At 38.8% G+C, this 144,179-nt stretch overlaps 7 protein-coding genes across 10 annotated transcripts in view; 5 read left to right on the top strand and 2 right to left on the bottom strand.

Annotated features, from left to right (window-relative positions):
* Window positions 1-16,460: 16,460 nt before the first annotated feature.
* Window positions 16,461-21,848, top strand: mnx2b (motor neuron and pancreas homeobox 2b). The gene is made up of 3 exons (XM_054617955.1): window positions 16,461-17,349; window positions 19,190-19,350; window positions 20,840-21,848. Exons 1-3 carry the CDS (start codon window positions 16,926-16,928, stop codon window positions 21,251-21,253), a joined length of 999 nt encoding a protein of 332 aa, XP_054473930.1. The 5' UTR covers window positions 16,461-16,925; the 3' UTR covers window positions 21,254-21,848.
* A 5,382-nt stretch (window positions 21,849-27,230) lies between these two features.
* Window positions 27,231-34,528, top strand: atic (5-aminoimidazole-4-carboxamide ribonucleotide formyltransferase/IMP cyclohydrolase). Its single transcript, XM_054612839.1, has 14 exons — window positions 27,231-27,395; window positions 27,603-27,729; window positions 28,403-28,546; window positions 29,735-29,823; window positions 29,947-30,098; window positions 30,826-30,982; window positions 31,736-31,861; window positions 31,956-32,149; window positions 32,255-32,344; window positions 32,433-32,558; window positions 32,688-32,780; window positions 32,867-33,049; window positions 33,813-33,968; window positions 34,156-34,528. Exons 1-14 carry the CDS (start codon window positions 27,377-27,379, stop codon window positions 34,273-34,275), a joined length of 1,776 nt encoding a protein of 591 aa, XP_054468814.1. The 5' UTR covers window positions 27,231-27,376; the 3' UTR covers window positions 34,276-34,528.
* An 11,969-nt stretch (window positions 34,529-46,497) lies between these two features.
* On the bottom strand, window positions 46,498-68,538 carry fn1b (fibronectin 1b). Of its 3 annotated transcripts, XM_054619257.1 has the most exons (46): window positions 68,246-68,538; window positions 67,829-67,954; window positions 67,406-67,543; window positions 66,987-67,118; window positions 66,468-66,605; window positions 66,243-66,389; window positions 65,962-66,150; window positions 65,563-65,745; window positions 64,993-65,169; window positions 64,357-64,512; window positions 64,129-64,257; window positions 63,856-63,999; window positions 62,242-62,363; window positions 61,165-61,333; window positions 60,899-61,075; window positions 60,516-60,644; window positions 60,325-60,414; window positions 60,040-60,234; window positions 58,920-59,198; window positions 58,543-58,806; window positions 58,361-58,455; window positions 57,862-58,030; window positions 57,599-57,685; window positions 57,224-57,415; window positions 56,020-56,298; window positions 55,624-55,815; window positions 55,407-55,496; window positions 54,482-54,748; window positions 54,234-54,350; window positions 53,974-54,135; window positions 53,732-53,887; window positions 53,504-53,620; window positions 52,555-52,824; window positions 52,279-52,466; window positions 52,107-52,194; window positions 51,836-52,015; window positions 51,643-51,732; window positions 50,965-51,153; window positions 50,616-50,705; window positions 49,745-50,196; window positions 49,477-49,615; window positions 48,693-48,854; window positions 48,465-48,590; window positions 48,259-48,365; window positions 48,043-48,129; window positions 46,498-47,251 (listed from the first exon to the last, which is right to left on the bottom strand). In XM_054619257.1, exons 1-46 carry the CDS (start codon window positions 68,385-68,387, stop codon window positions 47,174-47,176), a joined length of 7,395 nt encoding a protein of 2,464 aa, XP_054475232.1. In that variant the 5' UTR covers window positions 68,388-68,538; the 3' UTR covers window positions 46,498-47,173. The 3 variants fall into 3 exon arrangements, with proteins under 3 accessions (XP_054475232.1, XP_054475212.1, XP_054475222.1); XM_054619237.1 differs by lacking the exon at window positions 56,020-56,298; XM_054619247.1 differs by lacking the exons at window positions 56,020-56,298; window positions 67,829-67,954.
* A 19,293-nt stretch (window positions 68,539-87,831) lies between these two features.
* psmd14 (proteasome 26S subunit, non-ATPase 14) lies at window positions 87,832-92,439 on the bottom strand. The gene is made up of 11 exons (XM_054613687.1): window positions 92,244-92,439; window positions 91,332-91,386; window positions 90,748-90,819; window positions 90,521-90,640; window positions 90,264-90,334; window positions 89,932-90,082; window positions 89,696-89,803; window positions 89,461-89,535; window positions 89,257-89,382; window positions 88,268-88,330; window positions 87,832-88,002 (listed from the first exon to the last, which is right to left on the bottom strand). The coding sequence occupies exons 2-11, from the start codon at window positions 91,377-91,379 to the stop codon at window positions 87,904-87,906; spliced, it is 933 nt and encodes a 310-aa protein (XP_054469662.1). The 5' UTR covers window positions 91,380-91,386; window positions 92,244-92,439; the 3' UTR covers window positions 87,832-87,903.
* Window positions 92,440-97,063: 4,624 nt separating this feature from the next.
* On the top strand, window positions 97,064-110,194 carry rbms1a (RNA binding motif, single stranded interacting protein 1a). Of its 2 annotated transcripts, none has more exons than XM_054610067.1 (14): window positions 97,064-97,179; window positions 99,405-99,547; window positions 101,618-101,676; window positions 102,874-102,965; window positions 104,096-104,253; window positions 104,940-105,019; window positions 105,103-105,203; window positions 105,663-105,712; window positions 105,802-105,892; window positions 107,761-107,811; window positions 108,700-108,801; window positions 109,178-109,246; window positions 109,514-109,588; window positions 109,923-110,194. In XM_054610067.1, the coding sequence occupies exons 1-13, from the start codon at window positions 97,129-97,131 to the stop codon at window positions 109,580-109,582; spliced, it is 1,116 nt and encodes a 371-aa protein (XP_054466042.1). In that variant the 5' UTR covers window positions 97,064-97,128; the 3' UTR covers window positions 109,583-109,588; window positions 109,923-110,194. The 2 variants fall into 2 exon arrangements, with proteins under 2 accessions (XP_054466042.1, XP_054466041.1); XM_054610066.1 differs by having other exon boundaries at window positions 104,093-104,253.
* An 8,559-nt stretch (window positions 110,195-118,753) lies between these two features.
* itgb6 (integrin, beta 6) lies at window positions 118,754-127,774 on the top strand. Its single transcript, XM_054611247.1, has 12 exons — window positions 118,754-118,947; window positions 119,066-119,231; window positions 119,374-119,535; window positions 119,710-119,805; window positions 120,163-120,252; window positions 121,489-121,623; window positions 122,840-123,260; window positions 123,724-123,946; window positions 124,407-124,501; window positions 126,235-126,351; window positions 126,440-126,606; window positions 127,676-127,774. Exons 1-12 carry the CDS (start codon window positions 118,769-118,771, stop codon window positions 127,772-127,774), a joined length of 1,950 nt encoding a protein of 649 aa, XP_054467222.1. The 5' UTR covers window positions 118,754-118,768.
* Window positions 127,775-129,598: 1,824 nt separating this feature from the next.
* The window catches only part of pla2r1 (phospholipase A2 receptor 1), a 22,434-nt gene continuing 7,853 nt past the window's right edge, over window positions 129,599-144,179 (top strand). The window contains exons 1-22 of the mRNA XM_054607494.1: window positions 129,599-129,743; window positions 131,126-131,506; window positions 131,644-131,817; window positions 132,497-132,661; window positions 132,919-133,032; window positions 133,921-134,070; window positions 134,387-134,581; window positions 134,698-134,861; window positions 135,114-135,224; window positions 136,936-137,048; window positions 137,138-137,307; window positions 137,417-137,625; window positions 138,196-138,341; window positions 139,526-139,610; window positions 139,709-139,844; window positions 139,939-139,974; window positions 140,139-140,299; window positions 141,229-141,293; window positions 141,799-141,902; window positions 142,001-142,137; window positions 143,797-143,914; window positions 144,166-144,179. The exon at window positions 144,166-144,179 is cut by the window's right edge and continues 126 nt beyond it. Of these exons, the coding sequence (XP_054463469.1) occupies window positions 129,599-129,743; window positions 131,126-131,506; window positions 131,644-131,817; window positions 132,497-132,661; window positions 132,919-133,032; window positions 133,921-134,070; window positions 134,387-134,581; window positions 134,698-134,861; window positions 135,114-135,224; window positions 136,936-137,048; window positions 137,138-137,307; window positions 137,417-137,625; window positions 138,196-138,341; window positions 139,526-139,610; window positions 139,709-139,844; window positions 139,939-139,974; window positions 140,139-140,299; window positions 141,229-141,293; window positions 141,799-141,902; window positions 142,001-142,137; window positions 143,797-143,914; window positions 144,166-144,179 (3,093 nt within the window). The remainder of the gene's footprint in view (window positions 129,744-131,125; window positions 131,507-131,643; window positions 131,818-132,496; window positions 132,662-132,918; window positions 133,033-133,920; window positions 134,071-134,386; window positions 134,582-134,697; window positions 134,862-135,113; window positions 135,225-136,935; window positions 137,049-137,137; window positions 137,308-137,416; window positions 137,626-138,195; window positions 138,342-139,525; window positions 139,611-139,708; window positions 139,845-139,938; window positions 139,975-140,138; window positions 140,300-141,228; window positions 141,294-141,798; window positions 141,903-142,000; window positions 142,138-143,796; window positions 143,915-144,165) is intronic.

Below are 144,179 nucleotides of genomic sequence, written 5' to 3'. Positions count from 1 at the left end.
ACACACACACACACACACACACACACACACACACACACACACACACACACATTCCTCCAGCCCCTCCCTCCGTGCCGGCTGGTTTACCGTAAGGCCGTTTAATTTTCCTGAAATAGGGCTGTGACAGCTGTGTCATGCTGATGAGAAGGTGCTGAGAAGAGTGGCAGCCTGTCCCATCTCATCTATCTCAGCACTGATACTGCTGAACCACCACCTCCTCCTCCTCCTCCTCCTCTTCTTCTGCCTTCACCTCCTCGTGTCCCTCCATTGTCTGTACTCTTCTGAGATGTCAAATGTTCTCCCTTAAAATAAACACAGCAGTCCCAGTCTGTTAAACTGATGTAGGGGAGGGGCATTGATTGACGTTGGAAAAGGACAAAAGTAATAACGGGGAGCTGTTTTTTATTTCACCTGCATTGATTGTTATAGGTCTCTTTATCATCTGACCCGGCTCAATTATGCCAATTGGATAGCGTACTGACACTGTGAGGTTGCGGGGACAGTAAAATGAAAAACAGAAAGCTAGAGGGGGACTGAAGCGTTGGTGTGTGTGTGAGAGAGGTGGAGTAAAGATGGTGTAGATGAGTGTAGAAATGGCTTGTTTGCGGAATATGCATCACTTAGGATGTATTACTCTGCAGAGAGAAGGACAACAATTTAAATGTTAGTGATGTCATTTCCACCTGTCAGTCATGTCATGGTGCAATAAATGTGGAGCCATTACATAAATGAGATGTTGACGTGACCCTTTATATGCATGCATGCAGACACACACACACACACACACACACACACACACACACACACACACACACACACACACACACACACACACACACACACACACACACACACACACTAGTATCTCTTTAGTTTTATGTAAATAGGATAGAATACAAATTTTGTAAATTACCGGAATCCATCGTGTTTGCTCTGACAAGAAACACTTTTGTCGAAACACTTTGTTAATCTAATGTCCAACAGCAACAGCATCTGAATTTAATTTTTTGAAAATTAATATAAAAAACAAGCAAAACATATCTTTACATATTCCTGCACTTCTACATAGTGCAATTCAATTTGTGGCAAGTATTGTCATTGTCTTGCCCCCTATACATTTTATTTAGGGGGGTTTTAATTCCTCACATTTCCTAGAACCCCTTTCAACAAACCCCAGTTGTGTTGTGTGATCAGAAGACATTAGCAGATGCAAAATAAAGCAACTATACCTTAAACCTGGGCCCTAAATGATAGTTTCATGTAGACCAAAACTGACTTTTAGGCTGTACTACCCAATAAGTATTTTTGCTATATACACATAGTTGGTCATACTCGATCTGCCACTACCTGCTGCTGTTTGTTCAGCAGATAATAGAGATTAAACATAATACCTCCTGTCGACACTCCAAAAGGGTTTTTCTCTGCACTTGGCACTCTGCTAGATGTCCTGTACCTGCAAGAGCTAATGTAGTGCACCAGCTGTGATACTTATAGCTTAGTAAGAGAGAGAGAGTTTTTGTAGGACACGCAACGATTTTTGTGAATATTTAGCACTGTAGTATATTGAAGAAATTGTTGTTCATTGACTTTTGTTGATTTCAGTTCAGTAGCGCCATTCCTCTTCTGACCATTGACTTCCACACAGTCATAATTTGGGCATCCATACCATATAAAGTCCCCAACTTCAGTTTTAAGTCAGTTTTACTAATGCCAAACTGCGAGACGTCTCCTTATTTACTAGGATTTGAATATCTTTCTATTTAAAAGCAATTGTGTTTTACCTGTAACAGACATAAATTAGTTTGCATTTCCTTACATTTAAACTTCAGCGCACATATGTAATAAACATATGATCAGAGTACCAATTCCTGCAGTACATTTAATACAGTGCTAGGCATATTTGTATAAAAGAAAGTTTAATGTAAGTCGGGAGCAGCCATTTATACGCTCACATCTGGTATTCTCCCAGTCGTCTACAGGTATTTCTGTCTTACATGCAGATAGAATAGAGAAAGTTTTCCTTAGAACCTGCTAAAACCATTACAATGTGCTAGTAGTAAACACACTATTACATACACCATCTGCCTTTTATATGATGGACTGTGACTGATGGAGTAATCATTTGACATTCATCACTGTTGTGTGAGATAGTTAAACATTTTCGTGCTATTAAAAGTTGTACTTTGTGTTAAGAAAGTCGTAACTACGCTTGAAATATCACCAAACTCAAAATAGGCCCAGAAAATCAGCATCATCATTAATTCAAATAAAAAGTTTTACTGGATTTATCTTCCAACTTGTGCATATTTCTGCCCACATGCAAACACAGGTACCTGTATTTACATTCAGGCATGCAAGTTCATGTGTAACCTTCACAAACAGTGGATGGAGCCGCTGTGACTACGCCTCAGCCCGGGACTGTATTAATGATGCCAGCTGCTTTGATGCTGTCAGTGGGACAGATTACCCTGCTCTTAACCCGCTTTTGAACTCGGCGTGCCACACAAAAGCCAGCTGTGCGCTTTCACACCAGTGCAAATACTTATTCACATTATTGCTACTTTATTCACCGTCATTACTTCACAAGTGAAGGAAGGACACATTTATTTAGAGTCAGCATTTACATCATATACCACTCTCACTGAAAACAGGCTGGATTAGGAAAAGTCAACAGCTCAGTGAAGGCATACGTAGTTAAAAGGAGAAAAGCATCATCATCATATGTCGATTAGTTCAACAGCCCTGGGAAAGCAAATACAGTTATAACGACAAAAAAGTCAAATTGATCAATGAGGGGAGAGTTTTACACAGAACACAAATGTTTCTGCTTTACTCAGACTATACATGGAATCATTTGCTGCTTCGTGGCCACAATTTGTAAGAACAGAAGAATTTGATCGACTTAATTTGTGTTTATTTGGGGCCTGATGGCTTTAAACTCTAATTTCTAATGTATTAACGCACAGCAGCGAGTGGCAACAACTGTCTTTTACTAGGCGTAGTACTGTTAGTGACATTAAAGATTGGGGTATAAACTCCAATTAGAATAGAAAACTGTTTCTATGTGTCACTTTGCAGTTTACAGAGCTGAGGTGGGAGATGCAGGCAGCAGGGGGGGAGGCGGGAGGCTGGGTTGGAAGGTCAGAGTCTCTCTTGCCGGAGGAGGGGAGGCGGTCTGTGTAGGTATGGGTGGGTAGGTGGAGGGGGGGATTTAATTAGAACAAGTGCCTGCATCCCCCATGGTCTCCTGCTCCGTATTACTGCCTGCTGCCAAGGGTTAACTGGCCTGATAAATGGGATCAGTCACACTTGTACACACACACAACACACACACACACACACACACACACACACACACACACACACACACACACACACACACACACACACACACACACACACACACACACACACCACATACACCACATACCTGTGTTGTAGAGAGGGAATGACTTGGGCATGTATGATACTAGCCAAATGGGCGAAGATATGGATATTAAAATAACACGTAGTCTACACACTGTTCTGATACGCTGCAATTAGACGAACACGTTGTAACAGCAACATCAGGTTAAAGTCTTATTTGTGAGTTTGCTTAAACGATCGCCTGTTAGATGTTCGATTGGTCCAAAGCATCTGCTTATACGTTTGGAAGCGACATGAGCAATGACGGTTGGTGGCTCGGTTGCTTTCTCCGCATTCAGACAGAAACATATATGTTGGATGTGAATTTTGGTGATCTGTGACTTTTCCTCACCAGGAGTTTAAGATTTATTGACTCAGTGAAATATTTCAACAGCGATTGAATAGATTGACATAAACATTTTGTACAGAAAATAATTGTTGTTCAATACTTTGGATTATGACCAGATTATCTGCAACACTAATGACATTCCCATCGGCCTCAGCTGTACTATTGAGTTAAGCAAGTTAACTTTATTTAGAAAGCATTTTCCCTTGTTATCTACGCAGATAATTACGTTATGATATAAAGGGGATAAACTACAATTAGTTATTTTTCTTCCACCTTTGTTGTTCTAAATCCACATTTTAGTTGGCGAATATTGCCACTTATCACCGAAGGTGATGACTGACACCTAGACCTTGCCTTAATGGGAGCAATGCAATCTAAAACTGATGACGGAAATAACTTCGGGACGAATTAGATTTTTGTATAAATCACTTAGAAAGTTAGACACTGAACTGAGCACTGAGTTCACGCTAATAAGTGCTCATTAGCAAATGTAGAAATGGGGGCACGCTAAACTAAGATGGTGAGCATAGTAAATGCTATACCTGTTTAACATCATCATGGTAGCATTGTCACTGTGAGCATGTTAGCATTTAGCTCAAGCACTGCTGTGCTTAATTGCAGCCACAAAGATTAGTATGGCTTTATGACTTGTTTATCTAGCACTGGATATAACGTACTATACTATAACACAGACCACAGTGTTCCGACAGCATTTGTGTCTTTGCTTTCTATGTCTTTGCCACCGAGCATATCAGTTTGACCAAAAAAAAGTGTGAATGAAGTAGCTGGGTGTCTTCCAGTTTGGTGACATTCATAAGGTAATTTTCTGTGAGGTGTAACACAAAGTATGTTGGGTGAGTGTTTTTCGTAAATCTTCAGTCTTAATCAAAGCGAAGGCCGTGTCCATTAATAACCCAGTGTTGTTGGCCCGATGACAGAACACAATGCACCTAATGGAACAATTTATTTCCATAATGCTGCATTGTCAGGGCAAGCTCACAGCCTCAGGGAGAGGGGACAGGAAAGTGAAGGAGCCAAAGCAAGAAAACAGAAATGACAATAAAGGACATTAAATGCACATTCAGTGAGTTTTTAAGACATTAGTGGGTACATGTGTAGTAATATTTTATGGTAGAATGGAGGTGAACTAGGATCTTATGTTCTTCATGTTCATGTTTCCCCCCTCTTAATCCAAAATCCTGGAAGCAACCTGTAGTGATATTTGAACTTCAGACAACTGGGTCAAACACTTGTCATACTATAGGGGACTCTCTCGGGTCAGAGTAAAACACCTGTTGACCCCGAGTTTCACAGCTACAGTTGTGACCATAGTTTATCTTTAAATAAGATGGTTAATACCCCATTGAACATTGCTGCTCTCAAATATTTAGTCTGGAAGGATAAAGCATCACACAGATGGAGGCACTTTAAAAAGTAGTAGGCTGAAAATCTCTGTTTCACTTCCTTCTCTTGTTGAAAAGTTCAAATGCATCACTGATGGATGTGGTCACAAGTTTGCTCTGTTGCATCCACACCCGACATTGATGTCACAGTTTATTGACAGACCCTCATGTACAAATCTTCATTGCATGCATTTTAAGCTTGCATTAAGGTGGTTTTTAATTCAAAAGCTCCACCAAATTTAACAAAGAATGGGTAGTTCGTAACAACCACATTGTTGAGGTTCAAAAACGACTGGAGTGATGGTTGCTCTATTAGAACATCATATGACCTCTTCCTCTGCATCTATCCATCCATCCATCCATTTTCCGTAACCTGCTTATCCAGTTAAGGGTCGCAGGGGTGCTGGAGCCGATCTCAGCTGTCAATGGACGAAGGCAGGGTACACCCTGGACAGGTCGCCAGTCTGTCGCAGGGCTCCTCTGCATCTAATGGAGTCATAATACCTAATCCTTGTCATCTGTGCCATTCGGTCGGATACCGTGTGAAATAAGACAAAATCATGCAGGTTCACCAGAAACTTCTTTAGCTCAGACTCCTCCGCGGACAGACCGGCTGTCAACCTGCAGTCGGAGCTCCGGCGGGAGTATGAGAGCTTAACATCCGGCAGTAGTGGCTCCGCATCCGGCCAGGAGCAGAGCTTGAAATCGCTGCTCTGCTGGTCCCAGCTGGAAGCGAACACCAACACCATGCTGCGGGAGGCCGTATTACTTGGCCTGGAGACAGAATGGAGGCACAGGAGAACCAGAACCAGTGAGGCAGACTGTCAGATCCTGCTGCAGCAAAATGAGAGGTATTCCAAACTGACTCGGGTGACACTACACTTGCGGAAACACTTCTGACCACAGGGGCTACCTAAATCAACACTGATAGTAGTGTTACATCCATTGACTTGGGCTTTGCTTGCGGCTCTTTAGGCAGTACCACTCAGTTCACTAACACAGGCAATAGCGCTATGAAAAGCAGGACATGAATGTTTTAACTGGTGTCTGACGTTTTGTGTTGGGCTGGCACAGTTTGAGACAGAGCAGGAGACAAATCACTTGGCGACTGCTTTATCATCCTTGCTTGTCGAAACCTCTGACAGGACGGCCAATTATGGTGTTTCTAATTCCTCGGTTAATTTGCTCTGAGCCGATCCGGCTTGGCACATCTGGAACATTTCCTGAAATGCAACACTTATGTGCACCAAGAGCAAACAAAATATCACAAACTGTGGTTATCTCATAAGGATATTTGAACAAAACCAAATGTCAACAAACAGGAGATTTAACTATGTAAATATGCCAGGTGTAGAACTTTAGTTTCCCAGAATCATTTTGGGACACGTGGACAGAGGATGTCAACTCAAGTTCTTCACTTTACTGTCAAGTCCTTTAAAGAACAAAAACACCAAAAGACAATAGAAACCACAAGAGAAGACAAACAAACTATCAAAGACGCAAATTCGTTATAATCATATAATGAGTGTTATACCAGTGCTGGAAGAAGGTAAAACAAAGAATATATAAATACAAGCATATTCTCCTGAATATGCTTGTATTTATATATTAAACTTGGTCACAGTGTATATTAGAGAAAATATACACGCTTTTAAAGGAAATATTAATAAAATATTAAACCCAAATTGCCACGAAATGTTATCATTATCATTTCATCAGTATACATGGAAGTGGCTTTAGATTAATGTATCTTAAAAAGCTTGGGTATACTTGAAAATAACTTTAATAATTTTATAGCCTACAACTTCTTGGCCGATCAAGTGTTTTGGCCCGTTCGAACACTCAAAGGTGCACACCTGTGATAAATCTTTCCTGGAAGGCATTCACTCATTTGTGGAAGTGTTGCACTAATTTGTACACACAAAACATGACAGAAATAGTTAGGAGAGAGAAAAAAGAGTTTAAAACAGTTAACAGAACCACACACCGCACCTCTTCATTCGACATCAACTTTACGTTTACAAGTTTTGAAAAAAATCTACTTTGAAGCCTAAATAATCCCTTCAAGTTTTAGATAACAATAAATTGGTAACTGAGATGTACGACTGAAAAAACGGTCTGGTCAGGCGGCAACTTCGGTTTCTGAAAATTGAAGCCAGTTTGCGAGTGCCTTGAACTTACATTCTTTCTGCTGGCCATCAGGGGGCGACTCCTCTGGTTGCAAAAATAATTCTCGTTTTAATGAAGTCTGTGAGAAAATGACTCTACTTCTCACTTGATTTATTACCTCAGCAAACATTGTAAACATGAGTTTATGGTCCTAATTGCTAGTTTCTAGTCTTCTTTAATGCAGCATGATGTTCATTTAGTAAATTGCAGTCCCACTTAGAGTAAAATACACAAAAAAGCAAGGTATGCTTTAGGAAGGGGCTACCTCGTGATTTACATGCGGTACCAGAGCCGTATACAGTGTTTCTATCACAGCGTCGATCCTTCGCAGTCCAAACATGGAAACTTCCGTTCACCTGTTGCAAGAAACCAAGATGGCCACAACAAAAATCCAAAATACCAAACTCAAGGCTTTAAAACCGGAATCCACAGACCAATGGATGACGTCACTATGACTACGTCCACTTGTTTTAATAAGTCTTTTGGTCTGATACACTTAGGTATAGATGGGAGGTTAGCCAATTATGGGTTGTAATCATTTAATCAACCATAACAACAGTAGTTGTTGCATACACACCTGGGGGAGATCTGCTCTCTACTGAGAGTACCTGTTCTAATATATGTCTTAAAAGTATTTATATTAATATGGTGATAAGACTCAAAGTATGACTGTTTGTCACCTGCAAAGCACATTTTTATTCCAAGCGAGATGGAGAATTTGTCCTTCTCCAGGTATTTGTGACGGGGTGACTAAAAATGATTTAGGCTACCGTAAAGATTGAGCACATGTAGTTTATCGGGAGGAGGGGCAGCTTATTCAAACCAATTAGCACACTGACAGAGAGGGATGAGTTCCCTGACCTTGCTACCCTTGTAGCCATAAACAGAACAAATATAACGAACAAGTGGTGAAGAAAAGACGAGAGAATGAGGCAGAGATGATTGTATTAAAACTTTCATTGTTCCCTCAAAGTCAGTGGTGCAGTATATGCTGTACTGGGAATCTAGGCTAAAATATAAAAAGTTGTTACAGAACGGTCTCCTGCAGCACTGGACACTGTTAGTGAGTTAGAAACTTATTGCAAGTCAAAAAAGGTTAACTCCAATTTACACAGATCTAAACATGTCACCTTTTAAAATGTACTAAAATGGAGCTAAATGTATAGAGATCCATCTGTAGGTACTCTGTGAGGGTATTTTGACTGTTGTGTCACTTCATCAGAGCTCTACTGCTGAAGGAGCTGGACTGACCGCACTTTGTCACACCTCTGACGACGTTTTGATCAATTGAGAACCATTAAAATACACCACAATGCTGTGATTTACAGCTGCCACAATTTCATAGATTGACAGATTTTAGAAAAGCTCCATTAGTCTATTGACAAAGTCAAGTGACTGATCAATTCATTAAATTTTTTCTTTTGGAATATTGACTGCGTTAGAAAAGGAAATTACCTGATGGGAGGTGGCACTACTAGCATTACCACAAAGGGAGTCATTTGCCTAAAAGATTAGCCTGATGTGTGATTGAATTGGTTTTCTAATCTGCATGGCCCTTCACACACCGCTAAGAGCAACTCCTCGTAGTGGCAGGAAAATGTTACGATTCATAAGATCTGTTGATTGAAAATGTTGCTAATGATGCATCATGTTTCAAAAAGGTGTCCTTACTGTATGTCCCCACAATCAGCAGCTGTCAGTACTTTTCTTTAGCAGTTTCTTGTCGTTTTTATTCTTTCCTCGACAAAGGATTAGTTGCTGCTCTGTGCACACAAAAGGACAAAAAGATTCTATTTTAACAAAATAATAAAACACTGGATTTTCATGGTTAAGACCAGGTAGCTTTAAAGCCAAATTCTGCCAAAATGCAACTGGGGATGTACAGCTTCTCTCTCACTATTAGACACTGTGCTACTGATTTCCATTTTTCATGCCAATGTGTAAGATAACTGTGTCTTAAACAGAGTTTGGTTGTATTTAGCTCCACCCTCTTGTGTCACTTATATTTGCCCAAGATAACGACTTTTAATTGAGGTGAAGGCACACAGTAACATCAGGTTACCATACATATACTGTATGTTTAGAATTTAAATATTATTTAAAATATTATTATACTTGATACAGGATAATGCATCCTTGAGCGCTTTAACAGAAACTTTAAAAAAATTGTTTTCATTATATTATTTAAAAAGGTAAAATAATATATTTTCACTGTACCAAATTTTATCACAATCCATCCTGATGGACGTGTCACTTTACACCACAAAGTGAACCTCATGGTGACGCTATACGAAAAGTAAAATCTCCAAAGTCAGTTGGATTCATCCACCAGAGACCATACTGCCATCCATCTAGTTTGCCACTAGCATGCAGAAAACAGATAATTTCTCAGCAACATCTCCTGTTTTCAAAGCATCGGTCGACAGCTGGTCAAACTAAGCAACACTCTGTCGACCAACTAGAAACGTCTTGATACTTTCTTAATACATTAACTGCAAGTGAAATAATTGTTTTAATTTACAAAAGAAACCTGCCTCTGTCTTGCTCTCACAATCTTTCACCGCTCGTCTGTCTTTCTACCCTCAGTAACCTTTGGGTAATGTCTGCAGGTAAATTGGGCAATAAGAAGACATTACCTGAGTGCTAATGGCTATGGGCGCTTTCCTCACAGCGGAAAGCCTCATCACCAAAGTAGCAATTACATGCAGGTTTAAATGTCCTTTTAGGAGCATAGTATGGCTGAAAGACATTATATTCACATCTATAGTTGAAACTGAGTTGATCTGCAGAAGGTGGAAACAGAGAGAGCAAACAGCCAACTGGCGGAGATCTTCAAAGCACTTGATGGCTCTGAATATCCTCATAAGTGGCCAGATAATGCATGGTGGAGAGGGACAGTGAGATAGCAGGGTGAAAGTAATGATGTCTTGTTGTGGCAGATAAGGTGTATTTATCTCCTATTTCCCATGTCTATGCACAATGGGGCCCTTGTATGGGTGATAGTAAAACAGCGGGCTGTTAGATGGAAGGACCCATTAAATGGTCATAAAACTCACACTGGATTGGATTATGTTGAATGGAAGCTTTTGTTTCCAGTGTGGAAAAAAGTAAACAGGTGAGCTGGGAAAGAGATTGGAAAGTCGCAAGGTCGGAATTCCCCAATTTAGATGTGAAGCAGACTCTGAACCCTCTGCTGTTTTATTTGTTCTGCCTCTATTGTGGTTTATCAGATGTGTCCACTTTATTAAACTGCCATTGATTAGCTAAAATCATGCGAGAGAGAGAGAGATCAGTTTATTAGACTAACACAACCAAAGAGACAGCATCAATTCCAACAGAATGTATTTATTCAGATATCTTAACACACAAATATAATTGCTTTATATTTATTTACTACCTAATACAGTTGTGTTTACATACATACAAAACATCACATCTCGATACTTCAGCAGCCCCTGTTGTACTTTGGGATCAAAGTCAGAATAAATGTTTTACTGAATAAACATCCCACTTGGTTGTCTTCTGGCACCAGAGGACCAAATGTGAGCCGACTCTCGCCTAAGGATTTTGGATTCAGACTTGGACTAATTGGGAAATTGTTAGGCTAACATAATTTGTAACTGACCGTTTAAACAACACCCTAGAAGCATTTTCTGATGTGACGCCCCTCTAGGCGCTACGGATCTCAGGCGTAGCTTATGGACAATGTCAGCCTTTCTGGTGTCAGACATCATAACTCATCACATCATAATAAGTGAAATAAAATAAAGAAATACAGCAGCTACTTTGAAATGAGATGAATAGATTATATTTGTGTTAATTTAGTATTTTTTTAATTTAAATATAACTCAAGTGCTAACTGAAGTGGGAGATAAGTTACCATTTATCTGACTCCGAGTTACAACTTGGAGGCTGATGTGAATGTTTTTTCCTATATCTGAACAAAAATATATAGTCCGTAGTGCTGTCGGGCCAAGAGTTTTGAGCTGCCAGTATTTATTTGAAGCAGTATTCCATAAAGATAAATGTTTGTTGCATCTGGATAACTGAAAATACAGTGGTCGTATTCATCAGGGACATTGTGAAAATGTGCTTAAGCATTGTTTTGGATTTATAAAACATATTTTCATTACTTTTGTAGTTGCTCCTTCCACCCAATTGGGAAATAAACTCGTCAATTTTACGAAAAAAATTAAAGTAGAGAAAAAAAGTCCAGGCTCAGCAGACAACTTCATTTTGTCTCCACCAGCACCAAGAGGCCAAAGTAGCAAAGACAGACAGAAGAAGATTCACATCCAGTGGGCTGGATGTCATATGGCAAAGCTCAATATTGGTTAATAAATAATGGGGACAGTGTACAGAGGCAGAGAAGAGGAGCAAAACTCTAATAAATTACCCTTATCTCCTTAATGAGACAACATTAATTTTGGTCTCAAGGTCTGGCAGAAAGTGAGCTGATTTATTATATACCTTTACCACTGTGGGAGTAAGTCTCTTTGCCAGGGGTACAGAAAGCGGATTTTCAATGCACAGAAAGCCCATTGTCCATCCCCAAATCATTTATCACAGCCGCGGTCCGGATGTTGTACTCTAGACCCTGTGGGAAAAGTGGACAGCGTCCCTGAAAGCTACATGTGTCACGACAAACCTGAAGGAAGAGCAGAAACAGGAATTTATAATTAATTAATACGGAGCAAGTCGAATCGGGATGAATGTCTTACAGTGAATCTGTGTCTTTGCATAGTGTTGACATGTTTAAGTTGAGCCATGTTATAAGACTGACAAACTGTAGTTTTAGTCTCACTTATCAACCGCGTGAAGGGTCTTATCTGTAGGTTAAATAAACCAGCGAGGATCAGTGACCCAGTGTGAGTCGATAATGTGTTGACTACACGACGACAGCGAGCACAAGAGCACACAGGGATTAGTTTAAGGACAAGGCAGGCTGTCTCACGGCTGTGGTAATGATTGAAAAATATGTCTGTAATTGCTGATAAGCTCTTTAATGTTTCAGTAAACTCCTGTTGGCCGCTAAGTTTACTGTCACATAACTCGTCGATAAACTCTGGCTTTGTAGTGCGACGTCAAGGGCCGGCGGTCTCTTTGAACCAATTGTCTTCTCACGGTGTGAAGGCTCTGCAAAGGGTTCAGGAGGTCATGCATCTGAGGACTGGTGTGAAAGGAGGCAGTGAGAGTTTGGATTGGTCAGAGGTGACTGTTAAGATAAATAAAACTTTCTTCTGATAAGTCTTTCAATTGCTGTTGTTTTTTGACTCCACACTGCTGAAGTGTCGGCAGCAACACAGTAAATCGTGCTTGTGGCTGACCCTGACCTCTGAAAGGTTTTTCCCAAATGGATCAATAGATCTATTTATAGGTGTGAAGCCAAACCCGATGGTCGTAAACCATATTGGGCAAATTAAGATTTTACCTGATGATGGTGCTAGGTGAAAAGTGAAATGTATGGCAATCTATCTAATAGTGGACTAAAGTGATGGATTGACAGACACAACACACACCGCTGACTAAAAATGCTAGATTTAGATATCTTTAGAATGTCACACTACTGTACAATATCTTATAAACTTCAGTTATGCATCTCGGTTGTCATTTTAGATTTTGAAAGGCAATCAAGTTAGAAGATGTCCATACAAGGAGGAAGGGTTTTATTGCACCAGCTAACTCACTAGGAAACTTAATGCACCTGTACCACTCAGGAAGGTGACTGTTGTGGATTACCAATAAATACTCAGACCCTAGGACCCCCAAAATCCCTGGGTTAACTGCATGTCAGTTAAGTTGAAATTTGATTAATTGAAAATCTATGTAGGGAATTGCAACACTGAATTTCATTATCAACTAAATACAGGCGGTGATCCAATCATGTAATTGTTTGGCGCTGTCTGGAAGAGGGGCACTGTTTAAAAATCAACCTTTAAGACCTTTATTGTCTTTCATTTACATTATTTATTTCCTAAATAAAGCTGTGTTAGGTTGATTTACTGATAGGGGCCCGACAAGAACTATTTGCCCTGGAGCCCCCAAACTGGTCTCACATTGTTTGACTGAAAAACTGCTTTAACACATTTATTATTTCATAATTAAACGTGTTTGGTTGCTTGCTTTATCAGGCTAAATGATCTAAAATCGGAGGTAATCCTGGAAACCTAAATAACATTTTCAAAGCATTAATGGCATTTTCCGGCACATTTTGCTGTTTTTATTTCATTAATATTATCGTTATCTATTTAAACGCATACGTTTATTGATTATGAGTTCAAGACATGTGGCTTATATGCACACATGCAGCAGCACCATCTGATCTCTTCAAGTAGTGCCACAGTGTGCAAAGGGCTGCTCAGCTGAGCGCATTTTTGGGCCACCGATTCAATTTAATTTGTGCGCCTCTGTCAACAGGCCTGGGTGACGGATTTACCCGTGGCCTGGCTATTTAAATCACTTTCAAATCATAAAAGCAAGGGAACGAGGCTTTGGAGGTGGACGAGGTTGAGAGAAACAGGCAGAAAGCAGCGCTGATTTCCCTGGAGCAAATTACCTCTATATCAGCGCCGGAGACAGGCGGTAATCTGCCTGATAGAGAGCAGAGGGCGAGAGACACAGATCCACACTGGGGAAGCAGAAAGAGAGAGAGAGATGTGGGCGGACCAGCAAGACCGCTCCAATTTCCTGGAGGTCAACTACGCCCGCTCGCACACTTGCACCAGCCAATTACATATTATGAGTTGGGGTCTTGTAGATATTTTGCCGTCCCATATAGGCTATAGTGTTTTAGTCATTTCTGCAGAATGGATTTCAATTTCCTGAGACACACGATTTAGAGGTGTTTTGGGTGGAGGCTGGAGTTGCAGTTCGATTTAAGCTGTAACATTGTGACGTCTGCACTGGCTGATTGTTATTGGAGGTGTTTCAAGTGAAGAACCGTGGAAGCCGTTTAAAGTGGTCAAACTCCTTACATTGATATGTTCAAGACCGAACAGCTGCTCCGTTAGAATTTAATTTCTTCTCAGAGGCAATTCAGTTTAGTCGCCATAGTGAATATTGTCTGCAGGGATGCAAATAACGATTATTATCATTATCTTTTACTTTTAATATTTTCTTGGTTTTAATCATTTGCGCCCTTAAAACTCAGTTAATAGTGAAAATTGTCGATCACCTTTAAATGTTTTGTTTTGTCTGAGTAAGAGTCCAAAGTTCTCAGATATTCTGTTTGCCATCACAGAAGACAAATAAAACCGAAACAAATTCACATTTGCAAGCTGGAACCAGTGAATCTGCCATTTTTGCATAAAAAAAACTAACTAAATCAATTACACAGGTAGGAGAATGAAGTCACGCAAAATAATATGTATTCCACCTGCAGGGCCTGGGCAACACTGAGCTCATGTTCACTATTTTTTATTTTATTATCCTTCATTTAAGCCTCCGCGCTAGCGCCAGTCGTAGCTGGATGCATTATGTTTTAAATTTGTCTATCCGCTTCATGGAGGGAATTTCTTCAAATTTAGCACACACCCCCGTCTTTAACTGATCAAATTTTGAAATTCAAAGGTCAAGGTCATTGTGACCTCACATCCTTCCCATTCTCATGATGTCTCGGGAATGCCTTGAGCGAATTTATTCAAATTTGGCACAAACATCCACATGGACTCAGGGATTAACCACAGACTGAATAAGGCATCACCCACTGGTTTGTGGACTACGGTTTTGAAGACTGTAGTTTCAGCATTTTGGCCGTCGCAGTCTTGTTTTTTTGCAACCAGTAGTGACACGAAAAATGGGGAGACTTTACATCAGAAGACATGAGAGGCCAGCTGATCGCCATTAGAAAATAATGAAAGTTAAAGGCACAGAAAGTGGCTTCACTGATCACATTTTGGTGGTTGAATGTCAAAGGTCAAGGTCATTGTGACCTCATGTCCGTCTCATTCTCTTGAATGTGAAATCTCCGTAACGCCTTGAGCGAATTCCTTCTATTCTGGCACAAACGTCCACTTGGACTCAAGAATGAACTGATCACTGTCAAAGGTCACTGTGACCTTACGTTTTTTGGCTATAACTCAAGAATTAATTTGCTTATCATATATAATATTCAGTATCCCCCCACTTGAAGTAGTCTCTGAAACAGCATTTTTGCCAGGAGATACAATTTACAGAAAATATAACCTTTTACAAAGTAAAAAACGTTTGAAAAATCTGCACAATCAACAATTATAGAGGCTTTTATTTTTAGGGTTATTGGGGGGACTTGACTGGCCCTCGCTGTCAGCACCTAGTTTATTTAAAAAGCTTAGTTTCATTTAGGCCCAGAGACCTTTTCTTAACCCATGAAATCGTCTTTCACATGAAGTTTAATCATAAATGTTGAGCATCATGTTGGTCCTACATTTGTTTGCATCAACATGCAGATTCTCAATAAAAAAAATGGTGAAATGAATAGTATCAGATAAGAAGCATTATCTAAATTCATATTTTGACTAACCGATTGTGTCTGCATCACTAAGGTATTTATACTGCCAAAGATCATTTTTTTAGGTTTTATTTTTGTCAGTGAAATATAAAGGAGAGCTTGCAGACATGCCACAGTATTGAAAAGAATAGACAGACTTCACTTCAACTTATGCACCTCCGCTTTTCAGGTCTTAAAATGGCATTAGTTCACCTAAAGCAAAAGGCTAATTAACTTATAGCCTCTTCTGCCAAGTCATTACACTTTTATATGGTTTGTGTGCAATTCCTAGTCGTAAACTTTAATGGCATCGGTATGGCCTGAGTATGAGAATGAAGCAAGCCATTAATATTAATGATTTAAATACTGGACTGGACACAATGTTTTTTTTTTTACTTTCTTTTACTTCACCCAATCAGAAATCTCAAGGCTGCTGAAAAACAGCCAATGTTTGTTGCTAAGGTGTGGAAGATGTTTGCATCACTAATAATTAGTTTGGACAATCAAAGCGGTGGATATAAGTCTTTGTTTATTGCAAGGTATAGCTGCAATCTGTTGTGAGTATGAGGAGCTGGCAGTAAGATAGATACTGAAAATACAATCTACTAATCTTCTAATGTACCTCCGCGCTTTGATGCAGTTGAAGGTGTTTGCAGGCGGGACAAGGGTTGGACATTACCTCACTCTGAATGCTTTCTGGGGGGAGAAACGAGCGAGTAATTAGCTGATTAGAGGCCCGTCAGAGCAGCTCAGCCTCCAGCCAATCCCAGCTCACACCGGCCTGCAGGGGTGGAGGAGGACGGCTGATGGAGTGAGACGCATGCCTCTTTGTGAAGTTAGTGGTAAACACACCAGGGCGGACGTATACAGTTGATGTTGCAGAGTGACATATGCAGGTACAGCAATGCGCATGCAAACATCAGTGATTCCTGTCTGTCAAAAAGTGTTTTCTAAGTCGTTAACGTGCAAGTTGAGCATGTGTTAATGTTCATTTTTTGACAACTATAAGTTGTGCAGCTCCGTCCACCCTGGACGTGCATGAACAGATAAGGAGGACACATGAGTGTGTGTGCGCACCTGCCGAGCTTGACAATTTTAGTTTTGTTTTAAAAAAATCTTGAGTGAAGCCGTCATGGAAAAATCCAAAAACTTCAGAATTGACGCCCTGCTCGCTGACGAGACCAAGACCAACCGTGTGAGCAGAGAGCTGTCCCCCGGCCTGAGCAGCGACAGCCCGGCGGGCAGCCCGGTGTCCTGCCGCCTCGGGGACACCCCTTCTCCACGTGCCGCGCAGCTCCAAGGATTACTCCACAAACCGGGTCTTCTGAATCTCCCTCACCCAGGACTGGCTTCGCTCCCCGGCATGTACCACCACCACGCACCCATGTACCCGTTGTCCGCGTTGGGTGGCCAGCACCCTGCCTTCGCTTACACCGGCTTCACGCACCTCACGCAGGCCTACCCGGAGCACCTGAAGGCGGCTGCCATGGCGGGGTCTCTGCCGCTGGAGCACTGGATCCGGGCCGGGATCATGATGCCACGACTGCCAGACTACAGTAAGTATACATTAAACCTATGAAAAGTGCTTTTTTGTTCAGCTGTATGTGAGTGATTCTGATGTTTTCTATATATAAGATAAGATAAGATAAGATAAGATAATCCTTTATTAGTCCCACAGCGGGGAAATTTACAGGATTACAGCAGCATAGAGGATAGTGCAAACAAGAGACATAGTAAAAAGAAAAGTATTATAAATAAGCAAATGAGCAATAAAAAAACAGTAAAAAACAGTAAAGAATCCACAGTAACTGAAATATTATATATACAGACAGAAACTATTATAACTATTGTATTGCACAGTGTATTTGTATATATATACTACAGGCCTATGCTGACAGTATACTCACAGAAATATTTAACCCTAACTTTTAAGATTTATGTAATTTAATTAATAACAAAGTTCCATTTGATTTTTTAAATATTTTGAACATAAACCTACCTAATAAACTTTACATGATCCATATGCATCAGTGTAATAAAGCCTATTCATTTGAAATGCATATTCCTCAGGTTTATGTATTCAGTATTAATATAATTTATTGAATTTAAATGCATATTATTCAGGTTATACATTTAGAATACATTAAGTATATTTGTTTGAATTACATAGTAATTAGGTTATTCATATCAATATTTTCATATATGAAATAATTGAAAGTTTTATGTATAAAAAAAATAGGAATATATGCACGATAATCACGATTTAGAAGCCAAATATACTTGTTTAAATTCTCCAACCACGCACCCATATCTGTGCCACTCATGAACCGTTTCCGTTATCGGGTTTTACAGCTTTTATCAGATGGGTTGACTCTGAGTGGTCAACTCATTGAACACAAACACTGACTGTCAAATGAAACCGAGTTGAGTTGATCTACTTATGGTCTGTTTAGATTATTCATTTAAATATTAGGCCAATATTTATATATGCAATTATTACAGAATACAGACTCAATTGTTTATTATACGTTAATAGTGCATTCTTAGTTTTTGCTTGTTTATTGTTGGTTTGTTTTAAATTATAACACTGAAGTCTGCTGCGGATAATGTGTCCTTCTATGAGTCACAGTTTTTGAATATTTTTTTTATTTCGATGCGGAAACAGACAGTTTTAGCTTTTGATTTAGCCATGCTTTGTGAACTATTTTATTCAAGGTTTGGAGGTGATTTTCATATTTTTAGTGTTGATAACAGCAACATCGTCCCTTACAACACTGGCCTCTGTTGACTTCGTGTGTGTGTGTGTGTCTCATATTTTAATTTTGGCCCATTTATTTCTCTATAAACGCCAACAAGATGAAAATTGTCTTTGTGTGACGAAGAAACTATAAACAAACACCTAAAACGTTCTGTAGTTCATCAATAAAATCCCAAAAGCCTTCATTGAATTTTCATTAAGTTAATGGCATGCCTGTGTTTTTATGGCCTCTGCTCCCGTTTCTGCCGTGTCCCCCCGTCAACAATAAACTGGAGTAAAGCTATTATAGTTAATGATGGCGAGAGAGTGCGGGCATATGTGTGCCTGTTCCTAAGCCACAGATTTATATTGAACTTCCTACGTCCTTGGTATTAAATACATAAGACTGGTGGCAGTTATTTGCTAAATATTTAATTTAAGACTTGAGTCTTCTTTAAAGGTAAGATATTTCAAAATAGATTTTATTTGAATTATCAAAACAAAAATAATCAGACATTGTCAGACATTGTTTGTTAAACTTAATAATAGACCACCAATCTCTGATATCAAATAAGTTGTCAATAACAAAATCAATAACAAATGTAAACTGTCCACTCAGGTGGAGAGATAAACTGATAACTTTGCTCTTCCTCCTCCAGCGGGCCCTCAGTCTGGTTTGTTGGGGAAGTGCCGGAGGCCCCGAACCGCCTTCACCAGTCAGCAGCTGCTGGAGCTGGAGAACCAGTTCAAGCTCAACAAGTACCTTTCCAGACCCAAACGCTTTGAAGTGGCCACCTCACTCATGCTGACTGAAACACAGGTAGGAAGAGATACCAGTCCACTTCACCAGCCAACAGGTTCATTTCAAGGTTAAAAAATAGAATTCACAGAATCAACAATGAGGCGAGAGCTCAATGAATACTCGAAGACAAAGTTTACTCAACGTAAGACATAATGTTCTTGTTCAGCAATCATCCAGTCTCAAAGTGAATACAAACATCCAGCAGGAAAACTTGATTTTATCAGACTTCAGTAACCATGTGCAGGCATATTATTTAGAAGACTGTATGTAACAGACTTTTGTTTCATTTAGCTGTTTTGTTTATTAGCTATTTAACCAGGAAAGCCTTAGTGATTAAGCAGAGACCAGGCCGTGGTATGTAGCACTAACAGACAAATAACACATAATAGGCCACAAAATCAGAGTTCAACAGAAATTTGATTATCAAATAAAAAATTACATTTCCAATACAATCATGTAAAACATTTTTATCCTAAAGAAAAATACCATGAGTTGTCTCAAAGTATAAAAATAAGTCAAAACAACCAGTGTGAATTGTTAAATGAAAATATACATTCATTCTTGAAACAGTAATTAATTGCTCGACAAATTGTGACTGATGTGCTAAAATGTCAAATGTATTAATTTAACAAAGAGGAGTTTATTTGAAATGAAGGGCAAATATTTCATGTTGAGATGCAGAGTGTACAACAGAAACATTATGTTGTTTTATAATCTGGGTGATATCAACCATCTGCTGTTTTAAGTGTCTGAACAGTTAATATCCTAAAGATCTAAACAAAGACTTAATGCATCAAGCTTTCAATGTAAGATTTAGATTGTGTTTTGTTTTTCTATTTTAATTAAATATTCCTTCACATTTCTGACAGGATTGATGACTTATATGATTAGAGTATACTTGATCAAAAACAGTGATATATTCCAAGTATTTAGTTTAAAGGGAGGGTGCTTTTATTGTTGCATGTCCCACACAGATGTATGTGTATGTGTATATATATACACACACATATATATATATTATATACACATATATATATACACATATATATATATATATATTAGTATATATATATATATATATATATATATATTACCTATATATATATATGTATATATATATATATATATATATATATGTATATATATATATATATATATATATATATATATATATATATATATATATATATATATATATATATATATATATATATATATATATATATATATATATATATATATATATATATAAAAGGAAGAGTGCTTTTATTGTTGCATGTCCCACACAGATGTAAGAGCAAAGATAAAGAGTTGTGTATACATATATTTCTTTTTCCTTTTTTTTTCTTATACATTTTTTTATTTTTATGAATAACCAATTTTTTGGTGTATTTAAAGTTCTGCAATAAAAAAAATGTTTTGCTCTTAAGTAACATTGGGATAATAAAAGTGAATATTTAGAACCATCTTGTGAACACATTTTCTTTGCTCTGTCATCTCTCGGCAGGTCAAGATCTGGTTCCAAAATCGGAGGATGAAGTGGAAACGTAGTCGAAAGGCAAAGGAGCAGGCCTCCGCCTCAGCCCAGTCTGACGCAAAGCTACTGCGCAGCGGAGGAAAAACAGCCACAGACAAATCAAAGGAGAGTCGACAAGCTGCAAATCCAGACAACAGAGGCATAGAACTTGATCTGGAGGATGAGGAGGAAGAGGAGGAGGATGAGGAGGAGGAGGAGGAGGATGATGAGGAGGAAGAAGAGGAGGATGCCCAGCACGGCTTTCCTGTCGGGATGCCGCGAGCCACGGACTTCTTGCAGCGCAGCACCGATGTTGGCTACAATCCCCACAGCCCTTTCTCTGATGAGGAGCTGGAGGGGGTGCAAGTAGGAGGAGGGGACAGGAAGATCGGGGCCGGACTGTGAACAGACACTCAGGAAACACCAGTTTGTTTTCCTGAGAATCACAGACACATTACACTGGGACATGTCTGTGTTTGTGGTCACTGACAATTTCCAGACACACACAAATACTCCGTATAAACCATCTGTGAATAAAATCATCTCTAAGCACTGTACATTTCATAGCATGCCAATAAAAAAAAAAAGAAGGTGCTCATTTCCTCCAGAAATGTTCCTGTTTTCATTCCAATCACCTTCTGGTCACCTTGTCTTTGCTCCATCCACTGACAGCTGGAGCTCCACCCAGTGAACACACATGACTGAAGGATGCGTACAGTGTATGCGTACAGGATGCACAGTAGCCCGGGGCAGCCTCCCCTGCATCATGAAGACAAAAATGCTTTGTTTTGGGGGAAAACACATTGCAGGACACCTCATGTATTGCATTTACTTTTGTGCATTTAATGTGTAACTATTGGGGGATTCTTTTGTTCTTGATGTTTATGAATTTGTTCTCGTCCCTTAAATGTAAATGAACTTAATTTATTTGAATGATTGCAAAGATGAATCATACGTGTATTTATCTGAAACTTGTTTGTGGTGTTACTGTGAAATACAAAAAATAGAGCAAAATAAAAAAAGAGAACTCAAAAATGTCTTCACTGTTGATCCATGTTCCTGATTAGCATATCAATAATGCTAACATGCTAATGTTTATTAGGTATAATGTTCAACATGTTCACCATCTTAGGTTGGCATCTAAGCATGCTAACATGCTAATTAGCACTACACACAAAGTGCAGTTGAAGGTGATGGGAATGTAAAGTTTTGCAAGTATTTGGTGATAAACCAAATACTTTTTTGTCTGATGGAGCTAAATGAAGGAGGACCACCAAAGTCATTGGGATTCACCCTCTGGGGAACACCCTCTAAACAACATTTCATAGCAATCCGTCCAATAGATGTCGAGGTATTTGAATCTGGACGAAAGTGGACCGATAGATAGACAGATATTAAAAGTCATATTAGGACAAACTTGTGACTTGATCAAAATAAAGGAATACCACAAAGGTTAACAATCTGACATAACACAGAAGAAAAAACTCTTTGTGTACACATCTCCTTCAACTCCTTCGTTTTTCCTTCGCAGCCAGCGCGCTGCCTCTGGTACAGCAACGCAAAGCAATTCTAAGTTCATACTTAAAATTTATTACAAAAGCTCTCAGATATTAATTACTCGGTGGGGTTTACTGATGGCCAAATAATTAAGTTAATGAAGAAGAAGTAAAGCCATCAAAAGCCTGATGGTGATGTCACACAGGCCCATTTTAATTTCCAAGTGCAACAGCATGATGAGTGTGTGTGTAACTGTAACTGCGACGGGGCGTTTTTATGGCCGCCCATGTAAGGGTTGTGATTAAAGAGCAGATTGGAGGACATGCAGTATGGTGTCGTTTGGCCCCTTCTCAGACCACATGTCACGTGTTTATATAGTGATTAAATGTATTCTTAATTGGCTGGACACACACACCCAGCCCTCTGCAATGATTGGAAGTACCTTTAAACACTGATGGGACTTTTAGTGGAGACTAGCGAGTGTATTCTGCTCAAAAACAATAAGAAACTGATAAGAGTCTCAATGTTATCATGTAGAGAGTTTATTCGGGGTAGATGGCTTCCACTTAAACAATTAAAGTATCACTTTTCACAGGTTGGTTATCAATGCAGATATCGGATTGAGTTTTCTTGATTGGGTCCTTATTGTCCTACAGACATTGATTAAAGCTGAATGGCTACAAAATGAAGAGTCGAAAGTTGATGCACTTTTGAAAAATTGGAGAGAAAAAAAGTAATCGGAGAGCCCTTTACTGGGTCAGTGGTTTAGTTGTTTGTTGGCTCTGTTATCCAAAGATTTGGGCAAATATGATGATGTGCTAACGTTTGAGAATAAAAAATGTATTAATTTGAAATGCCAAATCATCCACCTACATTAAAGACTACATGTGTATCACTAACATTTTGTTAGTATTTGTATTTCCATCTTATCTTTTCTATGCATTTAATATTATAGAGTCCATGAGTGGCAACATGTTTTGTTGTTAAATATGGATCAACAATTTTTTCACTGCAAATGTCTTTAGTTTATTTGTTACTTGTTTTATATTGAAATAAATAGTAACTAATCACAGTTCCACCATATAGTTATTATGTCACGAATTTCGATAGCTTGGAATTTGGTCAACATTTGTCACACATGACGAACGACTTTTGAAAAATGTCGACCAAATATTGTTCCCAGCCACATGCTATTCCTCTCTACGCTACAGTTTGTGCACATATCACACATGTGCTATCAAATTTTTGTATCTGTTATATGAAAATATGGGGGTCACAAATTTGTGACCCAGTTTGAATACTATAGAGATAAGCACAGGTAACAAAATAAAGCATGAAATTCTTTACAACAGGTTTCCTTTTTTAAGTGAAGGAACGTCAGGTAAAGCTAACCAAGGATGAGCAAATGTAGTTCACACAATTAGAAATGCTCTGGACTAACTTTATGTGTATTTTAAGATCTAAACTTGCAGCAATCTAAGTGACAGCACAGCTTTAACCAACCTGGTTAAGGCCGGATGCAGCAGCATCAAATATCCCTTTCAATTCCCTACATTAACGCTGCCAGTTAACCCAAAGGACTTTAAAGGAGTTTTGATTCAACTTTTTCAGACTTGATTTAATGGGGTTGAATAGAATACATAACAAGCTTGCAGACTGAACCTCTATCAAACTGCAGCTTTTAATTTGGCTGATGAAAAATCATGCGAATCAATAGGAGCTCATTTAGTTGTGTGACTTGTCAGCTGCATGACAAATAGCAATTGGCCTGTTTTATGACACAGGCCCCTCAGGACAAAAAATCACAGCTAATTGATAAAGCAGTGCAGCAATATATGGAGGTCATTGATTCCTTTTCTTTTCTAATTTAATCTGAATACAGCAGTCATGTTGATTAAAAATTCCCTGCGTAAATTACAGTTACTGCTGATAATGCTGTCAGTTTTCTCAACAGCCAGTCTGACTAAAGTGCTGACGGCCTTAACGCCTCTTTCTTTTCTTAACCAATAAGGCATAGTGAAGCCTGTGTCTTTCTATAAAAGGGTTTCACTGTCTATTGAATCACTCAGCTCGCCCCTGAGATGTCACCTCGGCTCCTCAAACACAGAGCAGTTACCAGAAACTCGCATTTTCATAGTTAAACAAATAAATCGGCCTCTTTTTTTGCTCTTTGTTATAAATCAGAAGCCCTTAAAAATATTTACTCCCTGTGGTTTAATCAATCAGCAAAATGTCGGACTCATTACGTAAATATGAACAGATTGTGCGATCTTTTAACGTAATCACACGTATTGGTGCAGGTTTCCCCGGGCCTGACTGTCACTTAACTAATGGGCGAGGAAAGGAGTGAGTGACGGGCCCTAATAAATTCACATCTGTCCGACTTAAAACGCTGTTCCAGAGCAGGAAAAAGGCACCGTTTTTGCCAATAAAGTTTATTGAAAAGGCGTGGTTTGGTATTCATGAGCTTCATTTATTGTTGCTGGAAATGCATGTTACAGGTGTTTTTCCAATTATAATGGACATATAGTGATGATGCTTGTGGCAATGTAACCTTCAATTCTGCTGTGGAGCACAATTATCTTACCACGGAAACATTAAAACTGTAGTCTGTCTCAGTCAGTTAAATCAATCGTATCTGTAAATAAAGAATGCACAGTGTTTTTTGATTAAAAACAAAGTTTTGAATCTCCAGTGTCCAAGTTTATTAGGTACATCTAGTGGTAGAATGTAAGTTAATTTACTCAAGTTTAGTACTTGGCCTACACGTTTGAAGTACTTGGACTTACTTGAGTATTTACATTTTATGCTTCTTTATACTTTTACATACAGTACCAGTCAAAAGTTTGGACACACCTTCTCATTCAATGGTTTTTCTTTATTTTTCTTTATTTTTCTACATTGTAGATTAATATTGAAGACATCCAAACTATGAAGGAACACAAATGGAATTATGTGGTAAACAAACAAATGCTCAACAAACCAGAATATGTTTTATATTTTACATTCTTCAAAGCAGTTGAATGAGAAGGTGTCCTGTATATATTAATATTATTATAGTACTATTATTGTTTTTCATGGTGATAAACAAGCGCACCGAAGATAAAAGAATAACATGTCCCCCAAAAACTATAATTAGAGGTAACACATTGCTCTGAGTCTCAAATTATTAATTCATCATATGCACAAAAATGACACAAGCAGGCGTTTGCAATTAAAATAATTAAGTGTCAGCCTCCCTCCAATAATGATCATTAAATGTGTAGAAAAACAAAATGAGAATCTAAACATAAAATAGTGCAGGATAAAATAAGAGACAAAATACAGCATGAATTGAAAAATAATCCTTTAATGGAAAATAGACCTGTATCAAAAACACAGCTCTGAACATACATCTCAGCCTATGTTGTCGTTGAAGTTACCATGTGCGGATGAAGATAAATGATGTTGATCTTAATATTAAAATTGTTGTCTTGCAGTATGAACATGGTACATGTGTGCCCCCTTGTGGCAAAAAAAAGTAGACACTTTCAAATTCTAAGCAGAGATTGAATATAGAAGTGAAAGATCCACATATTAAATGAATGTGCAAGTACTACTTCAGTCAAGGTGACAATATTTGCTCTACTGTATCCTAAATGAAGGTGGTTTCTGCAGCTTTGTAGTTTTTATGAAGCTTCCTAGAATATGAATGAAAAAATGATTAGTTTGCTGATGGACAAAACATTTAAAAAGATGCTGCAAAAGGCACAGGCCTAATCATAATTACAGTTTTAGATTTAAAATAGATATAGAAGTAGTATTTTAGTCTTATCAAAAGATAAATGAGATATTTTGAAATTAGATTATAACTGGTTTGGGTTAGACCTACACCAATGATGTTAATTTGAATGTTTAAATTTAAACACATTCAACATCAGCATATAAATATAAAGGCCTATATTTAATCACAGTCTCAATTTAACTAAATTGTTCATTCGTACAAGTCAGAATGTAATAAGAGATACGCCATAAATGCATTGCAGATACGTTTATATAATCATGATACAGCTTTTTTTTATACAGTACCAGTCAAAAGTTTGGACACACCTTCTCATTCAATGGTTTTTCTTTATTTTTATTTGTTTCTACATTGTAGATTAATATTGAAGACATCCAAACTATGAAGGAACACATATGGAAGTATGTGGTAAACAAACAAATGCTCAACAAACCAGAATATGTTTTATATTTTAGATTCTCCAAAGTAGTTGAATGAGAAGGTGTGTCCAAACTTTTGACTGGTACTGTATTTTGATTAACATATTTCTTATTCAGCAAAGTATCACTATGAATCTTCTTTTCACCGAGGAACTACAGTATTAGAAGCGCACATAAAACAACACTCAGTGTCCAAGTTTATTAGGTACATCTAGTGGTAGAAACTAAGTTAATTTACTCAAGTTTAGTACTTGGCCTACACGTTTGAAGTACTTGGACTTACTTGAGTATTTACATTTTATGCTTCTTTATACTTTTACATACAGTACCAGTCAAAAGTCTGGACACACCTTCTCATTCAATGGTTTTTCTTTATTTTTCTTTATTTTTCTACATTGTAGATTAATATTGAAGACATCCAAACTATGAAGGAACACATGTGGAATTATGTGGTAAACAAACAAATGCTCAACAAACCAGAATATGTTTTATATTTTACATTCTTCAAAGTAGTTGAATGAGAAGGTGTCCTGTATATACTAATATTATTATAGTACTATTACTGTTGTTTCTGCAGAACTTCCTGAATATTGTTCCTATTTGGGGATGAAAATGCGCATTTCCTGCGCAGTGAGGCTCTTTTGGGTGCGCTTGTATATCGGGGGCGGGACTTTCTAGTTTTGAAGCACATGATGAGACAACGCATTGCTAATGAACTTGTCTCAGTATCCCCAAACTTCCTCTGCAGGTCGCAGGTTAAACCGAGCAAAGGCTGAAGAGAAACCCGCCGTACACCCGCACAGCCTGCAGATCTAACCCGGGACTGTGACCATGGCCTCCGCAGAGCTTGGTGAGGGTTTAACTTCAGATTGAGTTCATTTGCTTTCGTTCATATAAAGTTTTCTTCTGCGACATCAGGAGGCTAACTGAACAGCTAACACTAGCCAACGTGGTCGGCTTTACCTCATCCAAACGCATCTTCACGTCTCTGTTGTGAAATGTCAAAATGTCAAAATGCATGGAGATGTTTGTTAAGTGTCTGTTTCTGTCCTCGCAGCACTTTTGAGTGTCTCAGACAAAACTGGACTGGTGGACTTTGCCAAGAGGCTGGTGGATGTTGGGCTGTCTCTGGTCGCCTCAGGAGGCACAGCCAAAGCCCTGCGTGATGCTGGGCTCGCTGTCAGGTTGGTGCTGAAGTAGTCCTAAAACCAAATCTAGCAGCTACAGGACCAGTCTAAAGTCTGGACACAGCTTCTCATTCAATGGTTTTTCTTTATTTTTATTTTTATTTTTTTCTACATTGTAGATTAATATTGAAGACATCCAAACTATGAAGGAACACATATGGAATTATGTGATAAACAAACAAATGCTCAACAAACCAGAATATGTTTTATATTTTAGATTCTTCAAAGTAGTTCTGACTGGTCCAAAATTCTGTGTACTGTATATATATATATATATATATATATATAGTTATTTTTTTATATATATATAGTTATAGTTATACTGTGTTATGTGTGTGTATGTATATATGTATGTATATATATATATATATATATATATATATATATAGTACCAGTCAAAAGTTTGGACACACCTTCTCATTCAATAGTTTTTCTTTATTTTTATTTTTATTTTTTCTACATTGTAGATTAATATTGAAGACATCCAAACTATGAAGGAACACATATGGAATAATGTGGTAAACAAACAAATGCTCAACAAACCAGAATATGTTTTATATTTTACATTCTTCAAAGTAGTTGAATGAGAAGGTGTGTCCGAACTTTTGACTGGTACTGTAACTCATGGATGGTCCTGTCTTGACCTGGCAGTGTCTCTGCTGTGTTTCAGGGATGTGTCTGAGCTGACTGGACATCCAGAGATGCTGGGGGGCAGAGTGAAGACCCTGCATCCTGCTGTCCATGGAGGAATCCTGGCCAGGAAAACCCCCACGGACACCGCTGATATGAAGAAGCTGGGCTACAGCCTTGTCAGGTGAGAGAAGCATGGCAACAAAGTCTTAAACATTTAAAAAATACAGAATTTCACATTTTAAAACTGTCATCAATATAATAACATGGTGGATATTTATTTACAGTAAAGGGGCATGGAGGTTGAGAAATTCCTACAAAGCCCAGTTGAATCAAACAGGATGCATGACCTGTGGAGGATCACAAGCTGATATGGTCAAAGGACAGACTTGTGTTGTCCCATTAGAAAGCATGTGCATTTGATTAGCAGCTGGTTTATTGGCAAGCTGCTGCTCCTGCTATAAGCTTGTCCTGTGACTCTCATTTGTTCAGGACAAGAAGAAGAAGAATGTAGTGATTTAAATCAGAGATTTCGCATTTTTGTCACTGGAGAATTTCACTAAACCCACACACAATCTGATTGACGCAACGAAATCTATATTTCTTTGTCTTCCGAAGTTAATGGAGAGTGTTTCAGCATGTAATCAGAGATGTGTAGGGCTGTTGATCACACTAAGAGCAAGGAATGTAGTCCAGGAGATCCTTGACCACAGTGTTACTTAAACAGCAGTGATACCAAAATATTACGGACCATAGAAACATGAACAACAATGTTGAATGTGTATCTTAAAGGCCAAAGAAGCAGGCACACAGTCTGTTGTTATGCTGCAGTTTAAAAGGCAAATTGTTGCCAATTTCTGCTGAAATGATTTGTTTATTAATCAATTAGCTCGACAGTTGGGATAGTCGATTAATAATTTTAGTCATTTATAAGAGGAAAAAATGCCTCGTTTTTATAAAACCATAAATGTAAAATCTTTTGGGTTTCGGAAAAAAGGGGCATTAGACGATGTCTGCTTGGGCTTTGGGAAATTTTGATGTCCTATTTTTGTTTTAGATATATATGCAAAAACAATACATTGCTATGATAATCACAGATAGATTAATGTAAGTAAATGTTCCCCTAGCAGCTAGATTGTGCCACAGAATCCTGCAATGTTTTCCAAATAAAAGGTTCAAAGTGCATGAAAACAAGCAGATCAATTCGAGTCATTCCTGCAGAAAGTCCTGACTTCAGTGTGGGAGGTAGACAGAGATTAGTTTTTCTTATCAAACTCTAGAGAGGAGCGAGTGTTGTTTTTCATGTAGCCTTCAGAAATAAACTGAGTGGATTGAATACATTTATCATCGTTCTGTGTTTGCTCTTTTTAAGAGTGGTGGTGTGCAACCTCTACCCATTTGTGAAGACAATCTCCAACCCTGATGTTACAGTGGAAGATGCTGTGGAGCAGATCGATATCGGTGAGTTGTGCAGATTTGATTGTGTGCCTGTAATAACCTATCCAAAGATAAATGTGTCACATTGCAAAAAACTATGATTATTAGCGTGTGCTTTAAAAAAAAGTTTCTCTTTTTTTCCCCCAGGTGGCGTAACTCTGTTGAGAGCAGCGGCCAAGAATCATGCTCGGGTCACTATAGTGTGTGATCCTGCTGACTATTCAGTGGTTGCCAAGGAGATGGAGAGTTCAGGGGACAAAGATACAACCCTGGAAACCCGAAGGACTCTGGCCCTCAAAGTAACGTGTTTTTCTATTTTTTTGCACCGTTGATTTGCATGTATATGAACTGATATTAGTAAATTGAGTATCTGTGAGTTTCGGACTGTTTGTCTGACTAAACAAGCTGTTTTGAATATTTCATCTTTGGCTTTCGGAAATCATGATAGGCATTTTTTTCAAAGTTTTTTCAAAGTTCAAACAAGTCTGATGCAATGCGAGAAAAGAGCCGGGACAGACCTGATTTTGGTTTGTCATAATCCTGAACTAAACCTTTTGAAAGTGTTTTTGGGAAGGTGAAAGGACTTATATTGCGTTTTTATATCTGCCTTCCCCAATATTCTAATCACATCTTCCTCAAACATCCGATATTCCCGCCCCGTCACTGTCAGGACTTGTTCCTGTCTAATCTCAATTGTTGGAAAGGCCTCTCTGTTTGGAATAAGAAGTGAATCTTACCTTTTGCTTATATAAGGTATGAGCAGGTCATAACATGATAATTGCATGATAGTAACCGGTTAGATTCTTACAAAACATGAGGAAATGCAGAGAGGGTACTGAGGCATGAGTCGGTTAATATAATAAATATGTTTATCATATCACTCAGTAACCTGTATGAAATGATTGTGATTAATTGTAAATGCATTTGAGGTTTATAACTCTGTCTGTGGTACACATTAGAAGATGATAATCTTAGTATGTGGGGTTTTTTGTCATCAGAGTGTACTTGATGTTCTTTGCTCTTCAGGCCTTCACACACACAGCGCAGTATGACGACGCCATATCAGACTACTTTCGTGGACAGTACAGCCGCGGTGTTTCCCAGCTGCCTCTGCGCTACGGCATGAACCCTCACCAAGCACCCGCCCAACTCTACACCCTGCGCCCAGCCCTGCCCCTCAAAGGTAGACCCAACATCACATCACAACTGTCTCAACTGACCTAAGCATGTCAGAGGTGCCATTGTTTAGAGGTTTGATCTCAAAGTAGTTTGACATTTGGGGAATAGGCTTTTGTTGGCGGAGCGTTGGATGAGAAGATTAATGCCGCTCTTGCATGAAGCTATACCCAGCAGCCGGTTAGCTTAGCTTTTCTCAAAGACAGAAAATGCTTGTGGGTAAAAGGTAAATGTAAAGAAATCCACTAAACAGCACTTCTAAAGCTCACAAATAGGCATAATATTTGTTTTGTTTAATTTGTATGGAAACTGAAGTGTGAAGAGGACAATTTGCCATTTTACATAAGATTACGCCTGGCAACCACTCAGAGCCACTGATACATTAATGCTTTGTCAAAAGCAGATTATTTCAGCAGATTACCATTCTCCAAACAACGAATTATTGACCATACACTTTTGTTTTTGTTTAAATTAAACAAACAATTTATAACATGTGAACTGGTCAGTGTTAAGGGTACAAGAAGGTTGGATTTTGTCATCTCTACAGTACCGGGCTAGCCGTTTTCCTGTTACCGGTTTTTAAAAGACATTATTTAATGGACAAATATTAGAGAGCCAGCAATCAAATTTGTGTAGATAACAAATAAAATGGCAGGGATTTTGGCTGTAATGCATTGTCAATATCCCTGTCCTCCTAAAAATAGATAGGTAGAAAACTACACATTTACCCAGAAACGTCATTGTTTTTGCCCCCTCTCAGTGGTCAACGGTTCCCCCGGCTTTATCAACCTGTGTGATGCTCTGAACGCCTGGCAGCTGGTCAGAGAGTTAAAGAGCGCCCTCGGCATGGCCGCTGCCACCTCCTTCAAGCACGTCAGCCCCGCTGGTAAGTGGAAAAAGAGACATTCGGACACACTCTTTGAATTTAAATTTCGCGCCTTAAATGTGAAAATGACTCTTTTCACGTTTCCTTTTTGAAGGAGCTGCAGTAGCAGTTCCTCTGAGTGAGGAGGAAGCCAAAGTGTGCATGGTGCATGACATGCTGGAGGAACTCACCCCGCTGGCCACGGCCTACGCCAGGGCAAGAGGTTCAGACCGAATGTCTTCTTTTGGAGACTTCATTGCTCTGTCAGATGTTTGTGACGTTCCCACTGCCAGGATTATATCAAGAGAGGTAAAACTGTGTGTCAAGTGAAAAGTATGAGTTTTATGATAGGATTTTTTTTTTTTGCTGGAAAATGGCTTTCGTTTAACCATGATTCAATACGCTTGCTCTCAGGTGTCTGATGGTATCATTGCTCCTGGGTATGATGAGGAGGCACTCAAGATCCTCTCCAAAAAGAAAAATGGCAACTACTGTGTGCTTCAGGTGAGATATTTTTATCATCCTCATTTTTGTATTCGCAAATAAGATTACAATTAGAGCTTGGTTCAATTTTCTGTTTTCTTTGTCCAAGATGGATCCAGCCTACGAACCTGATGAGGCTGAGGTGAGAGTGTTGTTTGGCCTCTATCTCAAACAAAAGAGGAATGGAGCTCTTATCGATAAGGAATTCTTCGGCAACGTTGTGTCTGAAGGCTCTGTGAGTCACTGTATTTACTTTCATATCCTGCTTTGTCATTTTTAAATAATTATTGCCATATTCTATCTAAATGACTTGTTTAGAAGTATTAAAAGTGCTCACCCTTCTGATTGTTTCTATGTCCGCAAGCTCTCAGAGGAAGCTGTGCGTGACCTCGCTGTGGCCTCCATCGCTGTCAAGTACACTCAGTCCAACTCTGTCTGCTACGCTAAAGATGGACAGGTAAGAACGGGCAGATCTAAGGAGGAGAGAGGAATCTGGATGAGCTTTAAGTTTTTCTTGAATGTGTTCTTGTATCTGTTTTACAGGTCGTTGGTATTGGCGCCGGTCAACAGTCTCGTATCCACTGCACACGGCTGGCTGGTGACAAAGCGGATAACTGGTGGCTGAGACACCACCCTCGTGTCCTGAGCATGAAGTTTTGCAGCGGTGTGAAGCGAGCCGAGATGGCCAACGCAATCGACCAGTATGTCAGCGGCACCATTGGAGAGGTACGGGGGTAACCGTGGACAACAGGTTCAGTTGTAGGATTTATTGTTTTATAATTAAACGCCTCAATCATTTTTTTCTCAGTGGCATTTTTGGAAGAATAGCCATTCAATGTATTATGATTTTATATACACTTCTGTATTTTCATTTTTTCATTACTGGTACATTTAAAAATATGCATAGACTAGAGAATAGAATTATTTGTGTGCAATACTTTAAAATTCCTATTGCCACCAACAAACTAAATTGTCTATGTATTTATGAATACATTTTAACTATGCACAAACAACAATAAAAAAAAAAAATATATTCTATTTTGATAAGCAGCCTCCACAGACTTGAACGTTGTTTTTTGTAGAGGACACGCATGTATTTATGTAATTTGAGCAAACAAACGCCTATTACCATTTCTACATAACCACAGTGCAGCTAGTGCTAGTATGGCTAACGGCTGATCATTTTTGTTAAAAAATAAACTGACTATTTACTTTCATGACTATTTACCTGATAAGACATTTATTGTTATAAATGTCTTATCAGGTTAGCTATCTCACCGAACAAAGCTACACTGAGTTGGCTAGGGCTACATTGGATTTCACTTTATTTCTTTACTTGGCTAGTTTCGTTTAAATTGTTCCCACAGTGGCCGTCGCGTACACACAGCCCACCAGTCTGCTGGTGATGTCTGATGTTCAATGTCATGTCAAGTTTGAGACATTAAGAATGAAGGAAATGTCCTGTATTGTGTGTATTTTGCATTGACAGGGCCCAGACTTGGCAGTTTGGAAGTCAAAGTATGAGGAGGTACCTGAGCCCCTGTCAGAGACTGAAAAGAAGAACTGGATCAGCTCCCTGCATGCCGTGGCTGTCAGCTCTGACGCCTTCTTCCCCTTCAGAGATAACATAGATCGTGCCAAACGGGTAAATATAACGCACCTTTCCCAAAAGCATGGGCTTAAAACTGTATGCACTTTATTAAGAAATTGCTTGGGAATGGCCCATGGACACTTACAGAAATCGTGTATCTTTTGGAAACTCTATTGACTCCTAAACCATTCTGACGAGCTTCTCACCCGTCTTTACTAACGTTCTTTGTTTCTGTCTGTAGAGTGGTGTTAAGTACATCGCAGCTCCAGCAGGCTCGGCTGCTGACAAGGTTGTGATTGATGCCTGTAATGAGCAGGGCATCACTCTGGTGCACACTAACCGCCGCCTTTTCCACCACTGAGGACCTCAGCACTTCTCCATGTGATCTTTAAACTCAACTCACAGTTTTGGATCAATCGAGTCAAACTCTTTTTCTAGCATTACTTAAAACATTCCTACCCTCATCATGCTGAATTGTAGAGGTCCCACAGTTTTGTAACACATTAACTGCATTCCTTACTTGAGATCCTAACATCAAAGAGATGTACACTTACTGTTAATGATCAATCTAGGTCAGTCGATTTTCAGTGTGAAATAAACTGTAATTGACAGTTCATGGGTATTTTGTCTGTTTTTTTGGTCTCATTATATTCCTTATGTCTGTCCGTACGTCCCATTCTCGTGAATGCGAAATTTGATATCTCATTAAATGCCTGGAGGGCATAATCAAATTTCTTGTGGTCGTGATCTTGGAACACCTGGATGGAATTTCATTACATATTGCACAAACATCCACTGGGACTTATGCCCTAAGTCAAAGTGGATGCCCTAACCCCATGCAAGTGAATCACCTCGAGCAAATATGCTGATATGCTTCAAAAGCTATCTTTAGCGACAATAGAGAAAGATTTCTTTTTTCATTATTTATTATTGGATGCGCCAGGGTGCAGTCAGAATTGATGAGTTTTCAGCCTCCAATGGAAGAATTGAGTTTCTGATGATTTTGATTTATATAGCACTCTTCTTACATACATTTACAAAAAAATGCTTTTCCTCAAAGTTTTAATCTCTTGAGTGCTAATGTCTAGAGCCAGTATATGACTGAGGGTGGCAGGAAAGTGTACCATATTCTGACATTTTTAAATAAAATGCTAACCATTTTTTTTGGTAATTTTTATGGAATACTATACTCTGACATGTTATGGCTTTGTTCTATATATTCTATATATTTACTACGATATTTTTATGTTTTTTTGACATACCATCCTATCAATGTTGAACCCCTTTTTAAACACTATACTAAGACTATTTTGACATGCTATACATTTACTTTTTTTATGACATTTTTCAACATATACTAGGGCTTTTTATTGTAATTTTGACATACTGTCCTATGACGTGTTATGTTTTTCAACAAACTAAACTAACTACAGTGGTGTTTTAATAAATTGACATTCTCTATTATAACTTATCTTTTTAAAAGATTAATGACTATTTTCAACATACTATAGTATGTATATTTTGATATGTTGTCCTATCACTTTTTTTTAACATACTATAGTCTGGCCTTTTAGGACTTTTTTTCAAAATATTTAATTATGCCAATATCATGACTTTTATTAAAATACTGTTCTATGACCTGTTATGAGTTTTTCAACCTCGACCTTGACTTTTTTTTAGACTTACTACAAAGGACTTCTTTGATAAACTTTTCGACATACAATGGCTTTTTTAATTTTTGACTGATATGACTTTTTTTTGTATGTTTTAATCACTTTATTTAACATACTAGCAAAATATTTTTTCCTGACTAATTGAAGGAACGTTACTATGACTTTTACAATATTATGAAATATTAGACATACTATAATATGACTTTTTATGACGTATAATACTATGTCTTTTTATGAAAAATAAAAAGGTAACTTTTTCATGACTTTAACGACAAACTTTAATTACTTTTTTCGACATGCTATAGTATGACTTTTTTATTACTTTTTGAGTAATACTGTATTTTGACTTTTTCGTCTTACAATACTTTAACTTTTTATGACTTATTTTAACATACTATACTATGACTTTATTGACCTAATATACTATTACTTGACATATAGTGTGACTTTTTTATGACTTTTTTGGAGAAACTTTATTATGACTTTGTTTTGTTGTTTTTTGACATACTATACATTTACTTATTTGACATATTATACTATGATTTTTTAAACATGTAAAACAATGACTTTTTTCATGACTTTCTTTGACATACTATACTATGACTTATAAGATATGAAACTGGGACTTTTAAAATATTTTTTTTCGACATACTATACCATGTATTTTTTGAAATAGTAAACTGTTTTTTTTCTACATACTAAACTATGACCTTGTTATGAGGTGTTTTGACATACTATAATACGACTTTTTACAACATGTAAACAATGACTATTTTATGACTTACTTTGACATACTATTCAATGACTTTATGAATTGAAGAACTATGACTTTTAATGACTTTTTTCGACATACTATACTATGACTTTTTTACGAGGTTTTTTGACATACTATCCTACGACTTCTTTGACATACTATACTATTACCTTTTGTTTGACATAAAACTATGACTTTTTAATGACTTTTTTTGACATACTACACTATGACTTTTTTCAACAAACTATACTATGTTTTTTTTCAACATATTATACCCTGACTTTTTACTTCATTCTAAACTATGACATTTTTATAACTTTTTGACGTCCTATATTATTACTTTTTTCAACATACTATACTATGACTTGTTTGACATACTATACAATGATATTGATACTTTGTATTTTTTTAATATACTATACTATGACTTTTTATGAAATGAAAAGTTTTGACTTTTTCATGACTTTTTTCGACATGCTATAGTATGACTTTTTTATTACTTTTTGAGTAATACTGTATTTTGACTTTTTCGTCTTACAATACTTTAACTTTTTATGACTTATTTTAACATACTATACTATGACTTTATTGACCTAATATACTATTACTTGACATATAGTGTGACCTTTTTATGACTTTTTTGGAGAAACTTTATTATGACTTTGTTTTGTTGTTTTTTGACATACTATACATTTACTTATTTGACATATTATACTATGATTTTTTAAACATGTAAAACAATGACTTTTTTCATGACTTTCTTTGACATACTATACTATGACTTATAAGATATGAAACTGGGACTTTTAAAATATTTTTCTTCGACATACTATACCATGTATTTTTTGAAATAGTAAACTGTTTTTTTCTACATACTAAACTATGACCTTGTTATGAGGTGTTTTGACATACTATAATACGACTTTTTACAACATGTAAACAATGACTATTTTATGACTTACTTTGACATACTATTCAATGACTTTATGAATTGAAGAACTATGACTTTTAATGACTTTTTTTACATACTACACTATGACTTTTTGACATACTATATGATTTTTTCAACAAACTATATGTTTTTTTTCAACATTGTATTTTTTTAATATACTTTTTTTTTCAACATATTATACCCTGACTTTTTACTTCATTCTAAACTATGACATTTTTATAACTTTTTGACGTCCTATATTATTACTTTTTTCAACATACTATACTATGACTTGTTTGACATACTATACAATGATATTGATACTTTGTATTTTTTTAATATACTATACTATGACTTTTTATGAAATGAAAAGTTTTGACTTTTTCATGACTTTTTTCGACATGCTATAGTATGACTTTTTTATTACTTTTTGAGTAATACTGTATTTTGACTTTTTCGTCTTACAATACTTTAACTTTTTATGACTTATTTTAACATACTATACTATGACTTTATTGACCTAATATACTATTACTTGACATATAGTGTGACTTTTTTATGACTTTTTTGGAGAAACTTTATTATGACTTTGTTTTGTTGTTTTTTGACATACTATACATTTACTTATTTGACATATTATACTATGATTTTTTAAACATGTAAAACAATGACTTTTTCATGACTTTCTTTGACATACTATACTATGACTTATAAGATATGAAACTGGGACTTTTAAAATATTTTTTTTCGACATACTATACCATGTATTTTTTGAAATAGTAAACTGTTTTTTTTCTACATACTAAACTATGACCTTGTTATGAGGTGTTTTGACATACTATAATACGACTTTTTACAACATGTAAACAATGACTATTTTATGACTTACTGACATACTATTCAATGACTTTATTTTATGACTTTTTTTTAACATACTATTATGACTTTTTGAATGACTTTATGAATTGAAGAACTATGACTTTTAATGACTTTTTTTACATACTAACTATGACTTTTTTCAACAAACTATACTTTTTGTTTTTTTTTTTTCACATATTATACCCTGACTTTTTACTTCATTCTAAACTATGACATTTTTATAACTTTTTGACGTCCTATATTATTACTTTTTTCAACATACTATACTATGACTTGTTTGACATACTATACAATGATATTGATACTTTGTATTTTTTTTATATACTATACTATGACTTTTTATGAAATGAAAAGTTTTGACTTTTTCATGACTTTTTTCGACATGCTATAGTATGACTTTTTTATTACTTTTTGAGTAATACTGTATTTTGACTTTTTCGTCTTACAATACTTTAACTTTTTATGACTTATTTTAACATACTATACTATGACTTTATTGACCTAATATACTATTACTTGACATATAGTGTGACTTTTTTATGACTTTTTTGGAGAAACTTTATTATGACTTTGTTTTGTTGTTTTTTGACATACTATACATTTACTTATTTGACATATTATACTATGATTTTTTAAACATGTAAAACAATGACTTTTTTCATGACTTTCTTTGACATACTATACTATGACTTATAAGATATGAAACTGGGACTTTTAAAATATTTTTCTTCGACATACTATACCATGTATTTTTTGAAATAGTAAACTGTTTTTTTTTACATACTAAACTATGACCTTGTTATGAGGTGTTTTGACATACTATAATACGACTTTTTACAACATGTAAACAATGACTATTTTATGACTTACTTTGACATACTATTCAATGACTTTATGAATTGAAGAACTATGACTTTTAATGAATTTTTTCGACATACTATACTATGACTTTTTATAACTTTTTGTTTGACTTGTTTGATATACTATACAATGATATTGATACTTTGTATTTTTTTTAATATACTATACTATGACTTTTTATGAAATGAAAAGTTTTGACTTTTTCATGACTTTTTTCGACATGCTATAGTATGACTTTTTTATTACTTTTTGAGTAATACTGTATTTTGACTTTTTCGTCTTACAATACTTTAACTTTTTATGACTTATTTTAACATACTATACTATGACTTTATTGACCTAATATACTATTACTTGACATATAGTGTGACTTTTTTATGACTTTTTTGGAGAAACTTTATTATGACTTTGTTTTGTTGTTTTTTGACATACTATACATTTACTTATTTGACATATTATACTATGATTTTTTAAACATGTAAAACAATGACTTTTTTCATGACTTTCTTACATACTATACTATGACTTATAAGATATGAAACTGGGACTTTTAAAATATTTTTCTTCGACATACTATACCATGTATTTTTTGAAATAGTAAACTGTTTTTTTTCTACATACTAAACTATGACCTTGTTATGAGGTGTTTTGACATACTATAATACGACTTTTTACAACATGTAAACAATGACTATTTTATGACTTACTTTGACATACTATTCAATGACTTTATGAATTGAAGAACTATGACTTTTAATGAATTTTTTCGACATACTATACTATGACTTGTTTGACATACTATACAATGATATTGATACTTTGTATTTTTTTTAATATACTATACTATGACTTTTTATGAAATGAAAAGTTTTGACTTTTTCATGACTTTTTTCGACATGCTATAGTATGACTTTTTTATTACTTTTTGAGTAATACTGTATTTTGACTTTTTCGTCTTACAATACTTTAACTTTTTATGACTTATTTTAACATACTATACTATGACTTTATTGACCTAATATACTATTACTTGACATATAGTGTGACTTTTTTATGACTTTTTTGGAGAAACTTTATTATGACTTTGTTTTGTTGTTTTTTGACATACTATACATTTACTTATTTGACATATTATACTATGATTTTTTAAACATGTAAAACAATGACTTTTTTCATGACTTTCTTTGACATACTATACTATGACTTATAAGATATGAAACTGGGACTTTTAAAATATTTTTCTTCGACATACTATACCATGTATTTTTTGAAATAGTAAACTGTTTTTTTTCTACATACTAAACTATGACCTTGTTATGAGGTGTTTTGACATACTATAATACGACTTTTTACAACATGTAAACAATGACTATTTTATGACTTACTTTGACATACTATTCAATGACTTTATGAATTGAAGAACTATGACTTTTAATGAATTTTTTTTACTACTAAACTATGACTTGTTTGACATACTACACAATGACTATTGATACAATGATATTGATACTTTGTGTTTTTTTAATATACTATACTATGACTTTTTATGAAATGAAAAGTTTTGACTTTTTCATGACTTTTTTCGACATGCTATAGTATGACTTTTTTATTACTTTTTGAGTAATACTGTATTTTGACTTTTTCGTCTTACAATACTTTAACTTTTTATGACTTATTTTAACATACTATACTATGACTTTATTGACCTAATATACTATTACTTGACATATAGTGTGACTTTTTTATGACTTTTTTGGAGAAACTTTACTATGTTTTTTTTCAACATATTATACCCTGACTTTTTACTTCATTCTAAACTATGACATTTTTATAACTTTTTTGACGTCCTATATTATTACTTCTTTCAACATACTATACTATGACTTGTTTGACATACTATACAATGATATTGATACTTTGTGTTTTTTTAATATACTTTGTGTTTTTTTATACTATGACTTTTTATGAAATGAAAAGTTTTGACTTTTTCATGACTTTTTTCGACATGCTATAGTATGACTTTTTTATTACTTTTTGAGTAATACTGTATTTTGACTTTTTCGTCTTACAATACTTTAACTTTTTATGACTTATTTTAACATACTATACTATGACTTTATTGACCTAATATACTATTACTTGACATATAGTGTGACTTTTTTATGACTTTTTTGGAGAAACTTTATTATGACTTTGTTTTGTTGTTTTTTGACATACTATACATTTACTTATTTGACATATTATACTATGATTTTTTAAACATGTAAAACAATGACTTTTTTCATGACTTTCTTTGACATACTATACTATGACTTATAAGATATGAAACTGGGACTTTTAAAATATTTTTCTTCGACATACTATACCATGTATTTTTTGAAATAGTAAACTGTTTTTTTTCTACATACTAAACTATGACCTTGTTATGAGGTGTTTTGACATACTATAATACGACTTTTTACAACATGTAAACAATGACTATTTTATGACTTACTTTGACATACTATCTTTATGAATTGACTATTTTTATGAATTGAAGAACTATGACTTTTAATGACTTTTTTTTATTACACTATGACTTTTTTCAACAAACTATACTATGTTTTTTTTCAACATATTATACCCTGACTTTTTACTTCATTCTAAACTATGACATTTTTATAACTTTTTGACGTCCTATATTATTACTTTTTTCAACATACTATACTATGACTTGTTTGACATACTATACAATGATATTGATACTTTGTATTTTTTTTATATACTATACTATGACTTTTTATGAAATGAAAAGTTTTGACTTTTTCATGACTTTTTTCGACATGCTATAGTATGACTTTTTTATTACTTTTTGAGTAATACTGTATTTTGACTTTTTCGTCTTACAATACTTTAACTTTTTATGACTTATTTTAACATACTATACTATGACTTTATTGACCTAATATACTATTACTTGACATATAGTGTGACTTTTTTATGACTTTTTTGGAGAAACTTTATTATGACTTTGTTTTGTTGTTTTTTGACATACTATACATTTACTTATTTGACATATTATACTATGATTTTTTAAACATGTAAAACAATGACTTTTTTCATGACTTTCTTTGACATACTATACTATGACTTATAAGATATGAAACTGGGACTTTTAAAATATTTTTCTTCGACATACTATACCATGTATTTTTTGAAATAGTAAACTGTTTTTTTTCTACATACTAAACTATGACCTTGTTATGAGGTGTTTTGACATACTATAATACGACTTTTTACAACATGTAAACAATGACTATTTTATGACTTACTTTGACATACTATTCAATGACTTTATGAATTGAAGAACTATGACTTTTAATGACTTTTTTGACATACTATACTATGATTTTTTGACATATACAATGATTTTTTTTTTAATATACTAACTAAACTACTATACTATGAACATATTATACCCTGACTTTTTACTTATACATTTTATTGACTAAACTATGACATTTTTATGACTTTTTTGGAGAAACTATACTACAACATATTATACCTATATTATTACTTTTTTCAACATACTATACTATGACTTGTTTGACATACTATACAATGATATTGATACTTTGTATTTTTTTAATATACTATACTATGACTTTTTATGAAATGAAAAGTTTTGACTTTTTCATGACTTTTTTCGACATGCTATAGTATGACTTTTTTATTACTTTTTGAGTAATACTGTATTTTGACTTTTTCGTCTTACAATACTTTAACTTTTTATGACTTATTTTAACATACTATACTATGACTTTATTGACCTAATATACTATTACTTGACATATAGTGTGACTTTTTTATGACTTTTTTGGAGAAACTTTATTATGACTTTGTTTTGTTGTTTTTTGACATACTATACATTTACTTATTTGACATATTATACTATGATTTTTTAAACATGTAAAACAATGACTTTTTTCATGACTTTCTTTGACATACTATACTATGACTTATAAGATATGAAACTGGGACTTTTAAAATATTTTTCTTCGACATACTATACCATGTATTTTTTGAAATAGAAACTGTTTTTTTCTACATACTAAACTATGACCTTGTTATGAGGTGTTTTGACATACTATAATACGACTTTTTACAACATGTAAACAATGACTATTTTATGACTTACTTTGACATACTATTCAATGACTTTATGAATTGAAGAACTATGACTTTTTAATGAATATTTTACTTTTTTCGACATACTATACTATGACTTGTTTGACATACTATACAATGATATTGATACTTTGTATTTTTTTAATATACTATACTATGACTTTTTATGAAATGAAAAGTTTTGACTTTTTCATGACTTTTTTCGACATGCTATAGTATGACTTTTTTATTACTTTTTGAGTAATACTGTATTTTGACTTTTTCGTCTTACAATACTTTAACTTTTTATGACTTATTTTAACATACTATACTATGACTTTATTGACCTAATATACTATTACTTGACATATAGTGTGACTTTTTTATGACTTTTTTGGAGAAACTTTATTATGACTTTGTTTTGTTGTTTGACATACTATACATTTACTTATTTGACATATTATACTATGATTTTTTAAACATGTAAAACAATGACTTTTTTCATGACTTTCTTTGACATACTATACTATGACTTATAAGATATGAAACTGGGACTTTTAAAATATTTTTCTTCGACATACTATACCATGTATTTTTTGAAATAGTAAACTGTTTTTTTTCTACATACTAAACTATGACCTTGTTATGAGGTGTTTTGACATACTATAATACGACTTTTTACAACATGTAAACAATGACTATTTTATGACTTACTTTGACATACTATTCAATGACTTTATGAATTGAAGAACTATGACTTTTAATGACTTTTTTTGACATACTACACTATGACTTTTTTCAACAAACTATACTATGTTTTTTTTCAACATATTATACCCTGACTTTTTACTTCATTCTAAACTATGACATTTTTATAACTTTTTGACGTCCTATATTATTACTTTTTTCAACATACTATACTATGACTTGTTTGACATACTATACAATGATATTGATACTTTGTGTTTTTTTAATATACTATACTATGACTTTTTATGAAATGAAAAGTTTTGACTTTTTCATGACTTTTTTCGACATGCTATAGTATGACTTTTTTATTACTTTTTGAGTAATACTGTATTTTGACTTTTTCGTCTTACAATACTTTAACTTTTTATGACTTATTTTAACATACTATACTATGACTTTATTGACCTAATATACTATTACTTGACATATAGTGTGACTTTTTTATGACTTTTTTGGAGAAACTTTATTATGACTTTGTTTTGTTGTTTTTTGACATACTATACATTTACTTATTTGACATATTATACTATGATTTTTTAAACATGTAAAACAATGACTTTTTTCATGACTTTCTTTGACATACTATACTATGACTTATAAGATATGAAACTGGGACTTTTAAAATATTTTTCTTCGACATACTATACCATGTATTTTTTGAAATAGTAAACTGTTTTTCTACATACTAAACTATGACCTTGTTATGAGGTGTTTTGACATACTATAATACGACTTTTTACAACATGTAAACAATGACTATTTTATGACTTACTTTGACATACTATTCAATGACTTTATGAATTGAAGAACTATGACTTTTAATGACTTTTTTTGACATACTACACTATGACTTTTTTCAACAAACTATACTATGTTTTTTTTCAACATATTATACCCTGACTTTTTACTTACATTCTAAACTATGACATTTTTATAACTTTTTTACTTCATTCTAAACTATGACATTTTTATAACTTTTTGACGTCCTATATTATTACTTTTTTCAACATACTATACTATGACTTGTTTGACATACTATACAATGATATTGATACTTTGTATTTTTTTAATATACTATACTATGACTTTTTATGAAATGAAAAGTTTTGACTTTTTCATGACTTTTTTCGACATGCTATAGTATGACTTTTTTATTACTTTTTGAGTAATACTGTATTTTGACTTTTTCGTCTTACAATACTTTAACTTTTTATGACTTATTTTAACATACTATACTATGACTTTATTGACCTAATATACTATTACTTGACATATAGTGTGACTTTTTTATGACTTTTTTGGAGAAACTTTATTATGACTTTGTTTTGTTGTTTTTTGACATACTATACATTTACTTATTTGACATATTATACTATGATTTTTTAAACATGTAAAACAATGACTTTTTTCATGACTTTCTTTGACATACTATACTATGACTTATAAGATATGAAACTGGGACTTTTAAAATATTTTTCTTCGACATACTATACCATGTATTTTTTGACATACTATTCTATGATCTTTTAGGAATTGAAGAACTCTGACTTTTTGATGACTTTTGTCGACATACTACACTATGACTTTTTTCAACAAACTATACTATGTTTTTTTTCAACATATTATACCCTGACTTTTTACTTCATTCTAAACTATGACATTTTTATAACTTTTTGACGTCCTATATTATTACTTTTTTCAACATACTATACTATGACTTGTTTGACATACTATACAATGATATTGATACTTTGTGTTTTTTTAATATACTATACTATGACTTTTTATGAAATGAAAAGTTTTGACTTTTTCATGACTTTTTTCGACATGCTATAGTATGACTTTTTTATTACTTTTTTATTACTTTTTGAGTAATACTGTATTTTGACTTTTTCGTCTTACAATACTTATTTTAACATACTTTTTAGATTTTTTCGACATGCTATAGTATGACTTTTAAATTACTTATTTAAAAAAAATCGCAATCTAATACCGACGGCTCTATATGACTAACATAAGTAAACAATCAGCGAGAAGACTGTCTAATTCTTTATAGTTATTCTCAATGCTTGTTATCGGTCCCACAGGGTTGGACTCCGCACAAAATAAGATAAAATCTTGCAGGTTCACCAGAAACTTCCTTCTTGGCTTCATACCCGCCTTAAACCTGCAGGAGGAAGAGAGCTCATTGCTGGGCCACAGCGTCTCCTCCTCTGGCCATGAGTAGAGCTTTGTTGCTCTGCCGGTCCCCGCTGGGAGCCAAAACCAACATCTCACTGCTGGAGACCAAGGGCGTATTGAGAGGCCCGCTGGAGTAAAGGGATGCCCAAGAGAACCTGAATCAGGACTACTCGTGGCATTAAATGAGAGGTTTTCTAAAGGGACGCTTGGTCTCAAAAACACTACCACTTTTGTCATCAGGGACCGCCAAAACCAACACATAATAAAAGTTCTTATAATAACTTTAAGGACATTGAATTTGTCACTTCCAAAATGGCTTCAGTTTGATCCAGACATTTTTCACTGACCTTTTTTTCTTAAAACCTCTTATTTCCAAAAACATAACAAAGAAAAAACAAAACATTGTGCTAAGGTTTCAGGATCTCTCCAGCTTTATTAAAATAAGGGGCTTATTTTTGTCAAAAGGTAGAAACAACATTGGCATGGACAACAGACAAGTATAAAAATAGAACAGTTCAAATTCTCACATCCCAGTTCACACATTCACACATTGAGATTAAAGGGATAAATTAGTAAAAAGACATAACAATGTGTCAATCACACACAGTGTTTCCCCTCAGTAAAAGATGGGCTACAGAAAAGAAAAGCACAATTTCAGGGACAATTTAAACACTGTTAATAACTACATTGACATCTAACACAATGCTTACTTTCTGACAGTTTCTGGTCTTTGATAAGTAAGTGTTTATGAATATTTAAAATAAACAACAAATGTCAATTTGAGAAGTGTATAAATCTGATTGGTGACAAGTCCAGGATTACTTTCAGTGAAGTACACAAAAAAGGAAATAGCAAGAGTCTTCATTTTACAATAGAGCATGAATTTAGAGACTTGACAGTCAACAGTGAAAAGACTGGCTTTAGAGGAGGATCACTTTGATCAGGCAGCAGGGCATTGTAACATCTATGGCTAAACATGTGTCAGAAAGCGATATGGCGTTTAGTTTAGTTGCAGACAGTATGGCTTTTAAATGGTGAGACAGTGCAGCGGCCGAAAAGGGAGAAAAAGCAGATGTCCATAGCTTTACTCCAGAGGATTTTGAGGAACGAGTGCGTCTGCCAGCAGGTCTGGTCGGAGGCACTCAATGGGGCAATGAATATTCTGGAAAGGAAGAATTGAAGAGGTAAGGTCACATGCCTAGGTTCTGTACAAACAATACTGTATTGTCATTACATTTATTCACACTCTTCATCTGTGGTGGTCCCTTGTGGGTCTGTGTGTGTCAGTTTTTCTGTCAGACTTTTGTGACTGTGATGGCGCCCTAACCTTGCAAGATCCGGCCACGAAACTTTACAGATTTGTAGTTGAGATCAAAATGAAGGTGGAGTTTGAAGATGGGTGTGGTGCAAGTAGGTGTGTGTGTGTTTGTCTGTGGACATCTATTGTGTTCTAAATAAAAATAGTATAATTTATACTCAAAATGGAGAAATAACTAAACAAGTAATTGTATAGTATAAATTGTCAGAAAAGTCATAATATATAGAAAATCACATTAAAGGATGTCATGCAAATATCACAAGAAGTCATAAGATAGTATGAAACTTAATTAGAACAAAAAAGTCCCAAGAGTCACAGAATAGTAATTCATGAAAAAGACATAAAGCCATAGTATACTGTGTCATACAAATGTCATAAAAAGTCATAATATAGTATGTTGTCAAAAATTCCATTAAAAACGTATCATAGAATAGTGTGCCATCAAAATGTCACAGTATATTATGTGATAAAAATGTTTTTAAAAAGTCACAATAGTATTAAAAAGTAATTGTATGGTATGCCATAAAAATGTCTTAAAAAGAGAAAGTATACAGTAAATACCAAGAAATCCTGTGCTCTTTATTAAAAAAAATAACAGCATGATATTGAAATTATTTTACAGGAAATCCACTCACTTGTAGTTTGTTTCCATATCTCACAGGCTGCAGCAGACTGGCATCAATATCACCACCTGGTCTGCGGCAGTTCTCACATCGCCATCCCTGATGAGACCAAACAAACACAAGCGTACATGCTTCACTTAACTCACAGAATCACCACAAGTTAATCACAAATCATTATTTGTATCACTGAACAACAGCCCCAAAGCCAGGGAGGCTTATATTTCGTACCTGCTGTCCTCCAAAGCATGTGCAGGTGCAGATGGCACCCAGGTACTCCTTCTGCCACTGGTTTCCCACCTGGAAGGTCTTTCCATCATCATAGCACACCGAATCGTCTGTATGGGTGTACATACACATTTAAATTCAACTGCGTCTCCTTCACATCCTTTTGAGGCAGTCATAGACTATTTCTTAATGTCTTTAAATGGCCTTACGTGGTTCACACTTGAACTCTCCTTTGCCATTTCCCAGGCAAGTACAGCTCATCAAGTGATCATTTTCTGCGCGGCGGTCCCACTTCTCTCCGACGCGATAGTTGTTGCCATTGTCATGGCACCACTCTAATGATGGACAAAATAATAGTTAGATAAACAAAGTCACATGTTCTCTAATTACAACAATGCTTATGTACTTCCAGGAAATAAAACTTCCCAAAAACTTACTAGATGAATCACATCTGAAGTGGCCACTTCCCAGACCCAGGCACCTGCACCACAGCTTAAAGCCTGTTTCAGACATCCGCTCCCATTCACCACCAACATCGTGGTAGGTTGAAGTAAAGGCATCATAGCATGAGTCCTTAGTGGAGGGCTCTCCCTCTGTGACTGATGGAAGATGGGCGGGGAAGAATACGAGAAAACAATTTGCGTAAGCCACTAGTTACTTGAAGATTAATTAACTGCTGCAAACCAAAATGCAAAAACAAACAAACTAACTATGCTTCCAAAAGGAACGTTTTCACTGAAGTTTCATTGCATCAAAACACAGTTGCAGCAAATAAGTTAACTATTTACTGATTTATTACTATGTTTGATTTAGGGTAAGCTAATGAGCAGGCTCTGTCAATAGTAAGTATTTTTTTTACTGCTTGCAAAGTGAAGTGTAGTTGGGTGGATGACCAGCACAACTGGAATTACTGAGCAAGTTTTTTTCTGTTAGAGAAGAGAAGCTAAGAGCAGCAGAGTGGTGAACTGATGGAATAAATGTTTTGAAATGTACATAATACCAATTATTGAAGATAACAAGTACATGGAGGAAGTTCTGAGGTCACACTGACCATGGGACACGGAAAATCATAAATAGAGGCCTGTGTCTAATAGGAAAAATGCCAGATTTGATCTGCCACTGAGGTAAATAAAAGGTTCTTAATTAGCAGAAGTTTCTTTACACTGAATTTTGACTGAATCCAGCCCACTTTGGACAAAGCAGTTGCTGTAGGGAGCTTACTTGTGTTCCCGGCAGTGACGATCTGCTCCAGTATCTTGTGTTTGAGCGCTCCCATCAGAGCCTCCACGATCACATTATAGTTTGCTCCGGGGGAGAGTCCTATCAGGGTAGCTGTGGTAGCTGTGTTTGGCAGTCGGACCTGGACAGGTAAAGAGAGGCAAGGTTCGTCCACATGAGATGAGATTATTCATCTAATATGACTGACAGATAATGTTCTGACGGCATGATGGGCTGGGCTTGACTGGAACCCACATGCCTCGTCTCTTACCTGGAACATCTTCTCATTTAAGTGTGTGAGGGGGTGGCAGGACACCAGGTAGGCGTTGCTCTGCTTGTACGGCTTCCAGGAAATGGAGGTCTGAGTTTGGGCCTCTTGCGGCACTCCTGTCTCGTTACCAAACATGGTGCCACTCGGTATGTTCAGCTTCAGGATGGGCAGTCTGCGGCCCTCTGCATCAGGAAGGGGCACAAAGACCAGGGGCTCACGAACTTGCCCATAGGGAGACTGTGAGTTGCCACTGTTCCCATCATATCTGTTGTTGTCTCCGTTGTTGTTGTACTCTGTGTACTCCACGTTCTGGCTCTGACCTCCCTGCCCATCCTGGCCATTGTTGCCCACTACCTGGACTGTGTTGGTCAAGTCAGTTTCAGGCACATCCAGCCTGTCCCCAACACCTCCGGGGCGGTGGGGCAGAGGCAAGGGAAGCAAGGAGTCTGTTTCTGAGCGGGAGAGAGGGTTAGGGAAGCAAGCAGGTTAGAAGTGAGGGGGTACAGCAAAGCTGCAGTAACATATCTCAGCCAACAGAAGGCGACTAATATGCAGCATTGCTGGGCTACTTCTTCACGGCAAAGTACATCTTACGAACACACAAGATATTTTGAATGGCATTTCTGGAGGCATTCAAAATAAAAGTATTATTGTTGTTTTAGGAGAACTAAAGCTGATAAACTGCACAGTTGTTTTCAAAGCCTCTGAGCTGTTGCACATAGACATTTTGATTCAGCTGAGCAAATTAAAGCTTCCATTCAAACTCTTACATTTTATAGGATTTTTAGCCATAAATCATTTGAAATTTCAAATGCATCACCTTGACCATCACAATTGTCACTGTACAGATCAGGAGTCTCAAAATACTCACGAGTCCTGATTCTGCCCACTAGAGGTGTGCTCCTCTGTGTGTTCTGGATGGCGATGATCTTGATGATGTACTCAGTGGCTGGTCTCAGGCCTGAGGAGAGAAACAATTATTATATATTGGAAAGAGTTGGTTGCACCTGACTTGTGATAACATGTCAAAGGATGACCTAACCATTTGAGCCTGTATGTAACTTTTTTTGTCACAAAAAATGGAAATGAAAAATAAAATGCTGGGTAGCCAAATTAAATAATCAAACAAACATGTTATTTCTGTGAGAAATACGGCCCATACAATATCTCCAGTTGCAATATAGTTTGCAGTGATAATGCACCAGTTAACAAGGGCATACCAGATATAGTGGCGTAGTTTTGGCCAGCATGGGGTCGTGGGCTGAGCTCTCGTGGTATTCCTCCTGACTCCTCATAGGTGACGTAGTATCCTGTAATGTGTGTGGCAGGTGGCTGCCAGGCGAAGGAGATGGAGGTGGGGGTCAAAGATGTGAACTGGAGGTTGGTGGGAGCCTGGAGCACTGGTTTGGCTATGAAAAAAAAACAGTATCTTGGATCATCTGATTGCTTGTTGCTTTGTGTGTGCCTTGTCGGGTTACAGTTGTGTAGTTGTGTTTATGTAAAATGCTGCAGCCGCATTTCGCATTTCAATTTGGGTTTTAAGACTTCACCGATTTAGCAGTGCACTAAAACATTGTAAAACTCACAATGGAAAGTTGAAATAATAATCAAAATTGATGCAGCAGAGACAGATATAACTTTGAAAATGTCTAATGTGGCTCTATTCAACTTAACCATTGTGTGATTTATTCTTTTAATCTCTCTGCCTTTGACCCTTTACATTGATTGTATTAACATTGTGATGTATTTACTGTATGCAATGAGTTGAGAGGGATAAAGCAAGAGCAACTATATGTAGATCAATATTTATGGATATGACAAAATCAGAATTAAAGATACAAAGCGTGAAATGGAATCACAATGAAGCAGGGAGATCAGACACAGTTTTGCGTAGTTACCTGTTGTAACGCTGAGGGTAAATGGCTCGCTCCTTGTGGGGCCCTTTATAGTATACAGATTAACAGAGTATACTGTGCCTGGCTGCAGACCTTAGGAAAATAAATTACAAATATTAAAGTTAAATCACACTTTCAATTCTTACATCTGTAAACCTGTTTTTAAAGGTCTGTTTAGCAGGTAGGTCTATTGTACCTGTGAGAGTGTAGGTGGTTGTATCTCCTGTGATGGTCCTTCTGATTGTGGGGTGTGAGCCACTGAGGGGCGTGGCTTCGATGAGGTAACCAGTGATGGTTTCCTCCTTGGAGCGCCAGGTCAGTGTGAAAGAAGTATCCTTCGAATCAGAGATGCGCACACGCCGAGGAGGACTTACATCTGCATTGAGGAAGAAAGAAAACAGACATCAAACAGAGCAGTGCATAATAACTGGTGATGACTGGAAATCATTTATGGTGCAGCAAGTTACCTTCTAGTGTTGTTGTTTCTCCCTCCAGCGGTCTGCTAGTGACAGAGTTCTTCAGAGCATAGACATGTATCTGATATGTGGTAGCGACCTACAACATACAGACATACAGTTGATATTTAATCACTGACTGACATTGAATCCATGTAAATACTGAGATAAGAACCCTTGTTACCATGAGCCCTGGTACGACGACACGTGTGGTGTCCGGAGCAACATTCATCTCTTTGTTGGGACCGTTGATGTTCTTGGGGTTGACGACCACACGGTAGCCGGACAGGCGTGCATTGGGGGCTCGCCATGACACGGTGAAGGTGGAAGGACCGACCTCTGAGATAGCCAGACCAGTCGGAGCAGGGATCACTGAGACAGCAAATACACATTGAGGATTGAAGTCAGGGGACATATAAGTTAGGTCATGAATGTGTTGATGTTTTCTATGTATTTCTACCTGTGGCCTGGGTTCCAACCAAAGGTGTGCTAGGTGTGCGGTCATGGAGGGCGATGACTTTAACAGTGTACTCTGTCCCGGGGCGAAGGTTTCTCAGAAGCACAGTGTCCTGGTCACCTCTTGGTGCTGGAACCAGATCCCTCTCACTGTCCTCTGAGCTGGAGTACAGGACTCGGTATGATGTCACTGTGCCGTCTGGACTGTCCCAAGTGATGCGCATGGTGTTTGAGGTGATGTCAGAGAAGGTCAGGTCCTTGGGACGGTCCATAGCTGCAGGATGGGAGGAAGACAGGGGGAATTCATGTCAGCTCTGAGCTGTCGTTTTCAATAAAAGACCTTACACTTCTAGGGCTATAAAGACATCTTATGCGACACAAGGGATTTATTTTGTCTCAACTGTTGTAAGTTACTCTAGTAGCGTTATTGAAGCTTGATTATTGTTTAGGGCACCAGGACTCTTGGTCATAGATCTGCAAATTAGCAGCCTGTTTGTGACAATGAACAGCAGAAAACATAGTCATAGAGGGATGTTTGCTGCAAAGCACTTTGAATTGAATATGAATTAATAGGTACAAAATAAATATTTCAAATCACTTTGAGCCATAACAACACATGATTAAACCCTCTTCCCATCCTATGAGATCTGTTTTGATAAGTAAACATACACATACTGTATATTCCCTTACGGATGACATTGGTCTTTTTCAACCAAAAAAACTGAGATAGATGTTTGATAGGATAATCAAGTATCCTGTTTCTCGCTAACAGGAAATCAAGGAAATCAAGAAATCAGGAAGAAATAAAGGAGACGCCTGTAACCCGATACATATAAATGCACTGAAAAATGTTGATGGAGAGGAACTTGCATCACTTGTGCCAAAAACAATCCCTTGATTGAGAAAGATGAAGTCTTTCTACATCACTTTTCACTGAATTGAGTCAAACTAACCAGTGATAGTATTCTCCACCACGGGGGAAGAGGGTTGTCCATCGTTGCCCAGGGCATAGACACTCACAACATACTCAGCAGTGGGCATCAGACCTGTGAATGTCAGCTGAGTCTGATCTGTAACAGAGGAGCAGAAGAGGAGCCACTGAGATGAGCATACTGTGTTGGAAAAAATATAAAATGATATAAATAAAATAAAGATGGTGGGGTTTTTTTGGGCTGACTTACCTGGGGCTACCACCTCAGAGTAGGATGGTCCCAGGCCATTTTTGGGGACACTGGTGATTCTGTAGCCTCTGATTGGTCCCTGAGCAGGAGACCAGCGCACTGTGATGGCGTTGTCACTCACATCGGTCAGTTTCATGTCAGTGGGGGGCTCGGTATCTGAAAGACAGACGGACACATAACAGGCTTTAGATTTGGTTTAACACCTCAAAAAGAAATTACCAGTAAGATTATTTATTTTTTACCAGTCTTGTGCGTGATGTAGACAGGTGTGTTAGAAGCAGGGCTGTCCCCTCTTCCGGTAACAGCATAGACCGTGATTGTGTAGTCAGTTCCAGGCTTAAGACCGGTGATGGTGGCGGTGGTCTGAGTGCCTGGGATGGTGAACTCTTGAGGAGCCTCACCACCTAGAAGGAGAGTAAAGAAAAGCCGATTGTAACATTCCAAATATTGTTGAGGTTTGGAGGAAACTATTACTGCTGTGACTTAAAACACATGTACAGACTTGTGCCTCCGTAGGTGATTCTGTAGTTCTTCACTGCAACAGAGGGGGCGTCCCAGCGAATGGTGATGCTGGACGGGGTGGACGATGTTGCCACCAGGTCAGTGGGAGCATCGGAGACTGGAGAGGATTAGAAGAACAACTTAAAAACTATTTTAAAATGTAAAAAAAAATCAAGAGCTATTCAGCTATTTAGTGTCACTAAGAGAAGAAAAGGAGAGGTTGTATTGGAAACCAGTATAAAAACTCACTGGTGGCCTGTGTGCCAGTCAGAGGCTGACTCTCCTGATTGTTGTTGACAGCATACACATACACCAGATACTCTGTCTCTGGTGTCAGTCCAGTCAAAGTGAAGTGGTTCCTGGTTGGGGGCAGCCTCTCATCTCTGGACCGCCCACCGCTCGTCTTCTGGAAGTTGATGCGGTAGCCGGTGATAGCAGCGGTCGGAGCCAGCCAGTGAACGGTTAAGGAGTTGGTGCGAATGTCGGAGAAGTCCAAGCCAGTAGGGGAGTCCAGAGCTGCAGGGAAAGGTATTAGGAGAGAGACTTTAAATGACATGCAATGATAATGGCAATTACAACATTTTAGTATGTAATGGATTGTTAACTTGGACTGGTGTCATAATCAAGTGGCCCCCAAACAAAACATGCATACACAAGCAACCATAGATCAGAATTAACAACATGCATACTATTATAAGATTTTTTTAATGGGCTAACAACACAAATAACATTCAATTCAAGTATGAAATATATATGAAATAACACTTCAACACATCAAATATCTAGTATAATGTGTAAGCTTACCTTTAAATAACTCGGAAATAAAGGAAGTCAACTGTTTTAGGCTACGTTACTGTGGCCATTTGCATAAACATATTGTTTCTCTTTTAAATAAACAGGAAACATAAATTAGATATGTTAAATGTTATATGTATTTTCTTAATTTTGTTCTGTTAAAAAGCAGAGAAGTATTTTCACCAATCTTAGCTGCCGCATAATTGCATATTTAACTTTGATTCTGATTCGTCAAATTTGATATGTTTAAAAACAAAATAGTTCATGTAGATATTGCCTTGTTTTAATGTGATGAAACATAAAATACAACATTAAGAAATGGAAATTAACAAGTCTTGTGGCACCCTTGATCCATTTGGGAAACCACTGTATTACTCACTTGTCCTCTGAGTCCCTGTGGCTGGTTCACTGACTCGTTCACCGTACACACAGACAACACTTATACGGTACTCAGTGTTGGGCAGCAGGTCTATAAGGAAACGGGAAGATAAGTATACAGTTAGAATGGCTTGACATGGAGCATTGCAAAGAAAAACAACAACTTTTGGACTCTAAATCTAACTTTCTGTAAGACACTTTTAAACATATCATCTTACTCTCCAGCACGAAGGTGTTGGTGGATCCGCCAACATTAACCTCCTTGATGTCGTCGTCTGTGGCTACAGGATGGTAACGGATGACAAACCGAGAGATGTCGCTTGGTGTGGCAACATTGGGGACTGCCCATGTAACCCTGATGTGGTCAGGACCCACCCCTCTAAAGTGCAGTTTGGTGGGAGCTGGAATAGCTGTAAGAATGAGGGGTTAAAAGTTATAGAGGTTAATTGAATAAAAGCAGATTTACAAAGACATAAAGAAATACATTTTGAAATATAATATAGTGTTTGAGTTAATTATGTGTGTTAATAAAAGGACTGTTAATGTGCCTTCATCATTTCTCTCAGATCGAAACCCAAGCCCTCCCAACAGATGGAGTGAAAGAGTGAAATCACCAGCTTGTGTTTGCTTTGTGTGTATGGTCGGCTCGCTTTCCCCTTCCTCTGTAACAGTGATGATACTGATGTCATAGTCCACACCCGGCTCCAAACCACGAATCGTGTAATAACCAGTAGATGCTTCCACCATATCTTGGAAAATTGGCAAGCTCTCGCCTGACGTTACTACCGTTATCCGGTAACCAGTAATGGTAGCATAGTTCAGAGGGATCCAGCGCAGGCCGATGGTGGTGTCAGTAATGTCGACAAAGTCAATGTGACTTAGCGTGGGGATTTCTGAAAGGGTTAGGTCAGTTGCGAAAGGCAAGCAAAATTAGAGAGACAGAAAGACCCATAGCCATAATAATTACATTAGTTATATCATTTAATTCCCAATAAAGCAGTCAGAGATCAGTAGCCATGCTAGATAAAGACATTTAAAAAGTACTAAAGTCATTAGACATTCACAGTTTATGTTATAAATAAAGCAGTGATTAATAATACTGTTCTGTGCATGCTCCAAAAAAATTATTACATCCCAATTAATAAACATGACCTCCATGCATGGTACCAATTATGTTAGTAATAGATCATTAAGCAATGTCTTTTTACAAAGGGGTTGGTCATTGTAACAAACCAAAAGAGAATAGACCCCAACTCTGCAGCTCCATCGATCTTTTAGTCTATTTTTACATCTCGCAAACTAAAGTCCAAGATAATTTTGAGATAATTTTGGTTGAGCTGGTGGGGATCAGACAGAACTAAAGGGACAGTCGGTTTTGAATCTAATTCTTCAGGTGGCAATTCAATGATATGACATTTCTTCTGAATGTGCAAGTAGGCACTTTTCTGCTAACCCATTAGCCACAACTTTAAAAGGTGAGAAATTAAGGGTTTTTTTTGTTATTCTGCTCCCTAGTGGCCAAAAGTCCATTGATGCAACTTCATGAATGTATTCAATTAAAAAAAAATGAAACTGTGCCAATTAATAAAATAATGTATATGTAGGGTAAAGGTCTCAGCATGAGGAGGAATACACTGTAGAGGTGGGAATATTGAAAATATTACTGTGATGACAATCAGTGAAATATTGGAGTTGGCTCCAGTTTGACTTCGACCCAGCCTTTCATGGAAATTCATCTCATTCTTTTACTCCTCTGTTACACAGACACACCGAACTTGTGTTTGATGCCAATTAACATGTGTGAATGGATTCACCTACCTGGTGTGACAATTGTGGACACGGGCACACTTTCCAATTGGCCCTTGGTAGTGAAGACACTGATGTTGTACTCTGCCCCCAGATTCAGGTTCTCTAGCATGCATGAGGTTTGATCTGCTCTGACAAACTCTTCCAGGGTGTTTCCTCGCTGGCCGGTGGTTGGTGTGCTTGTCACTCTGTAGCCTGTGATGTCTGCAGACAAACATGTAGGAGGTAGAACATAATGTCAAAAGGTTCTTGCAATTTATGAGTCAAAAGGAAATACCGAGAAGAGACATTTGTCCTGGAGGAAAAAAACACCATTCAAAGGCCAAGGTCTAGACTTGGCGAGATCCAATGAGCAGGCAGTGCGTGGGGAACACAGTCAATATTTACCTGGTGTTTTGGAAGCTACCCAGTGGACAGTGAGATCTCCTGTCACAGGGTTGGAGTCAACTCTGAGGTCAGTGGGAGGAGAAAGGGCTGCAAAGGAAAGGAAAGCAGATTATCACACAAGCATGAGAAACTTGATTAGATGTAGCAGTAACTTCTTAAACAAACTCATAAGAACAGTGCGATGTGGGCCCCCAGCAGTATTAAATCAATGTGGTGATCTGTTATACAACTTATTTTATAGTGATTGTGAATTGGATACGCACAAGTGACAACATTGCGGGTGATGGGGTTTCCACGGTTGCGTCCGTTGAAAATCGGCTGAACGCTGTAGGTGTACTGAGTTCCAGGAATCAGATCAGGAATATAAATACGTCCAGAGTCAGAGGTCTCTTCTCTGGGAGACTCGCCTTCCTGGCTGGGGAGCACAGACAGCTGGGGGAAAGAGGCAGAGATCAGACACCTGAAAAACACCCTTTAAATATACAGCAAAGACGTTAAAACTGCATTAAGTAATATTTAATTTTTCTGGCCACCGTGGGGCAGCGCAATAAGCAGTAAACCCAATATTGATATATTATCACCTTGTAAAGTTGATGTAATCTACAAGTAACCTATTTCACATTACAAATAGGGGTTTGACCCAATAACAGTATGAACATATTGATTGGGAAGCATTCATTCTGTGATGATGATTATGAACAGTTGTTTCTCTAGATGATGAGGTGATTTCTTTTTTTCTTTTGAGAAGATGCAGTTGTCTACCTTGTAGCTGAACCTGCGAACAGGTATCCAGGTGACAATGATAGAGCTATCAGTGACCTCAGTGCTGAAAGCAGGAGAATTTCCCATCTGGGGAGCTGGGAGGAGGATAGAAAAATCTAATTAATTTCATTGCCACAATTTATAATCCTCTCTGCAGACTCTGTGTTTCCCTTAATACTCACAGGTGGTAAAATATGTAGTGATGCCTTCGCTGAGCTCATTGTCGAGCTCTGAGTGCAGGACGGCCGTGTACTGGGTGTCTGGACGTAAATTCCTCAAAGGGTACTGTGTGACCCTGCCAGGGATCCTCTTCTCGATGGGGCTGGAGCCCTCGATGCTCAGGAAGAGACGGTAACCACTGACGATGGCGCGGGGAGCCTCCCAGATGACCATAGCACTGTCTGGGCCAATGTCAGTGAAGCGCACATCGGTGGGCGAATCAGGTTCTGGAGGGGATGAAAATTATAGCATAAGTAAGGCAGAAAATCTCTCATCCTATATACGTTATTGTGCTCCCTCTGCGTCTAACCCGGGATCCTTTGTCCATGGCGTGACTTACTGGTAAACATGTCTCCTACCAGCGGCTTGCTTTCCACTAAACCATTGATGGCGTAGATGTAGAAGCGGTACAGTGTGCCCGGCTGCAAGTGGGTGATGTCAGCATATGCGTTGGGTGAGGTGGGCAGCTGCAGGAGCCTCGTCTCAGTGCCGTCAGGACCAATGGGGGTGAAATGCACCCTGTAACCGGTCACCTCGCTGGGTGGACCAGTCCAGGTGATGGTGATCTTCATATCCGAAACCTCGTAGAACTGCAGGTCTGTGGGGGCCGGGACCTCCTCTGTGGACAGGAAGTGGTCGATTGATTGGCAAGGAATAGTCTATAAGATACCCTTTAGCTGTTTATGTACTGTCCATGGCTTAAAATGCATAATCAATCAATATCATCTAAAAAGCTTTAGCAATTTACAGATCCTAACAATAAAGGCTCAGATAAAACATAAATATGAGAAAAATTCATAGGTTAGACATAGGTTAAAAAAGAAAGTATAATTCAGAGCCATTCCCAACAGCATCTGGTTTTGTTTTTTTAGCATAATAAAATAGTATGTTTTGCCGTGCCAGGCCCAAGGAGGGAGTCAGTAATGATAAGATAAACTGAAGATTTATGAAGTGTGTGTGTGTGTGTGTGTGTGTGCCTTTGTGTGGGTTGCACATGCATGGCTGATTTTCATAAGTGTTTTAACTATGTCTTAACAGGTGTCTGTTCCATGAATTAAAGAGGGTTTAGTCAGGGGCCACGACAGACTAAGATGAAGATAAGAAGATATAAGCAAGGTATGGTTATAACTGTAAAAGCATATTTTGACAAAGCAATGTTTTGACAAGCTTAGTCTTTCCCAAACACTGGAAAGCCTTTCCTAAAGCTGCCTGGCCATATAAGGAATCTTTAGCTGCGAGTATAAACTTCATCTGCTTTGATTTCACTGACAGAAAGATAAAAATTGATAAAAAAAAAAAGAATAATTTACAATCCACAGAATAGAATAACATATTGTAAATGTTTTAGTAAAAAAAAAAAAATGTTTTTTAAATAAAATTGGTTGACATTGTAAAAGCAGTTTTCATAAATTTCAGCCTTTTTATTAACTGAAAGATAATTTCTATTAAAAAATATGCACCTGGTTGAGGGGATCCGGCGGTGTTGACTTGTACAAAAACAGGCTCACTCTCCTGGTCCTCCTCCACAGCGTAGATGCTGATGTTGTAAAGGAGACCGGGTCGAAGGTCAGCCAGGGTCACTGAGGTTTCTGTGTCTGGCAGGTTAAGCTCAGTGCTGCTGCCTTCCAATGACGGTGTGTACACAACCCGGTAACCTTGCAGACGCAAACATAAAGTAAGACGAAGCCAATATAAAATGTATCTATATATCAAACAACTAAATTATGTATAAACACATCTCCTACCAGTAATAGGAGCCTGAGGCCTGGACCAGCTGATTCTGATAGAGGATTCTGCCACCTCCTCCACTGCATGCTGAGTTGGGGTGTCAGGAGCTGGAGAAAGGAAAAGAATGGAAATCAGTCAAGTTTTATTTTGTTTAAAAATGTACTTGCATAATCCTGATATTATTGTCATGAAAGAAGGATTCTCCCACCTGTAGTCTGGGAGGTAGTCAGAATGAGGTTTGGTTGTCCCTGATTTGGGAGCTCATAGACATTGACGTTGTATCTGCGTCCTGGCAGAAGGTCAGCGATGGTGATAGAGGAGGATGTGCGAGGAACATCTGGAGAAGCCAACAAAAAGTTAGTTTATACACATACCAGTATATCCAATGAGGAGGGCTGCTCAATGGCAAGTATCAGATATTTAACCCATATTGCCCACTCCTAATGGAATTGGTGGTTATCACAATTAACCTGAGATACATCAGCCAGAACCTCAACAGGAAAACTATCCAATAAATCAATCCATTTAGTTGTTTGGATGTGACATTATGGAGGTATTATGGAAGTTTGAGTGACGCTCAAAGGATCTCACCCAGGACTTTCGGCTTGGCCCCGTCCTCACTGAGCTCATACTCAACCCTGAAGCCAGAGATGGTAGACGAGGCTGAGGTCCAGGAAACAACAAAGCTGTTTGAGGTGATTTCTGTCACAGACTCAGAAGTGTCCACCACCGCAGGAGGTTTGGTTGTCTCTCCCTCCGATGTTTCCACTTGAGAGATAAAGGGATATAATGTTCCTGTGACAACATATCTTTAGATTTGTGGCATTGAGAGAATGTATACGCTTAAGTTAACTCACAGGAACCATGGGTAGTTGTGAAGTCGAAGCGTGTGATCTCACGGCGTCCGTAGCGCAGGATGCTGATCAGCTGACCCTCGTAGGTGATGCCTGGACGCAGCCCGCTGATGGTGTAGGAGTTGAGGTGGCCGGGGACGTTGACCTCCCTCCATGGTGCGCGGGTATTTTTCTACCAGAGGGGGTAATAAGATAAAAAGTTAAGAGGTTATAAGTCCCGTTTTTATAACATAAAGCATAAAGTGAAGAGCAGAAAATATTATTGTGCTGATCAAGATCATGTGATCGATAGCTTTTTCTCAGCAGCTGTTTCCAACCTCAAATTTGGACTCTGGACATCAGCTTTTGAGCAAACATGGACAATATTTGAATACTTTAAAGTGGAATTTTTTTCATCTATAATTACATTAGAAATATGCGGTATGTGGTAAGATAATTTTCTCAACTTTGATTTCTAAACTCTTGATGGCAAACATGAATATTTATAGTAATTAACAATTTTTAAAGCACAGATGCTAAAAGTGTATAGAAATATGTGAAAGTTGAGAGAATTTAAAGGAATATTTCTTTAATTCAGAAAATGAAGCCTTAATATATGTATATTTTGGACTGGACTCAGACCCATTTACTGCCACATCCTGCTTTAGAAGTATTTAGACTGGCTCTGCACTCTGTCGGAAAACTACAAAACTTTCTCAGCAGGCTGGCCAGATGAGAGCTTTGCATGACTTTTCTGTCCAAAATACATCAGCTCCTTCAGAGGTAATCTGTTTGACTTCACTTAAGCCTCACAAACATTTCAACCAGCATGTCCGTCCTTGAGGTCTTCAAAGAGAAATAGATGTGTGTGAACAGAAATTCACAGAGAGGGGGATGTTTTCATTGGAGTCTGTGTGTTTGTGTATGTAGACTGGAAAGGGCAGTTCATGAAACCCTCTAATCACCATGTTTGCCCACGTTCAAACTTCAGTCAACAGTACCAAAAGCACTTGATTGTTTGCTCACCTTTACTAATGCTAAGACTTGAGCTCACTTATGTTACAGAGGCAATATCTAACCTGAACCAAAAGAGTGACTCACAATTCTCCATTTGAGGATGTACTGGGTGATTTGAACAGATGAGGGGGGGTTCCACTGAATGGGGTGGGAGTCCGGCTGCTTTCCTGCCTCGGTGATGATCACCTGGACGGGTCCGTGGCCGTCTGAGAAGCAGGTGTAGGATGAGAGAGAGAGAGTAGGACAAAGAGGCACAGAGCAAAACTGCTATTAGCAATGAATAAAAAGACTCTGTCAGAGACATATAATGTAACAGTGTTACCTGTAGAGAGTGTGGGTGAAAGTTTGCTACTTTTTGGTGAGGCTCTGTCAGATCGTTTCATCGTTTTGGGACACAACCAAACCACCAGACGGTGCCAAACCAGCTCAAACACCCACTGATAACTTACAGTCCGACATAACACCGGAGCACTATATTCATCACAGTTTGTCCAGCTTACATATAGCTTTTCAACCCCTGCTCTGCACACACCATTTATCACGGTGAGATAAATGATGCAACTGTAACTTTTAAGGTCAATGTTTGATTCAGGACACACAATGTGCTGCAGTACAAAGTACCACATTAAGCAACTTTTACTTAGAGGGAGACATTGGCGGCAGAGAGTCCCCCCCCTCCCCAACCAGCATCCCTTTCCCCTCAGCAAGTCAGCACAAAAACATCAGGTGGGGGAGGAAAAACCTCTCCAACTACAAAGACCGAGGGGAAGACAGGGGTGATGTGATTGGCAAGCACTTCTCCATTTGACAGACTTCAAAGTCAAGAAAAACACCAAACCCCCGCTTCCCTCCACTACAAGTGAACTTTTCATTTCAGTGACGTGTAATGGGAGGAGAGGGGTAGGTGAGAGGAAGGAGGGTTGAATAAGTACACCAAACACAAATAAAGCACCAACAGCTGTGTGACTCAGTGGAAAAGCTGCATGAAAGGACTGAGAGGCACTGGAGGAATTAACACTTTCCCAATTAAATAATACTTAAATAATACAAATCAATAATTCTATCTTATAATATGCATGTTATTTTTTAGTGTGTAGGGTTTTAGGACTTTAATCGCTAATCCCATGATTGAGCCTCAGACCAGCCAAAGTTATCACAACTATATTGAATGGATCTGAACGTCATGCCAAATTAGTTATTTGCAATTTGTTTCCCTATATTTGTTTGCATTTAAGCACATTTGCACCATGAAAAGTCATGCCAAATTAGTTATTTGCAATTTGTGCTAAATTACTGACCGCCATCACTGGATTACTTTGATTCTGATCATTTTTAAGAAAACTTCCAAATGCAATGTTTATGAAGAAGATCTGAAGAAGAAAATCTATGATTTCTTAAGTGTACTTATGATATGTTTAATCGTAATGGACATCTGAGAAATAAGGGTGAAAGTCCTGCTAAACCTAAATATATGTGTATCATGTCTGTGAGTTAAGACTCTGAGGGGAAGGAGTGTGATCTTTGACACAAATTGCATCATTAGGGCACTAATTATTTTGGTCAATTTCTGTATTACGTTTGTTGCTGTGTGAATCATTAATAACACTTAAACCAGCATATTCAATTATGGACCATGTGGACACCAACTGAAGTGGAAAGCAGCATTAAACTGATGGTGTTTGGAAGATTAGTCCTTACCTGTGTAGGTCTGCTGAGGTTCACATCTCATCTCTCCAATCCCTTTGCCATAGCAATAACAGCGGTAGCGGATGCTATGGATGACTTTCTCCCACATATCACCAATCTGATAGAAAGCCCTGGTTTGTGGCTCCTGACACTGATCTATTTGTAGAAAACAGAGGAAGACAACGGATATTAGATGGGACAAAGAAGGGTCGGGTTTCTATTTTCCAGATGAAAAGTGTGTTATCATTTATATTCAGTGGGTGAGATAATGAGCCATGAACGCACCGATTGCGTCACACTTCCAGCGTCCACGTCCCTGTCCATAGCAGGTGCAGTTCATCATGTAGCCCTCGTCGTGGCGCTTGGGGAATTCCTGACTTACTTCATGGGACACGCCGTCAACAATACACTGATCTGGACATGGACAAAAAGGCAGTGAAGTCAGCATACCTTGATGCTTCAATACAAATTAAATAGCTTTGTTTCCTATCCAAAGTTAGTTAGCTCTCTGACCTCGCAGCTGTGAGTGGGCCACACAGCTCCACTCCCCACGGCCATTGCCCAGGCATGTGCACTCCATCATGTGACCCATGACATCATGGCGTTTGTCCCACTTATCGCCTACACGGTGCATCACTCCATCGTTGGTGGTACATGACTCCTCATGGGCTACATAAAGACAGATGGGAATAAATAAATAAAAACAGTACTGTGTGTGTTCTTGCCGGAAATTTTTCTTGGTCCAGTTAGCCAAGTGTCACCACTCTGTATGTGATCAAATGCGGTAAATGTAACAGCCCTAATCGAGTCATAACTCTCCCATGACCATAAACCCCAACATGTTCCCAATTATCTAAAAGTGACCCATGAAACCAAACAGTCATTAACATCTGTGACAACAAAAGGAAATAAAGTCCAACGAATTTGGTGTAATTACACCCCCTACAAAAGAAAATATATCCATGTTTTTACTAACATATGGATTTTACATTTTATATTGTGAATGTAAACTGGATAACCTTCAGAACTATTGTTCTAAACTTTTCTCTAGAAGAAAATTAAATACTCAGTTAGTTAATGTTATTAGACATTTAACTGTCAAGTCTCAAAGTGACTGCATGAGGGGAAAAAAATAAAGAGCATACTCACCAGCCATGGGGCAAAATCCGAAGAGCTGCTCTGTGTCGTAATCATGGGTGGTGCCACACCATCTCATGCTGTCACGGCGCCCGTCAGAGGTGCAGTCGGTGTAGTTGCGGCCACTGTAGAGGTAGGGGAAGTGGCACAGGCCACCGTTGGAGTTGCCACCACGTGTTGCCACAATGGCTGGAATAGAGATGGAGACACTGTATATCACACCGTACCACTATGCCGTGTCTTCTTTAGAGTTTAAGGACTCCGACAACATTTACACCATATTCTGTATATTAGAATGTTATTATTTTCAAACCAAAATTTACAAATACCCAGAAAGGGAACTCTGATATATTACGTGTGAAATTAATTAACATCAAAACACAAATGAACAATTAAATTAATTTACTGATGTAAATAAAATGATATTGTACACTGTACAGACTTTTTAAAGGTAAGATATGAAGAGGGAAATAAATTGGTGGTGGAGAAAAGCTGTGATGTAATAAAAGGACAACATCAGCATATATCGATATCTACAAAACCAATGAAATGGTCAAGCCCAGGGTTTTATTCCAGTCTCACCATTCTTCTCAGTACAGTAAGAATACTGCTGGTCTCTCTCATAGTCTGAAGATGTAGCGCACCAGAGCTGCCCGTCTGTGCGTCCGTCTGAGGTGCAGGAGTAGTAGGTCTTTCCCATGAAGACAAACGGGAATGAGCAAGGCTGGCCGTTAGAGTTGCCTCCATACGTCTGCTTCCTGGCCTCTGCACAGATAGGAAGGGGAAGAACGAGAAAATGGTAATTATAGTAGAAACAAAGCAATGTGCATCTAATAATGGCGATTATTTGAGTGTTGGGACATGAATCGGGGGCTATCATACTGATTTGATATCAAGGAAAACCTAATTAGAAACATATCAGACAACAGAGCTCATCATCATAATTCCTCATTTCTTTACAGGGACTCCTCTTTTACTCACCCCACTCCTGACAGCTGACTCCATTGCCCAGACAGGTACAGAGCATCTGCTTGCTGCCCTGGCTTCTGAACCAGCGCTGCCCATCGTTGTAGGTGGCTCCAGAGTCTGTGCGGCACGTCCCCTCGGTGGGGGGCTCTGGTATTTCCTGAATCCGGGTATGGGTGGGGGTCAGCACGACAGCACCTGTGGCTGTATACCACCAAACATATAGAAAGAATGTTTAATGTCAGAGAAAGGTTTTTAGGAAAATTTAACTTGCTCAAGAGTTTTTTTAATCTCACTTCGGCCTGCGTTGTGTCTCTCACACTTCCACTCTCCACGGCCATTTCCTAAGCACTGGCACTGCACGGTTTGTCCAGTTGTGTCCGCCTTTGTCCATGTATCCCCAATACGGTAGGACTTCTTGGTGTCCTGGTCATTGCAGCGGTCTGTTTGGAGAAAAACAGTAGTCAGCAGCCACCCCTGAAAATGTAAAGTGGGTGTTCATGTGTTTGTACTCCTCTTACTCCTTGAGGTGCAAGTGATCCGTCCGTTTCCCTCTCCCAGACAGGTGCAGTCCAGCATCATCCAGCCTTGGTACGGTTTCTCCCAGGTCTCCCCCACGACGTACGATGATGCGGCGTTGTTGTCATAGCAACGCTCAGCTGCTCAGAAAACACAGGGGATTAATTGCAGCTGCAGTTTTTTCACAAGACACTGTAATATCTAACATTAAATCATAAGCATCAGGAGAAATAAACCGAGGGAAAATCAATAGCTGTGGCGTAAGATGGGCAAAGAGGAGAGGCATGCTCTCTCACACACTCACCGTGTTTGTCTGGACTGTTCTCAAATATTTACCATGCTATCAAACACAGTCATGCTTCTGAGGAATAACCTTGTCTAAGTTATGTGTGTGTTTGGTGGCAGGTGAATGTACAAGCGAGCATGTTTAAGTTGAGATATTTCACATTTATCTCCATTCCAGAGATAATATGGAAAGTGTTGATGTCCTGGTTTCCCTGCAGGTTTTATTAAGGACTCACCCACTGGTTTGCAGGTCCACTCTCCTTTGCCATTTCCAAGACACATACACTCCAGCATGTAGTCAGCCGTATCATGAGGCCTCTGCCAAGTGTCGCCTATTTTATAAGACCTCCCACCTTCATGGCAACGATCTGTGAATGACCAAATTTATTAAGTTGCATTGGTTTGAAAAGATGTCTTTAATATGATTTATAACACATGTTCATTATTCAGATTGTATATTTAATCAGTAGCAGACAATTTAGTAAAGAGGTCATGTTGTGTTTCCGATGCATGAAAGAAGCAGGTAAGACAATCCACTTATTTTTGACAAGAAAATAACACAGAAGTGACAAACCAGAAATAATTTAATTTGTATTGAAAAGCTGTCTAATATTGATTTTTGAAATGCAGGCCGTTGCATTTTCTCCCAACTCACTTGCAATGGTACAGCTGATCTTGCCACGACCGGATCCAATACAGGTGCAGTCCCACATCATCCCTTCCTTTGGTCTCTCGTAGGTTTCACCGACCTGGTATGCCCGGTCATTGTACTTATCATAACAGGTCTCCTCCACTGAGAGAGAAAGAGAGGAAAAAATTGTATAGTTTGATATTGAAATTGCTGCGTAAATACGCACTGATGACTTGACAATGAGTTTACTCAATAAGTTTTTCCGAAGTAAATCACGACTTGTGTCTCAGTCATGGTGGGATTTACTTTTTTTTTTACATTACTTGTTGGTATTGACAAAAAAGTTCTGAATCAATTGATACTGCCTTTCCAGATGTGGAAAGTGAGCCTGCAAAGAAATGGTCCACTGCGACATTTCTTTATCCAACCGGTTGGTCTCTCACTGACCTTCAGGTTTAGTTTTACATTTGATGCCTGCTTCTCCATTGCAGGTGCATATCAGTGTATCACCAAGGTACGGTTTGTCCCACTGCTCATGCAGTCTGTACGAGCGACCGTTTTCCTCACAGCCGACTAGAAACCATATAATAGGAATATATGTCACATAAAGAATGTTAAATATATGGACCGTACAATGGCCACTAACGTTTTGGCCGATTTGGTTCATCTCAAAAGAAATCAATGATAATTGATATCATTAAGTATGCCATAAGTTGCTGTTGAGTCATACAATAATTGATACAACACGCACTATAAATCAGTTTCTTAAGCATAAAAAGAAAATCTTTGACTTTTTACACATAATCAAAAAAAATCAAATTAAACTCAAGAACACTTGATGGTTATGGAGGTCCTTGTACCAACCTGTAGAGACGGCCGCTGCGTCGTGGAGCTCAGGATACATCTGATACTGGCCACTTTGTCTTTTGCTCTTCTTTGGTAAGCCATGGACCACGCTGCTTACGCACAGAGCAACCAGCAACCCTGTCAGTGGGCCACCAGTCATGTTGTGGGCCAATAAGGATCTCAAGGTAGAGTAGAAAAAGTTAGCAGAGCAAGTTTTACAAAAGAATCATGTGCAGAAATAAAGTTTAGCTTGGAGAGATCTAATTTCTGTCCCTTATTATCAGATCCCCGCTGCCACCTATAGCAGCTGGTGCACCAGACCGAGGAGAGAGGAGAGCAGAGGCTTTATACCCGGTCTCTCTCGCTGCAGCCCATTGAGGTGCAGTCTTTTACACATGGTATGCTCCGGTGCATCTTAAAAAGGTCTCCTCCACTGACTTTTGGTTTGATATTGAAATTGCAAATTAAAATCCTGAGTTTACTCAAGGGGAGGGCTTTAACTGGAGACTCGGATGACTCGCCTTAGTGTGGGCAATTCTGACACTGGACACTTCACTTTCAAGACAAGAAGCCACAAGACAAGAAAAAAAACATGAAGTTATAAAGATGAAAGTGCATCTGAAGTCACAAAGATCAGTTCAGGTGAGATGACACCAGTATCTGTCATACCAGTGTGATGGAGAGAAAAATGGATGTTCAGATAACATATCAGAATGACAAACTGCGAAGTAGGCCTAAAAGGTAAAGGAAGTAAGGTGATACATTTGTTTTAGCACTCCCAACTTCCAAATGATGGTACAACAAAACAAAATGTATCACAATCCTAAATATTAGGTGTAGCCTAGTGTTAAATCTCCCCAAATCCCCAAATGTCCCACATCTCTGGGATTTGTGCAACTATGTGTATTGAGATTCTATTACAATATCCTGCAGTACATTTATAATATGTTGTTTTTATTTTCAATTATTTTGGGGTCCCATGGTGGCTTTTGGCCCCTGTGCAGCAGGCTCTATAGGTCTTTCTGCATCCAAGAAGAGCAGAAACATGGACAATCACAATTTTTCTTGTTGACTGTTTAGTCACTATCAACATATTTTCATTTCCTTTATTAAAAAGGAACATTTTTGGATAACAAGTTGACTTATAATTTGTACACAAATGCCTCAGTATTACTAAACACTTTAGCCAGTCTTACCTCAATCCTATTTACCTCCCACCACATATACATAAACCCACATTGTCTCTGGACCCTGCTTGAAATACATCAGTATTTTCTTTCTTCATTTGTCATGGAGTATACCTGCTTATGTCTATAATTCACATTCTGTCTGCATGACTTTTCCAAGCAAATCATAGTCTTCTGTTTTCATGTTGTTAAGTGCAATATCCTATTCTAAAGACGGGTATTCCCCGTTCAGAAAAGAAGAAATGTTGTTATAAGTTAACATTTTTTGTAACTTAAGTATCAAGGATAATATTTCTGCTTTTGAAGACAGAATCAATTGTGTTTTGAAGAATTAACATAGTAAATCTAACTTGATCATCAAATTAATTTACAGTGTTTTGTTAGGAAAAATTGGGACCTTCTGGCACCTTAATTAATACATGAACTCAGATGTCCCGACCATTAAAGATAAGAGAGATTTTCTTTCGCAGTGCTTGACTCGGCTGACTTCACTATCCTGTTTAGGGAATTGTGGTCTAACTTGTTGTTCCCTCACCAGACAATGATGCAGCTGGTCAGGACAATCTCCGTTGTTCCTCTGTAGAAGGTGGAAAGGATGGGTGGGAGGAGGAGTGATCTCTTCACATGGAGGAGGTGGTGGAGACTCTGTTGGGCTTTCTTGGTAAAGGCTGTGCAGATGCTCGATCAGCTGAGGTCATCAGCATTGTGCACACCAAGAAACTTGTTGCTCCTGACCTCCTTCTTGCAAGGAGCCGTTGATGAGAAGAGGGAGGTGGGCAGCGTGGGCCTTCCTTAAGATAATCGTTCTCTTTCATCAAGTCAAAGTTGTTTTCATGTCTGTCAGCGTCGCCAAAACATGAAAGAGAGAGAGAGAGAGAGAGAGAGAGAGAGAGAGAGAGAGAGAAGAGACCAATTCTCTGCTTAAGTGAACTAAAATCATAAGTAATTTTAACATTGATCACATGGTAACTTTGGCTAAATATGCTTGAGTGAATTGAAGCTTTATAACACTTAAATTAGTTTTTGATGGCGGCACCTTTATTTTTAATGGATAGATCCAGATGTGTAGCCACATTTTGTATTGTATTGTATATTTTTTTAAACCTTGAAGTCTTTTTAGAGTGAAAACAACATTTTGTGATTAAACTGTCTTTACATAACATGTTTGATGGTTGGTTGGTCATAGTTATGTACCCACTGAAGGTCTGTGGGGTTCGTTTGTGGGAAGTGAATTCTTCTGCCAAGAAATGAAATGTGCAAAAGGGGGGAAATTATAATAAAACTGACCACAGCATGCTGCCTTGGTCTTGCCATGGTGCAGGAGCTGCTGGTTCCACTAAACGTATTCATAGCTCTGGGCTGGAGAGCAGCTACTGTGTGTTAGACTACGATGTAATAATTCCTGTAACAAGGCATGTGGAACTAGTCGTAACTGAAAAATAAAACAGATGGTTTTGGGGAAATAGAGAGCGAAAACAGCAAAAAACACTGTCCTTGTGTTTAAAGTGCAATTGACTCACCAATCTTTCCCAGATGGAAAAAGCCTCCGAATACTTTCCACTTGTGAAACAGCGCCAAACTGTGGAGGATCAAAACACAGGATGGTTTCAAGCTGCAGAATCTTACTTTTATTAAGTGTGAGTTCTATATTCAATGATGTGATGCAAAACATTTTCCCTGAATTGTGTACTTATGCAGTATCAATGAGGAATTGGTGTAAAATAACTTGTAAATATTTGTGAGAATGGTTTATTTGGGGTATGACTTAATTACCTGGGCTGTTTGGTCTCACTATGAGACTTATGAGCTGTCTCTGTCGAAGCCTCTGGAAAGCTGCCTGGCTTATATCAAAGTGATTCACCTCTACTCTTCTCTGTCTGACTCTGCTTTCCATACATAACATCCATGTTTCAGAAAATATTCATGTCGCTCTGGTTGTTTTCACAGGGTTTATTCTTTTGAGTGATTTGTATTTGGAAGTGAAAACTTGATCTGTTAATATGGCAGAGCGTTTTCTAAAAGTCGTGGGTTTCCTACTTTTCAGATTGTCATCATTGTCCACTAATTTTTAAACAACAATGTAAAATACTTGATTGAGACAATCCAGTGCAATTAACAAAACATTTTTAATTGATGCTGTCAAAGTTGCATTAGCAGTTGCATGTGAATAAAGTTGTTATCTTGGCTGATTTGGATATTCAGCAGTGCATCACCAAGCAGCAAAAAAATATTTTTTCCAAAATAAAAATACCAAAACAAACAGTTTTTGCAACTTGATTTTAATGTTGCACAAACTATAGTATGCATTAAATGGTGAGCTGACATATGAAGCATAGGTATTTTAAAAAGACAATGTTTTTGGGGAAATACACTTATCTGCTTTCTTGCCAAGAGTAAGATGACAAGACTGATACAACTATTTGTTTGTGCACCAAATATGAAGCTAGCATAAGCAGTTGGTTTACTTAGCTTAGCACAAAAACAGGAAACTGAGGAAACAGCAAGCCTGACTCTGTCAAAAGGTAACAAACTCAATCTTTACAGCTAACTAAGTAAAATAATTTCTCCTCATTATAGCATTGCATTTCTATAACATTCATGCAGAGTTAAAAAAAAATATATATATATAGTTGAAACAGCTGTTTTGTGTGGAGTCTTTAAGGATTTTCAAATCTAAAAAAGCATTTGGAGTGTGTGCTTCAACACATGAGCCTTGGGAACGCTTGTCTTTAATGTGTGGTTCTCCACCCCGGCTTCACCAAACTGTGGGCGGGCAGATGGAGAGTGAGAGCCAGATGGCCACAGCTGGATGGACTAATTGGATGGGTTGTGAAGTGATAGATTGAGAGAAAGTTGAGATGGTTTGGAATGGCTGGTTTGGGTGGAGGACGAGATGAGCAGCAATGGGATCGAGCCACACCCATGTTCTCCCGCTGTTTGCCTCCAACTCCCTGCCTTGAGTAGAAAAGTGATATCATTTCATTAATTTGTAACTTTTCTGTTAAAATATGAACAGGAGAATGCACTGGGCATTTGAATGCCTCAAAACATGCAATGATGCAGAAATTCAAATAGTCCAAACGGCAAGAAAACGGTTGAGCAACCTAATTTGCAGTTGTCAGCATTTTCACTGCTCCTTGTCATCACTCGAGTCTGAATCAGTCAGAATTTGTGCACAGGATGTGAAGAACAGCTGGTGATGTGCTGACGAATTCAAGAGGTCGGAGAGAGCAGGCGGCTCGTGCAGGGATGAACACTCTGATGGAGCACTTCCCCGAGATTCCACAACACTGTGCTAATATACAGGGCTGCCATGGAAACCAGATCGGGTGGGGCATCTTAAAGAGTGACAACGACTTTGACTAGACAAGTGAGGAGTCCTGATGGCGGTGCTTCATTGACTAAATTATATGTTGAGTCACACAAGACGCTCATTCACCCTTGAGGTGAAGCAACTCAGTGCCAGAAGATTCCAGAAGAGGAGCAGACAGATTAGTCTTCTTTTTGATATACAGGGATTTGCCGAGCTGTTCTGGGGTCTTTTGGGGAAAGTCAAATGAAATTTCAAGTCTCATCAAAGCATGTCCTAAATTAAGGCACAACTTTTCAGAAGCAAATTGCATCTCAAAGTGGCTAATTATACATTTCTACAGTTGTACTTCTAAAGCTGTTTTAAATATATTTAAAGCATAGTCCTTTTAGTTCACAGGCCCAATCATTAAGGGTGTGCAGGTCCTGCCTGTCACTAATTATCTGTATTGTTCTAAGTTTCTAAGTCAAATAATTGAGGACTTGAATGATGTTTTTGTTTTCAAGTCTCAGGACGAGTCTTGATTTTGTGACATAACACTATTATCATCACCTTTTCAGCAAACAGTCGCATTAACACATCCAACAGATATGAAGCAGCAATCAAATATTCACCATCTGTTTAATTCGGTTTTGGTCTCCACCAACTCCTCTTTGGCCTTTTAACTGCTAAATGCGGAACTTGTCGGCATCCAATTCAATGCTGGGCCGGTTGTTTTTTAGAGCTTTATTTGTTGAAAAAAGCTGCAGGTTGCAGCCGAAAATAAACACTGCTCTGAAAGGCACTGAGAGTGAACCAGACATTTTAAATTTTGGACAGTAAAATTCAATGATGACTCTGGCAGTGCAACAAAATGATGCTAAAACAATCCGAAGGGCTGAGGGAAACTGTAGCATCATGGGATTCTCTGCAGGTTTGTCACTACGAGGGACAACTCTCAAACTCACGTTGTAATTTGGATGAGCAATCTTAACTTTAAAGATTTTTTTTTCACTTGTGGAATAAGACAAAGTGTCCCACCTCTTCTGCTGCTCTAACCTTGGGTCCATCCTGATACAAGATCTGAAACGCTTCACCCTCGCGGACCTACGCCCTCCACCTCTGCAGACAGCTGTGTGTGCACAGTTTAGTCACAGTTCATACCTCCTCAGTCAAACCTGACGCTGGCTATGCCATTTCCAGTAATTCTAGTCTTTCTTGACCTGTGTTTTCACACCGTGACACAAGTTGTAAATAAGCATGACCTTAACAGGGTAACGTGTGTTTCCATATCTGCAGTGTGTTGTGTGTTTGTGTGGTAGGGGAAGAAGAGGAGAAAGAAAAATTAGAGTGCTATTAGAGTGCTCCTTTAACCTGTGACCTCACACACAGTCCACCGTTTGGCCATGGGGAATTCACTTAATGTGAAAAGGAGGCCAACTTTTCCAGTGTGGCCATTTCACAGACTGTTCAGCTGGTTTTAATGAGGTCAATGGGATAAGTGGAGGAAACTAGTCTGAATCTTGTTTACCCGCCGGAATGAAAAAATAGCCGCTTTGTTAGTGTTGCAAAATGAGCTTCGCAGACGTGCACAGAATTTGGGACCCATGTGAAAATGTCTGTGCCTTTTCCTGTTGTTACGCCAACTAAGACAGATAGTCTTATGAAACGGAGGCCACAATTCATCACATTAATGAATTCATGATTAGGCCCCAAGTGGAAAGAGGATGTTATTCACACAGACAGGGCACATTTCCAAAGGACTTACAGTAAGCCCCGAAGGTAGCGAGAAGAGAGTCACTCCGACTGACCTTGGACAGTCGTGTTACTCACACTGTTGGTGTGTGTCTGCGACGTGCGTTGGTACACTACCACCCTCGCAACAACCTGCTGCGTCATCTCCCACTGAGCAGGTTGTCCTGAAAACCTCCTGGAGGAAGGAGACAAAGAAGGGCTGTGAGTTGGCAGAACTTTTGCTGGCCTTCAGGAGATGTGAAACAGACCAATTGGAGCCTAAAAACGCCAGCCAACAGTAAAGCATAATGTATACAGGAAAACAAAAATATGTTGTTGTGGTGAGTAAATACATAATTCCTCTATGCAGTAAAGACTGTTTGTGGCCCGAAATGCTGAGCCAATTTGGATCCATGTGCTAGCTGTTTAACGGGTATTTCCCCCGTCTTTTAAAGCATTCAGCCCTAATGAGTAAGCAGTTTCCATTATGTTCTGTTTCACTATGTGCTTTATTAGACAATAGGTCTATTCTCTAAATTATTGTAGGCTGACATGCACACAGCATAGAGCAGCTCAGAGCAGGGTATATTCCAATCCTACTGCCTGCCTCTTAAAACCCAACTGACGGCTTCACCAACGTAAAGCAGACTATGGTTAACGAGACCCAAGCAAGTGAAAAAATATAATTCGGAGTCTCGCCCTCTCTCTGCAGTGTGTTTTTCTCATTCGCCAATTTGTACTTTTAAAGCCAGAGGCAAAACTTCCAAAAGAGCAATCTTTTGTCGAAACTCACTAACTTTGTGTTCCACAACACACACAAAAATGGGATTATTGGTAATAGTTTGTGCAACTGAGCTCTAATGGTGTAGACACACTTTCTAAATCAGTGATGGGAAATGTCATTAACGTGTACCTTGCTGTTAGCATCACCATTACTCACTCATTCCCGTCTAGACGACATTGACATGCCAACTCACCTCGGGCTCAATGGAGGAGGAGGCCCACCTGCCTCAGCCCAGGTGAGGTCAGCCTGTTTTGGGAAATCCATGACAAGCTCCATTGCTTCTATTAACAGTATATGGTAGGAGTTAACTATCAACAGAAAGAAAACAACCTCTGTCATTTGAGCTTTGAGTTCATTCCTGAACTGTAAAAGGTCTGTTTAGCTTTAAAAAAAAAAAAGGAGCTGTACTGACAGATGTGTGGAAGTGTAAAGAAAGCAATCCTGCACAGACCACCACAGTCCCCTCAACACACACACACACATAGCCAGACACCTCCACAAATATGCCCCTCCACAGAAATACACAGACACCTCAGCAAACACAGTCTGCAAAGTACGCAAACATTTGTGTGTTGCACATTGCCCCCTCAGGATCTGCTAAACTAAACAAGAATTGAAGAAGTACAAGTGTGTCTCAGGTTTTGCAGACACACTTGTGTTAGGATATTCTGTTTTGACACCACTACTAGAAATTGTACTCTGGCCTCCCTATCAGCCATGCCAACATGAGCACAGCAAGGCCGGGAAGGTTAGATTCAAAGGGGGAGATGGTGAAGGAAGGGCAGAGCAGCTGTGGATGATGAGTGGTCTGCTGTAGTTGCTGAATGAAGCTTGGGTCACAGTTCACACCCAGACAATGATTCTACTAGTGGCTAACAGGAGGGATATAATAGCATTTCTTCTTCATTGGTAGGCAGGTGATGGTGCTGGGACTGTTAAGTGAAATCTCTCCTGCGAAGACAGACAAGTATTGAGATTACAGCCCTGTCGCCAAACACAAATGTTGATATTAAACGATTACCTGTAAAACCTTCAATTATGTTCAGTTTGTTTTCAAATTATTTTTTGGTTAAAGAAAGGAGAAGTTTGCGGTTGTGGAAAATAAACTATGGTTTAGTTGTTAAGGTTTTGCAACACTTGGTTAAGAATAGTGAAAGATTGTGCTGGCTGTTAATTAAAGGACAACTGCTAATTGTAAGTCTGTGACAGGAAACAAACTCCAGTCTCCATAATACATGTCCATTCACTAACTCAACCTCCATTCCCTTCCAAATCGTCCTGAACATAATTTATATTTGGGTCTTAAACATATTCAATCTTAAATTTGGGGTAAGCTTGTTCATACAGCACAACAAAATAGACTTAAAAATTATGTAAAATTCTCTGACATAGTGCTGAAGTGGTTCAAGTCTTATCTCCAGGAGTTTTTTATTTAACATTTACCAGCTAACATTAAACTAGATAATTAAAAACAAACAAGTCATCATTCAATGTAAAAGGCTATGATATTGAAACCATAGTTCAATAAGCGCAGGCAAAGCCTTCTACCGGACTCTATGGGTAAAACACTCCTCCAATCACAAGCAGACATTCAACTAATGAAAATCCATGTAGCCGATCAATCAGGACATGCCTACCCAAACACATGCAGACCCCACAGTATATTATGCAGCTCACACCGCTGTCTGCCATCTAAAGTTCCACAGACTACAAACCATCCAAAACAAAGCAATAAAAATGGCATACAGACTCCCACAGTACATCAGCACCCAATATATCCACAGTGTCTCCAAACTCAAAACCATCCAAGAGAGACAACACAGCAATGACGCAGCTAATCCCCAAAGGACAATGGGCCACGAAACACCTCCAATCCAATCCTTTAAATCCTCTAAAACAAACTCCCATAACCCTTAAAACTAATCAAAATCAAAATCCCACCACTTACATTTACATTACAATTACATTTTCTATTTTTTACCAATTTATTTATCTATCTAATACTATTTATTTTTTAATCCTATGTTACAACCTGACAGCTTCATTTTCTGTGGTTCGACTTCCAATCTGGATAGTACATCCTTCAGTGTAGGCAGGATCTCAGCTGATCGTCATAGGGACGAACCGTGAAACTGCTGTGATATGATCTTCAAGGTGACACTTGCTGTATTCCTTCATCACCAACCATCAGAGGAACGTCTGCACTTCGTCAGTTATACAGCATAGCGTGTGTAGCATGTAGCTTTGTTTTGCTGACTTCCACTGGGGTCCAATCTTGGTTGATTGAATCTAAATAATTGCAGTCGCTGTTGATGGTAGTTTGGCTTTTAAAAATGGCGGGTTCGTGTGACGATTTGCAATGACCAATTAGTGGTCTGCAGTGTTATAACTCAACCTTCAGCAAGTGATTTGAGTAAAGCTGTGTTGTATATGCAGTGGACATGCAGCATTGAGTCAAAGAAAAAAATATTTATTGTTTTCAACTGAACAGGGGGTCAGTTCCCACACATTTAAACCTTTATGGACTTTTCACACTTCGTTGTCACCTTTCCTTGACACCTCACTGACAGTCTTAATAGACAAAATTATTTTATATTTCTCATTCCTGAAATAAACTGTGTTCGTTGGCTACCTGGACACTAGAATGGAAAAATAAATAGAAATTTATGGGGGGATTTGGAAAAAAAAAGGTCAGCAGAAGTAGAATAATTGTGATTTGTAGTGAGTTGGCTAAAACACACAAAACAAATACTGTTTAGGCAAATAGTGTTCAGGCAAATGGATAGTGGAGGCAGTTACATAACAGCAGAATCATCAAAGAATAATTTCACGTGGGTGAGGATATCATACCACCTGGTATTGAATTATCTTTCCTTTTTTTCCCAAAGGCACCGTCCCACCCACTTCTCTTTCCTCTCCACTACCTTTTTTGGTCTCAGTCTGAAAGCATCCATTTGGCTCCATGTGAGACTGACAGCAGCCCTCCTCACACCATTTGCCACTGTGCTGTTTTCTGAGGGAAATGTTTTACAGACTGTGCCGCAGCGAGCCAAACACTATAACCACTGCTACTTGAGTGTGACTGTTAACGGTCTACTGGAGAGAATCTTTGACATCTCAGACTGACAGCCAAATATAGCACACTTATTGTAATAATTATTTCAGGGTCATATAGTTAAGGGTATAACAATAGTCCCAGTTGGTTGTGACTCACATGTATGGCAATGCAGCACAAAAAAAACACATAACCAAGCTGTGAGAAAATGACTCACAGTCTGTAGATGGGCACACTGACAGACCATATTACATTATTTCCCAGCAGAATAGTTGTCTGCATGGAGAAAACATTAAGAATGGACTGAAAGGGGTTTACCAGTTAAATCAAAGTAGGCGCACCATTATGGCAACCACTGCAAGGGGAGCCTATAAAAAATACCCCTGCACTCTTGGAAACAAAATGATCTTGTATTAAATCCAAAGTTGTCATATGACTTACTACTTCATTACTCAGTCTTGCCAGTAACAGGATTCTCTGATTTTTGCCATGCTTACAAGAAAAAGTAACAAGCGAGAGGATAATAAAGTGGCCAAAAATCCCACAGGACCAAACCTCAATCAAACCTTCTTAAAAAACATTGTCCCCTGTTTCAAATACACATTTGCTGACTTAGTGGTTATTTCTCAGACATTCAACTCTCAACTCTGGGGAAAGTTGTCACGTCTTGCAGCTTTGAAGCCCATTAAACAGATGATGGTAGAAGAAACTAGTATGATATCATCACAGTGTGCATGTGCATGCATGTGTGTTTGTGCATGACAATTTATGTGTTTGATGTCTCTCTCCCTTTCTAATTTGCTAAAGTCACACAGCTCATCCTCCCCTGAAGGGGATGACATCAGAAACCACAAAGGTGAAAATTTGGAACATCATGTTTACACATTATAGCGGCTTATGTGACCTGCTGTTCATCTGGCTCACTGGAGACTGTGACGCAACAGAAGTGCACGTACAGGTGGGTTAAGGGATATATCAGTGATTTACCACCTTTTAATACCTACCCTTATGGAATACTGTGTGGATACTGTATATCAGTTTGAACTCAAGTTGAACCAAACATTGCAGAAGTGATGGACTACTGTAAATCTCTGCTCGCAGGTCTACCAGCCAAAACCATCCAGAGGTTACAATATGCCCAAAACAGTGCCGCCCGGGTTCTCACAGGAACACATCACCCCAGTCCTCCACTCCCTCCACTGGCTTCCCATAAAACAACGCATCACTTTCAAAGTACTTCTAGTATTCAAGGCCATAAGCTGTACCGGTCCAACCTACCTCCTGGACCTCCTCACCCCTCAATCCACATCCAAGACACTTAGGTCAGGCAATTCCAACATCCTTGCGGTTCCCCGGACAAAGCTGGCAACCATGGGAGATCGTGCCTTCTCTTCGCTGGGGCCACGCCTGTGGAATAAGCTCCCGGAGAAGATCAGGGCCTTAGACTCCCTCACCACTTTTAAATCTAATCTTAAAACTCACCTGTTCCTCTCTGCCTTCCCCTAAGGTCTTGGCTTTGTGTAGTTTAGATTGCTTGTTTTGGGTGGTTGTTCAGTTTTAATATATATATTATTAGATTTCATTATGATTAAATTAAATCATTTATTGATTATTGTGATTGTTTTACCCTGTGCAGCACCTTGAGATTTCTTTGTATTTTAAAGTGTGCTATATAAATAAAATCCATTATTATTATTATTATTATTATTATTATTATTATTATTATTATTATTATTAAGTGGATAACAGACCTTTAGACGCAGAAGTATTTAAACCTTATACAGTACAATCTCAATAGGACTTCTGCTGAATATGTGACAATGACATTGAGATGAATTGTGAAAGTGTGTGTTTGTTGTGGAGACGATTCGGTCAGTGGTGAGTGTCTTCAAGTAAAAAGAGGATGTCTGGACATGTCTGAGGTGAGGTCACTGAGGAGACGTCGCATTGCCTAATAATTTAGGAAACTTTTTGAAAATTGGAAGTAAAACTTTTAAAAATAATTTTCTCAGTGGAAAAAAATATAAAAAACTGCTGACATAAAAAAACATAAGCTCCAAGGTTGGTATAAAAAAAGTGACAAAAGTGACTAAGATATATGTATATCAATATTTGCTTGGTCACAGATCTGGAAAAATGGTGGATGTAACAATATTAGTTGAACTGCTATGGAGATGTGCCAGTTGTGGCATACTCACTTGGTCTTCATTATAAAGTTAAAAAATGATTTCATCAACAGATTCTCTTTGGGACTATTTACTCCTGGTCAGTTGTGTATTACAGGTATATTGATTGTTTCACACAATGTCTATTTGCTCAAAACATTTCTGACACCCATTCTTTGCAAGCAAATCAAGCATGTTGCCCTTTTCAACATACAGAAGAATGGTGACTGAGCAACCCTTTCTGCAAACTTGTATAATCCAAGTTTGTCTCCATATGCCTCATACTCCAGATAGAGTTGTTTTGACAGCGAGCTGTTTGAATTTGGAAAATCTGACATCACACATGAGTGTCTTTAAGGACATGTTTATGATGTTTAATCCACAGCAGTAGGAATGTGTCCAATCAATATGATTTCAGAGCATACAGGAAGGCAATCCAGGCACTCCAAAATCTTTGAATTTATACCGATACACTTTTTGCAAAAGTTGAGTGCAGAGGCCAAGCATTTATTTCTCTCTCCTATGATTTCATAGATATTTATCTTTTTTTAGCCTGTTTCTCTCTTTGGTGGGAGGTTTTCCCTCCAAGTTGCTCTATTAACTTACTTTTGTCTTCATCGAACTTATTAACTAGTGACTTTCACAACAACAATATTTGGCAGAAATATTAGGCGTATAAAAACATCCTGTACTGACATTTAAATTCACTTTTCCAACCGTCTGCATCACAGGAAATAGGAGAAGACAAATCCAGCAAACTTCACTTCCCACCAATATTTTTTTTCAAAATGCTAAGGCTTCCCCAGAGTTAAAATGTGCATAATTCCAGCTGAATTAAGGAATAATAAACTTCATGCAGATAATACCGATTTAAAAAATCTTCTTTTCCATGCTTTCCAAATCCACTATGCATACCACTGCTATTCTGAGAAGTCAGATGTTAAATATGAAATGGAAAGCTACTTTCTGTCTAGTGTGAGTGTGTGTGTGCGTGTATGAACAGGAGTAGAGTTCATTATTGACTTAAACAACACTGACCCAGACGGTGAGTCCCTAAAGACCCGACCAATGAAAACAGCACCTCTCTTTTGTGGTTGAGTTCAACACAGACCTCTTCCCTGTGCAAATGCAGCCAGTCTGACTGCACGTCACAAACTCGCACACACCCACTCGCTTCATCTCAGCAGGCCCTCTGCTGTGGTGGAAACTCTGTGGACAGTGACATCATCATTCCCAGACCACTGGGTAACATTACAGGGAAAAGTGGAAATGTAGTCCTTGGCAACGAGGAACATCACAACACCGCGGCACCTTGTTACTGTCATTACTGACCATGATCACGGAAGCAAAGGCTCTGTGGAGAAACAATGTGTAGATGGCCACAGAAGGACACACTCCACAAAGCATAGAGGAGCAAAAACAACGCTCTGGGGAGACAAAGTGAGCTAATTTATTCTGATAAATCCTCTCTGCTTTTAGAAAAAATCTTGCTTAATGATAAAAACATGGAATGGATCACCACTGATGCTTGAATTACATGGACAGCCACAGACAGCGGTTATGTACTTGTTCACTATCACCTCCTTCCCTAACATCATTTGTCTCTTCAATATCTCAAGAGTCACTTTTAAACAAACACTCAGGAGGGCAGGCTATTCCCTCATATGTTTATCTGGGCTGAGGAAGATAAGAGCTTCTCGTAAATTCTTGTGCTTATTTGCACCAGACTTTCTCTTGCGGATTGGAAGCATATGGTTGCATAACATGGACAAAGAGGGCAAATATGAGAGATGACTTCACATAATTATAAGAAATGGTGGGTCGGTAGACTCCCCTTTGGACCACAGCTTTGGATTCTGGCCACCAGCCTTCCCTGCAGACCCAGAGCTCCTTAGCACATGACTGAAAAACAAATGGAGTGTTAGTCAATGTTTCCTTTTCCCAGGAATCAGCAATTTAACACAGTTTGACACAATCCAGAGGACAAAGAGTTCCCCATCCACACTGCTGCATCAAACAAACGTCTGTAGAGAATGATTTATCACTAAATCGCTTCTAATAACTTTATTAATCTTTCAAGATACGCAAGTTGGCAAAAAACATGCAGCAAGCAAATGAGTGGAAGAAAAACAAGGGATCTGAAAAGTAATAGCAGAATTAAACTAAATAATGTATAGTTACAAATTCATCCACAGGTTAATCCCCTCAATTCTGTGTCAATATAACTCTGTTAAATGAATATGGCTTAAAAAAGTCAACAAAGAACCTCACACTGAAAGCAGTTGCAGAAACACCAGATGTATCGAATATCAAACATGCTGGCCCTGATTTACTTGCTGAAGTCAAACATTAGTCCTACATTGTGACAATTAGTTCAGATGCACACACAGATGATTACACAGAACAAATAGACACTGTGTTTTTTTGTGTGCTCTGACAGAAGAGTTTTCTCGGCAGAGCAGAGGCAGAGTCAGCTTTGAGTCCAGAGAACAGAGTGAATCTATGAATCGTTTACGTGCTGTGACTTTAACTCCCTCTGACAGGGAAATGGTCTACTGTTACTGTACACTGCTTTACTAAATACAGAGCAGAGGCTCCCATAACTTGTTTGAGGAAAATGAAAGAGGGACTACTTTTCAGCTTCAGAGAATGTGTAGCACCTATATGCACAGTTTTCATATTAATTATGTTTTCTTGGTGATGTGTATTTAATATATTCATATCGCCACACACACTCTCCTTCCTTATCATGTTGTTACACACGTCCTGCCATACTTACTTTATAATATATTCTGCCTGGCAACAGAGCTCCATTTTATCCACATGCTTTCATTCACCCCTTTTACGGAGCAAAATACAGTCAGAACCACATATATTCTTGACGTCTAAATGTGGTTGTACTGGCATGCTAGAGGCAGCAAGACTACTTTGTCATCTCTGCCATTCATTTATTTATATTTTTCAAATGGGTTTTTGTTGTATGTGGCCTGCTAGTTCTGCAGACGATTACTGATTTTTCAAACTATAAACCAAGTCCCCTGTCTGGTTCTTAGTTTGATTCAGAGCTGTTTACAAATGCAGTCCACATTCCACGTTTCAGAGATGTCATGCCCCCTCTTACAGTAGCAGGCACCATTTTTCACATGTTGTATACATTAGTATTATCCAGAAAACACTGCAGGTATGAACCGCCCTCCAGCCCTGCACTAAACTAAAGCAGAGATAGCGTATCTGTTTATTCTTTGGCTGAACAGATGTGTTGAGAGAGTGAAGATCCTGCAGGTTAAAGGCACTCTGACTGATGGGAAAGGGTACACAAGAGGGGAGTCAGACTCTAAGATGATATAACACAGCTGTCTGGAAGATTGCGTTACACTAAAAGACCCAAACAGTCCACATAACTTTGCTTGGTTACATTTAATGGGCACTGAGGAAAGGTGAAATACAGTTGGGATGGAGAAATTGTTCCATGGAGACAGGGAGAAAGCAGATCTGGATTAAGTGTTTATAACCCCTAAGAGATGCTCCTCCAGATGTGCAGAGTGCACCATAAAAACACGTATGCAGCCCGGTATCCAGACTACCTTCATCCAAATTAGTTCGTAGAACAAAGTGAGAAGGTCAATCTCGCCTGAAGTTAAGTTTAGCAGCTGTTCTGGAGCTTTCGATCAGATAAAATTATATTCTTCAACAGATAGTTTGCCATTTGTCATGTAGAAATAGAGGTTCAAATTCCCATGTTTATTTTAACAAAACTGATTACGTTACCACGTTAGCAGCTCTGTTAGCGTGTACTTAGGCACAGTGGTGCTTCTAGCTAAATACTCACAATGATAACGTGGGTTTGCTAAAACATTTCACTCCACACCATAACCTCATGGTGGGCGCTAGTGGAAAAGTCAGTAAAATTCATCCTCTGAGTAATATAAATGTCTGTAATAAAAATGTCATGGCAAACAATCCATTAGTCGTCAAGATATTTCAGTCCTGACCAATGTGCTGGACAGGCCAAGTGACGACAAATAACACCATCTGCTGGTGAAGATCCTGTGATATGAGCGATAGCTCCAGAACCTAATAAATGGACCATGACAGGAGATTGTTTCAGCTGCTTCCAAAGTCAAGATCCCAAAGACAAGAATGAACTCTGTTCAAAGCACACTGTGCCACATTGCCTCATTCCACAACAATCTGACTTTCAAGCACAAACACAACATTTGACTTATTAGCATTTTTTTTTTTTCTTGCTGACTGATCATCTGTGAGAACAAGCACTTAAAAAGCCTATCAACTCTGTCATCCTCTGGCTCCCGTCCACTGAGGCGGGGCTGTGTGTTGTGTACTTGGCCGTGGCCTCATGGGAGCAATCTGTCCTCTTAAACCACCCCAAACAGCATCGTCGTTTATTAAATCCCCCTTCTTGTTTATAGCCTCCCCCTTTAACTCATCTGTTGGAAGTGGTTCACCAAGAGAGCAAAGCACGGAGCAAAACACTCAAAATGGGTGTTACGTCCAGTCAAAGCTCAAAGTATCAGCTGGCAATATTTGCACTCACAACCATTGAGTGGCAGTAAACTTCCAGACTTATGTAAGGAGAAGAAAGCATAGTTGAGGCTTATCTTATCCGACTTTCAGAAAGAGACCCAGAACATGAAAAGCTGGTTCAGACTTGTGTGCTGCACCAAAGTTTTCTGAAAGGAAAAGTCTCTTTTCATGTCCCTAGAAAGATTACATTGTGTTGTTGTTGCAGTCCAATACAGCTTCTATGCAGGACGCATGCTGGTATCATTTGAGCTTGTAATCTCAGTGAGACATCGCCTGACATTCTCAGCAGGATAAACCATGTCTGAAAATGTCTCCATGATTTCAACTGGCCAGAATGAAAATGCTTTCATGATGATTCAACACTTTAAACACACAATGGATGTGACACGTGAGTGCACAGACCATTCTGTGTCCATAGACAAAGGCTTTATATGGCCTTTTTAGAGCTGCCTGGTCTTTGGAGGTAAGTTCTAAAACATCCATTTCTGTATATGAAAATATGACAATGTTGCCTTTTCATCTACCTTAACTGCAAGGACATCATCATTGTAACTTACACATGAAGCCTAACATATATAGTTTCAGATACATGTTAGATTCACAAACTTTCCTATTAGCTGCACAAAAAAGATGGTTTCTTCTCTTGGCTCCAAATGATAACACATGTGGTTACTTATTGCCCCTCCTCCCATTTTTTGGGGCATTACAATTATCCATTCTTGGTCCATCGTACATGGAGTAAGTTTGATGTGAAAACTTTAAAGTTCTAGTGCACAAACACTGAGAATGGACTTTTCAGTGGATATCCTGTGACACATTGTGAAACTTTTGAGGCTAAAACTATTTGTATTTTTAGAGATTCTGGATTTCTTAGTAATAGAGAAGGAGGGGAGGATGTAAATTTAACTTTTTTGTGGAAAAACAGATTGCTGTTTTTAATTTCTATATGTCTCCTTAAAAACACCATTACTGTACAGGCTTTACCATTTTCATATATGCTTCTATATACTTTTTAGATTAAGATTTTACATAAAGAAAACACCACACAACTAGCTACAACATAAAAATTCTGTCATTTTAACACAATGTCACAATATAACATACTGCAAAAGGGTATAACGTTATGCAAAAAAGTATCATTGTACTCTTGATACCTTTCCTGATAATATTTTGTGATTGAATGCAGCTTATTGATAATAAAAAAATGTATGTGAAGCAGAAGAAGCTATCCTATAGCCACTATCAATCAACATTAGGCTTACAACCTGATCTATTTACTAAGAGAATTCAAACATTTTAAATGTCTTCAATGTCGTAAATCACTCCCTAAAAAACATCTGGATTGCCAGCTCTTTAATACACTACAGTGTTGATACAACCTGGTCAGCTGTAGGATACATGATATATCTTGGAATTTCCCCTTTTCTGAAAATGATTACCCAACTTTTCGGTTATGTATCTACATTATGTACTATGCTGGGGCCCACTTTGTCATTCTCACATGGCCTCAAGAAATGTGTTTCATTTCATAGCCCTACATTCTCCCATTTTTCAGAATGTGCTCAGAGAAAGCTAATTTCCCCCTGTGAGGGTTGCACAGATTTTAAAAGATGATGTAACCTGAAGACCCTTCAGGTCTATTTAATGGCAGGGGGCCACATCTGTCATAACTCTCTGTCTAGTTAGTATATACTGTGCAGGGTGGAGATAGACCATATGCTCCCTGTTCTCTGCTACCACTGGAGATGCTGCAATATGAGCTGCATCTCTGGCTGACATCTTGTGATCCCATTATGGAGACTTCTTTTTCCCTTCAGACTGTTATAAACTAAGAGGGATGTAGGCTGTTGGGCCCAGCTCCCACTATGTGAATAAGACTACTCTCACAAGAACACACCTCAGACCAGTACCCAGAATTAAGGAGAATATATTGTATGTGTCAGGTTAAGGTGTTCTGGCTCAAAAACTTTGACATCCGTACATTAGAGTCGAACTAACGCATAACTACACAGAAATAAAGGAAATGATCACTCTGAATCCTGCTGATCAGGTTTTTTGTTTTTCCAAACAGGGCAAAAGATTATCATCCCTCGTCATCCGATTCCTTATAAATAACTTTGACAACATCTGCAACAAATAAAGGGGAAGTAATACCAACTTTCTTTAGACTCGGACTGTTTAGGAATAAGCATGGTGTCAAACAGCGCTGTAATAGTGGAGCAATAAGGGTTTACAGTGGAAGTTTGTTGTTCAATATTTTAGCAAAGAATCAGTGTTTTTTTTGCCACTGAAGTATGCCGCGTCAACTGTTAGACCACAAAATGGTTAAATAATCCCCCAAAATCTCTTGTTAATGATGTTTTATCCATGGACTGAAGTAAAATTTTAAGTGACATCAACTTCAAATGAATTGAACTTCCCTGTTTGAGAATGAAACAGTTATCTTCATCTTGATGACAACTTCTAGATTTTGTCCATGTAACTTGCAGCTCTTGCACCATCCAGTGTTTAGGATGGGTAGTGGAGTAATCTATCAATATGATGCGTTACTGATGCAGCTTTTCTATTCCACCTTTAAATAGCTTTTCTTACATGATTCAATCATGTATGTAACTAAATACAACCAAAAAAATGTTAAGAATTGTATCCAGATTAAACCCCAAAAAGGTAGATAAAAAAAAAAAAACTGCTATCTGTTAATGATGCATTCGTCTAAAATGTAAAAAAGGAGAAAATACAATACAATATTTTGATTCAAGCAGAAAAGGTTATGTGCACTGACAGAATTATGCAACATACTGTTTGGATAGTAAAATAAGATACCACCCATGCCAAAGTCTTCATTTCATACATACATTTATTTTATATAAAAGGGAAAACAAGGGTCGCAATATTAACAGTTATACACACAGTCCCATCACTGGAAAACTACGGTATCCAACATGGCAGCTAGGCACTGAACAATGTTGGATGTCATTAAAACGTCTACGTGCTCCTCCAAGTGCCTCTTGGGATCCTGCAAGAAGGAGAGAATATTAGGACAAACACCAACAATGAGATGTCATTTGTGATGAAGATATTTCATTTTTGAAAAGTCTTTGGTTTTTAAATGACAAAGTCACTTGAGCTCCGCTTTCATAAAGTCTCTGCTGGTACCAACATGTCTGCACAAACCGACTGTAATCCAATGCTCTCTCACTGACCTATTCAACTGTAATCAACAAACATGGACCTTGATGTAGCAATTTATTACAAAAAAAAGAAAATAATTTCTCTGTTACCTGTTTTCCAACATTCTTGATTGCCAGCTGCTCTGGGGTCATTTTGTCCTCCTCCTCAACAGCCTGAGATAGAAACACGACAGTGTCTTAATATTGCAGAGGAGCACACCAGGAGCATTCCATGCTTGCATACATGTAATTATTTTTGCAGTTTTTGCTCTGCAGTAATACTGAATATCATTTGGGGCATCGTAAGACTCCTAGAAGGGAGAACCATCATGCATGTGGGCAGCAGTTCAGCACCAACAAAATCCCTCAATCTTTGTATCAAGTTTGAGTATGAGTTTTTTTTAAAGGACTGCACACTTTTTTGTTGGAACGAGTTACGTGACACTTTAGTTTGCAATTCAAGTAATCAGTTATTTAGTTACATTTTCAAAAAGGCAATCCAATACAACAAAATAACAGTGAAATGCAAATTGTGCCTGGGGGAAAACGTTATGCATCCGTCAACTGCACAGAACTAGACAACACAGCACAGCTCCACAACACTGGTGGGAGGTGAAGAGCATCGAGGAGGAGAACGGTGCCACAGCTCCAAAACAGCAACAGCTGTCAGATTAAATCAACGAGCTTGTAGGTGGTTATGTGGTGGACAAGATTCTACCTATATTAAAATCCTTATGATGCATAACATAAAGGAAACAATGCCCGACATAAAAAAAACATTTGCTAGCTACCTCGACATAATAAAGAGCTGTAAAGGGGAAATAGCGACATTCCTGCCTGCCATGATTACTTTTTTTTTACAGCACTGGTGAATACTAAGAATACTCAAATACTTTATTATTATTAAAAAACAAAAAAAGGTTATAAAATGTATGTAAACATTTTAAACCAAATGTACTATACACATGAAATAATGCACAATGGAACAGTTTTCCTTCTTGTGCTGTTTTTAAAAAGACCATTTCAGTTTTCTAATAATATGAATAAAATGTGCTTTCCAGATAAATGTAAGATTGTTGGATGAGGTCTAATAGAAGTACCTTATTGTAGTTCTTAGCCAGCTCCAGCATTTCCTTGACGATGGTCTCATTGAGTTTGCAGTGCTCACTGTAGTCCTGCAGGGTCAGGCCCTCCATCCAGCTCTTCTTGTGCAGGTTCAACAGCATCTGAAGAACATTAAGCATTAGTTTTATGTTCTATTTCTAAAATGAAATGAAAATAAATCTAGAAATGTATGCTCAAACCTTTTGCTCCAGCTCGTTTTTCCTGTAATTGATGGTGATGGAGTAGTAGTGTCTGTTAAGTCCATGAATCAGAGCCTGAAAACATGAGAAACCCAATATTAAATACATGAAGACATAACATCCATTTACAGCTGCTGAGAGAAAGCTGCCTAACATTATAATTAATATTCCACTACTTTATTGTGATTTGATCCTTTTCTGATCTTTGAACAGAGTGCTTTGTACAATTCGTTACCTGAATTGAAGGCTTGTTGAGATGACCCAAGTTGGATGTGGTTTGTCTTGGTTCATGACCCAACACCATCATGTTGGCATTGATCAATCGGAAGGCATCAATAACAACCTGTAGAAGGAAAGGCCACACATGAAACCAGTATACTGAATAGAAAGTTATTTCTAAATGTGTATAACGCAAATAAAATGCAAGCTAATGAGTAACAAGGTTCCTCTGCAGCAGGCATACGTCTTTACCTTTCCTTTGACGCTCTGAATGGGATCAACCACCACTGCGACGGCTCGCTCTGACAGGGCCTCGAAGCTCTGCTGGGTGTTGATGTCCACGCCAGACAACCAACAGCCAAAACCAGGGTGACTGTGGTACCACCCCACCACCATCTCTGGTCTGATGAGCAACATGGGTAAAAAGACAGCACACACGTGTTGAGGGTATCCCCAAAAAAAGTATTGATATTATCTTGAAATGTGTCATCTCGACATCAAAGGGAGGTTTTAATTAACTTGCTTATCACTGGATTTACACTTCAACGTATTCAAACAGTGACCAAGTATTTTGTGAGTATTACCTGCCGGTTTGCTTCAGCATGTCCAACATCTTGGCCTGGAAAACAGGGTCCACTGCTTCAACACTCACACCCTGTGAGGTAGAAAATATTAATTCAGTAATGAGGAATTAAGGCAGATTTTAGCAACATATACTTCCTTGTAAAATTGACAAAATCTGCATATACACAAGGCATTTACTACACATAAGACAGCGATAAGTTAGCTTTAATAATAGAGATATCGGGGGCATAATCTTGACATGAGGGTAAATACATACGGTTCCTGACTGGGGCATGGCAAACACATCAATCACTCGCACTGTGTAGTCATCAACAAATTCTCCCAGCATCAATCCCATGACCTCCATTGGTACACCAGCACGCCCATGCTTCAACATCTAATGGAAGAGCAGATACGAGAGCAAGAAGTCACAAACGTATTCTTTTAAATACAAATCTGATTTTAGCCACTATAAAATGTTGAGTGCAAACGATGTTTGATCACCTTGAGCAGGGCCAGAGAGGAGATGTAAACCTGCTCTGCTGTGTCCACAGCAGGTGCATCTGTTGGGGGGCCCTGAGGAGTCAAAGCAGAGTTTATCAGTTCAGGCCTCTACAATACAGTAGTTACTCAGATCAACCACTGCAATCCAACTATTGTTTAGAACCTGAATGCATTTAATATATAATGGGTCATTACTTTGTATCATTTAATCCTGTGGTACCCTTTATTCAGACTTGGGGCTTGACATGTGATTTGTGTGTCAAGATGTGAGACTGCACTGGGACTTCTAATCAAATAATTAGGTTAAAATTAGTTTGCAATACTGGGCACATTATTGATTCAATCAAGGATTTTACCAGTGTTACAGGCAGAAGGCTTTTCAGTTTAGCTCAGCTATTTCTAAAATCATATGTAATAGTTTTAAACTTATAAACATTGATATATTCAAGTTTAGATGTAATGTTAGGATATAGAAGTTGAAAATGGTTTGGTTTAGGTTAAGGATGGGTGAATCTGGGAGGGATTTTCATTTCTGCCTGTAGTTCTGCTGGGAACCATAAGAAACATTTCAAACTTTGTTTTACCTGGCCAAGCCCTGGCATCCCACCTCCGAGTCTCAGCAGCCGGTCCATGTCAAGTCTGATGAGAGAAAAAAACAAAACAATAAAGTCATTAGTTTGCCTTTAAACTACACAGCTCTACTATTAGAAAGATACATTTGATTTTAAGTCCTTTATTAAGATCAGAAAAAGATTAGTAAGAGAGCATTTTCGGACAAATTCCCTACCAGGATTTCAAAAATGTATTCGTATTAGTTTGTTTCTGCACTTTTGCTCTGGTTTCTGCTCTTAGATGCTTGTTTAAGAAAGGAGATGCACTTATGACTTCTGATGACTAGTAGTTCTCTTGAATACCTATGTTGAATACACTTATTGTAAGTCGCTTTGGATAAAAGCGTCTGCTAAATGACTGTAATGTAATGTAATATTTGGGTTAAATCAACAAAAATCTAATAAAAAGTGGACTAAATTAAATTTGTGACTTAGTAAATGAAAGGGTCTATATTTAATTTGTGTTATGTTTCCACTCTTGTCTCCCAGGCCTGAGGCAGTAGCATACATCTAAGACCTTATTGGTGTGATGTTATTTGAGAACCAGAAGAAATCCTGAATAAACTCAAGTTAGCCACCAGCTCGCTAGTTAGCCTCAGCTAGCTAAAGCCCCCATCACCACGCAAACACGTCATAATAAGCTACAAACACCCCACTCACAGTATGGGGCAGTGTGTTTAAAACAGGAGTGACTGGTCATAAACGTGTTACTGGACCCCCCCGTTCGTCCACATCAGCACCCCGGGGTGCTGGAGGCGTTAGCTCGCTGTTAGCTTCCTCACTTAGCCTTCCTTCATCAGAAACAGCCACAAAGTCTGCCCGCGGCTCTGTTTCGCGGTGTTTTATGAAAGATGTTCACCGTGGAGAAGCTCTCGGTTCACTTACCTGTCGTCAAGTGTTTCGGGTGTTTGGACAAGTCTGTGTGTTTGTGATCAGTCGAGTCAATGCCACTAGCTACAATGAATCAGCCAGAATTGTCTCTTGTGCTTCTTAGAGGCTACTTCCGGCGCACTGATGACGTGTTTTGTTGTCGCCGCTCGTGCACGTGCATGACCGAGACACAAGGGCGCGCCACAGTCAATCCATTCCTCCTGCTGCTGCTGTTACCAATACTACTACTAATATACATATATAATATACATAATAAATGTGTTCTCAGGATAAAGTCTTATGTGTCTTATGCACATAACTGATTACTGCGTATACTTGTTTTAAATGTAAAGACTTAATCTTATCTTTAGAAAAATAATACAAAAATGCTTGAAATTGTTGGGAAGAATGATTGACCATGTACTTAATGTATTATTATTACATTCTAACATTGTTTTGGCACCTTATTGATATTCATTGCAGTTTATATTTTTGTTTTATTTGCACTCTTTATATTTACTTTCCTACTTAGATAAAATAAGATAATCCTTTATTAGTCCCGCAGCGGGGAAATTTACAGGATTACAGCAGCATAGAGGATAGTGCACACAAGAGAAAAAAAACAAGATCAAAATAAGTATTATAAATAAGCAAATGAGCAATAAAAAACATTAAAGAATCCACAAAACTGAAATATTATATATACATATATACAGACAGAATAACTATTATAACTATTATTGCACAGTGTATTTGTATTGTATTGCACATATTCTTATTTTATATCACGAGTTCTGTGTTCTCCATTTATCTACAAATAGGAGCTTTTAAATGTGTAAGTTTTAATGTACAGTTTCATTTCTTTAAGCGGTGAAACATCTGCAATTTTGACATTGGGAGTATTTCAAATGGATTTTGTGTAAATGCTTTTACATTGTCGTAAAGCTAAATACAATATTTGTATTTTCATATTTACAATATTTGTTGCTGTTACAACTTCTTATAACATTTAATCCAGAGTTTCTCTTGCGGTTCTTTTCTTTGTTTGGGTTTATAACTACATATTTACTAATTTTGTTCAAAAATGCTTTAATACTTGTACCTGCTATTAAGAGTATGTCTGTATAAAATAAAACATGTTTATACACTGTACATATACAGTATATGTCTTCTACATATACCATTTTGAAATTAAAGATATACATCAATGGGGTTTTTTTTAAGACAGGAGACTTTAAATGTAATTAGGATAGTTAAGTCTTAGAATTTTGAACTTTGAATTTAGAAAAATACAGCTCTGATGAAATTTACAGCATCTATATCTCAATACTAAAAATAATTTAAATGCCTGTGATGTTTGTTTGGTGACTCATATTTCAACACGCAAGCATTTCATTATTCCCTGAGGAGCCACAAACTCTGAGCTAAACCACACCATCACTTGGCTTGTGATAAAGCTACATTGTTGGGCTCCATATATTCGAGCTAGACAGCTGCCAATCCAGCAGAACAACTCATACAATTTCATGTAACTGGTTACCACACTGCCTGGCCAGACAGGTCATCAACAAGAATTTTGAATTCCTTAATTCCTCAGTGAATGAGGAAGGGGGAGATAATCATCCACATTCCTCGGCCCCTTCTATCACCACACCCACAGGACCTATACCTCGGCACAATTCACTCCACTCAGCGGTTGTAACCAGGATGTGCTTCCTTGTGATGGGCTTAACTTTAGTTTCTATGGCTTTAAGTTCCAGACTGAGTTAACCTACATTAGCACGGTATACATTATTGTATGGTCTCTAGATTCTGTGACTTCAGTTTTTCGCTAATCTTTGTTGCATTGTTGCTTATATAGTTTGAATTCAGTTCCCCATAATAACACTTGAGCATCTTTGTACACCAATAAAGGTATGGATGTAAGCGACTACTGGATAAGAGTCAAGACGATACAGGAAACAACTTCATTCTCATTATTTTTCCTTGCGAAGTGGGCCGGGTTCATTGTTTGCTGAATCATTATTGCTGACCGGGTTATCTCATTGAATTCAGGTCTGCGTGTGATTGGTTGACAGCTTCCCAGTGGTTCAATTTGAAACCTATTCATTTTGCTGCTCCGAACAGGGAGACAGCTTCCTGATAAATCACCCAGAGAAACAATGGATATGTTGATAAATGACCCAAAAGGCTTCAGATCAATTGACCAATTGGATATTTGATTAATTTGAAACAAATCAGGTTTAAAGTAATATATATGAGAAATATAGTTTATTTACATTTAAATCCTGTATGAAATTGAACCTGTCCACAAAAGGGCAGCTAACAACACATTGGATCCAATGGGTTAACTAATCAATAACTACCAAACATGGTAGCACAGGAAATCATCTATACAAAGAGTATTGGAGCTGATTATTAAGATAGGAATGATTGGACCTCCAGCAGCTTGTAACACGACACCAGCATGAAACCTTAATCCTACCGGCAGACGAAATAAGGGAGAGAAATTTGATGCTTTAAGAGCTTCCTTGCACCCTGATGGGATTTGGATTCAGCTTTGCTTTACAAATCTCAAGCAGGGTCGCTGCTAGTGGCAAGCACTGTTTTGTGCGCTTAAGTGTTTGTGTGTGAATATAAAAAGACTTTAATTAGATAAAAGAGAGAGGGAAATGTGCACCTAGACAGATATCTCTGGGCCAAATATGTGCCTGTTCTACAAAATGTTCTACAAGAGCTGTGTATCGTTGCCGACACATTTCCCACAAAATTCCAGGCAATATATTTGGTATCTTTAGAAATATTGTGATCTCTACAAGAATTGCTTCTGTTATATGATGTTTTTGGGTTGCTGCATCGCAACATTTACTATGAACGTTCAGTCAATTAATAAAAATAGACAGAAACCGTCATATTTGCATCATTTAATATTTTTCAGGATTTATCTAGTAATATTATGTTTTAATAATTTGTCGCTTTTTAAGGTCTAAATGCTGTTTCAAATCATTGTTCACATAACCAGGAATGCATTTATGATGGAGAGATACAGGGTCTGAACATCAATACATCTGTGTACAAACTTTAAGTAAAGTTGGTAGTTTTTGGTCAGATTCGAAAACTTGTTTCCTAATCATGTGTGATTTATTACAGATATTGACACAAAAAAGGATAAAAACACGGTCATAATATTATGTAGGCTCCAAGATTATTAATGTACTTTTGTATTGGCAAAAAATATTGTAATTATCTATTTTATTTTATTTTATTTTATTTTATTTTATTTTATTTTATTTTATTTTATTTTATTTTATTTTATTTTATTTTATTTTATTTTATTTTATTTGTTTTATTTTATTTTTAGCTTTTATTATCATTATTATTATGTCTTTAAATGTCTTAAAAGTCTATCAAGCGTTGAAGAACGTGGACTCCCCCCTATTCTCTCCCTCAATTCCCAGAAAAAATTCAGAAGACATGACCTCAGTGGTAGCGCTGGCTCAACATATGATAAGAATTACCAAGCAAAAGACCTGAGGACACTGACTCGAGCACAGGCAGTGGATAAAGAAAAGAACTTGGTTGAAATGACTTCTGATTGATTCTATTGAAGGGGTGGACTGCTGTAATGAGAGGGGATGTTCCTCCATCGGAGTGCAACAACTAAAAGCTTTATTTAAGCCTGTGCCTGATGAACCTAAAGGGTCTCAGAGGTCAAACGCAGATCAGAAATCCAGAAAGATTATTTTGAAGCACAAACTGCAAACCATTCTGAAAAAGCACTAGAAACACAAGCTATGAAGCCATTGTTCCTCTTTTTTCCCCTATCAGTCAGTGGAGTGAGTTATTTGTGTGTGATATGTGAAAATGCTTAGTTTACATTTTTACAAACTGCATATAAGCAGATCAATCCTGTGAATGCACCCGAACGGGAAAATATTAATGGTTCTCTTGATTTATACGTTCACGAAGGAGTCAATATTTTGTTTCTACTTCACCTTTATGTCACATAATCTACATACATTATAGGCTATAGGAGACTAAAGAGTGAAAAGGCATTTTTAACAAATGTTTTTTTTCCTCCCAAATATTTATTCTGTGTTCTTTCAAGTCACTCCCTCCCATAGTTAGGTTTACATAGGGAGAGTGTATGACCTCCAGCCCAGGCCAGACCCTGCTTATATTTCATTGCATCCTGATTCTCTGACATGTAGTGTGTTGGATGGGGGGAAGGGTAGGAAGAGGAAGAGGGTGTGTGTGTGTGTGTGTGTGTGTGTGTGTGTGTGTGTGTGTGTGTGTGTGTGTGTGTGTGTGGTTGGAGGAGGAGGGGGTGAAGAATGCTTGGTATGTGCGGACGAACACAACATGAAAGGCGACGAGTGTTCAGACCGACTGATTGTGCGCCAACAAATCAACAGCAAAAGCACTCTGTATCCGATTATAAACCGAGACGCAGACACCAGACGTCTCGACGCGCCTTTGTCACAAAAAAACAAAGCGCCCAGGCCAGCTCCTAAGAGGCGTCCACGCAGTTTATTTGATGTGGATCACCCTGCAGAGCTGCAGATGGTTTGGTCTGTAGTAGGTGGGACTGCCGAGCGGTCTGCAGCAGGACGTCGTAGATCAATGAACCGGACCGAAGGGTTGGTCCATCGCCTGGCGTGCATCTGACGGTATAGATGTGTCAGTATACCTATGAAGGACCGACGCTCTTTTTTACACTGATAACCAGCCCGTTCAGTATGCGGATGTTTTAAAAGCGACTGGTTATTTCATAGGCTCCGTGCACACCGCTCCATCGGATCCCGTCTCTATAGTGGCTTGAGCTTTTCTTTCATTTTTTTTTTTTTTTTTTTTGGGGGGAGGAAATTAAAAATATATATATAGATCTGTAAGCTCCAGGATGATCTTTGCAAACACAGGCAACCCGCTGAAGACAGCCAATCGCAAACAGGTAGGCCGATCGCACACACACTGGCGCGTTGGTTTTTAATTTGTATTATTATTATTTTATGTCTTTTATTTCTGCCTACTTTCCTCCTCCTCCTCCTCCTCCCCCACCCCCCACAATTGAGGCAGCGTTTGGCTGAACGGGCTGTGTAATAGCAGCCACAAATGACATTGGAAAGCCCTTCCTGGCTTTCATATGGCACATAGGCGTTTATAGCTCATCCTTTGCATACCAAAATGATTTGAATTTTATTGAAAAAAATGAATAGATCCACTTCTCTCCGCCGACTTGTCAAACGGGAAGCTGATCCTCCGATAGGCTATAACATGTAGAGATAAACCAGCTGCTGGCCCGATCTATAGCTCCACAACCTTAATTATTATGTCCATATAACCTTGTTTGCCCAGTCACTCGCCCCCCTCTGGTCAATATGCATGACGGTTATTGTAGTCCATTTTATAGATTAATGCCTCCTGGGTGAATCCAGTGCGAGAGGGAGAGTGTGGTGTAATGTAATGTAATGTAATATATGTCAGTGTGCTGGAGTGAACTGTGCTGCCTGCATCCGTCACTGTGACCTCTCAGGTGAAGCAAAAAGGTAATTGAAGGCAGGGCCCCTTTGCTTTCCCCATCACACCTTTCCATTTAGATGGAAGATGGGAATAGAAAAAGCAGGCGCAGAGGTGAGAGGCAGCTGCTATTCTAACCTCTGATGATGGAAATGTGAGCCTTGTGTCATATAAAGTAGATCGAGCCGGCAGCCTATAAGATCCCGAGTAGCCACCTTTCGGATTAAACTGTAATATGTATCCATCAGAGGGCACCATATATGACTTTGAGGAGAGGGATCTGAAACCAGCCACATATGAGTCCCCTGCAGGGAAGCGGTGAATGAGTTTTCAGTGTAGGCGGAACACAGGTTTAGTCTGCTATAAGGTGCGATGATGCCTCTGTGTAATGTACCACCGTAGCTGCCCTCTAATGGAGTAGGCGTACCGTCTCAGAGGCCCGATGTGAACCCTTGATGGCCTCAAACAAAGTTAGCATGGTAATTGCCAGCCAACAGAAATGTAAGGCCTCTGCTTCGAAGACACAGCAGGCCTAGGAGAGGTTCCTGCCACAGCGATCGATTCCTTATCCATTTAACGATAGCTGTGGCAGAGTATCTCCGTGATTCCTGTTGGCATGGCTGTGGTTGTATCCATGGCTCTGGCTCCTTGAGTGGATTGTCCTTTGGTTATGGACAGATGGTGCGATTCTGCTATGCTTTGTCTTTGATCTGATCTGGAGAGCGTTTGGGGTGGCTGGGAGCTATTTTAATGAATGAGTTAGGGGAAGGAAATGCTTCGCAGGGCAGCACTTCATGGTTTGGCTCACAAGAATGAAAAAAACTGTAGGTTTCCGACAAACACTACAGAGGAATGTAAGACGTGAGCACAGATTTAATCACATTGTGATTCATAAAGGCCCGCATACAAGTATAGATATAGCTCAATGCACTCTGTGGTATGATGGTGGACAGAGTCAGCTTTTTGCAACAACCAGGAGATTAAAGGTTAAACCTACCTGCTACTCATTACCCGACAGTGATTTAAGAAGTAATCAACTCGTTTATTTAAGTAAAAATAAAAATACTCCATTACAATTAAATGTCCTGCATTTAAAATGTAACTGACTGAGTATTATCCACATGAAGTATTAAAAGTAAATGCATTGAAATGGCAAGAATGCTCCATTCATAGTGTTATTAGTTTGTAATGTAGATTTTCACTGTCAATTTCTAATTTGACGTACTTTATACACTACTGGGTACAGTATTAGTAAAGCATCATAATTTATAAGCCCATCATGTGTTATTCATGTGTGTGCCATATAAAACGAGTACAAACTACAATGTTTCCCTCTGAAAGTAGCAGGAAATGAAAATGATTCAAGCTGGGTACCTTAGAATTGCACCTAAGTACAGTACTACAGTAAAGGTACTTCCACCCCTGGACCCCTCAGGTGTGTCACAACGTAGAAGAACCTAAGCTATGTTGGCTGCTATGTTGATCATCTAATGCAGCATGTACATTAAATAATAAAGTCTAATCCGTGTTTGTTAATGTGTTTCTGCATTTTGGTTTGGCACAGATGATAAACATCCTCTTGTGATCACTGTTGACCTGGGTTTAAATTAGATTATCTAGCTCCCATACCCGTCCTAACAGTGGCTTTCCTGTGTGCAGTCCTACCCCATGACTCCGTCCAGTCCCGGCAGCAGCAGCAACAGCAGCAGCACAGGCCTGGAGCAGCTCAGCAAAACCAACCTGTACATCCGCGGCCTGCCTCCTGCTACTACAGACCTGGACCTGGTCAAACTCTGTCACCAGTGAGTAAACACACACTTACATAGTTTGAGCATAACAAGTATGCTAATGTGTGTGCACACCAGTGTTTTGTCATTGATATGCTTGTTTGCGCAAAAAGGGGGCTAAAAGCAGGCCTAAGATATCACATACCAACGTCATTCCAGTCTGATTGGATGAAGGTCCTCCCTGACCAAAGGCATAAACTGTACAATGTTACAGTCTGTGAAAAATGTTGTTACATATTATTACATATGTTAATAAAACTATTTGTAATTGTTTTTTTGTAAATTAACCCTTAATAATTCTTAGGAGTATTTTGACACTTCGGGGAAATATGTTTATTTGCTTTCTTGCCAAGAGTTAGATGAGAAATTTGATAGCACTCTCATGAGTGTAAGATAAATGAGGAGCTACAGCCAGGAGACGGTTAGCGTAGCTTAGCACAACAACAGGAAACAGGTAGAAACAGCTATCGCCTTTAAAATAATATGCCCTTTTTTTACACTTCATTTTTTAAGTGAAGTAATTTTAAAGGGCTGGCAACGTCAGGCATACTGTATTACCTTTGGACGAGGCTATGCTAGCTATTTCCCCCTGTTCCAAGTCTGTGTGCTATGCTAAGCTGTCTAGCTGCAGGCTGTAGCTTCAGATTTACTGCGCAGATTCAAGAGTCGTATCAAACTTCTCATCTTACTCTTGGAAATATTTTTTTCTTTTGAAGGATTATTTGAAAATAAAATTGTTATTATTCTGAGAAGAGACTTTGGGGAAAATTTACTACATAAAAGGAAATATTTAACATATAAATGATTATAGATAAAGTAAATCAAATTTAAATTTGACCACCAAAAATGATGACTGTGTGCAATCATCAATCTTGGCATTCAAAGGCACCCACTGGTTTAACCATAATGTACTCTGACATAAAATGCTCCAACCATAGCTCCATAAACAGACACACACACACACACACTCACATGGAAAAGTCTTGGCTCAACTGTGGTATGTGAAGCAGACTGCAAAAATGATTGTTTTCTAAAAAAAGAGACACAGTCATGTAAAGCAGTGAACATGTTCGATACTTGATACTGTAGGCTCCAGTCCGAGTGGTTAGTGTGGTGGATGCCATAATTAGTGGAGTTTTGTCTCCTCTCTTTCCCTCCGAAACACAAGCATATGGAGAGAAGCATTCACCCATGTAACCAGCAGCAGCAGCAGCTGTTTGTGTCCTGTTTGCTTGTGTTTTGTTCATGATGTTCCCAATGGTGTTTGCCAGCACAAAGCAGAAATGAAAGCGCTTTTCATAGCAACAAGGTCTGAATGGTGATGTAAGCTAGGCATTCAGTCTGTATGTTGTGAGCACTCACATAGCAGCTCACAGCTTGTTGCCACTGTTGGGGCAGCAACTAACAACTATTTTGATAGTCAAATAGTCTATTGATTAGCGAAAACGAATAAATCACTTTTTGGATTATGAATCACACAATAACTCAATGTCTTCTATTCAGCTATCAACGTTTAAATTTAGTTTGGCATTAGTTAACGAACAACAAAGACATTTAAAAGTTAATACTTTATTCAAAAATTGGTCAGGAGTTGAAGATATTATTTGCAATTTTGAAAGAACCAAATTGTCCAAACTTATACATTCTGCAGCAACATTCCCCAGCCATGAACATCAACATGAAAGATGCGTTCATTCACTCCAGAGTTGCTACCCGATGACCTCACCAACTAGTCCACCAGTTGAATTCGTTGGCAACTAATTTGGTCATCAATTTTTGTCGACTTCGTTGAGTATTTGTTGCACCCCTAGCCAGAGTTCAACTTTAGTAAAAGTCAGAGACAATGCAAAGCCTGGAACGTCGACACTGGATTCTTATTGTTTAAATAACATGTAGGAGAGAGCAATGATGTACAGTATTCGCCTCTGAAATATGACCAGTCTTTATTATATTCGTTAATTGTTCTTCTCTGCTTGTCTTCACCTAACAATTCATAATGATAAATCCAAGGCGCTGAAGATACATTTTGGATAAAATACTACCACCAGTTATTTGTCATTCATATAAATGTTGATGTGTGCACAGGTATGGCAAGATTCAGTCAGCCAAGGCAATCCTGGACAAGACAACCAACAAATGTAAAGGTCAGTAAGGTTATTATCTTACCAGCCGTCACTTATCAGCGCTGCACGATTTGAAAAAAAGTATATTTAGCAATATAACTTCAGTCCTCTCCCAGTGCTGGAACATATCTCCAATACATGTTTAAGTATGGAGTCTAAGTGTTTACTTGGTGCATCAAAGTAACTGTGATTTTTAGCTGATGTTCAAAAGTATCCCACCAGTTTTTTTTGCATGTTGCATTACATTTTATGCTATATACTTATATGAACGCACACTTGTAAGATATGGAAACATTTCCTGTTATTTTAGAATTTTAAATAAATTTCCGTACCCTCCAGGCAGCATTCATTTCCATAGTGTATGAAAATCAATTTGCAACGACTCGGGTTGCTTAATCCATCAGTGTGAGCATGAACTGTGAATGTGTCTGCTGTTATTTTGCTCAAACTGAAAGTGCAGCCTGATTTGCAAGGTTGGCACTGAAATACAATGCAATGAAAACAGAAGTTTGACTAAAAAAAAAGCAGATTAGGATGGATTACCTAACTCAATCAGATTTAGAGTCTCTACACATAGATTTTCACACATTATGGAAATGAATGGAGACCAGTGAGTGACTGGGCAATGGTAATACACATTAAAAAATCTGAAACACCATGGTATGCTTTGGATAGTGCTGAAAAGGCGCACAAAGTGTGTGTATTTTGTCATGAATACTGTTTAACATAGACGCTGCTTTGGTTCTTAAAGGTATAGTCCCCCTTAATATCACAACTATTATTTGTACAAATTAAACACACAAGATATAACATGTTAATTACTGAGTTGTAGAGGTGCCGGTGGCACAGAGCTAGCCGCAGTCTTTATGCTAAGCTAAGCTAACCATCTGCCGGCTTCAGCTTCATATTTACCACACCGACATGAGCACTTTTTTGGAAAACAGTGAATAATTTCCCAAAATGTTAAACTATTTCTTAAAAATATTTGAGAGATCACTCTGAGAGATGTCGGATTTTTAAAAATTGTCTTATAGTATAATTTAGAAACTAAATTATGCTTCATGATGATAATGTAAAATATGCCTTGATATGTTCACAGTAATAAACCAAAAAAATACGTCCCATCCCTCAGTAATAGTGATAGTACAAAATGTACAATAGATGACTGTTCTTAGAATTTAGTGACTTTTCATATGAATATTGTTCTATAAACTACAGGTTACGGCTTTGTGGACTTTGACAGCCCGGGGGCTGCTTTAAAAGCAGTACATGCTCTGAAAACCAGCGGCATACAGGCCCAGATGGCCAAGGTGAGTTTGGTGCAGGCATATGTGTATGTGTGTGTGTGTGTGGGTGGGTGGGTGTGTGGGTGTGTGTGTGTATGTATGTATGTATGCATGTGTGTGTGCTTGCATATTTGTCTTGCTTTATGAACATCTCTGTGGGGTTGTGCTTCTCTAATGCGCGCATGTGTCCGGTGTGTGCTGGAGAATGACATTAGACTGGTCACATGACCTCAGCTGACAAGCTGTTCTTCCCGTGACCCCATTTACTTTCACTGTTGAAACCAGATGTCACATCCCTCCCTGCCAAATAACCTGTCAGTCAGTGTGACACGTTACACACAAGACCACCAGCCCACACACTAACACACCACCCTGGATAGGTTGTACTTTGTAGATGGAACAGTATTATTACTTAACAATTATCATTCATGCATACGGATGTCGGCATTTCTGCAGCAAAGCGCTATAGCAACAGCACTGCTGCTTTGAGCCCCTCTTGATCCTCTGTGACTAATTCAAAGTAACCAGTTTTTCATTTCTCAAAAACATTTTTAGATGACAAACAGGGTGTTTCTCCATCACATCTGTGATTTGAGCAGCTGAAATGGTCTGGATCATTTAGTTTCATTCAGGCCCTTCCCTCTTCCCGGCACCGGCCTGTGTTGCTGTGCTTAAATCCATGGGTGAGAGACGGTCATTGATGAGAGGTTGCTCTCAGGAGACCTGCATGTAGCTGCTCTGTTTGGAACAAACACGGCCGAACACAGTCTGTGTGTTGTGGTAGCTAGGCTACGCTTGCTCTCCTGCTGTTTCTAGGGAAGACCGTGGAGGCGCTGAGCTGCTGCACAGTTCAGATGAAGTGTGTTTCTGTGGGTGTGGGGAGAAACGCTTATTCCTGTTTATTCAACCAAATGTTTTCCTCTAAAACCTAACCATATTTAAGTCTCAAACCCTGATCCACACAGACAAGTTTCATTTCAGGAAACAATTTTCTGTGATAAAATAGTGCAGCACAGGCCTTATCTGTGGTTCTCTAAAAATGATTCAAGAGAAATTATTCTTCTCTCTCGGGTACCATGACACATGCAAAACAAGTCATGAAAATCATGACATCCAATGCACTTCTTATTTTCCATCTTCCTTTCTGTAAGCAGCAACAGGAGCAGGACCCAACAAATCTGTACATTTCCAACCTGCCTCTCTCTGTGGATGAGAAAGAGTTGGAGAACATGCTGCAGCCCTTCGGCCAGGTCGTCTCCACGCGGATCCTCCGGGACTACAGCGGCAACAGCAGAGGCGTGGGCTTCGCCAGGTCGGTCGCAGTAGTCATACTTTCTCTCTTTAAAGTAGCTATAAGATAAACGTTCAGCTTTGATCACAAACCTGTGATGACACATAATGACCTAAAACCAAATTACCATTAAAATGTTTTTATCTAGTGCTGAAATGCTGCTGTGTAGCTACTGTTCAAGCACAATAAATGCTAAACTAAAATGTAATCAATTTAAGATGTTGTGAATATTGTCAACACATTACTCTTATAGTATGTTTTTGACTTAATCTAATACAATAATCACTGGAGGTCTAGTTGCATTGCAATTTAGAGCAACCAAAACATTCACACTTTCGCATCTATCAACTCCGCAGTCAAACTTATTAACCAGTCAGTCATATACAATTGTCTGTACAGGAGTTGCTTCAGTATTTACACTGCCATAAGTCAGTTTGTAAAAGAAAACAGTGGAAAATAGCAATTCAATTGACAAACCTGCTATTGTTTGGATGCCAAACGAAGCCAAGCTCCCCTTCATACTCACAGCCAAGTGTATTTGTGTAGGTACATTTATAACTGAATGTGAACTACCATTAAAATGAGGAGATACAGTTATTCTCAACTTTTGTATCAAGGGGCTCCACACCTTACAGTACCACATTTATTTTACTGAAGATGGTCCCTGTGATTTGACGACAAGTATTTTTTATTTTCTCCCCTGTCAGGATGGACACAACAGAGCAGTGTAACGCTGTCATTTCCCACTTCAATGGGAAGTTTATCAAGATCTCTTCTGGAGCTATGGGTAGGAACAAATTCCACCTTTCTGTTCACGTTCACTCCGTTTTAAAACTGTGGAGGATTGATTGTTTTGTGCTTTGCCCCCAGCTCCCTCTCAGCCCTTGCTGTGTAAGTTTGCAGACAGTCAAAGGAAGAAACATGCTCACAGCGGATTTGTTCCCAATGGACAGACGGGGGATCTCAGACTAGTATGTATCTGCTATCATCCTACACGTATTTGAACCTTTTGCCCCCTCTGTGTGATTAGAATGATTGCCATTTTTGTTATTATGTCATGCATACAACTATGCCCAGTTCTTGAAAAATACATCCTTTCACAATAAGATCTATGGACATGCATTGATTCACGTATCACCTGCAAAACATTTGTTAATGTTTGTTAATTAAACAAATCAACATTACAACATTACAATCTTTGATCATCTGTGCATTATGTTTAGTCGAGCTATTTCATGGAAAATTAACTCTCCTCAATGATTATTTGTTAATAAAAATAATTTTATTATAATATATTATCTTAACGTGTTCCCATATAAACCCAATATAACTGAAAAAGTGTTCAAATGCATTGATTATTATTTGACATGGGTTTCCTTTGTTATTATACAAGATGCAAATATCTAAACCCACATTTTTTCTCACCTTAGGGTGCAATGACTCTCACCTATGACCCCTCCTCAGCAGCTATACAGAACGGGTATGTTACACTATGGGTCATGACACCATTTTACTTATATTATAGTCATAACTCTGGAGCTTTATTTTGAAATACTGTCTGTTTCGTAGGTACTACCCTTCTCCGTATCCAGTGGGCAACAGGATAATGACTGTTCAGCCTACGATGTCTCCCTACATGTCTCCAGTCTCTGCTTACCAGGTACTGCAGGAGATCCTGAATATTAACACGTTCAACGGCCACAACTGAATTGAAATCATCTCTTTCTTTCTCTCTGTCTCTCTTCCCCTCTCTGTTGTATTTGAGGTAATGCTGTGTGTATATGTGGGTATGGGTGTATTTTTTGCTTGTGTGTGGGTTGTACAGGTGCTATAGATGTAAAAATAGGTGTTCAAAGCTGCCCTGGCCCGCCACAGACTGTGGCAGTGGATGATCGTTTGATTATTGTTTGTTTAAAGAGCTTGGTCAACCAGTATTCATTTATATGTTTTCAGCAGATTTTCTCTGAGTTACGATTTCTCTGAAATGGGTTCTTGCTAAGTGTTTTGTAATATTTCACCCATTATGTTTTGATTCATTACTTTCTGTGCATCAGAAACACATCAGCATAAAAACAAGCTTGTCTCTTGAAAATAATTTGCAAATAAGTGTTGAGTCTGTTGGGTCTTTGTTCTGAATATAGTCCTCTACCTGATATTCTTCAGATGGACCCACAACCTGTTTGGGCCTTCTAGGCCTGTCCGGTAAAAATCCCCATTTTGTGGAGATTTGATAATAGGCTCTAAGTAATAAGCTCAGACGTTCTCTTTGTGCAGTTTGTGCAATAGAAACGACTTTACATTTGGTAAAACACATGCAAAGTTGATCATAGACCTGGCACCTTAAGGGCTCTGCTACTATGAACACTTACTGTGTGAGCTTTCTTGTGTTTGAACATCCCAAAGGCTCACCTTTTATAATAAGATAAAGAAGGCCGTTGCTCTTAGGTACTCCCCTCCAGGTGTCCCATTCACTGCCAGAAGGAACACTGAGATCTCAAAGTGAGATGATGGAGCAGTTGAAGCTTTTCCAAGCACCCATCTCTCTCTTATGACTTAGAGAACGATTAGACTCTCCTACACTGGGAGAGAGTGAGAGCTTTACCACGTCTCGATCGTTATAATGGAGGAACTTGGTTACAGAGGCATTGCTGTATCAGAAAGCAGTCCAACTATATCCAGGTGGTATCTTTCAACTTCATACTCCAGCTCCTCCCCCTCATTTAACGTACAAACAAACACCTGCGTCTTCCTTAGTCCTGCCCTTGGCCCAATGGGCATTGCACCTGATACCCACCTTCTGCCTTGATGGTTGTCAAAGTGGCTACAAAGACCTGAGGTTCAAAGGTTGGCAGCCTAAGAGCCCTCTGGTGGACACCAGCAGTGAGGGAAGCTGTAAAGATACATTTCAAAGCTTGGTTGGCACAGGTGATGGACTTAGCTCAAGAAGGTGACATATATTATAGCTACATGTTTAAAAAACAGAGTATGGGACAGGCTTGGGAAAAAAAGAGATACCAGGAGAACCTTCTGCCAGCTTCAAATATGTTCTAGAAAACCATTGAGAACCTTAGAAGGGGTGGCAGGGCCTAAACTGGAGATGTTGTTTGGAAGGTCGAAGCAGATGTTTATTTAAGTCCTAATCAAACATATTGTAAGATACATGGAGTTTGGAGGCCATCTTATTGCTGAGCTCATAGGGATAGTTTAAAAGCTCCTAAGCCAACAGAGGGGGAACAGAGGGCCCCAAAAATCTGAATGCTTTGGATTTTCATGGGACTGTCATGGTTGATTAAGGTCCCTGAGCCGAAATAGTGGCTTCAAGAAAACTCAAGAAAGGATTAAGCATATGCGGTTCCAGTTCAAATGTATCATTTAGACTGGTAACGTCCCTGTATTCCTATTTAAAAACGGTTCTTATTGTACTTTTAAAGTTTGTAACATAAAACTTTCATTTATGACACATCAATAACTCTCTCTTTCCGTCTGTCTCTCTTTCTGCCTCTCCCTTCCTGTCTGACTCTCTATTAGGTTCAGAGTCATTCTTGGGTGGCACATCAACCATATATCATGCAACACCCGGTAAGGGAACAACGGCATTTGCTTCTTTTTTTCTTTTTTCTTTTCATACACTCATAGACCACCTCCTATTCCGTGTACAGGAAATGGGTGGTGTGTGGCGCCGCTACAGCTCTGAGCTCACAGAGTGTTAGCTTTAATCAGCCCGTTCTGCTGACACAATCAAACCGACGCTAAAAGCTTCCCCAAACGTAGGAGGTGGACAAAGCTGAGACGAGTTTTGGGAAATAGCCCCTGTGTATTTACATGTTGTTAGTGTGTATGGGTGTGTGTTGGAGTGTATAAAAGAGAAATGGAACAACGAAAAAGACATTCAGCCACCCCCCTCCCCACCCCTCCTCCTCCCTCTCTCTGGATCCAGCAGGAAATGCCTGGAGCAGAGACTGTCTTGTGACTCTTTGACTCTTCCAACAGATGGTTTCCAGTGGAACAAGTGTCTCTGCTGATCTGCCCCCTCCCCCACTTTTTACTAGGAAACGGTCTATTCCCTAAAGGCGTCATGTTTTAAAGGAATATACCACAACTGAAAACAGACTTGTGCTGGCAACGTCACACCTTTCTACATATTTTCACCCCGTAGCGTAAACCCAGGAGCATACACTGCTTCATGTTTACCTCGGAGTTATTGCTGTAAATGTGTTATTTTACATTTTGTCCAACCTAAAAGCTATAGAATATATATATTTTTTTTTCTCCTTGCTTATCTTTCTGGACTGTCTTACAGAAATAGATTTTAAAGTAACCCGTGCTTTATTTCATCAACACACACTACCCGCTACTGTTGTTGCAGTCTACATGTGCTATTTTATCCGGTGTTTCATCAGAATTAGGGAATTTAGTCGGTAGAATCATGTGATTATATGGTCAAAACTGAGCTGCTTTGTGTTACAGGGTGCTGTAATGTCTCCCTCTGTGGATCCCTCCATGTCACTGCACCCTTCAGCCATGATCACTCAGCAGATGGGCCAGCTGTCACTGGGAAACACTGGAGCGGTGAGTGGAATTCTGGGATATCCTGCATCCCCCTCAGCATTGATTAGATTAAACCTGTGTAGTATGATTAGATAGAAAATGCTGACAAATATGAGGGCAATGTTTTTGTTTCATTTAATTCAGGTTATATAATGACAATTATTTAACATAGCCTTTTGAACAGTGGCTCACTAGAAATATATTTATTTGGGACATTTTGCATGAGCACCTCTGGATTAGTGAGGTTAAATCTTTATTGTGTATGAGTGATTCATTTCTTAATTTTTAAAAAACAGATTACAGTGTGGTGTTCATTTTTTCACTTTCATGTCTAACAAAATATATTATGCTATTCAATAATTTGGATATTTACTATTTAATCTTTCTTATCTTACAGTATATTTCAGCCAACCCTGGTGTCCAGGGAGCTTACATGCCTCAGTATCCTCCCATGCAGGCAGCACCTGTAAGTTTATTGTGTATATCTCGATCAACTCTTCATTCATGACATTCAGTTACATACCGGGCGTTCATTTAACTGTGATTATACCCTAAAGCAATTATTGTTTTAGGGTATTACAACAGCTCATGCCGGTCCAATCAGCTTGTACTCATAAGGCCTGGAGCTGTTTTTGAAGTGTTGGTCCTCTAAAACCGTTTATTATCTCAGTGCAAACACAGTGAAGATAGTTATTATAACGCTCTAAATGAGAGACGCTGTTTTTCTTTTCAGGAAAACGGCACGCCGCAACAAGTGGATTCTTCCAATAACTCGTCTCCTTACAGTCAGCTCAGCAAGTAATCACAGGTACAGTGTACTTTATGAATGTATTTCATCTGATGTGAATGCCAGCAAGTTGATCATTTTGGCAACTTTACTGCCACATAATAGAAGTTCAGGTACCACTTCCTAATAAGACACCAAGTATATGCCTTATTAATGGTTAAATAATCAGTTACTAAGGCTTAAATGGTCAGTTATAAGCCATAAATAAGAATAACTTCTGGGTTACCAGGATATATTTTTTGAAATCCGTATACAGGGTTCCTGTGTAGGTGAAAGATAATAAGATCCACTGCTGCTGTTAAATATGGATCATACTTTTTATACCAGTGCTTCTGCTTTCTTTGTTTATTTTTAGGCTATAGATTCCCACTCTGTGAGCCAGAGGGCAGGTGGGAGGTTGCCGATGACATCACAGTGGTAACAGTTACCGCCTTCTCTGATTGGACCAGATACATGAACTTTTTTGCACAGCCCCGACGTTTGTGGTGAAGAATTGAGGACAGTGTAAATGGACTCAAGCAGTTGGCTAATCACAGAAAAAAAAAAAAAAAAAGATTTATTTTGATAAGAAACAACATGCTCTTTTTTTTCTCTTTTTTCAAGGATTCTCAAACAAATGCCAGAGGACCCCCCCCCCACCCCCCCCACCCCTCTCCCCTCCACTCCCCGACCCCAGTATGATGTGATATTAAAATGCATGAGATTGAGATAGTTTACCCCCCTTGAGGGTTTCTATGATTTTATAGTTCCTTTATTTGTGATATATGAGAAAAAAAACAAACTTGCAAAACTTGTTTGCACTGAAGTTTAAACTTTCAGAATATCTTCATTTGGGTTTTCAACGTTGCCACAGAATATATAACTCAATTCATGTTCAGCTGCACTATAAAGCTGATACAAGTGATAATTTCATTAGGGTAATAATGAATCTATTATTGGAAAAGGTGCCTTCCTTACGTCACATCCAACATTCTCCCACATGGTTTTCATCAAACTTGATCAGGTGTCATATTTCTATCTGATTGATCAAACGTGTGTGTGAAATGCTTCGCTATCTAGTCTTCTGGTAGCAATAAAGACAATGAGAGTCCCAAGGCAATACTGAGAAAAAAAAGAACCATGACAGTCTCAGAGCAAGGTAATCCCTTATTTTCCCTCTTTCCTTTTTTAAAAAAAAATCGTCGTGACATGAAGCAAAGGAGCCGTACTTTTATGAAATAAGTTTTACACCCAACGGACATCTTTTAAGGAGGGTTATGTTTTCTCTTGTGGTCAGTTTGACCAGTGATCTACCTCATGGTTCTGCTGGAGTCTGCTGGTGTTTGTGGGGTTTGCAGGTAAAGCCCCGTTGTTCACCAGAGAGGACGAAGCAGAACAAAAGCCATGCTCAGGAGCTGGCTAAATAGGACTTCTGCCCGTTTGTCTCCCAAATGCAGCGTTTCTCTTCCTGCTCTGCAAAGAAACATTGTGCTTTGCTTCATCTTTATTTGTCATTGCTTCTGTTCTGGTGTTTCTTTTTCTCAACATGATGAGCGTTGTTCGGTTGTGAGTAAGACAACTACTAGCTAGTTTTACAATGTGCTTGGAGTAAATGAATGCAGGCTATGTGCATTTAGTTTGCACATTCTTCTGCCTTTGCCATTCTTGACAGATCTTAGATGACTCACCACGTTCCCTGACATTTTTTCTTGCTTTCTGTTAAAAAAGACTAAAAGCCACTATCTTTAGTTAAACTGCTACTGTTAAGATCTGCAAAAATAACGTTAAGATTTAGCCACATTTTGGTAATTTGGTTACACAGCAGCTTAATAGCATTCATGCCAAACAATTTGGATCTCAAATCAAACAATTATGTATGAAGTGCTTTAAAGAAGCAGTATTTCATAAGAAAAGGATGAAAGTTGAAATCACATGACCATCAGTATGTGTTTTAAAGGTTGGATTGTCCAGAATAAGATATGTAAATTATATGAATTCAGGGCCAAACGTGAAAAATAAGTGAGTTTTATTGTTTGCTTTGCTTTTATTTTTCTTAAAATTGGTGATTTCTGATGTAAGAAACTCTATACACTACTATGAGACCAGAAGAAAAGGTCAAAGCTGCATGGTCGCGGTGCTTTTCCCCGATCAATAGTACTGTAGCGGTAAATGCTCACCTTTGGAAAATACAAGCGGTAACCTGCTTTTGCTGAGTGTACTTTCCCATTATGAACATTTGTTGCTGGAAAAAATGTAAAAAAAAAAAAAAAAAAAAATGAAAGAAAAAAAAAATCTTGTACATGTTATCCTCATTGCTTCCCCCTTCACCTTCAGCTGATTTTCAAACAACCTTCTCCTTGCTCTCTCCTTTGAAAACATTGGAATAAGAACAATGCTGAATAAAAGGCTCTTCTCTTTCTCAGATACGACTCCTGTCTCTTTAATCGACTGGTCCTTTCTTTTTTCTTTTGCACATTTGAAATGTTATGTGTTTGGAAGTTTAAAGGATGATTCTGGTGATATTCTTAATTGAAATTAAGCATTAATCCATTACTTTATTCTGTTCAATCTCTCTGTGGCACTCAGCCCAAAGCCCATTCATTCCTATTAACTGCTCACAAATGAATAGTTTCTTTAAATAATTTCCTAGGATTACCGGCTACTGTAGTTTTAACAAATGTTGGAGTAAATACCACATTTCTGGGCACTATTTTCAGTGACGCATTAATTAACATTTGGTGCTGTAATGACTATTAACATCATCAGGATGTTGAATGTGCGATTGACTTAAAATAAAGGTCAATGTCCATGTAATGAAGGGGCATGTTGAGCACAATGATGTGGCTCATTAATGTTTCTTTAACATGTCTTGGATAATGGAGCTCTATGGCACAGAGGAATAAAATAAATATCAGGCTTGTTGTATTATTAGTTGGGCAAATTAAATTAACTGTTTAAGTATTTTCATGGGATTTTTTTTAATCAGAATATCAGCAGACTCCTCCTTTAAAACCAAGCTAATTTAATAATCCTGGTGTTCTTAGGCAATTTAGTATAGGCCCTAATCTGCAGCAGAGGAGAGATATCCTGATTTAAAAATCCCTCGTCTGGGTAAAGCTACAGAAGTGTTGGATCCCACCATTTTTCTCGCAGCACATTTGTTATAGATCCTCCCTTCCTGTTAAAAGCTTGCAAATTTAAATCTCTGCATGTCAAGTTTGTAATCCAGGCTTTCCATTCCAATTCCTCCAAGTCAAAACCCAAATAACCCCAGATGAGATCAGGGGTTTCTTTTTATAGATATGGATCGCCCTCCAGAGCTGCAGAAGACATTTTACAAATGTTCTCACGTGCTGAATGAACAAACCTCATCAAACTGATCCAACAACCCCAAATCTTCTGAGGATACAATAAATATCAAGAAGACACCTTTAGTGTCCAGGGATGAGAGGGCTGTGCTGATTGTCTGGCAGCAGAGGGCGCTGTGAGCCAAAACTATCAAGCATATTTAAAAACCTGAACTGATTTTCAAGCTTGAATAACTTATTGTTTTTCGGATTTTATGTCTGCAACTTATGACGGATCAGATGAGCAACAAGTGCAACATGTGTGTGCTCACGCCCCGTCAGTCTCCAGCACTATTTCAGGCACACAGCCTTTGTAGTTTCACTCTTATACCGGATCTCCATTCTTAAGCTCAGACTTAGCACAGCTGATCCCAGAGACATAAAGGCACCATGCCCCCATCTCTAACCAGTCAGAGGGATCAAGATTAGCCATCACACCCACTGTCGACCCCCCAACACACACCCCCTCTAACCCCAATATACATACATGTCCCATGTAGTGCACACACACACACACACACATATGTGTCAATCAAGTGCCTCTTGTGGGGGCATCAACCCTCTGGACATTAGATACATGCCACGTAGAGTCCCCCTCTCTTTCTTCTCATCCTCTCTCTGTCTCTCTGTTAATTCTCCACAGCTGAGGGGACACATGGCACCGATCCCTTGAGAAGGGCCAAGGTCAGACCTGGGGCACAGACGTTAAGAGGGCAGGCCTGCTTCAGTATCCAGTGTCATTCATTTAGTGTGATACACGTCAGCAATTCAACACATGGGATGCTTTCCAAAGATGCGGACTGTTGCTGCTTGCTGCTCTCGATACGGTCATTTACAAATGGTTTCAAGAGTGTAGTAAAATAGTAAAATAACTAAAAGCATGGACTGTGGTTTAAAGTAAAGTACACCGCTGCAACTACTGATTATTTTGGTTATTGAATTATCTGAAATTTTTATTATCTGACATTTTTTCAAATGTGTTTGGTCAATAAAATTATCAAACAGCTTTAGTTACTAGTTTGTTTTTTATTTATAGGTAAATTGCTGGATTTAATGTTGTTTTATGGCTTATGAAAATACTTGTCCTTTTTAAGCTAAATAAACCATTTAAAAAATAATTGGATAATTTGAAGAATGTTTCGTGACAAAGCTGTCAACAGGGCTGTTTTTCCTTCTTAGCTTATGAAAAGCTGACACATGGTTTTCAAAGGACAGTGATGGTATTTCTCTGTGGGATACATGGGACACTGTTGTGAGTCTGTTCATCCTGAAGAGGGATACGTCCTCTGTCGCTCTTAATTGGGTTTCTTCTTTTCAATTAGAGGGTTTTTAAGTTTTTTTTTAGCAGTGCAATTGGCATGACTCGTTCAGTCCATTATTGAAAGTAATGCTATGACATTTTATTTAGACATTCATGATCATTAGAGGATGAATCCCAATTACTTTATTGATGACTTTTCCAGAGTTTTGTTGTTCTTTATTATAATATTCTCTACAACAAGTGTGAAATTACCACATGCATGGTACCCAGAGGCTGAATTGTAATAATGCCATGACTTTTCATCTAGCACTATCATCTGGTCAGAATTTCATTTTGTCCAATACTCATTGGTTTATCACCAACTAACTAATGACATTCCCATCAGCCTCAGCTGTACTTTAAGTGGTAATTATTGTCATTGTGCACATGTTAGCATTTAGCTCAAGCACAGCCTCACAGAACCACTAGCATGCTGTAGACTCTTTTTTTGTTTTTGTCCATGGGGCTAAGGATAGAGAGTGTTGCATGTTGCACCTACTATAAAGCCCTCTGACACCACTATTGTGATTTTGGGTTTATGTAATGTTCAATTATTTTATAGGGTAGGACACATGCTCTATTATTTTGTTCCACTCTCATATGCATGTATGCATACACCTGCATTCCAGCCATACCTCTCTGCGAAGGAGGCTCTATCACAGCACTGGCACTCCTCTCGGCTTCCTCCTCCTCACTGCAGGAAGTAATTGAACATGAGCATGCACGCGCGCACACACTATCCAAACTTATCACAAATACCATTACTTTGACTCAAGAGTGTTGTGCGGCGGTTCAGCTTTAGCCTCTAGAGCGCAACTCTATCGCATCAGTCAGTTCGTCTCTTAATAAAGAAACTGGCTCCTGTGGAGGTCTCACTGCCAGCAGTTGTTACTGTCACTCATTATCATCACAGCCTCCCCCTGCGCGCACACACACACACACACACACACAAACACACACATGCACAGGCAAGTTAGAGCTTGTGCAAACACCCACACATGACCCCCAGTATGCAGGCACACATACTCGCCCACTTCCAGACACACACACACACACACACAAAAGCACACATGAGCCAAGGAGCATGGGCAGCAGGGTCACCCTAGCGCCATGCTTCATAAAGGGCGCCGTTACAATAGGTTTACTGTTACTCTGACGATTGCCGGGATACAATAGGACTGAATGTACTGGCCTGATGCTCCTCCGTTTCTCTCCATTTTTCACTTGATGACAAGGGAGACAGACTGAGGCGAGACAGCATGATATCAGAGGAGGCCCCTGAAGGTGAGTTGGCTCATTGCAGGGTTGATGTGTACCTCAATTTCTATGCACAGTAAATGGGTAGTGCCGAGAGAGAGTATGTGGGAGAGTAATGTGGGAGAGTAATTTATGGATTGCTGAATTTCTAATGAAACCGATACTCTTTAGAAATCTTGTCATGACATGCTTCAACATCACTTTTAGATTTCTATAATTTCCCCCGAAACCTAGCTTAAAGGCAACAGGTTTTTAATTTAGATTAAAGTCAGATAGAAATGTGAGTAACAGTATGGTGTAACTGTGACACATTATTACACCTGAAACACCCATAACCCACTTGATCATCCTTTCACACAGGACAGAAAATCACCCTAAAAAAGAGAGGTTACAAAAAATGGTGTTTGATTGCATCATGCTGAGATATTTCTTGAGAAATTCAGAAAAATAATGAGAAGCAAGGAGAAGGAGGGGAGAGGAGGAGAGAGGAGAGGAGAGGAGAGGAGAGGAGAGGAGAGGAGAGGAGAGAGAGGAGAGAAGAGGAGAGGAGGGGAGAGGAAAATGTCAATTTCACAGGCTGACACTTTAAGAGGGTTCCTGGTTAAGGTGGATCAAAACACAGAGAGCTGCAGAGAGAGGGGGTGTCCCTGCTGGAAGAAAGGAGGAGAATAGAGGGGTGTAGTTTAGGGGGGGGGATTAGTATAAGAGGCGCGGAGGTGGGGTCTAGATTCGGGTGACAGATGGAACTCACCCAGATCCAGAAGGGTGTGGTGCTGAATTGTGAGATTCCTCTGAGTTGGGACAAGCAGCGATATTTGCACCGCAGCTGTCAATGATTCAACACCTACGTGGCTCCCTCCTCCTCCTCCTCCTCCTCCTCCTCCTCCTCCTCCTCCTCCTCCTCTCCCCCCCTTGTATTATACACACAACACATGAACACACTCATGCTCATATTTCATATATTGTGATAGGCCCGAAATTCTTCGGTTTTGTCATGAGCTAATTGTGAAGTTGAAAACATTCTTGTGAGACAACGACAATGATTCACGCTCTTGCGTCGTTAAATATTAACATATCTTCTGTTATGGTGTTGAGGTTATATGGGAATACAGGCTTTATTTGCTTATGGCGTGGCCCGAGTTCAATGATTGAGTCATTTTATTAGTGTGAAGCTCAAATCAAGCCTATGACATCTATCTATCTATCTATCTATCTATCTATCTATCTATCTATCTATCTATCTATCTATCTATCTATCTATCTATCTTACGTTCAAACTTCTACTTAAGTACTTGAAAATACAGAAGTATTTAAAGCTAAATTAATTTAAAGTATCAAACGTAGAATAATTACTCTGCAGATTTTTAAAAAAATATTTTGTTACATGAGGCCCCTCCAAAAGGTCACAAGATCTTTCTTTTTTGTAAAGTATAGGAAGATTTGGGCATAAAGCTGTTATTAAAGCCAAAAGTGATTGAAAAAAAAAACAAGTTTAGAGGGTAAATTCCTGTTCATTTGAACTACTAACAATTCATGGACATCTGAAAGGTGACAAGGAGCCCCAACTAAACACTGCTTGTTTGTAAGAGGGTCACAAGCCCAAAAGGGGAACCACTGCTTTTAATATTTGCATAAACTTTTAAACAGTCATTTTTAATATCAAATATTGATCTCGAAAATGACAATAACTGCTCACTAAATGTAGGCCTAATGGTGTAAAAAGTATAATATTTATCTCTCTTTTTTTGCTCTACCGTTTGTTCTGGTGCTGAACTAGTTCTATATGTTTAATGTTGCTCCATGTATTTGTCTCGTATTCTTTATCAATATGACAAAAAGCCTGTAGGAATAAAAACCTGATTCATGATCAGACAGTTAGCAGTCACGATGTCAAGCATATGGTCTCTGATCTCTCCTCGCACCCGCCTCGTTTTTCTCACCTGGACGGAAGTGCACATAAAAGGTAGCGCAGGTGAAGGCAGCCTCCTCCTCCTCCTCCTGTCCAGGTAGTGCGGCACGGCACGGCTCCGCTCTCTGGTCTACTTTCGGCTGAGGAGAGGAGGCATGACGCTGGATGTGTGGCACTCCTGTGGATATGAGACAAGTTGAAGTGTTCTTCTTCTTCTGCTTCCTCACTACCAGTAACCTCACGGACTAATGGGGCTTCTACTGCTGAGCCTGGTTCTTCGGTACTGGATCAACACCGTGGAGGGTAAGCGAGGAATACCAAGTGCTACACGTTTATAATGCGCAAACAAAGAGTAACAGTAAATCAAGAGCAAGATCCATAAATGCTGTGTTGGTATTTATGACTGGAATCTTATTGTGAAAGGCCTCTTTGTCATGCAAGAAAACTATTTTATTCAATTTAACTGCACTTTATTACATTACATTACATTACATTACAGTCATTTAGCAGACGCTTTTATCCAAAGCGACTTACAATAAGTGTATTCAGCATAGGTATTAAAGATGTATTAATATATAGGTATGTAAGACATATACGTATAGGTATGCTAATCAACGTATTATATCTTAGTTCAACTTTTTCATATTTTCATCATGTTCAATAACCTGCACACTTTCTAAAAGACCTGTGGTCAGCATTGACAAGCTCAGCTCAGACTCTGACTGCACTGTGTCTATGTGAGGTGCAGGATCATGTTCAGCTGGCAGCGCTGTGACCTGTGATGATTGTCTGCAGCTCAGTTCCCACTGTGCCTGGTGCACACAGGAGGTAAGCAGCCAGGTGTGCATGTATGACAATACAACATGTAAGTAGATAGTCATAATGCATTTTTAAAAATGCATGGTGTCTGGGCACAGGTGAGCAGAATGACGTTGTGTGTTTGGATTATGCACCTGATGATGAAACTAATATTGTATGGCCCACTTTAAAACAATCTCAGTCTTCCATCTGCAAACAGCACAACATGTGACTCTTTCCTTCACCTCTCAGAATTTCACAGACTGGTTTTCGGTTAGCGAGAGATGTGACACACTGGATATCTTACTAGAAAAGGGATGTGCCCTGGACCAGCGGCAGTTCCCTGTTTCCAAAAGCCAAATCCTGCAGGATCGCCCATTCGGGAAGAAGACAGGCAATGTCAACAACACTCAGATCTCCCCGCAGAAAATGGCACTAAAGCTGCGACCTGGTACGCAGCCCGTTTGATTTGATTATGTGGCTTGATGAAGTGCTTCCTTGTTTTCAGCAGGAACATAAGGTGTTGGTTTTGTTGTTGCACAGGCAGTCAGGTGACTTTCCAGGTCAAAATTCAGCACACGGAGGACTATCCTGTGGACATCTACTACCTGATGGACCTTTCAGCATCCATGATCGACGATCTAGCGATGATCAAAGACTTGGGGTCCTCTTTATCAAAAGAGATGGCCAAGCTCACCAGTAAATTTCGAATGGGCTTTGGTTCCTTTGTAGAGAAACCCGTCCTGCCCTTCATCAAAATCACGGAAGAGGAGCTGGCCAACCCCTGCAGGTATACAATAAATATTTAAATATGACCTTCAACAACATCCTCTTTTCTCATGTTAGAAATTTCAGTAATTTAGTTAGATGGAATCTTATTTAATTTTTTTACTTCTGCTGTGCTGCAGTAGTGTTTCCGTAACCTGCCTGCCGACGTTTGGCTACAAACACGTCTTGTCTCTGACGAGTAGCACCGACAAATTCAACGATATAATCGCCCGGCAGCGTGTATCTGCGAATATTGATATTCCAGAGGGCGGCTTTGACGCCATCATGCAGGCGGCTGTTTGTGGGGTAAGGTTTGGATTTGAAATAAATATTTGAAAGACATGAACCTAGATGTCAGTTTGTGATTCTGTCTTGTCATATTCTTTAATGGATTGGCCAGTTGATGATGTAAAAAGGAGTATGAGCAACATAATGTTTCTCCTGATAGGACAAGATAGGCTGGAGGAACGATTCGATGCGTTTGCTGGTGTTTGCCAGTGACGCTGACTCACACTTTGGGATGGACAGTAAGATGGCCGGCATCGTGATTCCCAACGATGGACAGTGTCACCTGGATGGCAACAACGAATACTCCATGTCAAAAGTGCAGGTAGGTCCACAGAGGCGCAGAAGACTTTTGTTTTTATCTTTTTGCATTATGTTGTAATAGATTTTTAAAATCTTTTGTTTTTCATATATGAACTCAGTTTCATGAGGTCATCTGTGATGCATCGTCACAGCCTTAAGCTCATTCACTTTTGACATTTAATCGTTCATCTTCCAGGAGTATCCAACTCTTGGTCAGCTGATTGATAAAGTGGTGGAGAACAACATCTTACTGATATTTGCTGTGACCAAAGACCAAAAACAAAACTACAAGGTAACACCTTCTGCTCATAAATATGTTTTTTTCCAGGTCCAAATTAGAGGCCTGTACAAGGACAGTGTGTGTGTGTGTGTGTGTGTGTGTGTGTGTGTGTGTGTGTGTGTGTGTGTGTGTGTGTGTGTGTGTGTGTGGTGTGTGTGTGTGTGTGTGTGTGTGTGTGTGTGAGCACGATGTTTATAGAGGGCAGCATATTTATTCATGGAGCTGCATTCTCATTCAACCTGTTCGAACTAGCCCTTTTTTTTTTCCCCTGGCTGTTTTCTGTGCTTTGCTTTCGGGACCACGAGCCAAAGTCTGCCCACATTTCTCCCAGTGACTTTATTGTTTATCTGTTGTTTTTTTCTCTTACAGAACTATGCAAATTTCATACCTGGTGCCACAGTTGGAGTCCTGGCGGAAGACTCGCGTAACATCCTGGAACTGATTGTAACGGCATACAAAGTAAATAAACAGGCTTGGTGATATGGATAGGGGGGCTGTGTGTGAGCAGGCAGTGGATAGACAGAAAAACAAATGCCATATTAAAAAGCAGTAGAACTGTGTTAAATTTAATAAAATCCAGTCATTTGGCATGTAAATGTTTTAAGCAAAACACACACATATGAGCACATATAAAGCATACCTGAGTTAGCCCTCTGTACATCTAATAGTTTTTCACAGCCAGCAGTCGATATCTCTGTCTTCTCAATTAATTTGCTTGCTTTTCCTCTTTCATACTTTTACGTTTTTTCTACCCCTCCACCACTCCGGTGTTTTGCATCAGCATGTTTGACAGCAAGTCTCTGCTTGTCCCAGCTGTTTGATCTCCTCATCTGTTTCTCACTCGCTCTTTCTTCCCCACTCTCGCTCTATCTTTATCTCTCAATACTTCTTGCATTCTCCTTCTGTTTAATCCCCCCTTGACAGCGGCGACTTTGGTGGCACGTCCTTTAGTTAATTCATTGGCTATGTCGTTAACACCCATCTTTAGTCTCTGAAGAGGGAAATCCTTTTTCCATCGCTCTGATTGTAAATACTTGTGGTTCTTAACAAACAGAGGGAAATTTAGTGATAGAAGAAATATGATTTGTATTTACACTACGCATGCAATGTTGGATTAAGGTTTGCAGCTCAGTGGATAGATATTTTAGCCACCCCACTTTAAATACCCTGCAACAGATTTACTGAATAACTCTTTTGAATCTGTTTAACTTTACTTTAATCCATCCTCAATTGGGTGTATCCCATAAACGTCCCCGTGTTTTCTCCCTCTTAGAAACACTGAAGGCACTGTGCAATTACAGGCCTACAGGAAACACACAATTTACCCTCTGTTAGCACCCAGACAGTCTGTCACAGAGTTCATTAGTCAGTCAAACACAGTCTTTCCTCCGGCTGAGGTTAGCTCTCTACCTTTCCTCAGGTGCTTTGTGTAGCACACCTAGGAGGATGACTCACCCAAAAAGAGCTAGATAGGTGGTTTCAAATAGTTTCAGCACGCTACAGGTCAGCGCAGGGTGAAAGTGTAATTCCACTCAAAGACCATAACTCCCAGTTCATGATAATAGAAGTCAGTATATTGATTTGATGGTGATTTTCACTATTTTGGGGAGAAAAACCTTTTTGTTCAGTTTGAGACCAGCACTGCCGATTGTGTTTCCACCCAATGTGCTGTAATTTGTCTGCGCTGTTCTTCAGGAGCTGCGTTCAGAGATCGAGCTGGAGGTCCTTGGAGACACAGAGGAGCTCCAGATGTCTTTTACAGCCATTTGCCCAAATGGCAACGTCCTCCCTGATGAAAAACGCTGCTCCAACATCAAACCTGGAGAGACGGTCAGTTGTTTTGCTTTAATCTGCTCTTTCTCTGTATTTGTGTTGCACCTTTCATACAGGCTAGTGCAGTTCAAAGTGCCATTACAGTTGACTGACAATCTGATAAGAGTGGTAAGAAAAGTAGAAAGATAGGAACAGTAAAGTACTTGGACACACCATAAAAATAACATATAGGATGATTTGAAGTGTGAGAAACAAATTATTAAAGCGAAATTGAATAAATAAAAATGTAAGTAAATTCATCTACAAGTTAAAGATGGAAATCACATGTTAATCGTGTAGCAGTCCAAGCAAAAGCCAGGCTAAAAAGACACGTGTTAAACTCCTGATAAAAGATATAAGCACTTCCGCTCAGTTCAGTTTTGGAGCATTAAATTGAAATTGACATTGTTTTTATTTTTCTCTGATATATTAGACAAAATGATTAATTGATTAATCCAGAAAATAGTCAATAGGTTAATCAATAATGAAAATCATGGGTAGCTGCAGCCCTAATTTTATCTTTGGTTTAAATGATACAGCTGGCGATGTCTTTTATTTCTCTTATTGGCAACTAAACCAACATTGTGTTCATCTCCCTATAGTGTCTGACATACAGCCTGTCTGAAAACAGCTAGGCAATGTATTTTATATTAAAAGTCACTCAAAGAGGTAAAGATTATGCATTTGTTGGGGAATATTTTCAGAGGTGGATATATGAAAACACATTTTGAGTATGTCTGGCAACGATGGTGTATGTGGGATTGATTTAAAAATGTCTTCACAATGAAGGAACATGTCACCAACAGTGTGGCACATTGATGTGCTTTTAGTAGACCGTGGACAACAACGGAGCTATAGAGAGGAATATTGCTGTAAGATAAGATAAGATAAGATAAGATAATCCTTTATTAGTCCCGCAGCGGGGAAATTTGCAGGCTTACAGCAGCATAGAGTTAAAGTGCACACAAGAGACATAGTAAAGAAAGACAAGATAAAAATAAAAATAAAAATGAAAATGAAAATGAAAATAAAAATAAAATAAAAAACAAGTATTATAAATAAGCAATAAAAACAGTAGAAAAACACAATAACTGAAATATAATATTTACAGACAGAAAAAAAAAAAAAACCTATATTAACTATTATTGTATTTGCTGTATTTACATGCAAAGCTTGTTATGATCATTTCATTGTCAGTTCAGCTCTTCTCATGGACTTCCCCTTCACTCCTCAGGTAGTGTTCAACGTGTCCGTGGAGCTCCCGGGGTGCGTGTCTGGACCTCGGCACTTCTCCCTGAAACCCTTGGGTTTACAGGACAGTCTGGAGGTGGAGCTGGAGTCTCTTTGCTCGTGTGACTGCCGGCAGCCTACCGAGCAAGCAAACAGCAGCCAGTGCGCAGAGGGCCAGGGGGCTTTCCAGTGCGGGGTGTGTGTGTGCCAGCCGGGGTTCCTGGGAGCGGAGTGCGAATGCAATGAGGAAAGCGCTTTGTTGAGCAACTGCCTCGCCAACAATGAGTCGGAGATATGCAGCGGTCAGGGCCAGTGCTACTGCGGAGAGTGTGTGTGTCACCCGTCCAGCTTCGGACGCATCTACGGACAACACTGCGAGTGTGACAACTACTCCTGTGCTCGCTTCCGTGGGGAGCTCTGCGGGGGTGAGCCATTACGCATGTGTTTGGGTTTTTTGGTTGCTTCCAGGGGCGCCGCTAGGGATTTTGGGCCCCATGAAAAGAATCTTTACAGGGCCCCCAACACAGCGGCAAAATTTTTTGATGCTATTTTACATACAATTATGCATTTTAATGGTATTTTTGACTATCATTACCATATTTGTGAAAGAAGAACAGCATGACAGTTGACATGTACAGTAGGGGAAGAACTGAGCACTCTGAATACAATGGAATTCATTTTGAGTCATTTATTTGCTGCACCACTGATTATATGTTAGTTAATAACTTAGTGTCATTATTTTTTCTGTATTATAATTTCATCATCATTAGGGGCCTCTCTGGGCCCCCCTCCATCATGGGCCCCTAGAATCCGTCTCCTTTACCCCCCCTTTTCGGCGCCCCTGGTTGCTTCACTGATTTTTTCTTCTTTTTTTTGTGTGTTTTGTAGGTCACGGGGTGTGTGACTGCGGGGAGTGTCACTGCGAAGGCGGCTGGACAGGGGAGTACTGTAACTGCAGCGACAGCACTGAGGCCTGCGCGTCAGAGGATGGCGCTCTCTGCAGCGGGCGGGGGAGATGCGAGTGCGGCCACTGCGTCTGCTCTGTGCCCGGAGCATCCGGGGACAGGTGTGAGAAGTGCCCGACGTGCGGAGACGCCTGCAGCTCTGCAAGGTGAGAACACGTTGATGCCATCAGCCCTTTTCCTCTGGGATTGTTGTTTCTGTACATGGAAGATGTAAGATGTTGTCTCCTTGCGTCACATGATCCGTCTGTTCTGTTGAGTTCAGGCATATCAGGTTCTGGTCCCCTTGTTCACATTGTGTCTACACCTTCCATGTGACATCAAAAGATAGCTAATGCCCCCCCCCCCCACACACACACACACACACACACAACACAGCACTAAGAGATTTCTTTGCTCCATTGTAAAGCAGCTGTCAGGGATAGTGCCATTTGATACCACTGTTACATGGGAGAAGGGTGATAGAGAGCGAGTGAAGCCTTGGGAAAACTGTGATAAGTGACCAACACTGGGATTTCTTTGTACTTGCCGTGTCAGTGATTGAGGCCTCTGTATTATCGCTAGGGAAAACTTGACCTTTTGTTTTCCCCCACTTGTTTGTGACACCAGGACCTGTGTAGAGTGCCATCTGCAGGAAGAGGACGATGCAGAGTTTTGTGATCAGATGTGCAGCGTCCCTAAAGTTGCCATCAACACAACAGCAGGTAAGGGACTCCACAATCCACCTGTTCTGCATCTGAGATCCACCAACGGCTTCCTTAGAAATGATCCAGCATTCTACAACTGCTGCTTCTTTTCTGCACACTTCTTATTACATATGTCAGGGCGGTATTATATTGTTAAAGTCATTATTGAGAATTTAATAGATTTAATAGATGTACTGTTTATATCCCGATGTGTTAATGCATTTGAAATCAAACTGTTTGACTGTTATGCATCACACAACATCCTTAAAACATTCTCAAACTTTATTAACCAATTTTGTCAAATTTTAATTGGAGCTTGCTCCAAATCCTCAAGTTGGAAAACAGAACTCACATGATAAGGTCAAATGTGTTTGATGAAATTTGGTAAACAGTAATATTGAATTATCTCCCAGCTCTTGTTGAGTATATGTCAAAATTGTTGACTTAAGAATCTCTGTAGAAGGTTTGATAATTTGTTCAACCATTGGAGAAGGATTCAGGTGTTCAAATTGAGCTGCTTATCTCTCTCTCTAAAGCATGCCGTATGTTTTTAGATTGACTCGATACCTCATCAAGCAGGTCATGTCAGAACAATATGAAAATCAACCGGCTATGATATTTGACACCTACATTAGATAGTCCATGTATCATAGGGGATATTTTGTTCCCTTCATGTAACATTAACATCTAATGCCGTTTTGGGCGTCGACTGTTTCTTTAGAATTTTATTATTATTATTGTGGGTATGGTGCCTTCAAGAGCTAGTGGGAATTTAAAACTGAAGCCACCAACAAGCTGTTAAAAAGAACGACCATGTTTGCTTAATGCTTGTTTTGCAGGTTTGTTGGTAACATACAGTATCTGGTGATCACTTGGCTTTGCCAAAACTTGTTTGTCAGGGGTTTCCAGGGAGATTAACAAGGAAGAATCTTCAAAACAGTCCTTGACGACGACAAACACTGACAACAAGGTCACAACAGGTTTCAAGTCGGTGCTAGTTGGTGCATTCATATCACAGTTGCTTGAAACGAAATCAGTGGATACCTGGAGCACAATTAATTATATGATTTGAAAATAATATAAATAAAGACAAAATTAGAAGCCTTATTCTTCTTTAGTTTAAGAACCCCATTCTTAACAGGATGTTCACCAACAGTAACGTTATCCATCAGCCCTTTAAGCACGGCCGCGTAGGTGTGCTGTAAATGCTTGTTGTTGCTGGAGCTTGCGTTTTTTGATAGTGGTATCAACATAGGGCCATGCTAAGTTTCCCCATGGGTCAGAGATTTGGAGGAATGCTGACCTTCATCGACTCCGGTCTCTCTCTAAAGCCTGTTCCCTCACCTCTCTAACACAACACCATCCATGTCCATTCAGGCAGCACCGGACAATGGGGAACATATTATTTACCTTGTCGTACAGGCAGAGCTATTGTAGTGCATGTGAATGGCCAAAGGACCCCGTCTTCCTTTATAGTGGAGATTATTTTAAACCCCTTAGTTGCACAGCCCATAGTTGTGCAAGCTGAGAGGTATACCTGATTATCACAGAGGATTTTCAGGCTTCAGATGTGAAATACAATAGTACGGTCCACACACACCAGATTGTAGTCTTTGATATGGAAATCACACTGACAGCACAACAGAGGCGAGTGTATCCTTTTACATTCTCAGCACAATGTCTAATGGGAAAATGATATACGATGGATTCATGCCCTCCTTATGGATATGTATGTTCACATTTCCTCTCAGATTATGACAAGAGCCCTTCTATGCAATGCAAGCTGATGATGGAGAATGAGTGCTGGATCTCTTTCAATGTGGTAGGAGGTGAGACGGGGATCACTGCCTACGATCTCCAGATGTACGGTAAGCTTGACAACAATGTAAGAAACAGATGGATGAGAAGGGAGAGTTCTGGTGTGAGGCTCAGGTCGTCTTCTGTGTCCTGTACCAGGTTGCCCAGAGCCTCCCAACATCCCCATGATTATTCTGGGCGTCTCCCTTTCCATCGTGTGTATCGGCCTGATCCTGCTGGCCGTGTGGAAGATGCTGGTGTCGGTCCACGACCGTAAAGAGGTGGCCAAGTTCGAGGCTGAGAGGTCAAAGGCAAAATGGCAGACGGTAAGATATGTCTGGTGATATTCTTTATATTTTTCATATTGTCAGCAAATCCCATCAAAACACAGAAACCGACAATGTATTGATTCTACTAACAAGTCTGCGTGATAAGCCGAAGCGGATATATCTTATTTTTCTGTGACGTAAACTTCCATTGTTTTCCAAAAACTGTTCAAACAAATGATTATAACTTTTATTGTCAAACAGAGACAAGTGTGGCCAACCAACACCTATCTATTCTAGATATATTAAATATTTGTTTCCCTCATTTAAATATTCTTTGTCTTACTTTGATTTCGGGGGATAACCATGCAAGCTCGATGTTTTGGAACTACAGTTCCCATAATGCTTTGAGAGATGTAAACAGGAAGTATCGTGCTGCCATGTAGGCATTTGGTAAGCAGTTGGCTACTACTACTACTGCTGGCAACTAATCTTTTTTGTCTTTAGTTTATAATTGTTTACAATTTGGCAAATAAGCACCATTAAAAGTAGACAGATTTAGCTATTAGCACTTCCTGTTTGCTATATACCCATGGATGTAGAGAAAACCATCACTAAATTACTTTAATACTGAGGAAAACGAGAGTGCAAATCACACCGAAAGTGTTCAGATTTATGACTTTGGGAAGAATTATGAATTTTGATTCAAACTCTCAAAAATCAGACAAAAAGGGTTTTAAAGTTAACCCCTAAACTTGATTGCCTTTCACCTCACCCAAAGCAAAAAGTAGTCCCCGACAAAAGCACTGTTTACGTCTTTTTGAGTAACATTTGCTAAAAACTGGGATGCCCAGCTGATTGAGGAAATTATTGAGCCTTTTTAGAGAATAAATGTGCATATTTTTGACCTCATTTTAAAAGTTTACCTTTTCACTTGGAACAAGTCTTAGACAGACTGGTATTCAGGAAAGGACAAACACTATATTGTGTATTGTCGTTGAAAATACACAATAAAGCATATCCTAGCCTTCATATTCTGGTGGCAATATTGTCATGAACTGTTGTTTGATCTTTTTAAATCAAAGTGATTATGAATGTTAACTTGTGTTTTTTCTTTTTCTCTCTTCAGGGGACCAACCCTCTTTTCAAAAGCTCGACGTCGACATTCAAAAATGTAACTTATAAGAACGCAGAGAGAGAAAAGATCCTTACACTGGGTGACTTCTGATGATAACTACTGGAGGCAAACCAACATCTGAATGCACTTAAGTGTCTGTGTGTGTGTGTGAGTGTGTGTGTGTGTGTGTGTGTGAGACAGAGAGAGAAAAATGACCTGTTTTTGTATAAATCTCTGTGTTGACTCAGAGATGTTATAACACAGTAGACAACACTGTGAACAGACAAACACTACATGATGAATTCGCTGCTGTAAAAGTGCACTGTCGATGTGTCAAACACTGCACTTCCCTGATGCATGATCCTACAAGCTTAAACGTTTGTGTACTGTAACATGCAGCTTGGAAAGGAGGAGTCTACACTACGCGTGGTCTACTACTGAAAATAATCTGTTTTATTCTAATGAATGTAAATATACAGGTTGATTATTATGATTTTTTTTAATATTGTATTTCTATTGTGAAGAGAGGCTGAGCCTCTAATGTTGGTTATTGAGTTTTCTAGTGGCATGGCACATGAATAAAGTTGAATTTTGACTTATTGTGAAACTATACTAGATTTTGCACATTTTTTGCACACAAACACTATTTAAAGTGTATTTTGTTTACAGTGGGCGTATTGTTCATTCGATTCGGGTCATTTGCTTTTTTGCAAATTTGCACCACTAAAGTATGACATAAGCTGGTTCCTGCTATATTACACACTCTGGTGACCCTGTCTTGAGGAAGGGATCTGTGTTATAGAATATATTTTGCCCTCAAGTTGTGTTTCAACAGATGACCTGAGAGCTGTCAGTGCTGGAGGCAACCGGCTGTAAAAACCCTCATGTCATCAGGATTATCACAGATTGGGCTGTAGAGTTGTGAAGGTGTATGCATTAAGAGGGACAAGGGGTCTAATGAAGATGCAAGTGCATTATGGGAAATGGTAGGACCCAGTGTTTTTGGGGCTGAATACACCTCAGGACTGTCTGTCAGGATGTCTCAGCCTCTGCTGCTTTTAATTTTTCTGAATCGCAACTTAGACTCTATGAGCCCAACCCAGCTTTATGAAAGTGCAACCCTCTATTGCTGTTGCAATCCCACATTGTAAAAATACTCTATTTTAAGAGAAAATCCTGCATTAATAAATAGCACTTGAGTAAAAACATGTACAGTGAGTATTATGGGTGTACAGGTGGACTGTTTAAGTACTCAATTCAGAAACATTGACCCCTGTGACTGTCATACTAATATATACAGTATCATTTTACTGTTTTTTAATGTGCAAGTATAATTTTACTATTTTACGAGGCGGAGCTAATTGTTATATTTCATATACTGTTGAATAAGTAATATATTGCAATGTGCCTTATTAGTCCTGCATTCAGAATTTTACTTCAGTAAAAGTACAATAGTATTATCATCAGAATACACTTAAAGAACTAATAGTACAAGTACAACCATTTATGAAAGATGGCCCATTTCAGAATAAAGTCTATATTGGATTATAATTGATGAAGCATTACTTAGTTTATTACTTCACTGATGCAGCTGGTAAAGGTTTACTGCTATTCTTATATCCATCAATCCATCTATTTTTATACATGTAGTTTATAGATGATTGCAGGCCTTTCTTTCAGTCTAAATGAAGTTGTGTGGATCTGTCTCGGTGGAAACAGTCACCAAACAGCAGCAGGAATGCGGCTTCCAGCCCGGAGAGCAGCAGCTGCTCCTCCGTCAGACGTGACGTCGCTGGTCCCCCGCTGAAAAACTTCACTCCGCACAAAGTTTTCTGAGGGAAAAAACCCAGCGAGCACCCAAAAATACTCTCTCTCTGACCAGGAGCCTCGGAATGTGCGGACGCTTGGACTTCAGCACTGCATCCCGCCGTCGAAATGTTAACACAGTTGTTTCGTTTCATCGACTCCGTGGCGGTCGTGGCGACTGTTTGTGCGGCAGTGTTGCTGGCGAAAAGCTGCGTGTGTGTCAGCGACGAGGACGATGAGGTCCTGGAGAAAAAACAGCTCATGGACTTCTACAGTAAGTGGAGTCATCTGGCTGCAGCAGCTGCTCTATTGTTTTTACATGTCTTCCTGCAACAAAAAAAAATCATCATCTTGTCTTGTGCATTTATTGTGTTAGATAATTATATAACTATAGCCTAGTTCCCGTCCCGTCCCCCCCCAGTTGGCCTCTGAACCAGAGTTTGAGCCCCACTGCTGCAGCTTGGCTCACATTACAACAGTGATTTTAAGTATATGTAAAAAAAAAAAAGAGAGAAAAGAAAAGAGAAACATGTGCTTTCCATGTTTTTTTTGTTTTGTTTTGTCCCAAAGATGAATTCATTTGAACACTATTAAACCTCCAAAAGTCAGATCTCAAAAAGGAAACATGCAGCTGGTTAACATGTTAACATTTTTTTTGCAATAGGGTTTGTTGAATTGGTTTGTTGAATTGATAATCAGTGACAACTTAAAAAAAAAAATCTATGAATGAATATTATCAAACATGCACTGATTCAAGCTTCTCATAATTCAGGATATGCAAATTGTCTATGTTTTACGTCATTGCACGTTAAATAAGAGTCAAGGCAACTGATCAATAGATCAATGGATAAACAATACTAATCTGCAACACCGTTACAGTTGTTCGGTAAATAAAAACCTTCAATTGAATACCTTTCGACTGTTGGATGCACATAACATGCAATTTGAATGTCACCTTTTTTTTTTACTACATTGATTAATCAAATTATTTGATTGATTATTTGTTGCAATTCTGGTTCTCAAATTGTATTTTACCAATAACATGATACTTGTTTTGTCCAGATCAGTTTGTTATTGTGTGTTTTTTAATAGTATAATGGTATAGTCTATTCTTGTATAAACACAGAGGACAGATATCCGGACTCTGAAAATACACCCAAACATACACTCTTGTTTTTCTTCTCCAGTCTGCAATAGTGCATGAGAGGAGAGATCATTCCTCCAGCTACTTCCATCACTACCATGTGTATATATTCAGTATACATTCTCTTGTTTTGTTAGAGTATCTAGTTACACAGGCTCCTTTAGTCATTTTGGAAGATCAAAGGTTCCCTCAGGCCTTCATTTAGCTTGAATATTGCTCTATTTTGGTGGAGAAATATCTGAAAAAAGTTAAATATCAAAGCTGTAAGTTTACTTTGCCCTCCGAACGGACTTTAGATCTTTTTGCATACTACTCTGTAGTTATGCCATCATACAGAATACTTTTTTAAAATCAATTTTTTTCCCTCTCACTAAATCCATCCTCCTCTCCCTTGTGGTACACATTCACATCAATTCCTCACTTCCTCCCCCATGTCTTTCACCCCTCTCCTCTTCACACCTCCCCCTCCTCCCCTCTCCTGTCCTCCTTGTCTTTCATCCACCTCTCTTCAGAAAAGGGTCTGTTTATCCTGGAGAGCGAGCCGCTGAAGCGCTGCATCACGGTGGACCGCTCAAACCTGGTGCTGGAGGACTGCGAGCGGCCCACGCGCCGCATGCTGTGGAAGTGGGTCTCCCGACATCGCCTCTTCAACTTTGGCACCAGCACGTGCCTGGGACTCAACATCTCTGACACGACTCAGCCCCTCGGCACGTTCGAGTGCGACCTGGCCCTCCCTGTGCTGTGGTGGCGCTGCAGTGGAAACGTACTGTACGGGGCGGGACAGTGGAAGGTGGCTGTGGCCGGACGTTTGGTGGTGGTGAAGAAAAACTCTTATCATGAGTGGAAAAGGTACAACACACCCAGAGAGGGGCCGTGCTCTTATCCGTATGAAGGTAAACGCCAGAAATATCCTGCATGTCTTCTGACTTCTGATCTAACATTTGACACACAGGACGTCTAAGTGGCTCTCTCACTTGTCTGCATAGGATATCTGTCATGTAAAATCATACTAGGATTGTTTTATTTGCAGATATACACACTTTGTTGGGAAATGCACATGGCATGCCCTGCGCTTTGCCCTTTAAATACAACAACAAATGGTTCTCTGAGTGCACGACTGAGGGGCGCGAGGACCACCTTCAGTGGTGTGCTACCACCACTCGCTACGATGAGGCCGAGAGATGGGGCTTCTGTCCGGTGCCAGGTAAAGAAATGTGAAACAGAGTAAGAAATAAACTTGAGTAGATGCACTACATGGTCGGAAGTATGTGGACACCTCTTGTTTCAACAATGTAATGCACAAAGTGAGGCCCACAAGGAAATGGTTTTCTGAGTTTGTTTTGTCAGGGCCTGACTGATCTGCACAGAGCCCTGAACTCAACCCGATCCAACACCTTTAGAATGAATGGGAACGCTAGACATTATCGCCCAACTCCAGAGTGGAGACTCTTATAGCAACATGTTAATGGTTTTGAAGGAAAATGTTCAAGGATCGCATAAAGGCGTTATGGTTGGGTCTCCACTTACTTTTTGCCAAACAGTGAATAAATAAAAAATACATTTGTGTCATTGAAATTTGTTGAATTCAAACTCATAGTAAAACATACTTTTAATATGTACAGTGATCACAGGATCACAGAATAAAAACATATCTACTCATTAGGGTCTATTTTAGCGAAATTCTAACCAGACAATAATGAATATAGTTATAATTTTAAAAAAAAAACCAAACCCAAATAATAAGTCAGTGACATTTTGTTGCCTCCTCAATTTTATTATTGGCAGGCCATATTTGCTCTTTGCTCACATTACCTCATGATCTCTAAACTCATACCTTGTTCTGGGAACTATTTGCACACTGACTAATTTGGCTTTATTCGTAGATTCCAGTTGTGACCGTTTCTGGGAGTCGAACCAGGAGCTACGTGCGTGTTACCAGTTCAACCTGTACACCATCCTGACCTGGAGTCAGGCGCTGGCAACCTGCCAGGCTCAGGGGGGAAATCTGCTCAGTGTCACCAGCCTGGCAGAGCACAGGTATATCAGAGGTAGGCATCTGGAAGAAAACCCATGCAGGGAGCAGAAAGCTGTCTAATGAAACATCCACCAAGTACGCTATTACATCCACAGATGCTACACTAGAACTACAGGACATACAGATTCTTCCATCACGCTGTATTTATCTCTGTCTGCTGTCCTGATTACTTCTAAATCCCACAGACAGGCCGATAGTTAACCAGTGATATATTTGTACGGAAATCAGATACCATTTGTTGACGATTCGTACAAAATCACCTTGTGGTAGATCGACTTGCAAGTGTTGGAGCGATGGTGTGGATCGGGCTGAACCACCTGAAGGATGGACGGGGGTGGCAGTGGTCTGATGGAGCACCTCTATCTCTGGTCAATTTCACCACAGGTACTGATTATTTGTTACTCTGTGAGAGGACAGTCTCTGTTTCATGGGATTATCTTGACTTGAATAGTTAACTGAGTGCGTAATACTTAACATTATTTTTTTTCAAGATACAATCATGTAGAGCTCATGCAATTTTGTGCACTCCAGAGTGCCCATACAAGGTTGAATGAAGAGTGTGGAAACAGATTGTAAAATGTGTGCATGACATAAATAAATGTATGAGCCAGAGAAACTACATCAACTGCTTCTCTGCCGCGTGGCGTTGGAGAACGTAAACTGTTGATTGACAGAAACCCGAGCAACTGATTAACCATTAACGCAGTCCATAAAAACTGCTCCTTGATGAGTGTGCTTAAGAGTAGCTTTTTATTAGCAGTTGGTCATACATAGCACTATGATTGCCCATGCAGTACAATGCTTTGTGCTCAGCTGGCACTTCAGCACACCTTATGTTACGTATTAAGAAATAAATCTCAATCACCTCAATATACTATTTATTCAATGTACTGTATGTACTCACATTTGTTTTTGTGAAGCAAACAATGTTGTCTGTTGTAGTTTTAAAATTGAAAAGAGGTTTGTACAGAATTGACAAAGGTTTCTTTTTAAATTAAAATTTAGGTACAAAAGATAAAAGTATCAAATTTAGGCCTAACGGAAAATACAACGACATCTTAAACCTGCATTAATTGACCAAAATATACAAAAAACAAAAATATATATATATATATTTGATGTAATAACAATGCCTTATAGTAATTTCTGTATTATGGGAAGGGTTAGCACTTCAATACTTTTCTACATTCTGCATCCGGGTTAAATATCATGAATGAAAATGAGGAAGTAAAGAAAGTTAAGATGAAACTCCCATCACTGTGTTCCCATCAGCTCTGCCTGCCAGCCCGCTGAAGGAAGACAGTCAGTGTGGAGTGTACAACTCAGCCTATGAGGGTCACTGGCAGAGTCTGTCCTGTGAGTCAGCTCTGCCTTACATCTGTAAGAAGACGCCTAATGACACCCGGAGAGCAGAGCCACTAGGTGAGAGCACATGCTAACACATCACATTAATACCTGACATGCAGACTGCTTCCCTGTATCTTCAAAGGTGTCCTGCCTAAAGCAGCGATGACTTATGAGACAAAGTGCAAAATGTACAAGAGGCTTTGTTAGCTCTTGTAGCTTTTGGCCTCAACATCTGCTCTGCACCTGGGGAGTTAACTTCTGACCTTTCTCTCCATTGCGCTGTTGGTGGCTAGACCAAAACAATGTCTGCTGTGAATATGTGTTATTATTTTGGCCTGTCCTGTTGAGATTTTTTCCTCCTCTCCTCTCTAAATCATTCTCCCTCTTCCAGAGAACTGGCAGTATATCCACACAGAGTGTGCTGAAGGCTGGTGGCCTCATAATGGTGTCTGCTATCGGCTGCTGCCAGAGACAGAGGCAGGAAGCTGGGAGGAGTCTTCCCAGGCCTGTGGCTCTCAGGGGGCAAACCTCACCAGCCTCCACTCCCTGTCTGAGGTGGAGATGCTGCTCAAGCTCCTGACTAACTGTAAGAAACGTCATGCAATACAGATATATGAAGTTCTGTTTGATAGAGACATTGTGGGGATACGACAAGAGGATGCTAAATACTATTTTGTGTGTGTGCGGCCTCATATATCTTAGTGTCTGGGGAGGGTATGGAGGTTTGGATCGGGCTCCGGAAACAGGCATCATCACCGACCGTAGAGTGGTCTGATGGCTCACCAGTAACTCTCACTTTCTGGCACCAGTATCACCCTCCCCACAACCTATCGGATGCAACACTCTGTGTCAAAGCTGACAAGAAGGTGGGAGGTGATTTTTTCATGTAAAAATTTTTTTTTTGTGCAACCAAAAGATATTCAGTTCACTATAATGATAAGCAAAAGCACAGTATCTCTTACTTGACTTTGATCAAATGACTGTTAATCAATGATCAAAATAGTTGCAGATTATTTAATTAATCCTCTAATCGTGTCAGCTCTAATCCCTTTTGAATGTTTTTCATACATTTGTTGGTTACTTTCTTGGGAGGGTTAAAGTGTTGACATCTTTCACAGGAAGGTAACTGGCTTTTAGCGTCATGTGATGAGAGACTGCCTGCTGTGTGTAGAAGAGAAAGTCAGAAACCCGCTCATCAGCCTGGAGCCTGGGATGAAGATTGTCCTGAGGTAAGAACATGAACGCACACACACTCATACATCCAGGTCAGCGTGTACTCAACAGCTAGTGCACAACAAAGAAACCCTGTTGTAGCTCAACTATTACCCTAACCACGCAGTACAAGGGGATCAATAACAACACATTTCATGATTAGGTACCACGTAAACTTCTTAATTTACTTCTTATAATAATTAACCCATTATGTTTTCAGGTTGTTCCAGTAATTGCATTTGTTTACGCTGATGTCAGTCTTAAAAAGCATAAAGCACTACCTAAGTCAAGTGAGAAATGGATCTCACATAAGAAAATCTGATTTGTTGACTTGGTACAAATCGCCTGCAGCTGCATTCTGCTGGACAACAATGATAGTTGTGTATTTTTGAATGAAACTAAAGTTACTTATTTGTTATAATTTGTCAGGCAGATTATATGCTGCCCAGAGTTACAATAGCCCCACACAGATCAGGACGTGCACCAGGCGGGGCTACACGCCCGCTGCAGTTAAACTTCTGAGCAAGCTGCCCCTTCACAAGCACAATGATCTGATTCACTCCACTGCTGACGTATTGTCTGGCATTCATGTTGCTCCTTGACTCTGTTTACAAGAATATCAGACTCCTGAGTCATCGGGCTACTTCATGCCCTGGAACATGAGGCCAAAAATAGTCCCCGGGGCAAATAGTAGTGGACATGCTCAAGCAGTCTCTGATGATTTTGGGCTTTAGCAACAAAACCAAATATTCCACTTAAGTCTCTTTATTGTCTGTCTTGTAAATATTTCCTGTTGTGTCATTTCATTGATAAAACTGTTTCCAGACACTTTGGTTTAAAAAAAAGCTTTGAGTTTTGTCTTCATCTAAATGTTTGTGTAGGCCTCTAGACCCCAAGTATAGGGAGGATGGGGGGTAGATGGGATATAGAGGTGAAGGGGGGGGCAAATTGACACCACTTGTCAAAACACCTCCACCACACAACTAACACAAAGACGAGTATACACACACAGACGTGTATTTGATTGAACACATATACGCTGACACATAGACTAACCTTCACTCCAGATTAGGAATGGGCAGCTTTGAAAGATTTCAGTAGAAGTGCCAATAACAATACCTGAGTTTTGGTAGTGATGCCAAAAGGAAACTTTTAAGACCTTGAGATATATTCAAATCACGCTATGTTACTTTAAGCATGTTAGCATGGTCATGTTAGGTTTTTGCTCAAAGTACCGCTGTACCTAACTGCAGCCTCACAGAGCTGCTAGTGTGGCTGTATTAGTCTTGTTACTAAAAAACCTGCTTTTGATTTAACTGAAAAAAGTTATCCAGTATTAAATGTAAGCAGCCATACAAGAATTTGCCGTATTTATTTTGTTATTCAACAGTCTCAGATAAAAAAGGTCGTAAATCTGACTAAACTAATTGTAAAGTACTTGACGATTTTAGGTACCGGGTGTTCGGGAAATGTGTTCCGGACACATTTTGATCAGGACCAAAAAAGTGTTAAAAAGTTGTTATTTTCCCTTTTTATTCTCAACTCTCACAAACACAGTCCAGTTTTTTGTTTTTCGTCATATGTGTGTTTTGATTACATTTCAGCTCCTCAGAAAAATCACTGTATTTGATGATGTTGTTTTTTGTGCGATATAAAAAAAGCTGCAGCTTGAAATAAAACATGATTACATGGTGTGTGATAAGTTTATTTTGTTCCTTGATGTTTCAGGGCTGGAAGCGACACGGCCACTCCTGCTACACCATAACTAGCCATGAACAGAGCTATGAAGATGCACAGATGGGATACTACTGCACTGCTCCTCTCCTTACGGTTGAAAACAGGTGCTTTATTCAGCAAATGGTCGGCTGTGTTTGATTTGTGGCAACACTGGACCTCTCTCCTCATCCTCTCTTCTTCCTCATGCTGGCAGGTTTGAGCAGGCGTTCGTCAACAGTTTGCTGAGTGAGAGAGGGACCAACAGCAGCAGCTATTACTGGATCGGCCTCATGGACCTGGAGAAGAGAGGAGAGTACAGCTGGCTTCTTCACAATAGCTCCTCGCTGCCTCTTACCTTCACAAACTGGAACAAACACCAGCCAGGTGAATTGCAAAATGATTATTTTCTGATTTATAAATTAGTATACTCTGTTTTGGTTTAATGTCAATCTCCCTCCTCGTTTTCAACGTCTTCATCCCTTCGTTTCTTCAGTCAGTTCTGGTGGCTGTGTTGCCATGTCAGGCGGCCCTGCGTTGGGTCACTGGGAAGTGAAAGACTGCAAGTCCCACAAGGCCTTGTCAGTGTGCAAGCAGAGCATCAGCAGCTACCACGATGTCCAGCCGCCAGAGCACCACGTTGATGCGTCCGCCCCCTGTCCTCCAGGGTGGGAATCACACTCTGGGATGCTCTACTGTTTTAAGGTGGGGACGTGCTCCTCCCTCTTCTCTGTGCTGACTCATGTTTCTGATTCATCTTCTCTCCTTGCGTCTGCTGTTTTTGTACAACCAAAAGATATCCAATTTACTACCATTCAAGGCTAAAAAGAAAATGTTTACATTAAAGAAGTTTGCTTTTTAGGCCATTTTTAAAATCAATAATTAATCTGTTATCCAAAATGTTGCTGATTTATTCTGTTGATCGGCCACCCAGTAAATCAATTTGTTTTTTCAGCTGTATAGACAGGGCTCAAGGCGGGTTGGTGAGGTGACGGTACTCATTAACAAATACATTACTCAAAATAATCTTTTGAATTGAGAAAAGATTTTAAAGGAATTGAAAATTATGAGGTTCAACTAAAATGCATTTAGTGCAGAATAATCATTTTGCTGTTCCTTGTCTGTCCCATGTATACATAATGATTTATATAAAATTTGTAATTTTGACGTATTATTATCATTCCTGGCAGAGACATTTTGTAATTATTGGGAAAAAACAGAATATACTTGAATAGAAACTAAAAAACTAAAACTAACTAAGTGTTGCCCTTCTAGGTGTTCCACAATGAGAAAGTCCTGATGAAGCGTTCCTGGGTGGAAGCAGACTTCTTCTGCCAGGCCCTCGGGGCCCAGCTGGCCAGTTTCCACCACTATGAGGAGCAGGTGTTTGTTAAGCAGCTCCTCAGTACCATGTTTGAAGGGTTGGTACAGCCCTCTGGGCCTCGTCAGTGCAGGAATGTTATGGGAACTGATAATGTTTCAGGTTTATTTCATGTGCATAGAACAGTGGGTAGAGGATTTATTGAAAGGCTTTTCTAGAAGAAATGTGGTTTGGGATTCATTTATAATCTGTCTACAGATGAAGACATGTACCCAAGTAAAGAATTTTAGAATATCAATATGCTGCAATAGATGGATCATTTTGGAGAATCAAAAAAGTAAGTTAGGTTTGGGCTGTATGATGAGAAATACTGTAAAATGATAAATTTGTCAACCGTCAGAGATTAGTTATTTAAGTAAACCTTGCGTAGCAGTGTTCAGTGCTGTTTAACGACAATATTGGAATTACAGGATATTTTATAATAATAATGGTATTAAAGTGTATGTGTGTAGGACTTTTCAAAACCAATGTTAAAAGGTGCTTTACACACAACAATAAAACCAAGGATTTAAAATCAACAAGGCAGAAACCAGTGACCCAGATAAAAATCTAAAATGTGCAGTGAACAAAACATAATGACATTTCAACCAGAAAATTACATTTAAGATGTGATTGAAAAGAAAATAATGACAGCATTTCAAATATCTTGAATATATATTTCCGACGATAAACACTGAACAATATTTTCATATTATATAAATAAAACATCTTAATTGTTGTTGTTAGGAAATGACACCAACATATGGCATGATTTGTGCATCCAGATTTTCTGGTTTACAGAATTTAATGAAAGAAAATTGATGGAAATCTTATCTTTCTCATCTGCCGGACTAGCTTACAAGAAAAATAAGAAGTCCTAAGGTCCTAGAAGTGCACCCGTGCGCATTCCACGTGTTTTCGATTAAATTAGACAACACACTTTGATTTTTTGGGGTATTTAATTTCCTGTTTTAGACAAAAAGTGATTTTCTTAATACATTTTTCCCAGAACATTATTTTGCTTAAAACAAACAATCCCACATCAATGACCTTTTTTTGTGTTCTAAGACTAAAACTAAATAAAAGGATTGAAGATGTTTTAAACAATTTATTTACTCCCATACAACGGGAAAGATGTGCTGGTGAAGTACATTTGTGACCATTGTCTAAGCTCCAATTGTAAAAAGTGAAAACTCAGATGGACTTATGTTGCATTGTGTTGTTTATTCTGCTGCTCTTTTTTAGAACAGAGGCCCGCTGGTTCTGGGTGGGTTTAAATAAGAGAGACCCTGAACACCTCGGATCCTGGGAATGGTCTGATGGTTCTCCTGTAAGTACATACAGAGAGGTTCACAAAGGCCTTGTTGTAACACAGAGAAATATCAAGCAGGTGAATCCATTATGCTTTTGTCTCGTTTGTTGGTGCAGGTGGTGACATCCTTCATAGAGGATAAGAACGAGGAGGATGACAGGAGGGACTGTGCTGTGTACAGCGACCTGACCAACGCTCTCATGCCGCAGCCCTGTGACACCCAACACGAGTGGATCTGCAAGCTGTCCAAAGGTGATCGCCCTCACACCACCACTCTCAACATAGACATACTGCTCATACACACATCAGTACTGCAATACTTACCAGACTCTGATTTATGTTGCAGGTGATCAACTGAAAAAACCCTACTGGTACACAGAGCGTAAGTAGTATTTTCCATTACTTCATTGCTTCTGGGAAATACAAGCTTTATTGACATTGATAGACATGATTAATGTCTCTCCGTCTAAATCATGCAAAGCAAGAAAAAAAACATATCTATGTAATGTGTAGGGTATTATAATTGTCTGCCTGTCTCCTCCACAGAGAGCGAGCCCTGGGTTTTTTACCGCGGAGCTGAGTACCTGCTGGCGAAGCAGCCCTTTGACTGGGACGCCGTCTCTCTGGCCTGTCAGATGATGGGAGCCTACCTGCTGTCCATTCACTCCAGAGAGGAGCTGCACTTTGTCAAGGAGCGCTTGCAGCGGGTTCGTGCTCATAAACCTTGATTCACAGAATGTCAATTTCGCCGGAAAGACATATATTTGTATGATGGTATCTACTTTATAATCCAGTGGTATAATACAGCACTACCGTAACGATATTCGTTTTTTTTGTCCGCTTTTAAATCCAAACATGAGAGCTTATTCAAAAGGAAATGTAACATTTTAGCTCATTTTAAAATAGAGAAAATAACTACAGAATTACGAAAACAAATATCTGCAACCAGTTTGCTCCTTTTAACAGTAATATATGTGTGCAGGTACATCATTTTATTTGTGATTATATCCTTTCCACCTCTTCCCCTATCACTCCAACATTTACTTTTTCCCTTTGCAAATTCTTCCGCCATCTAATTGCAAAGAGATGCCAGGGGCGATGGGACAAAACCCTTTTTTTCTTGGTTTTCAGTGAAGAGGAAGCACAATGTCCCACACAGTGGTACACAGCCAAAGCAATGTACTTAATCACAGAGGCTCTTCTCCATTGAATGTCCCAATAGGCCTCTCTCCTAACAGTTCACACACACAAAGTGAAAAACCAACACGTGCTTGAACAAGTGCGAACACCATTGACACACTCATACAAACTCAAGTGTTTACAGACACACAGTGCCAAGTTAAAACGTACCTCATATGCGGACGCTTTCATGCTGGAGTGCCCCCACACACAGGGAGTAAGAAAAAGGCTTTTTTTTTAGACAGCCGCCTTTTGGACCGCACCATAGAAGTCTCTTGTGGTGTTGAGGCTTGTGAGGGGATAAAAGGAACAAAACAAGGCCATGAATGGACGCTGATGTCAGAGAGGGGCTGAAAGAATCGATGTTCTGGCCCAGTGAGGACTGGATTGCAAAGGAGGAGGGTTAAAGTGAAGTAAGCTCTTTTTCATCTTTGTCCCTTTCACTGTGTCTCCTCAGCGCTCCCTGGGCCCGACAGACTGGTGGATTGGCCTTTCCCTTGGGCAGCCTGGAGAGGAGGCCAGGTGTGTGTGTTTTGGAGTTTGTTAAACATTTCCTGTTGCTGCCACTGATTCTATTAGAGGAGTCTACACTTTGTTCAACAGTTCGAGTAAAGAAATTTTGATGTAGTTACAACCCAGGAGCCCAAATCACAAAAGCAATTTATCAACATCACTGCTTGCGGATTTATTGCAGGTATTGTTTTGATCAGTGAAACATGTCAAAATGGGCAAGTAGCTTGCATGTGGCAAATGGGTGAACGGTCCTGAGGGAAACATGACATTAAGCAAACTGAAGTGCAAATCAGTTAAACAAACTTAATATGAATACATATAATATGAAAAATATATAGTATACCAAAACAGGACTCCTAGCTCAAGATATTTTGAAAACTTAACAAAACCTGATAAAGCCTCAGCTGAGTTTCTAGCCAAACAAAGCTCAATAGAGGCTAGTGTCGCAGGTTCATTAAAACCAAGACATCAGTAAGGACCGTTTATTAAATGTATTTGTGTGTTTGTTTTGCAGGTGGAGCGACAGGACGGAGGTAGAATTTCAGAACTGGGCAGAGAGGACTGCCAGTGGTGGCCCAAGGACAAACGGCTTGTGTGTCACCATGTCCTCTTCTTCAGGTAAACACATGCACGTTCAGAAACAGTCACTGATGCACGTCTACCCGTACCGTACTAGAATGTGCGGACCTTTGTAAGATTTCGTTTGTATGTTGCAGGGAAGTGGTCGGCAAGGAAGTGCAGCGATCTCCACAGCTACGTGTGCAAGAGAAAGACTGTGTCTGTTGTGGAGACTCCCAGGGAGCCGCACTACATTGGAGGATGTCCGGAGAAATGGCTGTACTTTGGACACAAGGTTCAGACACACACTTGGACACACACACACAAACACACACACACACACACACACACACACACACACACAAATTCAAGCAGAAGGGGGTCGAGCAGCGACAACTATCATAGATGTGTGTAAATAAAAGTCAGTTGAAGCAAAGGCCCCTGAAAAAATACTACCTTACCCTCTTTTAGAACCTTAAATCAATGCATATTTGTCACATGTCAGTAAAAGTTGTAAAATGAGACCTTAATATCTAGTCAAAAAAATGAAATAACTTCAGTACATAACGCTTTCCTTTAACCCCCTTCTTGGGCAGTATATCAACATTTAATAAATGGTAAATAATTCATTGTAATGTAGTTTTAAGGAGATATAAGCATTTGTTAGTGTATTGGGAACAAGTATCATAAGTGGAGGCTGTGACAATATAGCAAAACACAGTAATATTAAAAATATATTCATAGAAGAAGATATAATTTTTGATATATACTGTTGACAGCCACATGGTAGTGTTCTAGAAACCCTTTATCTGATAGTATTTAGTGTGAATAAATGCTTTATATGGGGGGGTTATAGTGTAGTAGTTTTAAGTGTTACCATTTTAAATGATTATCCGATGTATTGTTGTTATGTGCAAACTACAAAAAAACAGTGTCTCATTACATCCTGTTCTCTTCCACAAATCAGTTCACTTCTCTAAATTCCCAGCTGCCTCTGGGGTAGAAGCAGGATGTTTGTGTTTAGGTTCACTGTTCCTAGAGTGGGTTATATTGACAACTTCAGAATAACCCCCTGCTGGTGATGGTCAGGCTGGGTCAACCTCCATATAGAGCAAAACCTGCTGATCTTCTATGAAATCATCTTGAATAGTATTAGATCTCAAAATGCAGTTTTCTTTCTACAAAAGTGGATGATAAAAGAAACATTTTGAAAAAAAACATTCCCTTGGGGTCATGTGAAATCTTTTCAACGTCAGAACACGTTTTCCACCCCAAAATATTCTGAGAAAAATTGTTGATAAACATCATAAGATCATAAGATCATAACCAGAAATGAATTACTGTTTGGTACCAGATGAGACCCAGTGACCTGGAATAGATGCAGTTATTCTGCATATTAAACAGAATGGAAAGCCTCGTAGCAATGTCTCTCCTTTCTCTCCTTGATCACATAATTTGAGTGATGACAGGAAAGAATAAAAAATATAAACATACATGGCCATACACACTCAAACTGTGGACTATGTTGTTCATGGTTGACGCCTTAAAGGTGTTGTGTGTAGGATTTGGGGCCGTCCAGCGTGAACCGTGTGCCAAGCATGTTCTGGTCTAACTTGTTTTAGATATACCTGCGCACACATGCCTTTTTGAGGTTAACTTTATTTGATTTAAACAGTGAAGAAGTAAATGCTTTGAGTATTGTTACATACTTTCCCTCAAATTAAAAGTAAGAAACAGAGCTCTTGCCGATGCAAAAAGTTGCCAAACATGAAATCACATCTCTATCTGTCTTTGAAAGAAGACTACATGCTTGGATTTATTTAATTTTTTTACTTTGACTTCTGACTTCTCCAAACAAGCGTCCTGTTGGTGATTGGGGAATTATGATTTGCATTTCACAATGTGATATTCATATTTTTTGTGGGATGTGTGTGTGTGTGTGTTTTGTTTGCAGTGTCTCCTGCTTCACCTCCCTGACAGCCCAAAGGAGGGAAAGAGTTGGAAAGATGCCCAGTCCATCTGCTCCTCCTTCGCTGGCTCCCTGGTTGCCGTTGAGGACGAGATTGAACAAGGTAGAGGCAAAGTCCAACAAATGGTTAATTACATATACAAACACCATCAGACAAGGTAGTCATGTCAGAAAGGCCACACAATGTGCTATATATATATATACATACATACATACATACATACATACATACATACATACATACATACATACATACATACATACATACATACATACATACATACATAAAAAGTAATTCATTCATTATTATTTATATATTTTTCTTAATTTTCTCATTCTCCATCATTCCCGCAGCCTACATCACAATG

The sequence above is a fragment of the Anoplopoma fimbria genome, chromosome 2, assembly GCF_027596085.1.
Source record: "Anoplopoma fimbria isolate UVic2021 breed Golden Eagle Sablefish chromosome 2, Afim_UVic_2022, whole genome shotgun sequence".
NCBI classification, from domain to species: Eukaryota; Metazoa; Chordata; class Actinopteri; order Perciformes; family Anoplopomatidae; genus Anoplopoma; species Anoplopoma fimbria.
This window is presented reverse-complemented; position numbering and strand designations above follow the sequence as displayed.

Excerpts from the sequence above, each read along its gene's own strand:
- mnx2b (XM_054617955.1), top strand. The coding sequence starts at position 16,926 with ATGGAAAAATCCAAAAACTTCAGAATTGACGCCCTGCTCGCTGACGAG. Across the intron at positions 17,350-19,189 it reads GCCACGACTGCCAGACTACA|CGGGCCCTCAGTCTGGTTTG; the intron begins GTAAGTATACAT and ends TTCCTCCTCCAG. Across the intron at positions 19,351-20,839 it reads TCATGCTGACTGAAACACAG|GTCAAGATCTGGTTCCAAAA; the intron begins GTAGGAAGAGAT and ends ATCTCTCGGCAG.
- atic (XM_054612839.1), top strand. Across the intron at positions 27,730-28,402 it reads GATGCTGGGCTCGCTGTCAG|GGATGTGTCTGAGCTGACTG; the intron begins GTTGGTGCTGAA and ends GCTGTGTTTCAG. Across the intron at positions 30,983-31,735 it reads CCCAGCCCTGCCCCTCAAAG|TGGTCAACGGTTCCCCCGGC; the intron begins GTAGACCCAACA and ends GCCCCCTCTCAG.
- fn1b (XM_054619257.1), bottom strand. The coding sequence starts at position 68,387 with ATGACTGGTGGCCCACTGACAGGGTTGCTGGTTGCTCTGTGCGTAAGC. Across the intron at positions 53,621-53,731 it reads CTCTGAGGTGGTAGCCCCAG|ATCAGACTCAGCTGACATTC; the intron begins GTAAGTCAGCCC and ends CCTCTGTTACAG. Across the intron at positions 52,016-52,106 it reads AGAAACAACAACACTAGAAG|ATGTAAGTCCTCCTCGGCGT; the intron begins GTAACTTGCTGC and ends TCCTCAATGCAG.
- psmd14 (XM_054613687.1), bottom strand. The coding sequence starts at position 91,379 with ATGGACCGGCTGCTGAGACTCGGAGGTGGGATGCCAGGGCTTGGCCAG. Across the intron at positions 89,383-89,460 it reads AAAACGAGCTGGAGCAAAAG|ATGCTGTTGAACCTGCACAA; the intron begins GTTTGAGCATAC and ends AATGTTCTTCAG. Across the intron at positions 88,331-89,256 it reads TGGCTAAGAACTACAATAAG|GCTGTTGAGGAGGAGGACAA; the intron begins GTACTTCTATTA and ends TTTCTATCTCAG.
- rbms1a (XM_054610066.1), top strand. The coding sequence starts at position 97,129 with ATGATCTTTGCAAACACAGGCAACCCGCTGAAGACAGCCAATCGCAAA. Across the intron at positions 102,966-104,092 it reads TACAGGCCCAGATGGCCAAG|CAGCAACAGGAGCAGGACCC; the intron begins GTGAGTTTGGTG and ends CCTTTCTGTAAG. Across the intron at positions 109,247-109,513 it reads CTCCCATGCAGGCAGCACCT|GAAAACGGCACGCCGCAACA; the intron begins GTAAGTTTATTG and ends TTTTCTTTTCAG.
- itgb6 (XM_054611247.1), top strand. The coding sequence starts at position 118,769 with ATGGACCTTTCAGCATCCATGATCGACGATCTAGCGATGATCAAAGAC. Across the intron at positions 123,947-124,406 it reads GACGCCTGCAGCTCTGCAAG|GACCTGTGTAGAGTGCCATC; the intron begins GTGAGAACACGT and ends TTGTGACACCAG. Across the intron at positions 126,352-126,439 it reads CTACGATCTCCAGATGTACG|GTTGCCCAGAGCCTCCCAAC; the intron begins GTAAGCTTGACA and ends GTCCTGTACCAG.